Below are 113088 nucleotides of genomic sequence, written 5' to 3'. Positions count from 1 at the left end.
CCCAGGGGGCGGGGCCTGGATTCCATGGCGGCTGGACGTGCCTCGTGTGAGCTCCGAGCTCAATCTACCCAAATCGCCTGACAAATTGCACGCCAGCTAGCCAGGACCCACACACGCACCTAAACGAGGACTTACCCACCTTGGGAGCCAGCCGAAGTGCCCCGGGTCTGCCGCCCGCGGATACGAGGAGCGTTCATCGAGGCTGTTGGGAGTGCGGCCTAGCAGTATCGCCGGACGGGTGAGGCGGCCGATCCCCCGCTCTGTGCGACCTAGTGCCCTCCCAAGCTTGCAACACAGCCCTGTTCCCCCCCACTGGACCGGCGGGGGTTATCCCGGTCCTCCTTAAACTATACCCTGGCACCAACCAGCAAAGAAACTCAAAAGACTCACGAGTCAGGAGGAGAGCGTCCAAGATGGCCGCCCGTCGCAGCACACAGAGGGGAGCCACGAGAAGCCACACGCAGCCTTTCTTCCTAGAGGCCCTCGACCGGCTATGCTCAGCCATGTACGAACTGCAGTGCAGCAGGGGTATGCCCAACCTTCAAGCAGCACGGGCAGTGGCCAGGTGGATCCGACCGACGACCCGCAGACGCCACTATAGTACCCCACTACAGGTATTCCAGGCGGGCACCCACCCACGCAAGCACCGGCAAGTGACTGAGCGGGAGGCTGACCACGCCAACCCAGACGCACAGTCCTGCACCCACACAAGCAGCAAGGAGAATGCCGGCCAACCCCAAAGCCCCAGCAGCATCCCAGAGCACAGCAAGCCTGACCGGCTAACCGCCGAGCGCCATGCAACAGCATACGGGATTACCAGGCTGCACCAAACCAACAACAGCCCTAACTCACTAACCCAACTGGGAACAGCACCTGGGCACAATATACCTCCACGGGTGACCACAACTCTAAGAGGATGGAAGCAACCGCTTACAGGACATCGAGCGGCGACTGGTGAGCCAAGGGGCACCTCATGCACGAGACAATACAGATCTCCCCATGGAGGACTTATTAGCCGCTTTGACGCAATGCCCAAACAGGGAGTAGGGTGAACAATCCCCGAGTGGGGAACAGCATGCCTACTGGATACCGACAACCTGCCGCATCAAGGGACGACCCGACAATAATTGACACTAAAACAATGCCCAAAGCTATAGCAGGAACTCACGACCTTGGGGGCATACACTCATACCTGCCGACTTAATGAGAGCGGGACTATCTTGGCCTGGGGGACGTGCTTTTATTCAGCATCGCCTCCCTGTACGAAGCGTAATTGACAACTTTGGCCGAGCGAGCCCACAATCTAGTCTATATCCATGTTGAAATGCCATGTTGAATTTCATACCCACTATGAATACACCTGTTAGCAATGTTGTGTAACACCTGTAAGCCTAGCATAACTCGCACTACAGATAGCTCAGGAAATCACACAGACACTTCACCAGCATAAAACTCCTTCGTTAAGGTTACACGCCTGCATAGTCTACTGTTTTTTACAAACGTGGAAGTATAAGCCAGATCACCAGCGAAGAAATGCGTAAGCGCCTCACTTCATGATACTGATATAGACATCCACAGCATCAGCCTGTCTATCAGCCTAACACGGTAAATCCTTATAAAACGTGTGATACTAACATAATCCACACTCTGACCAAGCATGTATACAGCATAGTTGTACACGTACAGTTGAAGCTATAATGTTAAAACAGCTTATCACACTATAATCTGCTTTTTGAACCTAAACAACGTAAACCAATACTGTATATTTCCTTACCAAAAAATGTGCAAGTTCTACTGTTTACCCTTATGTTTTAAATGTGTAAATTACGCTAGAGGAATGCCTTTGGGGTACCTCTTAAGCATTTGTTACAAACGTACGCACTACAAAAATAAAGAATTACAAAAAAAAAAAAAAAATGCACCCAGAAACTATACTCTAACTTAGGATTGCTCCTTCAACACATAGCAATGCTAAAAGTTTTGAGTCCTTTCCTTTCTAAGTTAATATTTGCACAGGGCAGTGTGTATTTTAATATAGGTTTTAATACTAATAAGAAACCTATTTAAAAAAAATACACACTGTCACACAGAATATCAACATACACACATACTTATGTTGCCCGCACACAAGAGCACAATACCAACATACACACCTAATAACTTACACACATATTGATGTAGCCAATACACCGGAGCACATGATACCAACATACACACCGAATAACATATAGTAATGTATACAGCAGTATATAATGCCAGCAGTCACACATACAGACATTGAATAGAAACACAGGAACACCAACATACGCACATACATTGCATGCACACACATGAACAAATACACACAAACAGACAACTCAAAAACAATACACAGTGTCCAAAACATCTTTTATTGTGAATGCAATATACAAAAGGTGTGACCAATAATATCAACAGCATAAAAAAGCAGTCATGGGTTATCGACAATGGAAAAAGAGATGTTCAATCAGTTACAGTAACAAACCTATATTTGTATTGTATTATTTTCTATCAATTTAGTAGATAGAATCACTCCAAAAACATTCTTGTATTTTTACTGCATGTATTCTTTTCGCGTATATAATAAACACAGCTTGCAAAAGCTGCAGAACCGTTGTCTGCAGGCTTTGCAAGTTCTCCCCTTTATTCCCAGCACAGTCTTTGGAATTACACCAATCAGAAGATGGGTTGGCAACTTTTCCAATTGTTGTTGTTTTTTTTTTTTTTTGGCAGACCTGTTTGAAAAGTAGGCATGTCAACAGGAAGAATTGGCAGGTCAGACTGGCATGAATGCACGCCTGCCAATAAAGCAGTCTGGCCCACTATTATTATTATTATCATTGCCATTAATATAGCGCCAACAGACTCTGTAGTGCTTTACAATATTATGAGAGGGGGGATTTAACTATAAATAGGACAATTACAAGAAAACTTACAGAAATAGGTTGAAGAGGACCCTGCTCAAACTAATGGTGGACTACACAGAGGGCACTGTTTAAATCGGTAATGTTGGGAGGCCTACACTCCAGCATGCTAAAGTGCTTTATGTTTCTCTTAACCCCTTAACGACGAGTGACGGACGAGGTCCGTCACTCAGGGGAATGCGTTAACGACGAGTGACGGACCTCGTCCGTCACCCGTTAAAATTAACCCCAGATCGCCGCAATCGCGGCGATCGCGGGGTTAATGGTGCTCCGGTCTGCCTCTGCATTAGAGGCAGACCGGGAGCACCGGATCGGGCTGTCAGAGTACATGTGCCCGCTCTGACAGCATGCCAGAGCGGGCACATGTGCTGTGTATACTCACCTCCGCCTCCCTGCACTTCCTGGTTCTGTGTGAAGTGCAGGGAGACGGATCTTCAGTGATCCTGCCCCCTGGTGGAAAGAAAATATAGTAAAATTAAAATCCCCCCCCCTTTACCCCCCCTTTACCCATTTTAATAAAAAATTAACCCCTTCCCTGCCAATTGATCACTGACTACAGTGATCAATTGGCAGGGATTACATTTTACCAAGATCTGATTTTTTTTTTAACCCCTGAGGGTTAATTCTTTTTTTTTTAACCCTCAGGGGTTTCTTTTTATTTTATTAATTAATTTAAATATTTTAAAGTTATAAATTTAGCTAGCTGGGGAGGGTGGAAGTTAGTGGGGAATTGGGGGATTTAGTATTACGCTAACTAGGGGTTAACGTTAAAAAAAGTTTAAAAATACGCTTTAAAAAGTTAAAAAATCAAGTTAAAAAAAAAGTTTTAATAACATTTAAGTAAAAAATTTAAAAAAATAAACCCTTTACCCAGTCCAAATAAAAATTAACCCCTTCCCTGCCAGTCGATCACTGCCTACAGTGATCAAAATACAGATCACAGTATTATACTGTTCTAATTTTTTTTTTAACCCCTGACGATTAACTTTTATTTATTTTTTAACCCTCAGGGGTTAAATTTATTTAATTAACTAATTTAAATATTGTATAATTAAATATTTTGCTAGCTGGGGTGGGTGGGAGTTATGGGAAAATGGGGAATTTACTGTTAGTGCTGCTTACTGCTAGTTAGGGGTTAACGTAAAAAAAAAAGCTTAGAAAAAGCTTTTACGAAAGTTTAGGAAACTTTAAAAAAATGAATAATCAAAACAAAAGTTTAAAAAATAGTTTTAAAAAGTAAAAAAAGTTTTAAAAAGTAAAAAAATACATTTAATAACGCTCATTACCACTACACCTGGTACAAGCTAGCGGAAAAATGATCCCACGCTAAGGTTCAAAATATGCCTTTTGAAATACCCTGGGATGTCTTCTTTAAGAAATGGTATGGCTTTATGGGGTATTTGGTTTATATAGCCTGGTAAAATACTCTAAAATGGGACATGGGCACAGCGTAAAAATTTAAAGTTTGAAAAAAAATGGAATGGCTGTGTCCCAAATGTGCCCCTCCGATGTCCACATATACCTGGCAAAGGTACATACGGGGGTATTTTTGTACTCAGCAGACATAGCTGAGCAACATATGAAGTATTATACAGTGGTAGTATACATAAGGTTTGCAAAATATACTGTGCAAACTCACTTTGTGTGTCAAAAAGGCAGAAAAAACGCTTATTACCACTACACCTGGTACAAGCTAGCGGAAAAATGATCCCACGCTAAGGTTCAAAATATGCCTTTTGAAATACCCTGGGATGTCTTCTTTAAGAAATGGTATGGCTTTATGGGGTATTTGGATTATATAGCCTGGTAAAATACTCTAAAATGGGACATGGGCACAGCGTAAAAATTCAAAATTTGAAAAAAAAATGGAATGGCTCTGTCCCAAATGTGCCCCTCCGATGTCCACATATACCTGGCAAAGGTACATACGGGGGTATTTTTGTACTCAGCAGACATAGCTGAGCAACATATGAAGTATTATACAGTCGTAGTACACATAAGGTTTGCAAAATATACTGTGCAAACTCACTTTGTGTGTCAAAAAGGCAGAAAAAACGCTTATTACCACTACACCTGGTACAAGCTAGCGGAAAAATGATCCCACGCTAAGGTTCAAAATATGCCTTTTGAAATACCCTGGGGTGTCTACTTTAAGAAATGGTAGGCCTTTGTGGGGTAGTTTGAATTTAAAACCTGCAAAGATGCTTGGAAATTGCACATAGGCCCGGCGTCAAAATTCAAAGTTCGGTCAAAACTGATATGGCTTGGTCTCCTATATGGCACTGTAGCTTCACAAAATAGTGCCATAGACATACAATGGGGGTGTCCTTTTACTCAGAAGACTTAGCTGAGCATAATTTGGGGGGTTTGAACTTAGTGGCACACATGAAATATACAAAATGCCCAGCAAAAATGCAATCCGTATGTAAAAAATGCACAAAATTATTTTTTACCACATACTTTGGCATGTAATGGTAAAAAAATGGGGGCATGTTAAGGCACAATATGCACCTTATGAGATACCCTGGAGTGTCTTCTTTTACAAATGGTAGGCCTTTGTGGGGTGTTTTGAACAGTAAAACTGTTATAATACCCCAAATGGAAGCATAGGCTCATTAAATCCGTCTCTCAAAATTCTACTGTGAATACTGAAAAGGACAGGTCTCCTGTATGGCACTGTAGCTTCACGAAATAGTGCCATAGACATACAATGGGGGTGTCCTTTTACTCAGAAGACTTAGCTGAGCATAATTTGGGGGGTTTGAACTTAGTGGCACACATGAAATATACAAAATGCCCAGCAAAAATGCAATCCGTATGTAAAATATGCACAAAATTATTTTTTACCACATACTTTGGCATGTAATGGTAAAAAAATGGGGGCATGTTAAGGCACAATATGCACCTTACGAGATACCCTGGAGTGTCTACTTTTACAAATGGTAGGCCTTTGTGGGGTTTTTTTGAACAGTCAAACTACTATAATACCCCAAATGGAAGCATAGGCTCATTAAATCCGTCTCTCAAAATTCTACTGTGAATACTGAAAAGGACAGGTCTCCTATATGGCACTGTAGCTTCACGAAATAGGGCCAAAGACATACAATGGGGGTACCGTTGTACTCAGCAGAAGTAACTGAACACATAATAAAACTTTGTACAGGAATAGCACACACCAAATTTACAAAATACACATGAGAAGTTCTTTGTTATAAGTTTGTGTGCGAAAACCCCCAAAAAACACAATTTTACTCCAATATTTAGCAGAGGTTGGCGGTAAAATGGCTACGTAGAAAGTGTCAAAACAACCTTAGGTAAATAGCCTGTGGTGTCTACTTTATATAAATATATACTTTTGTGTGGCAATTTTGTTTTCTTTTATGGCTATTAGGCTTACAAGACAAACATACCAAATTCTAAAATCGCTCCACATAAAAAGTGTATTTTACTCCTTGTGCTTTGTGACCTGTAACTACCAAAAAAAACTGAAAATCCCAGACACATTATATATTCTGTAATTCAGAACAACTAAATGAATTTATTTTTAATTACTTTCCTTAACCTGCACTAATTATGTACACATTATTATTGCAAAAACTGTAAAAAAAACACACAAAAATTCATTTTTTTGCATATTTCTGTATTTTTTTTATAATAAATAAGCATTTATATATACATGTGTTACATCAAATTAAAGCCCTTTCTGTCCTTTAAAAAACGGTATATAATATGTGTCGGTGCAATAAATTAGTAAAATGCAAATTGCAGTTGAACGCAAATAGCAAAAAATGCAAAAAATGCCGTTGTCATTAAGTGAAAGACAAGCTTCTGAAGCTCTGTCCTTAAGGGGTTAACCCCTTAAGGACACATGACATGTGTGACATGTCATGATTCCCTTTTATTCCAGAAGTTTGGTCCTTAAGGGGTTAAATGCAGTTACTCACAGAGTCATTCACTGAAATTGACAGAGGAGGGGAGTCATCACTCCGAAATTTCACTAGGGGGCGCAAGCAGACCTAAAGCCAGCCACCCCCGTGCAAAGCTGTGGTTACATGACTTGTATCAGTCAACATAAAACACAGAGAACATAAAAACCAGAGCTGTTTTACCACGTGTCGGTTTTTATTACTGGAACAAGCACAAACGTCGCAAAATGCGAAGCAACTACAACTCCCAGAAGCCTTCTCGCGGAGACTGCTGGCGCAATGACGCAGATGACTGGCGACAGAGCGTTTTCCCGCGCAGTTTGTGTTCCTGCTGTCAGAGCCAGCGAGCTGCTGGGCGCTTTGTGAAGCAGCAGCATGGACTTATCGCAGTATGATGCCGCCAGCCTGCCAGACCTCCTGCCGCTCTATTACCGGAGACTCTTTCCTTTTTACCAGTATTTCCGATGGCTAAACTACGGGGGCGGTAAGTGAACATCTAATGAGAGACCTACCAGGACACAGTCTGAAAATGAACACTGTGTTTATTAGGAATCTCAATCATATATGTATCGGGTACTGATGGTTAATGTAATTAATTAATGTAATGTAATGTTAAATTACATTGTATTATAATGTGTTAAATTACATAGTATTATAATGTGTTAAATTACATAGTATTGTGTTAAATTACATTCTTCACTTTGTGCATGGGCTGAACATTATCTTCAGACAATAATAACTTATATTTATCATGTTTAATATTCTGAGGCACATGTACATTTCCAGTTCTGTATTATTATTTTTTTCCCCTCAATGTGTCCAGTGATGTGGAATTTGTTACCATGAAAATATTAACTCACTCTTTATTTTCTGTTTTTTCCAGTTGTGAAAACGTACTTTCAAAACCGCGAGTTTAGTTTCACATTAAAAGATGACATCTATGTACGATACCAGTCCTTTAGCAACCAGAATGAACTCGAGAAAGAGATGCAGAAGATGAATCCCTACAAGATTGATATTGGAGCTGTATATTCACATAAGGTGATTGTTTTGGAGTCGGTGCTCCAAGACTGCATTGGAGCGTCATACAGTGTTTGTTCTAAATGATCCTTCCAGTTATCCTAATATATTGTGTTTCTATATGTGTTGTGTGTCACATACATGTTCTATGTTTTTTTACCCCAAAGGTTTCTCAAAGTTTTTTTAATGCTGTCTGCTTTGAACTCAAATAGTATCTAGATGCTGTCCCTGCACAGTGACAAATGTCAGAAACAGCAATGTTTATATTTGACAGTCTTCGTGTCTCTATTGGCTGTCAATCAGACCGCCCCAAGATGCACTTCCTAATGAAGGTGGTAAAAAATGTATTCTGCCTGTTTTGCATACTTTAGATTGGAATAAATCATGTATCCAATTAATTTTACTCAGAAGAGTAGCAGCAACACCACGATGCCATTGGTTAACTTTTGTGTAGAGCAGTCCTGAATCTAATAGGCACCAGGGATGCTATAACATTCTAAATACATATGTGTTTATAATGTTAGTGCTTCTTTAAAGGGACACTCTCTAATAGAGGTGTGGAAATTATTTTTTAAATTCATACTTGCCTAACGAAAATAATGTGGTAACCCAGTCCACTTGACCCTCATGACAAGCTCACCCACAGAATTTTGAAGTACTGGGGCCTCTAAATGATGGGGATGTTGCAGAATACCCTTTTAAAAGGGGGATGACAGAGTAGGAAGCTCAGCACTGAAAAGATAGAACATTTTGCTGCTGAGCCTGATGCTGCCCCCAGTCAACAGGACAAGTGGGGCAGCCTGCAAGAGAAGTACAGTGGCCTGGACACCATTATGTGGCAGACTGTTGTTTGCAACCTTCTTTTTTTGCAAACCATGGTAAACTCTCCCATTAGTGAGCGCAGAACTTTGAGGGAGTGATTACTGTGTTTTGCTTTCCTGGCCTAACCCTTTGCCCCTGTATTAGTCCTTTTGCATGACAACGACAGAGCTAAAGGGGGGGAAACGTCCTGCCTGGCTTCCAGAACTAATTGAAGTGACTTTAGGGAGCAGTGTAAACACTGCCTTTGTTCCGTTCAGAACCACTAGATTAGGCTGTAGAGGTTTTAATGCCTGTAGTGTGCTTTTAAGCTGGCATTTAATAAAGTCTGGAAAAAAATACAATTCAAATAACTTGGCAGTACAACAAAGTTGCTGTTATGGTGTTTAGTATGACCTTTTAATAATAGATATGTGCTGACTGCAAGGTAAGTAATAGTGAATTTTATATTTTTTGTCTGTATGTTTATTTGTTTTTTCTTTTTAAAGTAAATTTTAACTTTCTGATGCCTAGCCTAGCCAACACAACTCTGTGAAGTCTGGAACATTCCAAGCACAGGAGAAGGAGCTGGTGTTTGATATAGATATGACTGATTATGATGATGTTCGTCGATGCTGCAGGTTTGTAACTTTAATTCTTTATTTATTTATTTTTTTGCAATAAATATAAAGCAGGAAATTGGTATTGAAGTACTTTTTTTAATTACAACAAATGGCCAACTCTCCAGATCACACTGGGAAAATAGACGGGGGGGAAAAGCAGTTGTCAGGTGGAAGAGGGATTATGATACAGTCTGCAGTAGTACAGTTAGAACTTCCAATGAGCTCTCTATACTGGATATGTAGCTAGTACAATACACTGCGTGCAGAATTATTAGGCAAATGAGTATTTTGACCACATCATCCTCTTTATGCATGTTGTCTTACTCCAAGCTGTATAGGCTCGAAAGCCTACTACCAATTAAGCATATTAGGTGATGTGCATCTCTGTAATGAGAAGGGGTGTGGTCTAATGACATCAACACCCTATATCAGGTGTGCATAATTATTAGGCAACCTCCTTTCCTTTGGCAAAATGGGTCAAAAGAAGGACTTGACAGGCTCAGAAAAGTCAAAAATAGTGAGATATCTTGCAGAGGGATGCAGCACTCTTAAAATTGCAAAGCTTCTGAAGCGTGATCATCGAACAATCAAGCGTTTCATTCAAAATAGTCAACAGGGTCACAAGAAGCGTGTGAAAAAACCAAGGCGCAAAATAACTGCCCATGAACTGAGAAAAGTCAAGCGTGCAGCTGCCAAGATGCCACTTGCCACCAGTTTGGCCATATTTCAGAGCTGCAACATCACTGGAGTGCCCAAAAGCACAAGGTGTGCAATACTCAGAGACATGGCCAAGGTAAGAAAGGCTGAAAGACGACCACCACTGAACAAGACACACAAGCTGAAACGTCAAGACTGGGCCAAGAAATATCTCAAGACTGATTTTTCTAAGGTTTTATGGACTGATGAAATGAGAGTGAGTCTTGATGGGCCAGATGGATGGATTGGTAAAGGGCAGAGAGCTCCAGTCCGACTCAGACGCCAGCAAGGTGGAGGTGGAGTACTGGTTTGGGCTGGTATCATCAAAGATGAGCTTGTGGGGCCTTTTCGGGTTGAGGATGGAGTCAAGCTCAACTCCCAGTTTCTGGAAGACACCTTCTTCAAGCAGTGGTACAGGAAGAAGTCTGCATCCTTCAAGAAAAACATGATTTTCATGCAGGACAATGCTCCATCACACGCGTCCAAGTACTCCACAGCGTGGCTGGCAAGAAAGGGTATAAAAGAAGAAAATCTAATGACATGGCCTCCTTGTTCACCTGATCTGAACCCCATTGAGAACCTGTGGTCCATCATCAAATGTGAGATTTACAAGGAGGGAAAACAGTACACCCCTCTGAACAGTGTCTGGGAGGCTGTGGTTGCTGCTGCACGCAATGTTGATGGTGAACAGATCAAAACACTGACAGAATCCATGGATGGCAGGCTTTTGAGTGTCCTTGCAAAGAAAGGTGGCTATATTGGTCACTGATTTGTTTTTGTTATGTTTTTGAATGTCAGAAATGTATATTTGTGAATGTTGAGATGTTATATTGGTTTCACTGGTAAAAATAAATATATACCCATTTCAATTATTTGTTTTTTGTTAAGTTGCCTAATAATTATGCACAGTAATAGTCACCTGCACACACAGATATCCCCCTAAAATAGCTAAAACTAAAAACAAACTAAAAACTACTTCCAAAAATATTCAGCTTTGATATTAATGAGTTTTTTGGGTTCATTGAGAACATGGTTGTTGTTCAATAATAAAATTAATCCTCAAAAATACAACTTGCCTAATAATTCTGCACTCCCTGTAGTACTTGTTTTCAGGCCATGAGCATATAAATTATAAAATGCCGTTTTTATGCAATACAATGTGCAACTGGTGTACGCAATCTTGTACTTTCACATTTCACAGTGCGTGCACTAGAATGATGGTGACTTGGATAATGTGCTGATTTTGAAGTGTGGTTTTGTGTGTGTGAAGAGGTTATGGAAGTGAATCCTTTGAGATGTATGAAGACTCGGAACAATAATATACAGACATGTTCATCCATATTGGGTTTTTCAAAATTAAAATCTTATTTTATTTTTTTATTTTTTTTTAGTTCTGCAGATATATGCACTAAATGTTGGACTCTAATGACAATTGCTGTTCGAATTTTGGACAGAGCCTTGGCAGGTCTGTGAAGAATAATTAAATAAGGTTACATAAGAGATAAACATGAAATTAATGTTTTCTTTCACTTAAATGGACAAAAAGTCATTCAATTTACCTGTATTGCAATGTAGAGACACACCCATCACAGCAGCTTGTTTGTTTTTCATTAATATCACACAGCACCTCCGTGGAAATTGTCATTGTATGCTGATCCAATGTGTTGATGAGAACCATTAAATCAATGCCTCTCTTAGCGAAGTGTTGGATGCACAGAGCAACCATCATCAGAATATTTTGCCTGTTATTGCATCTATTTGTGTAAGAAATCCCTAGTGACTACGAAAAGGACAGCAATGTTTTGTTTTTATTTATTTCAAAGCTGCAACATTTAAGGTTTAAAAGCACATTAAAGTCACTCAGACCACTTCATCTTAATTAAGTTGTCTGGGGAGAGTGCCCCTGTCCTTTAAAGTTTAGAATGTTTTTAATTTTTTTTGTAGAAACTGCATTGTTAAATCTACCTCTAGTGATTTTCTTTCTTGACAGTCTCTAGAGATGCTTCTGCTGCACTGACAGATTAAATCTGTCACATGATGCAGCACCTCCTAAATATGATGGCTTCATATGGGGAAACTTGGATATTCAATTGTTGCATATGTGCATCAGGTACCCAATACTTCTCTGAGGAGCATTGGATTGTACCATTGCCACAGGAGGGTAAGTATTAGCAGTGCTGAGGGAGTCTTTGTTCTTGAAAAATGTGAATTAAAAACCCTTTATTTTATTTTTTTGAAAGGGGGGGTAGGACACCAGTATTTAACTAGGGGAAGGAGTACTATAGCATTAGGAATATAGGTTTGTATTCCTAAAGCTATACTGTACCTTTTAAGTGATTTTGGTGCTGTCTCTTTAATTTGGAAAATAATGAGGGATTATCTTTTCTGGATGCTTATCATTGTTAAGGATCACTATAGGGTCAGGAACACAAACATGTATTCCTGACCCTATAGTGTTAAAACCACCATCTTGGCCCCTCATGCCTCCATAAATATAGTAAAAAATCTTACTATATTCAAGCTTGAAGCTGTAACTCTGCATGCTGTTAGACTCAGAAAAACAAGCAGTGTGCTGACATCAGAAGTGGTGGCATGATCCAATCACAGTGCTTCCCCATAGGATTGGCTGAGACTGACAAGGAGGCAGATCAGGGGCAGAGCCAGCATGATTCAAACTCAGCCCTGGTCAATCAGCATCTCCTCATAGAGACAAATTGAATCAATGAATCTCTATGAGGAAAGTTGAGTGTCTGCATGCAGAGGGTGGAGACACTGAATGTTTGGATGCATTTTAGGCAGCCATGATCCGGGAAGGATCTCTTAACAGCTATCTGAGGAGTGGCCAGTGACATCATCACTAGGCTGTAATGTAAACACTGCATTTTCTCTGAAAAGACAATGTTTACAGCAAAAAGCCTGAAGGTAATGATTCTCCTCACCAGAACAAATTCAATAAGCTGTATTTGTTCTGGTGACTATAGTGTCCCTTTAACATAGAGAGAAAGTGGGTGACTGGTGTATTGTAGAAGATATAGCAAATTACTTGTGATCGGATCAATAAATAAAATTGGCTTTAATACCAACTGTTCTTCTATAGGGTATCTGCATTTTTTTAAAAAAATTTTTTATATATATAAATAAGCTTACATATTTGTTTTAGATGATTTTGGTTTTCGACACCGGCTGTGGGTCTACTCAGGTAGAAGAGGAGTCCACTGCTGGGTGTGTGATGAGTCTGCAAGGAAGCTCTCTCAAGCCGAGAGATCAGCTGTTGCTGAGTATCTAAGCGTGGTAAAGGTAGGATATATATAAATAACCGTTTATAGATTTACATGGACTTATTACTGAAATCACAGCAGCACTCGGAGAGACATTTAGAACATTAAAATAGTTTTTGTTTCCATTTTACTTATGAAGTTTCAAATTGTGAACTAGGAAAATCATTAATTTTACGGTTAAGAATAAATATAGTTTGCATCTCCCAGTCATTTGCAAAGTCGCCCACGATTGCTGCTTATGATTGCCGTTTGTTTAGGACTATTAGGACTATTTATTCTCTTCAGATTTTTGTAATCATCCTATGGCACAAACCACAGGTGCCAGCCTCCGCTCCCCCACTGGCCCTTCAAAAGAACATGTGGCTCTCCCTTTGGATGAATAAATGTGTTATAACTTTTATAAAGACAGACAAAATTAATGGGTTCCATGCCCAATCAATTTGAGTATCCATGGATTTCTGGACATAGTAGATCAACACAATGCTTTAGAACAGGAGTATGCAACCTTGGGCACTCCAGATGTTGACTACACCTCCATTGATGCTTTGCCAGCATTATGGCTGTGAAAGCATTATGGGAGATGTTCACAACATCTGGAGTGCCGAGGTTTGCTTACCTCTGCTTTAGGAAACTGTTTGGGGGGGATGGGGGGGAGTATTCCATAATGGTTTATTTTTTGTTTGTGGTGGCACTTCACAGCCATCACAGAATTGATCTACTAGGAATTAATAGCTGCCTCAACACATGTTTTTTAATTATTTCTTTGACTTTTTTTTTCATATTTACTAGGGTGGTAAAGATACAATAAAGAAAGTACAGCTTTCTGAAACAATTCATCCATTCATCAGGTTTGTAAATAAGCAAAATGCTTAGTTTCTTGTACATGAGCGACTGACTGTTCTGGATTTTATTAAAACCCTAGTTTTTGTAGATCTTTGATCTGTAATGCAGCTTTTTTAATTTAAAATATATATAAAATGTAAATTCTCTGTTCATTATAAGATGTTTCTTTGGAAATTAGAATGCATACATCACCAAAATCAGTAATGACAGAAATTAGGCAAAATAGGTGTAGTTACAGGCAGGAAAATAACTTATTGAATAACAATTTGTGCATGATGGGGTGCTTGCCTATTTTTCTTACAGGAAGTCACTCAGTGTAGTGGAAAAGTATTTTGAAAAATATGCCTTGGTGGACCAGGACATCTTGGAAAATAAACAGTGCTGGGACAAAGTGGTGGCGTTGGTTCCAGATGATATCCTTGTTTTTCATATAGACAGTTACTATTCTGTTTTAACATGTAGCCTTTAACACTTTGTTGGAGCTTTAAACAGTTAAAGGGTGTGTGTATTTTTATTTTTTTTTTATCCCCCAACATTTTAAAGTTCTACGCTACTAGCAAGGCTTGAAAAGTTACTTTGAATTGTAAGCCTGGGGAGACCTTGGCACTTTCACCATGGGTGAATTTCTGCTTGAATTTTCACTCGGCAATGGTTAGGGATGAGTGGGATTTTTCAAACGCTGTTTTAAAGTTCGTGCATTATACTAATCATACATTTTTAAACACAAACTTTTAAAAATGTATACTGTACTTCTGCTGTGACTTTTCAGTATATGAAAAGTACAGTATGTCTTTGTGGCTTCTAAATGTCTCTAATGTATAAATGTATCAGTCAATGTACAGTATTACTTTAATTTCTACAGTAGGGCAAACATTCAGGTTTTTTTTTTCCTTGACTTCTCTTGATTACCAGTTCGTGAGACCGTGCTACAAGAATTCCAGAAGGCACGCTCCTCTGTTGAGCGTTGGCAGAAGCTTAAAAAATGTTTATCAAATGCAGCAGTAAGAACAGTCCTTCTAATGAATGGCCACTTACAATTTCTTAATTTATTTTGCATAACAGATGGGTTTTTTTTTTTGGTTTTTTTTTTTGCACAACTGGAGGTTAACTTCCTATCTAAATAAAATCCAGTTAGATCTTGCCAAAATATTTAGTTGTTGCAAGATAAGAGTTTTTTTCACTGTAGCATGAATAAATTAAAGTAATACACTGCCCTTTAAATCACTAGGGCTAAATGACGGAGTTCAGCCGTGGAGTGAGAGAGGGAGACCTGCAGTATCTGAAAAGATCCTGGTGAAGTCTCTCTGCATGCTACTCACCTCACACCTGATCAGACATGAAGATCAGCAGCAAAGGAGATTTCCCTTCTTATGATGCAATTGTGCCGTACTCGAGCTCAGAGCAGTCAATCTGTAACCAGAGGAAATTTAGAATTTTTTTTTAATCACTTGCTTTGTGAATATCCTGCATGAGCCTACTGTGTGTGATTAAAGTTCAATTAATAGAGCAGGAGATAAACTTTTCTTACGTAAACACCCTGTGCTGTAATATCTGAAAATTACATTATTTTATTTCATGATGGCTGTGTGAGTCACAGGCGGAGGTCTGCATAAACAAAAGTAATTTAACTAGAAAATGGCAGAGCAATTGAGCAGTGAGACTGCCGGGTCATGATCTATAAACTAAAAACTGCTTATTTAATCTAAAGTTGTTTTTGTGCTTAGATAATCCAATTAAAAGTAAAAGCACAAATATCCCTCTTCCCATAATCAATTCCACAACATCCAGGGGTTCAGCCCCCCTAGCAACACCTATAACCCTCAATAAGTGACAGGTAGAACATATGTTTAAAACCATACTCCGTTATAAAAATTGTATCCGTATAAAACTGAACAGTTTTTTATTCCAAGGGTGGAAAAGCAGGTCTTCTCAGTGATAATGTATATTGTTTTGATATATTTAGCCATACTATTTATTTGTGTATCCATCTGAATTCACGTGTCCTATATAGGATATTAAGAAAGGTGGACTTGGAGCCTCCGAAATCATGTTACAGTACTGTTATCCTCGCTTGGATATAAATGTCAGCAAAGGACTCAATCACTTGTTGAAAAGTCCATTCAGTGTACACCCCAAAACAGGTATGCATTAAATTATTTATTTATTTATTTTGTTTTTAAATACTCAAACTATGCTGTGTGTGGATTTGGTTATTTTTTTTGTTTTGTTTGCCCAAAGGGGCACCATGACCACCACAGCATGCTGTAGTTGTAATGGTGCCAGGAGTCCTTTGACACTATCGCAATGTTATCTATATACCTTTTTTTGTAATTCTTTATTTTTGTTGTGCATATTATTAACACTGCCGATCCTACAATGCCCCAACAGAACATGCAGGTTTAAGAGGAAACATAACATAATAAAACATTACTGTTGGTCAGCATTTCGATTAGACTGCACATTTTAAGAATGGGTAGGTAAAGGTACATTTGGTTAACAGATGCTTGTATATCTAAGAATGCCAAGAGTTAATTAGACTTGCTTGCGGTCAGGATGTCAGTGAAGGAATAAGAGCTTTTGCCATAAAACAGGGTGTGCACACCGACATATTAAATTATGGGAGACATATCTTAGGGAAAAGAAGAACTGATCAAATGTGGGGCTATGCTTTGAATATAACAGGCTTAATGTCCCACTGGTTAACATTAGAGCAGGGTAATGATCACCACCGGAGTTCCTTTGGGGGAGTCACGCTGTCCTACGGGTCCAGCTTCAGTGAGCTGCTGGTTGCGGCGTGCTGTCTGTCCTGCTGGATATCTGGATCTCACTTGCTTGTGCCTCCGTCCTGGTTGTGGTAAGATGGGAGGGGGAGTCTGGAGCGTATCACACCGCCAGCCCCGGGCTCTGCATGAGCTGACCGCTTGTGCCCTCGGTTCCGGTACCTGATATGGCCGGCAACGGGATTCCCGGTAGGTATGTTCCCTCCAGGTGTTGGGCTGCGGTTCGAGGGGTGTCCTCTAGGGGCTCAAGGCCCGGGAAGGCTGTTGTGGCGACCAGGCCCAAGCTTTAGTTGCGGAGGCTGGGTGATGCAGGCGGGTGTTAAAGAAGCTCCTGCAGGAGTTTCAGTAGTCGAGGTGAGGTGCCGCTAGATGGACTGCCGTTTGCGTGTAGCCTGTGTTTGTGACTGATGTGGGTCTTGGAGCCGCCATGATGGTAGTGGAGCACATGTGCTCGGGCGTCAAGCGTGCCCCTTAGGTGAGAGGGTGAGTGGCTGATCTTCTGTCCCCTCCGGCGGGGGCCGGGATAACCCCCCCGGCCTGTGGGGGGGGACCGGGGCCTGTGAGGTGTTGCACGGGGTTGTAGTGTAGCTGCCAGGGTCACGGGCAGGGCAGCGGCCGTCTGACCCGCTCTTCTCCCGATTAGGCCGCAGGCTCCGAATTTTCGTACCTCAGGGGCCCCAAAACTCCCGATCTCGGGGTCTACGGTGGCGCCAACTTTCTCCCATGCACTCGGGTGTACAATTCCGTTCCATTAGTGTCCTTAGGGCTATTGATTTCTGCTAGTTAGGTTAGATGTAGCAGGAGCCTCGGTGACATGCGACCGGTCAGCATGGCGGTCAGGCCCCGCCCCATCTATATACCTTTTTGACTCCTGACATTATAATCATTAAAGCATGATGTTGTGTTTATAGTGCCCCATTAAGCTGAAGAACAAACTTCTGGTTACATATACTTATATATACTTTATTTTTTCCATTTCATATCAATCTATAACAATAAAAAAACATAACTAGGTTTGAAAAGTGTAAACTTACTAGTGGGCTGGTAAGTTTTTGATGTGTTAGTATTTTGGCTCTAGAGCAATGTTGTTGCTTTCCCCTCTATGGTCATACTTTTCTGGTGGACTGATTAGCAGCAGGAAATTCCACTCCAAATTAAATGGAAGCTGTTTATATCAGGGGTGCCCAAAAGGTATATTCTCAAGGCATGCGAAGCATCATGGGAGTTGTAGTTCTACACCATCTGGGGGTTTACCTTGTGGGCCACCCTGGTTTATATGGTACATAATGGTGGCTGCATATGACAAGACTAGCTACTTCTACTAGTCACACTAAAGCGACATGGCTAAATGTAGTGTGGGGCAAAAGGCATGCCTCTGCAGTATAAATCCTGACTTTTCTGAGGAAAGTAAAGGTTTATTTTGCTGCCCAACGTCATCTATTGACTGTCACTCAGACTTGTTGTAGTCCTGCAATCCTTGCAGGATCGATTTTTTGGTGTCTCCACGTTCATCATAGAATGCACCTCTGTAGCCACAAATGTGAGAAGTGTAATTTCAGAGTGGTTTTTAGACCACCACTAGAAACACAATACTTGAAAGTCTGTGTTCTGTGTTATCAGCCCAGCATGATGAACGCAAATGCAAGTCAGAGAAGCATCCAACTTTATCGGACAAGTTGCTATAATACTACACTGAGTTTTGTAACCTTATTGTAAAATTTGAAGGACTGGTTTGTAACCACTGATTTTCCTGGAATTATCTTAAAGATGTGTACTCAAACAACTTGGGAACATAAAGAACTCCCCATGTCCCAAGTGATTTATAGAAATGGTTGCTCTCTGTTGGCTGGATACGCCCTCTGAATCTCCGTTGTGCATTATGGCATGTAACCAGAAGAAAATGGGTATTTTATTGTTCTAAAAGATGTTTCTAAGTACCTAATTTTTAAATAAATCTTTTTCAAACATTATACTTTTTTAATATTTTTCCAGGTCGTATTTCTGTCCCCATAGACTTGAGAAGTTTGGACAAATTTGATCCTTTTGCAGTGCCAACAATAAGGTAGGGTAAATAGTTTAATCTTAAGAGAATGAATCTTTAGCCTTATAATTCAGACAAATGTGATATTTTCCAAGATGTCAAAACTATGTCAATGTGATTCCTTATTGATTCAAATTGGATTAAATGGTTGCATATAAGATTAGAGGGGTTAAGGGGTTTGCAAGAATGCGCATTTAGAAATGTAACATGTTATGTATGTGTTTGTGTGTATATTAGACTTGTGCAATGCAGAAAAATTATGGTTCTTAATCCATGTTGCAGTCCAGCTTCTCAGAATTTTAATGCCGGGGGGAAAAAAATAGTTTAAGCAAGTCTTACAATAAGAAAAATGGTGTCAATTTCGTGCTGTCATCCAAAACAGGCTACAATATTGCCTGGACTAATGGCTACGCAATATCAGGCAATGCCAATTCTGTGCTGCTAAAATTATATTATGTATCTGGATTAATAAAAAAAAAAAAAATAGGAAGTGTAGAACTTAGTTTTTTAGTGATTGATTGTAATTGTTTCTTTTGCCATCCTGTATGAAAAATGGGGAGCAGATATCATTCAATTATTTATTTATTTTTTTTATTCTTTATTTTTGCACTTCATGGAGAAGTAAAGTCATTGCAATTAAATAATTCAACAAAATGTTGAAATACATATCTGAAATACTGCACCTTTTTGGGGGGGGGGAGAGGGGAAGCAGGGTAAGATAATTTGCTTGTAAAATGGATTATCGATAAATGAGTAGTGTTAAAACTCATCTTGTATGTTAAAACAAACTTAAAATTTAACACATGCCGGGCGGGGCCTGACCGCCGAACTGAGCAGACGCTAAGCAGAGCAGCTCCTGCTCATGGAGGCAAAGATTGTGGCATAACTGCTTCAAAATTACCTATACTCGACATATAAGGCTACCAAGCAATCGGTGACACTAAGGGGCATGCAACGGTACCACTCATGCTGACCCACCAGCGAGAACCCCCCGACTGCACTATGAGGCCTACAAGCAAGGCAGTCACGGGAGAGGCGGCCGCTCTCCCACTGCCGAACGAAGCTGGAAGGCTGAATATGGGCCCTTGTCCCCCCCCCTATGGACGGGCGGGGGTTATCCCGGTCCCAGGAGGTCGCTCGCCTGCTCTAAAGCGACGACCACAACTCACTACTCCTGGCATGGCAGAGCACTCACGTGGGCCTCCTGCAGAAGCGCAGCCACGCGCTACACTCGACAGTATCGACGCCATCTTCGCAGCCTTTTGGCTCCGTCTGGAGCTGAGACTAAGAGGCTCTCCCCTGCCCACACAAAGCCATTCACCTACCAAAGGTACAGAGGAACTCTCAGCCTGGCAGGTGCCCGTCAAAGCACAGACGCAACGAGATACTCTGGCTGGGCCGATCCTGGGCAGGAGTGCGGAGCGGGGAGAAGCGGGGAGCAAGCAGGCCCCCTCAGGGCGCAACTACCACGTCAAAGCAAGAACCAGCATACACTGGCCCGCCTGGGTTGAGAGCCCACAGGGAAGCACACTCCCGGCATCATCCACATAAGCGGAGGCTCCGACGCCGCAGGCGGCGTAGAAACACCAGGAGCTCCTGCAATCCCCGACATGGGAAGGATCCGGACTCCAGCATGAGCTACCGAATCCGTGGAGCTAAGATGCGCGCTCTCTGCAGAGCCTGGGGCTGGAGGGACGCTGATCTCTGCCCCTGCCTTCTACCGCCCCACAACTGCCTCAATGAGATCCAGAGCACAGGCGTAGGTTGAACACCAGCAGCTTTGGGTGAGGACTTACACATACCAGCTGCCCACCTACCAACCTGGATACACAATAGGACTTGAGACACTCTTATTGCCATTGCTAACAAGTATACTCATTTAATGTCAGATCCTGCCGTTTAAACAGTGTTCGTTATTTTGCTTTAGTTCTCCCATCTTGTGTAGTGTTAAATTGTCGAGCTATGACATGTTATAACCTTTAGTTTAACCCTATAACTATCATTTTGACATACTCATTTGCCTGTCTAGCTGACATGTTAGCTTAGATTGTATAATAACCTGAGGCAATGCAGCCGCCACTCGTTTATGCTCACTCTATAGCAACACTGTAATTTACCAATTGTGGAACATCTTAGAGCTTCATGCTTCTTGCCTAATTAGTCTTCCAAACTAAATATCACGGCTTAGCATGTCTACCTCACTATACTTGTATTTTTATTTTTTATTTTATCTTTAATATTTCTATCTATGTGCAAAGCTCAGAATAAGCTACCGATACTTCTTCCCTCGCATGCAAACATGCACTCATCACTCTCTTATGTTATCTTGTTTTGAATCATTTTTTACTTAACCCCTTAAGGACCAAACTTCTGGAATAAAAGGGAATCATGACATGTCACACATGTCATGTGTCCTTAAGGGGTTAAAAATGTGCAAGTCTTCCTCATGCCATACTCATGTTATATTGTTTTTATGTATTCGCGCTTGAGACTGCTATTATGGCACTACGAGCGCTGTTGTACTCATCTGCACGACAAAAATAAAGAATTAAAAATAAATAAATAAATTTAACACATGCTGGAACTAAAGGCATTGCAGACTACGAGTGGGTGAGTTTCACCAGTGGCAAAGTTCCGTGTTAGGAAGAATAGAGACAGGGCTCCAGGTGGGCAACAGTTGAAATCCATGTCCTTTTAGCCTATGCCTGCTGGACATAAATCACAGTCCGACGCAATGGCGTTACCTAGAGAGGGTAAAACACAGAGCCGTATGAGCATGGTGATCCAATGGCCAGATGAGGGTGGCCCGGGATTGGCTTGTAATGTGAGGCGTCCTGCAGGCTGCTGCACTGATGCCTTCTGTACACATGTGCAAGGTGCTTGGCATGTAGGAGGGCTGTACCCACTGCTGTATAACTGGCGTTGGTGTAGGCGCCAAGTTTGCCGCGGCCGAACCGGTCTCTTCCTCCCAAGTGCGTTCGACCTCGGTCCGCTCCGAACACGCAGCCGTCTGTGGGATACAGCTTTCCGACTGCGGTGAGAGCTTGGCAGGCAGAAAAGAGGCAGGGTAAGTATTGGTGGTTCACCTCTTGTTGCTTGCATGCGGTCTATGAGCCTGGACCAGAATTCCTCAAACAGCCTGTCTAGGCATGTCAAGATTGGGGACATTGTCTCCGGTGGCTGGTGAGCACGTGGCATGCGCCATTTTGGAATGGACTGAGAGTCTGGCTTTAGCTTGTATGTATATGTTGGGTCCCACCACAGCACTGGAGATGTGTGCCGGGATAACCCCCATCGGTGGTGGTGAGGGGGCGAGAGTAGGAGAAGATCTGCAGAGTCGCGGAAGCGAAGAAAGCAGGTTGAGGGATCGGCCGCGTCCCCCACACCACTTGCCAAAAGGTCACTGGTAGGACCACAGTGGGTCTGCCACACACGACTGGACCGGCAGCTGGATGCGCTCTACTGGCAGCCCACAAGGTACAGCTTCACTTCAGGCAAGTTCAAGCCGGAAGATTTTCCATAAAAGGCTTAATTAGTAACTCCTGCCACTGAGCTCCTATGCTTTGCATCCTATCATGGCGGTCAGGCTCCCCGTATTAAAGTTTTTTTTTAATTTACCACTGATTCACCCCTTCCACCTTGACAAGAACCAAGCTTTCTCACACTTAAAGTCTGAAGTGTCAGTGACTGTCCATTGTTGGGGATTAAAAAACCTTTACTTATCAGCTTCTTCAAAATATGTCATCAGAGGTAGCAGGCCCTGCAAGACCCATTCAAGCAGGGCAAAAGCCCCGCATTAAAAAAAAAAAAGGAAATTAAGGAGCATTTTAGTTTTTTAATTTAATGAGGTGAGTAAACAAGGGGACGTCCCAAGCTGGCATTACGGTGGATCAAAGTTTGTCACGTCACTATTGGGTGGTAGTAGTGGAGGAGGTGCTGCATAGTGCTTCAGCAAACAGAACAAATGCATGCAAACTGATTCTTCATCTTCAAAGGTGATGTACCCTGCTCACAACATTTCTACTGCCACACTAGGTGTAGGCAGGACTCACTTGTGTAAACTGCAGCCCATACACTTTGTATATTACTTAGGGGAGAAGCTTGCAATTTCCAAAGCACAAGCAGTGGAAGAACTCTGCAAATTGTAGTTCAACAGATGTGGTGTACCTTATTGCCTGTACCTGCAGATTACAGTATATCGGAAACACGTATTTCAGCAGTTGCGTTGTAGGATCTTGCAACATGTTAATTCTGTCAGAAATTAAAAAATTGGCACCCCAGTGGCTAGACATGTATGTACGAAACCACGCTGCTAATCTAAATGCCTTAAAATTTCAAGTGATTCAAAAATGTAATTTAAATCATTGCAAAGGTAATATGAACTTGTGCCTTTTAAAGGCAGTCACAATGGATCTACTTATTTCAAACTCTTTCCCTAAAGGACTCAATGAGGAGTTTAATTTTAATCCATTAATCCACATGTGACACACTTTTTATTGGCTAATAACTGTCTAAATGGTACTTTTAGTATTGGCATACAAAACCAATATCATGTTGTAATTAATTTTGTCTTATACCAACTATAGCCAAATCTGTGAGTATCTTAAGGAGATTACACCCTTATCGCCTGTATGTTGATTTCTAGTGTGCGGATAGAATCAGATACTTCTTTCTTGATTCTTTATATTTTTCTGGTCTCTCTACCTATTTTGGAACTTTTCCTTACTCAAAGGTTCACTTTTAGACCCCACTCTTTAATGTGGAATCGTATTTTAATGCCTTTTTGATATATTCAAACATTGGGACAATATTAATAGCCATTTTGTACACATTAACCATTCATTAGCTAGATCATTTACCTTACTAGATATTACATGGCAACACCCAACTGTGAAGGCTTGTTGGCATTTATTATCTTATTATAGGAGGATATTGTTTCCTTTATACCTGATGACAACACTTACATAGGGGGTTTATCTGTTCACTAAATTTCCCCAATCTAGGGGGATAACCTACATGTTGACACACAAAAAAACATGTAGTATGTCTATCGACTAATATAACATTATTGGCATAGGAACAGTAATGTTTCTTATTTTTATCAACTTTAAACATACAGAGTACGAAATCATATTTTTACAAACCTGATCAGTTTCTCTCCGCTAAATGTAGTCTTCATTTATGACAATTGGCCAGACTATCATTTTTGACATTGTTTCTAATTCTGTTTCTGTGTATATCACTAGAATACTTTCATGTACACTCCTAATCGTTATATTGAGTGATTTAAGTACTTGTCATTGTTTAAAATTGCCATAAATGGGTTAATAAACTATTTTCCACATCCCGCCCGTACTTCTTAATAACACGCCCACCCATGGACTAAACCACTCTGGATTGGTGGAGGATTTCATCCAATCAATGCCGGAGGTTGTAGATATAAACCTCAGTCCTTGTGTGTGTATATATATATATATATCTATATCTATCTCTCTATCCTATTCCTTTTCTTCCCCTTTCCATTTCATTACCCCCAGGAGTGTGTCTCTTTGACCTGTACACACACTCCTCAGGAGGTTATTGATATAATGCTGCATATTGATCAAACGCTGTAAACCAGATATTGAAACACAACATAACATACGTGGATAGATTTGTATCTATCTAGTTGATAGCTATGTGGTGGTCATTTTTTATATATTTACTCAAGCTAAAATGGATTTCTTTCTAATCAGTACTTGATGTTTTTTAATTAACTAATTAAAAGTTATGTTTTATATTTTGGTGCGTTGCTCTGTCTTTTAGGGATTTTCCATGTTCTTTTATTCCATCCTTTTTTCTTAATTCACACTGCAAATTAATATAGTCTCTTACTGGAAACAAAATAAGTTAGAAATCCAGAAAAAACAATCAGTGAATGAAAGTGGATATAAGTGGCACTAGCAGCTAGGCTTTTTTTTTTTAATTTGACAATTTTTATTGTTTTCAGTTTGTAAGGGGGTACAGAAGAGAAAGGGGGAGAGGAACAAACAATATTATTACGTTTTCAACATTCTCGAGGTTTAGGGAGGAGGGTACAGAAGAGCAGCTAGGCTTTTTTATGATTTTTATTCAATGGATGATGAGATATCCAATTGTTCCTGTCTAACCTGACTCTGACTGTCACTATCCTAACCACCCCCCTCTTTGCCTAAGAGTGGTGGTTGGACAACTGCACAGAATCCAATAGAGCACCAGTGAATCTACTGTCTGCTCTGATACTTTCTAGTTCTGATTCTTACCTCCATAATAGAAACTTGTGATATCTTTGATGTTGCTGCACATTAATGAGATGACTCTTTACTCGTGCCTCATCCCACAAGTCTCCGTTGGATGAGGTGATTCTAAAACGTATAGATGTGGACTTTGACAGAGTGAAGAAAATGCTGAATTGCATACTCGCTGGAATTTGATCATTCATTTTTTTTTATTTTCATAATGCATTAAACCCCTTCAGGACAGAGTCAATAGTGCATGTTCTGATCAAAACAAAACGTAAACAAAAACTGGAATTTGCGCTATATGTCTGTTCACCCGTAGTTTCCCCTCTTTCAAATTATATGCACCCACACTTATTATATATCATTTTGTTCAGGAGAAACAGGGCTTTAATCTATCATTAACTATTCATATATGGAACATAATTTATTATGAATAAAATTGAAAAAAATGTGAGAAAATAAGAATTGTTTTTTTTATTTTATTTTTTGTATTTCTGTCCGACATTTTAGCTGTTAATGTCATAATACTGTTAGGTTTTACTGCAAAAAAATGCACATATTTGTAATCAGCGATGTCTCACGAGTACAACAGTACCCCCCATTAACAGGTTTTATGGTGTTTTGGAAAGTTACAGGGTCAAATATAGAACGTTCCATTTTCAAATTGAAATTTGCCAGATTAGTAATGTTACCTTTGAGACGGTGTGGTAGCCCAGGAATGAGAATTACCCCCATAATGGCATTCCATTTGAAAAAAGTAGACAACCCAAGGTATTGAAAGTGGGGTATGTTTAGTCTTTTTTTAGTAGCCACAATCTGGCAAATTTCAATGTCAAAAAAATGAAATGCAAGCCTTATATGTGACTTTCTAACTTTCTAAAACACCATAAAACCTGTTCATGGGGGGTACTGTTATTCTCGGGAGACTTCACTAAACACAAATATTAGTGTTTTAAAACAGTAAAACATATTACAACAATAATATAGTCCATAAAAGTGCTGTTCGTTTGTAAAAAAAAATGCAAAAAACGTCACTTTTACTTAAAATATCATCGTTGTAATACAATTTACCAGTTTTAAACACTAATATTTGAGTTCAGCGAAGTCTTCCGAGTAAAACAGTACCCCCTATGTACAGGTTTTTTGAGTCTTGGAGAGTTACAGGGTCAAATATAGTGCTTGCGAATTAAATTCTCTGCACTTTCTCCCTGTGTTGTCAGGCATGTCAATCAAATTTTAATTAATCAAATCACATAATTATGTTAAAAGATTACTTAAATATACACTTGGAATTTTAATATATATGCATTTATAGGTACAGTTGCAAGAAAGTATGTGAACCCTTTGGAATGATATGGATTTCTGCACAAATTGGTCATAAAATGTGATCTGATCATCATCTAAGTCACAACAATAGACAATCGCAGTCTGCTTAAACTAATAACACACAACGAATGAAATGTTGCCATGTTTTTATTGAACACACCATGTAAACATTCACAGTGCAGGTGGAAAAAGTATGTGAACCCCTAGACTAATGACATCTCCAAGAGCTAATTGGAGTGAGATGTCAGCCAACTGGAGTCCAATCAATGAGATGAGATTGGAGGTGTTGGTTACAGCTGCCCTGCCCTATAAATACACACCAGTTCCGGGTTTGCTTTTCACAAGAAGCATTGCCTGATGTGAATGATGCCTCGCACAAAAGAGCTCTCAGCAGACCTACAATTAAGAATTGTTGACTTGCATAAAGCTGGAAAGGGTTATAAAAGAATCTCCAAAAGCCTTGCTGTTCATCAGTCCACAGTAAGACAAATTGTCTATAAATGGAGAAAGTTCAGCACTTCTGCTACTCTCCCTAGGAGTGGCCGTCCTGTAAAGATGACTGCAAGAGCACAGTGCAAGACTGCTCAATGAGGTGAAGAAGAATCCTAGAGTGTCAGCTAAAGATTTACAAAAATCACTGGCAAATGCTAACATCCCTGTTAGCAAATCTACAATACGTAAAACACTAAACAAGAATGGATATTATGGGAGGATACCACAGAGGAAACCACTGCTGTCCAAACAAAACATTGCTGCACGTTTACAGTTTGCACAAGAGAACTTGAATGTTCCACAGCAGTACTGGCAAAATATTCTGTGGACAGATGAAACCAAAGTTGAGTTGTTTGGAAGAAACACACAACACTATGTGTGGAGAAAAAAAGGCACAGCACACCAACATCAAAACCTCATCCCAACTGTGAAGTATGGTGGTGGGGCATCATGGTTTGGGGCTGCTTTGCTGCGTCAGGGCCTGGACAGATTGCTATCATCGAAGGAAAAATTCCCAAGTTTATCAAGACATTTTGCAGAACTTACGGCCATCTGTCTACCAGCTGAAGCTCAACAGAAGATGGGTGTTGCAACAGGACAATGACCCAAAGCATAGAAGTAAATCAACAACAGAATGGCTTAAACAGAAGAAAATACGCCTTCTGAAGTGGCCCAGTCAGAGTCCTGGCCTCAACCCGATTGAGATGCTGTGGCATGACCTCAAGAAAGTGATTCACACCAGACATCCCAAGAATATTGCTGAACTGAAACAGTTCTGTAAAGAGGAATGGTCAAGAATTACTCCTGACCGTTGTGCACGTCTGATCTGCAACTACAGGAAACGTTTGGTTGAAGTTATTGCTGCCAAAGGAGGTTCAACCAGTTATTAAATCCAAGGATTCACATACTTTTTCCACCTGCACTGTGAATGTTTGCATGGTGTGTTCAATAAAAACATGGCAACATTTCATTCTTTGTGTGTTATTAGTTTAAGCAGACTGTGATTGTCTATTGTTGTGACTTAGATGATCAGATCACATTTTATGACCAATTTGTGCAGAAATCAATATCATTCCAAAGGGTTCACATACTTTTTCTTGCAACTGTATTTAAATTCTAGGTGTATACTAATGTACTCTTTTATGTGTGTGTGTGTGTATATATATATGTATGTATGTATGTGTGTATATATATATATATATATATATATATGTGTATATATATATATATATATATATATACTTTTATTTTACACATGTCTTATATATATATTTTTTTACTTTCCCACCAGCAGGGGGACTCTGACATTTCAGACAGTCCTCCTGCCAGCTATAGGGGGCCATGTGATCGCTCTTTGAGAGCGATCACATGGCCCCCGGGGGCTTCTTTTGCCGGGGGAGGGCTGCCTGGGCTGTGAGGCAGCCCTCCAGAAGAGGATCGCGGTGGAGGTAAGTCCACCGGACCTCCAGGGGCTGCAAGCCGTTACGGCGTTCTATGCCGCCGCAACGGCTTTAAAGCCCTTTTAATGCGGGAAGGCATGTAACGGCGTTAAGGGGTTAAAAAGAGAGGGCCACAAAAACTATAGATTAAATACATCCCTCTGTTTAATTAACGGTTCCTGCAAAACATTTAACCTTATGAAGCGTCTGCAGTGAGTTGTCATCCAGCAGAGGGCATAACTCAGTCTAGAAAATCTAAATTTTAAGCTATCCCATAGGAGTTTTACTCTGCTGTTGAAGTGCCTCTACTGGTTGTCAGTATGACAGTCACTAGAGGTGGCTTTAACCCTGCAATGTACACATTAGTTTTTAAAAAGAAAAATTGCAAGGTTAAAATGATATGATCACTGCACACCGATAACTTCATTGAAGAAGTGGTCTGGGTGACTAGTGTCCCTTGAACTTGAAATGAAGACACTGGAATTGTAATTCCTGAAATCGAAATGTATTTCCTTAAAGCCATAGAGTGGACAAGTAGTTTATGGGTAGAATTGTTGATGTGTTAATCCAATGATCATAGAGAAGTTGATGATTCTGTAAGAATAAGTCCCATAACAATTTCTTTTTGTGTTTACAATAGCTTGATATGTAGTGAGTTGGACACAGTGATTAAAAAAGAGGATGAAGACCAGTCACCTGATGGAGAATCTGAAATGAAACGTCGAACTAGAGGTAAGCTGAACTCTCTGCTTTTTTTCAATTTCATTTGAAGGAAAGACTGTTTTTAATAATTATAAACTTTACATATAAGGGTTTTGAAAGGCAAAATTGTTCTGTTGATGTATGATGCTTTTTTTTTTTCATGGGGAAAAAAATTATATAGTTTTAAATTGAAAGATGGCCAAATGAGAGAAACAAAATTGGAGTGGAAAATTGTCACACTATTATTGTTTCTGAAATGTTCAAAAATAAAAACTGAATGAATTAAACCATTGCACTACAAACGTGTTTATGGAAAAATATATAGATATCTCCAAAAAAAAATGATTTAATGATTGTTGTACAGTTTTTAAAACTTGCTTCGACTTTTATGACTCTTGTTTTGCAGACTATAAGAGAACCAGCTTAGCACCATATATAAAGGTTTTTGAGCAGTTTTTAGATCAACTGGACCAGTCGCGTAAAGGAGAACTGCTGAGCAGAAGTGGTGAGTAATGAAAATTAAAGTAGCTCGTTATGATTAGGGATTGTACGAAAGCAATTGTTCAGAGTTAAAAAAATATGTATTTTGTTCTCTTATTTGTGGCTTCTTGAACAAATATCAGAGACTTAAGTGCCTGGTGTTTCTTTTGTGTAAATATAAAGTCACTGCAAATGTATAATTCAATGGTTAAGACTCTATGTTAAAATAGAAAAAGTATCTATTTAAGGCACCCTCCACTGCCCAAATACAGATAAAAATAAGATTAGTAGATATATCCCCAATGAAAACATGCATTTAAATAAACATTTCATTGGTAGTATATCTAAACACAGCTTGTAAAGGGCGATGCTTGCAATGGCTTTGCATGTTTTGTCTAATTACAGACATCCTAGTGCAGCTCAATGAGAAGTCTTTGCAAGGTTTGCACTCTGAGCAAATGCCTGACTCGTGACTTTAGCTACACTGAGCTAAACAACCAGGAAGAAACAAGACTGGTGGTCTGACAGCCACGAATGTAACAAGGTTAATTTGCAAAAAGTGCTAATTTCTATTAAGATATACACTTTTTGTAAAATGAGAAACAAAGACACTCTAAACACACAAAGCATTGCAGTAAGCTGGAGTGCTTTTGGGGTCTGAAGTGTCCCTTAAAAGTAATTTTCATAGTGGAATGAAATGTTCTCCCAGTTTATAGATCACTTCCATTTAAGCAATTTGTTGTTTTTTGTTGTTGTTGTGAACCAATGAACAAAACAAGCCATATACCTATATATGTTTATAACAGGTAATTTTTTTTTCTCCGATAGATATAAAGAAGGAATTTTGAAGCTGCTAACCTCACCACTTCATTGTGAAGCGCAGACATCCTTTAGAACATCTCGCAGTCATCCATGTGGTCGTAGGTGCCAGAGATGCTAGTTCAAACCTTGGCTTGGAGCTATTCTACAGCTTACATGAAAATGTGGACTGTTGAGGACATGGGAAACATTAAAATTAGAAACAAAAATAGACCATGTTTTTTTCCCTTTTCAGAAATGTGTAAATATGTTTACAGAGTAAGAGATTTCTTTAAAAGGGGATGGAGGTTTTGTTTTTTTTGGCCAACCTTTTAGATGTTCAAGTTTCGACTGAAGAATACCTAAGGAATTCGTCACTTTGTTAAATTTGACATATTGAAGAAATTGTATTTTTGTTTTTGTATTAAAATAGACCTACAATAAAAACAACTGTATATGTGTATACTGTCCAACAGCAAACTGTTGTCTTGGTTATAAAAGAAAAAGTAAAATATCTGATCCTTTTTTTTATTAAGTAAAACAAGTCATTTGGTGTGAGTGGAGTTAAAATACCCACATGTTCTCAGGTCTCATAAGGACCATAATAGTTAAAGGACCACCATTCCACACACATGCTTTATGTGTAAGGCGTATCCTATATTAACTGCACTTCATAAAAGTGCCTATTCATTTGAGATATTTGCACTTTTAGTAATAAAAGTGTAATCCTCCCTGGCTGTCAAAGTAAAATCACCATTCCCATGCGATGCAATGGGACCTAAATAGTTTAACACTATAGTGTGAGGAATGCATGTTTGTGTTTCTGACACTATAGTGTTCCTTTCACCCCTTAAAGACACAGCTTCAGAAGCTTCGCAATTTTTGCAGTTTGTATTAAACTGCAATTTGCATCTCTCATTTATTGCACCAAAACACATTATATACTGTTTTTTTTTTTTAGAGGACAAAAGGGGCCTTAATTTGCTGCCACACGTACATATATAAATTATAAAGAAAAAAGCCAAAACATGGGGGGGAAACAACACTTTTCACAGTTTAGGCAATAACGTTATGACCAGCTTAGGAAAAGTAACTCAAAATAAATACATTTGTGTCTGGATTTATAAAGTAGAGTAAAAAAAAGGGGGGGGGGGTGGAAGCATTTAGGGAAACACTCTAAAGTGGGGTTAACCTTAAAAGAACTACCAAAGTAGTAATAACGAACAAGGACCAATTGAGTGCCCTAAGAGAAAATTAACTTTTATTAGGTAAATTTAAAAGGAAAAAAAAAAAAAAAATATATATATATATATATATATATATATATATATACACACACACTATATACAAACCAAAAAATAAATATAAACCTATATACAAGCGAGAGTGGTGTATAATAGCCAGATTATTCCCACTGTAAATTGGTAATAGATATAGCGTAATAAAAGTATATTAAATCTGTATGTGAAATAGGTATAGTTTAATAAACAGACCACGTAGTGTAGTTGTAGCCACTGCAAAGAATAGTAGGTGCGGCATTGTGATAACGTTGTTATATCATATGTTACATATACGTAATGTAGCAAAATCTGAGGACCTGTTCACAAGTTTTCAGTGTACCTCCGATACTGCAGACCTGCAACAAGTCAATGTTGCAATTGTGGTCTGCTATAGAGTTGAAGCTATCGTATTGGCTAACAGTGAACAAAACTAACATAAATGTGATCTAAAATCAAGGAGGAAAAAAACTAAGTGTCGCCAATAGGGTCAAATGGCTAATACATGGGAATACTGAGAGGGATCTAACTTATGGATTTTTTCGAGCTGTATTGTTATCTCCCCAAAGCAAAAAATATAGCAAATAGCTACGGAACGGTTCACAAATCATCACCGTTCTAGAGAGAGTCTAAGAGGGGAAGACAGACACCGCCCATAAATCGCCCTGTACTGATCGTATTCGGTGAATGGGATTCAGAGGGTAGTAGGCACTAAAACGGTCTTAAGCCCACACTGCAAGGTAGCACAGAATCACCGATGTCCCCTGACGCGCGTGTTGCGCCCACAACTCCTCAGAGGGGACTTATAAAGTACATCATATGTATAGGATTTCAGCCTATTTTGAAAGTTACAGGTCACAAAATACAAGGACTAAAATAAAATGTCAATGTGAAACAATTTTAGAAGTTGGTATGTTTGTCTTGTCAGTTTAGTTCACAAAAAACAAAATTGCCACACAAGTATATATTTATATAAAGTAGACATCACAGGCTATTTACCTAAGGTTATTTTGAAGCTTTTTACATGACTATTTCATCGCTAATCTGCTAAATATTGGCGTAAAATTGTGTTTGTTCTCTATTTTGGCATATACACATATTACAAGGTTTTTAAAATGTGTATATCGCAAAGCTGTTCCTGTACAGACCCCCATATTGTGTTCAGCTACATATGCTGAGTACAACGATACCCCCATTGTATGCCTCTGGCACAATGCCATAAAAGAGACAAGGCTATTTCAGTTTCTATAGTTAGAATTTTAATAGATTGATTTGACGGGCCTATGTCTCTTTTAGTGGCATTATAGATGTTTAAATGTTATAATAAACCCACAAAGGGCTTCCATTTGAGAAAGCAAACACCCCAGGGTATCTTATATGGTGTATATTGTGCCTTAACTTGTCACCATTTTTGTCACCAATTTATGTCAATGTTTGTGGTAAGTGGAAAAAATTGCATTTTTTTTTTTTACATACATGTTGCATTATTTAGTATTTCTTACACTTGATATGTGCCACTGTGATAAAATCCCCCAAATAATGCTCAGTTACATCTTCTGAATAAAACAATATGCCCAATGTATGACCTAGACCAGGGGTAGGCAACCTACGGCACTAGTGCCATGCACGGCACTCGAGGTGTCTTTCCACGGCACTCAAGGCTGCTAGAGCCAAACAGGGTCTGGCCTATCAGGAGTCTCAGTGAAACTTCAGATATCTGCTAATACAAAGAGGTAGTGAAGGACAATCCTCAATTTATGCATTGCAGCACATAGAGGTAGTAATCTCAGATCAGTTCCTCCCAGCACTTGTGAATAGGAATCCACACTGTAGTAGAGCAGCCCACACTGATGTTGCAGCTCCTGTCCTTGACTTGTACCTGCCCAGGCTGGTCCCCACTGGAACCCAGGGAAGCCACCCACACTGCTAGATATACACAGACCTGCAGAATAAGCCTCCCATCATACAAATAATACGAACAGCCCCCACACAAACATACACACAATCCCCACAAACGCAACACCACTAACAATCTACATACATGCACACAATCTCACATGCAAACCCCCAAACAGCCCCCATACACTACCTAACACACAATGTGACATATCCATCTACACACAATTCCACAAGCAGCCCTCATACACAGCCCACATTCATATGTATCATACACGATACCATAAACTACTAATGAACATATACAATATAATAGCTCATATACGCGCAAGTACAGTATAAATAACACAAGCAGAATACGGCAGCATACACACCTCAATTTAAAAAAAATAGGATCGGCAGGGCCGTTTGAAGGAATATGGGGGCCCCAAGCAAAATGGACATGGTGCCCCCCCCCCCCCCCCCCCGCACGCAAACCTACAGGAACCACAGCATAGCCATACAGTTTACGGTCACCCACACTTTATATAAATAAAAAAGGTTTACAGTGCAAATACTGCTGTTGCATATAATGTGCATAAAACTTGAACATTTTCAACAATTGAAAATTCCCTGTGTTCTCCTCATCTCCCCTTCTCCTCACCCCCCTCCCTGTGTTCTCCTCACGTCCCCTTCTCCACCCTCCTCCCTGTGTTCTCCTCATCTCCCCTTCTCCTCACCCCCTCCCTGTGTTCTCTTCTCCTCATCTCCCCTTCTCCTCACCCCCGTGTTCTCATCCCCCCTTCTCCTCACCCCCGTGTTCTCCTCATCTCCCCTTCTCCTCACCCCCTCTCCCTGTGTTCTCCTCATCTCCCCTTCTCCTCACCCCCCCTGTGTTCTCATAATCTCCCCTTCTCCTCACCCCCCCCTGTGTTCTCCTCATCTCCCCTTCTCACCCTCCTCCCTGTGTTCTCCTCATCTCCTCACCCCCCGTGTTCTCCTCATCTCCCCTTCTCCTCACCCCCTCCCTGTGTTCTCCTAATCTCCCCTTCTCCTCACCCCCATCCCTGTGTTCTCTTAATCTCCCCTTCTCCTCACCATCCCCCTCCCTGTGTTCTCCTAATCTCCCCTTCTCCTCACCTCCCCCTCCCTGTGTTCTCCTTATCTCCTCACCCCCGTGTTCTTCTTACTCCTTCCCCCTCCCTATGTTCTTCTTTCTGTCCCCATGTTCTTCTTACTCCTCCCCCCTCCCTATGTTCTTCTTACTCCTCCCCCCTCTCCATGATCTTCTTACTACTCCCCCCATGTTCTTCTTACTACTTCTTACTTACTCCCCTCCCACCCTCCCTGTGTCCCTCTTATTCCCCTCCCCCTGTGTCCTTCTTATTCCCCTCCCCCTGTGTCCTTCTTATTCCCCTCCCCCTGTGTCCTTCTTATTCCCCTCCCCCTGTGTCCTTCTTACTCCCCTCCCCGTGTCCTTTTTACTCCCCTCCCCGTGTCCTTCTTACTCCCCTCCCCCGTGTCCTTCTTACTCCCCCGCCTATGTTCTTTTTACTCCCCCCCTCTCCCTCCGTTCTTCTCACCTCCCCTTCCCTGTAGCGTGGCCGAGCTCAGGGTGCACTTCCTGTCAGTCCGGCCGGGAACAGGAAACTGAATCTCCTGTACCGCGTGGTACCTGACAGGAGGAAGAGGAGCTCGGCCACGCTACAGGGAAGGGGAGGTGACGAGAGAGGCAGTGCTGCAGCCGCCTGAGGCTCTCTATAGAGCGCTCAGGTGGCTGCAGCCTTATAGGAAGCGCCGGCCCTGCTTGGGGGCCCAGGCCAGCTCAGGACCCAAAGCAATTGCTTGGTTAGCTTGCCTGGTAGCGACGAGCCTGAGGATCGGCACGCTACGGGACATCACAATCCTATATCGGCACAGTGCTGCTAAAAGGTTGCCTACCCCTGACCTAGACACTATTTTGTGAAGTTACATTGCTGTAAAAGAGACGTGACAAGTTCAGGTTTTTAAGTTTGAATTTTCATAGATGGTTTTGATGGGTCCATGTTCTATTCTGGAACACTGCAGCAAGTGGCATATTCCAACTACACCATAAAGGCATATTTTGAACCTTCGCGTGGGATCATTTTTCTGCTAGCTTGTACCAAGTGTAGTGGTGTATTGGGAATTTTGAAGCATTTTAGCAGGTTATATATTCCAACTATCCCATGAAGGCATACCATTTCTCAAAGAAGACATCCCAGGGTATTTTAAACCTTAGCGTGGGAAAATATTTTGCTAGCTTGTACGAAGTGTAGTGGTAATAAGCATTTCATAATGTATTTTTTTTTTAACTTTGTTTACTTTTTAAAACTTTTTTGTTTACTTATTACATTTTAATTTTTTTAAACTTTCTTAACTTTTTTACACTTTAAAAATTTTTACAAGGGGGGCGGAGCCTGACAGGCAAGCGAGCAAGACGTGCTCTGTTGGAGCTCCCGCCGATCGGTACACTCCCGGCCCAAAATCGGAGGGTGACATGCAACAGGACCCACACACTACATCTCAGCAGCCTGGGGAAACCAGCACGTACCTGCAGATACCCGATATGCCACTCACAAAGCCGGAGAACCGAGATGGCGGCCTGGGGCCTACGAGGTTAGGCGGGCTGGGAAGGCGGCCGCTCCCAGCTCCCAATTTCGGACCACAGACAAGCACCAAACCCTCCCCCCCCCCCTATAGACCGGGGGGGACATCCCGGTCCCCGCCACATGGAGCTGGCCCAGCTGCACGCCTGCAGTCGGAGCCGACAGCCGAAACCAGCAGGCAGGAGGTGAGGGCCTCCAAAATGGCGGACACTAGCGACAGTCGAACTCGAGGCTATCAGCAGCAGCCTGCAAAACCTACTCCCACCTTTAAAGTAAACAAGATGAAGGTGAAACAAAGCGGGACAGCAAATCCACACACCCTGTCAACAATGGCCACACAGCCTAAGCCTGAACGCATGGGCCCACCCAAGATGGCGGCTCAGACGCGGCCCGCGAAGGGGAGAACCCGTATCAAGCCGCCTCTACATACTCTGGAGTTCTTTGACCGGCTTGGTGCGAGCCTCTGGTCGGCACTCCACGTTAAAGGCCAGGCCTTCAAGATGATGCTGCAACAAGCGGCGGCGTGGATACGCCCTACAACCCGACACCGCTTAAACAGACACCCACCGGCGGCTCCCAGAACGGCTACCCGACGGTGGCTACGCCAGGCACCCAAACGGCGGGGACAAGCAATGCATCATCCGGGCGCTAGCTCCAGCTTGCACGCATACCAGGAGGAGACCATCCTCCATGCCAGAACCACTCCCCGCCCAGGGACATCTGCGACCTACAAAGCGGCGACATACCTCATGGGCAAACTCTCAGACCCCTGCACCCGAGAAAACAAGATGGCTGAGCCGACATCCCACACAAGCTCCTCACAAGCTCTAACAGCCGGCGACCAACCAGGCTTTCAGCTTCCCTTCCACGGCACAGACGCACACAAGAGAGCAGCAACCAGGATCGACGACGCCAAGGCCCCATGGGACTTATCGGTATGTGAACTGCCAGAGCCGACCACAGGTGTAGGCTGACACCCACGGACTCTCGCTGCCGCACGGCGGCCTGGATTGCTGACATGCTTCCACATATAGGCAGCCCCTGCGGACTAGGTCCCTCCAACTTTCTATTTTTATTTTTTATTCTTCATGCCTCGACCTTCTTGTGACAAGCGAATGTTAATAGTGGTTTATACAGCGTATAATGTAATGCCAAACACACACCTTTCTGTTAAACCTATAACGTTCCTCTTGCTTATATAGCTATGTGCATGTAAGGAATAACCGTAATATAGGAACCTCATCTCTGACTAGCCAACAACGTAGGCTGCATAACACACTGTACATAGCTCCTGACCCAACCGATAGATAATAGGCAGCGGGCGATTACTAGCGGAAGGTCTAACATATGTTGGAAACTAATTCTCGTGTTTGTATTTGTTATATCACCTGTGGCCTGTTATTTAACTTTTTAGTCATTATTCACTAAGCGGTTCATGGAAGACATTTTGTGGCCCGCCTCTCTAGCAATGCCAATCCACTAATCTAACTAACATATATATTACGTAGTAACGCCAGCTTGGACAACTAGCCTGCACTGTTCTCTATTACCATTGTAACCTGTAGTACACTACTTCAGTTTTTTCATTTTATTAACAGTCTTGATAGAACCCTATGTTAAACGTTAAAAAATTACAAAATGTGCAAAGTTTTTCCACTGCCTACTTGATATAACCGTGTGTTCAACTTTACATACCCTGACTATTGTGGCACAGTGTGCTATTTGTGAATTAAATAGTGTACATAGCTTCTGACCCAACCGATAGATAAAAGGCAGCGGGCGATTACTAGCGGAAGGTCTAACATATGTTGGAAACTAATTCTCGTGTTTGTATGTGTTATATCGCCTGTGGCCTGTTATTTAACTTTTTCGTCATTATTCACTAAGCGGTTCATGGAAGACATTTTGTGGCCCGCCTCTCTAGCAATGCCAATCCACTAATCAAACTAACATATATATTACGAAGTAACGCCAGCTTGGACAACTAGCCTGCACTGTTCTCTATTACCATTGTAACCTGTAGTACACTACTTCAGTTTTTTCATTTTATTAACAGTCTTGATAGAACCCTATGTCAAACGTTAAAAAATTACAAAATGTGCAAAGTTTTTCCACTGCCTACTTGATATAACCGTGTGTTCAACTTTACATACCCTGACTATTGTGGCACAGTGTGCTATTTGTGAATTTCCATGCACAAATAAAATAAAGAATTTAAAAAAAAAAAAAAAAAAAAAAAAAAAAATTTTTACAAACTTTTTTTTTTTTTTACCGTTAACCCCTAACTAGCAGTAAGCAGCACTAACCGTGAATTCCCCAATTTCCTATAACTCCCACCCACCCCAGCTAGCAAATTATATCATTTTAAAATATTTAAATTCATTAATTTTATTTTAAAGCAGAGGGAAAGGGGTGGGATTTAACTTTAACTTTTGTTTTCTCTCTTTTTGCAGGCAGATCAGCACAATGACCGCGGAAGCGCAGGGAGGCGGACCAGAAGACCCTGCAGCATATATGCTCGCTCTGACAGATTGTCAGAGCAATCACAGCGGCAGGGACAGCGCGATGAGGTGCTCCTGGTCTGCCTCGAATATTGAGGCAGACTGGAGGAGCGTTAAACCTGTAATCGCTGCAATTGCGGCTATCAGTGGTTAATTTTGGTGCATGACTGACCTGGTCCGTCATTAACGGGTTAAGTTATACATTGTTTTGTAGAAAAAAAATTCTACATATTTGCTGCTCTCTTGAATGAGCACCTCTATGAGAATTACGCAATACTAATTTATAGGCAGTAACATTCCAACTATACTTGGGCCATTGAAACTGCTACCACCTATACAGTGTAAATGTTATTGCATTTTGCTAATGTGTTCAGTGTGTGCATACCATTAGGTAATGTCGTCATCTATACTTGTCTACATTATGTTAAAAAAAAGTGGTTCTGGAGCTATTAGTAGCATGTGAATGAGGAGCAGATGACTTGTTCTGCCTCCCTCGTGATGTAATATTCCCTTGGCAATGCCTGTAAGCTGACTTTTGACATTATCGAGCAGTTGTTGCCAACAGCTGTTTCAGGGTTTCAGCAGAATATCTTTGAGGAGAAGTGAATGGTGTTTAGAGATAAAGAGTCTTAGCAAAAACACACTCATAAGTGTGTGGTATATTTCATTAAGATGGTACTCTGCAATTTAATTCACCAGGGAAACTTTGTTTTTCTTTCAACAATTAAATAAGCCTGCAAAATTAAAACCCAGTGTAATAGATAAATGTATTTATTTATAAAATATTTTACCAGGATGGATACATTGAGATTTCTCTTGTTTTCAAGTATGTCCTGGGTCCATAAACCATTGCATTGATAAAATAGGGTACAATAAAATACAAAAAACATATTAATACACAATATAAACAAAATTTAACATAGAACATGTAGGAAACATATAATCACCCATGACAGGTGCATTCTGTTTTGAGATATGTAGAGAGGGATCTCTTAAAGGACTTTAGGCTTGGGGAAGATTTGAAAGTGTGCGGGAGGTCGTTCAATAATTGTGGTGCTCTGTAGGAAAATAAGGATTGAGCTGCTTTCTTTTTGTATTGAGGTAGACTAAATAAAGTACTGGTACTGGATCGGAGGTTATAGGAGGTTGGAACAGTTGGGGAGAGAATTCTGCTCAGGTAGGGTGGGAGCTTCCCAGAAAAGCTCTTAAATGCAAGGCTGGAAAGATGAAGGGTGCGTCTGGATTCCAGCGACAGCCAGTTTAGTTCTTTTAGCATGTCACAATGGTGGGTCCTGTAATTACATTGTAGCACAAATCGGCAGAACGAGTTATACAATGTATTGAGTTTATTCAGGTGGGTTTGCGGTGCAGGTGCATATACTACATCCCCATAATCAATGATTGGCATCAGCATTTGCTGTACAATCGTTTCCTTCACTGTGGGGCTTAGGCCGGATTTGTTTCTGTACAGGGCACCTAGTTTTGGATAAAGTTTAGATGCAAGTTTTTCTATGTGGAGGCCAAAAGATAGATTGGGGTCTAACAACATACCCAAGTATTTGAAAGAGTGGACTTAAGTCACCCGGTCAGTGTGCTATTTGATTTTGTTTTGATCCATAGATGGGAATTTTGTAATTTGTGTAATTTAGGTACTGTTCCAGAGATCATTGTGACAGTTTTGTCAGTGTTTAGAAATAGTTTGTTTTTTGCGATCCACTTTTCTACCTCTGTGAACTGATCTTTGAGCACAGCCTTAAGCTACGGTAGATCGGATTTGCTTGCATAGATTAATGTGTTGTCTGCGTACATTTGAGGATTTGCAGACATTAGGCAGATCATTTATAAATAATGTGAATAGTAGGGGGCTGAGAATGGAACCTTGGGGAACACCACACGTGAGAGGGAGGGACTCGCTGTCAGAAATGGACACATATTGTGATTGATCCGATACATATAATCGAAACCAGGTTAGCGGACGATCACCAATGCCTGAGTTTTTTTAAGTTATGCAGTAGAAGGTCGTGGTCTACTCTGTCAAAGGCCTTTGAAAATAGCTCCAGTTAGGTCTCCTTGTTCCATGCCAGTTTGGATGTCATTGCAAACTTTGAGGAGGGCAGTTGTAGTGAAGTGGTTCGGGGAAAACCTAATTGATCAGGGGTCACATAAATTGGATGAATGCATTTTTCTAAGATTTTTGACAATACTGGGAGCAACGATATTGGGCGATAGTTAGAAACCAAAGTAATGTCACTGGATTTATAGATAGGCACTGGAGTAACCCTTTAAAATGTTTCTCCAACCAAAAAGAGTGTATTTATAAAACCATAAAACATTGCTTTTCATTGTAGAATCCCTTTCTGTGGTCTGCCACCCCTAACCCCACCTTCCCTTCATAAAATAAAAAATAAAATGCTTAAACTAACCTTTTTTTACAGTACCATGGTCAAATTCTCCCTCAGACTGAATCTTGTTGGCTGATGTTACTCCCCATTTCTGGAAGGGTTGGGAGGTAAGGGGCTGCTGCCATTGGATGTCTGGTGCCTTGCAAGGATTTTTTGTCTCCACAAGCAAAGATGCATTTTGCCGCCCCCCCAAAAAATGCATCTTCATTTATGTGTTTTTTATCCCCTCTTTTGAATTTCTTACCCACTTTAGTCCTTTTTGTGTCTTACACCCCCCCCCCCCCCTTAGTGCATCTTATCCCCCTTTTGTTTATATGTGTGTCTTACTTTTACCCATCTCTTTTGTGTCTCTTCATTTCCCCTAGCCACTTTGTGTCTCTACCCTGGCCCCTGCTTGTGTCTCTTTCTCCCCCAGTCACTTTGTAAATCTTTCTCCCACAGTCCCTTTGTGTGTCACTTTCTTCCCCCAGACCTTTTGCACTTGATGCGTAAAAACTATAATAACCAAAACTGTAAAAAAAAACTAATATTCTCCCTATTTATTTATATGTAATGTTATATTAGGTTAATATATATGATATTAAAAGGAGGCCGTTTTGGTCCTTTAAAAAAACCCAACATGGATGCACTTAAAGATAAATTCTTTACTATTTAAGGACTACACTTTGTTTCTGGGTGCTGATATTTTAGGGAAGATTTTAACACAAACTAATCTCTATGCTGACCAGTATCTTGCCCAGAGCCCTACGTCAGTTACTGTCAGGAAAGCACCATGGTCCCGGAATTAAAATAAATAAATCTGAGCACTCACAATGTTAATGGGGATCTGACAGAATGTGTTAGTTGTTATGGTGGAGTGATTGGGGAATTATTTTAATGTTATACTAGTTTATATGAATACCTATAAATTGTATCTAAAAAGTTCAAATATGTGTAAATATAAAAAAAAAAAAAAAAAAGTGGCAATCTTATAAGGTGCAATTCCAATACTCAATTTATTTTAGTCACCAAGGGATCATAAAGAAGTATATTATGTGTGGCAATTTTATTTTCTGTGACAGCTATTAAATTAAATCATTCCACATTAACCCCTAAAGGACCAAACTTCTGGAATAAAATAGAATCATGACATGTCACACGTCATGTGTCCTTAACCCCTTAAGGACCAAACTTCTGGAATAAAAGGGAATCATGACATGTCACACATGTCATGTGTCCTTAAGGGGTTAAGGGGTTAAAACTGTATTTTACTCATTTTATTTTGTGACCTGTAACTACCAAAAACAAACTGAAATCGTAGACATTTGATGTAATCTATAGGTCAGGAGAAAAAAAAATTGTATTTATTTTTTTTTTTACTACTTTTCGTACGCTGCACTAATTATACATATTATTACTGCCAAAACTTTTTTTAAAAAATGTTTTTGTAATAAATGAGAATGTATATATGTATATAGTCACATCAAATTAATGACACTCATATCCTTTAAAAACAGGTAAATGATATGTGCAAAACAATGAAACACACACACACACAGCATTGTAAAGCGCTACGGAATTTGTTGGCGCTATATAAATATAATACTTATAATAATAATAGCAAAAAAAATGCAAAACTTGCTTTGCTCCATAATTATTATATTTATGATTAGGTCCAATCGATCAGTTAATTCCTAAACATAAACAGACCCCCTAAATATTTATATTCCAATAGAGGACGCCCAGGGCCCCCTGTTGTTTAGCTGTAATATAATTAGATGCCTGGTTACTAAGCCCCCTGCTCTCATGCCCATATAAAGAATACCGCGCACGCTGCCCCCACCCCCCCAACACAGCAGGTGAGGCACACTCGCGGGACCCGGAAGCAATTCTCACTGACGCCTCGCTATCCCGGAAGCAGACAGACTTGTGCTTTCTTTCTTCAGCCATCTTGGATCTGAACCCCTCACACAGTGAGTATCTCTCGCTCTATCCGTTGCCATCCTCCGTGTCCCGCGGGCACAGCGGCCAGTGGCGGGTACGGGGTGGCAGAGGAGGGTGTCATGTCTGGGGCAGTACGTGTATGGGCGAGGGCCGGTGGGCAGACCCCGAGATAGAGGGCATGGGATGGAGCTGGGACACTTCATGGAGAGCGAGGGGAGAGGCTGCTGGGTCCTCCGAGCTCTAGTAGGAGACTGTGCGCACTACGTGCTCCGTACGGGGCGCCGCATGCTGCCTTTTGTTAAAGGGGCAGCGGAGCTGTGGGTCTAACAACATGGTCTCCCAGGCAGTGGCCTACACAGACTCTGCCATTCCCTCTGTGTCCCACATGACTCCTGGTCACAGGAAAGTTGAGTGTCCTGATACAATTGTATCTTAGAGCGTCTGGTGTCCATTCCATAAAGCCTAGGTCAATGTGCTCTCTGTAACATTGTATCTTGGCGTCAGGTGCCCTTTCTTTATAAAATATGGGGCACTGCACCCCTCTCAGTATTGTGCCTTAGAAACTTTCTGCATCATCCCACTGACTGTAGCCATGCCACTTCTGTGCTCTCTCAGTTGTTGACAATTAGACTATACTGCTGTTCACCTATTGGAATAAGTTTTTATTCTTTTAGTAGTGTGCCATCCATTTAAACTCTGTACCAAAGGAGTCTTTCTACTGCAAGTATTGCGAAACCTCTTCACTAATCCTTACTGGTCTCCCAAACTCTTTGCTCTGAAATAAAATCTGTCAGACATGTAGGGTCTTGTACTAAAGCGTAACTTATGCTGTTTGAGAATACTCTTTGCCTGTATAAATCTTTCATGGCTTACTCTCTGGTCTAAACATGACATAAAGGCTCCAGTTTGTTAGTCTTTGGGAAATGTAACATACAAAAATGTATATTCCCAATTGCCAAATACATTTACAAAAGTGTTGCTGATGGTGACAGGTTTTTTTTGTCTTGTAAACACAAGAGTTTTAAACAATTTTTCAAATAACATTTTCATTGTACTTCCAGTCTTTAATTGATTTAGACTTTTCTGAGTGTATATCATTATTAGTCACATTATTAAACTTTTTTTTTTTGAGGGTTTTATCTAGAGTTGTTGGCTGCAGCACCTGTCATGCTCAGCCAACATGACTCTCATACTTCCTACTTCGCTTGTGGTCATCTCTACACATCTTTTATTGCAGGAATTGAGATTCACCTAGTTTTAAGGAGACAGGCTTATTTGGGAACAAACGTTTTATTTTAAAGCTGTAAAAGTGTACATGTATCTATAAGTAAAATACACAGGAGCCTGAGCCAAAGTTAACGAGCTCCCGTGGTTTGTCTGAGAAAGGGAACATTTTGCTTTTCAGCTATTGAACTGCCATTCATGTAATTTAAATCTATATTTAACTGGGAGTCAGTTCCATATGTTTTAATGTATGAAAGCTCGTTTGAGTATAGTTCTCATCAACCTGTTACCGCAACATTTTGTTATTGTCTAATATGTCTCCATATAAATACCGAACATAATCTGATATCCATGCCCTATGGATGGACTTTACTTTGGTAAGGATCATCTCTGCCTTAAGATGTAGGAATGTATTGCTAGATTTAAGGAACTTCACATGTTGTGGGCTCAGGTTTTGTAAACCTATTTGTTTTTGTCTCCTCACATGAATACATGCTTTTGTGTTTTGAAATAAAAGTAAATGATTGTGCTGGCCCAGTCTCTTAAACTCCCTCTTATCAAACGTTAAAAGCATTGCAATTTTAAGTACCGGTAGATTAATAGATTTTTGGGGTTGTGACCTACGTTTTTAGGGAACCCAGCAGCAAATTATAAACAAGTGTGTATTTAGTATGGCTTTTGAAAGCAAATTTAATCTATCAGATCTAAATTTATTTTTCCCCTTTTTAGAAATGCCTGGTGAAGCCACAGAAACCGTCCCAGCTGCAGAGCAGGAACTCCACCAGCCTCAGGTTGAGACGGGTAAGTGATTTGTATCACTCTACATCACTTTCCAAAACTCCAGTATGCAGCCATCTATCCTTGACAGATCCAGGTTGTCAGTGCTATCCTTGGAATGAAAATGACAGTCCTTGGGCTAAAAATATGTTTTATTTACTTATTTGATGTCGAATGTTTACCAGGTACAGTGTAGTAGATGATTTTTTTTGTTCAGATTTGTGGAATCAGGGAACGTGGAACACTAATGCTTTTCTTTTTTGTTTGCCTTTCATTTAACACATTTTAGTTTCTTAAAACAAACCAGTGCATTTATTTTGTTTATCCATACGTTTTCTCTCAAATGTGGCATTGGGATGCAGGTTTCCTTTGCTTTTGTCTGTTTTTAAAGGGGATACAATTAACACTCGACCTGTGGTTTGATACTGACATGTGTTTTTTATACAACCGATGAAGAATAAACACATACAACTGGTAACTCGATGACAACTGATGGTTTAGTGTTTTCATTGATGTCAATTGTCCACACAAACAAGTGATATTGAACTCCATCTTGAGAAAGGTGCTCTCATGTGTCCCCTTTCTCACACCCATTGCCCTGCAAATTATACTGAGGGACTCATGGACATTGAAGTTTACTTGCATCCAATGCATTTCTGTGCCTTTTGTAGAAAGGCAATTCCATAGTAGCGCACACTCCCCAGTTCATGCAGCAGATTTAAGGTAAGTTGATATCTTACTTGTGCTGCATAAATGTAATCCTAGCAAACACTGCAATAGTGTTTGCAGGGTGTGACATAATATAAGAAAGTGACAATGTTGTGGTAGGAGAAAGCATGGTACAGCATTATACAGAGCTGTGTATGTATGTATGTATGTATGACGTTCAGACATAATACAGTATAGTCGGCATTTCCATTGGAGACCATCACTCATGCATGATGCAGACAAGCTTCTGGCATTTTGGTGCATGTTTATGGTTACTGGAGATTAGGCTAAAATGAGTTGGTACTGAAGTAAAAGATCACAAGAGAATCAACAGCTAGGCTCAAAACTAAAATGCATCACCGTATTTGTAATGCAACGCTACAGTTTTGTAATTGTAACTATGCAAGGTGTTTTGCATAAGTCAGGAATTCAAAGAGATAATTGGCATTAATATTTTGTGTGTATGACCTATATAGAAAAGGGCAGTACGCAGTTATTAGTTGAAAATGCACGCCATCTGTTATCCTCTTGGAAAGGCCTTTTTGTGTACATATTTAAATGCCATTGTGGGACTAATCCATGGTGTTTCAAGCAAGATATTCACGTGCTCCTGATGTTACAGCAAATTCTCCCTCAGCCTCTGGAGAAGAGGCTGCTGCTCCTGCACAAGTGGCGGCTCCTGCTGCTGAGGAGAAACAAACTGTCACCCAGAAATCCGAGGTGGCAAATGGAGCTTCTCAGATTGAGGCTAAACCGGCTGAAGCCTCTTTAGAGAAGTCAGGTAGGTTCCCTAAAATTTAACACTGTTGAAGCAGGTTTATTCATCATTGCACTAGTCTATGAACAGTTCTTGCTAGGTATGCAATATTATAATTATGCACATTAAGATTTCCAATCACCACACTGAAGAAAGGTGGAAAACTCATGATTTTTGTGTTCACCTTTAGTACGGTGTGCAGTCAAACATGGTGTGCGTAAAACTGATATAATTTTACACACACTCTTGTCAATAATGGAAAAACCTATGTACACTACCCTTAAAATCGCTTACATTTTAATGAGCTCTTCTCTGCGACTTACCTGGCATTTATATTAAATATATATAGATGTGTGTAGTGGCACACACACATTCTCAGCTGACTGGCTTTAAAAGTTGTAACAAAGTTTGCACAAAGCAACTGTAAGCCTCTAAGCATTCACATCTCAGTTGTTTACCTTGTCAAATAGTTATGAGGTGGAGAAAATGTGTATATATTTTATGGCTGTTTTCTCCCAATTTGGTTGTCTTTATGTTTTGTTTTATTGAGAATCTTCTTTGGTCCATGTACTATTGGAATTGCTACAGAGGCATTGTAAACAGGTGCTAAAGTCCTTATTTCTAACCAAATGTATGCTGTTCATTATTAGTCTTCTAGATTTTATATATAGCTTCTTTAATTTATACTGGATTTTAGTTATTTAAAAAAAACAATCTTGTTCTGTCAAAAGCTCCCCAGGACTTGTCTGCTTGATGTTCTGTGGTGTTATAATTGGTAATCTTGTGTATCTCCATTTGTTTTCTTTACATCTCAACTTTAAAATGCTCTCCAGTACTGTATTGACAGGAGTCTCCCTCCACCCTTGGCATTTGCTAATGTGCTGTGAGAGGAAAGTGCTGAGCCAGACCATTAATTGTGCAGCTGAATGCTGTCTAGTCATCTGTATAAAATCTGCTTTTGTAACTGCCCACAATACTGTTTCCTCTACATTTTTTTTTTCCCTTTTGTTTTCATCAAATGTAAAAATTTGAAGCAACATTTATAGTTGCTTGATCTTTTACTTGAGTAAATCAAATGTCAATGTGCAGACATGTTGAATGCAATGGATAGGAAGGGAGTAGCGGTCTGTTTAGTTTCCCTTTAAGAATTGAATCTTTAGTGCTAGGAAAACAAACTTGTTTTCCTAGCACTATAGTGCCCCCTCCATCATGGCCTCCAACCATTGCAGGCAGATTTAATGTTTGTGTGTGTGTTTTTTTTTTATTTTTTTTTCTTATGTGTTCTTTAGAGTAATTTACAATTTCAGCACCTTTACAACATTCAAAGTAACCTTGAATAATATGCTGTTGTCACTCTTTAGCTACAGATGCTAAGCCGCTTTCCTCTGGTGCTCCTGCACCTTCTCCTCCTCCTCCTCCTGTTCCAGGTATGATGGTTGCAATATACCTGCCTCCCACAACTAACAGTGTGCTGTGCCTGCTGACTGATCTTGGGGTTTTGTAGCAAGGGTATAGATTTTAGTAACATGTGAGGCTGTTTGGTTATAGCTCTTGCTTTGTATGAAATTATACATTCTTGTTTCTCATGGCTAAAATTTCTGAAACCTTTAGATCTTCAATTTTTAGGTAGCACTATCACTTTTGAGTTATTCAGAAATCTAGAATCTTTATGAACAATTTGCCTGTTTGGCAATTCAAGTGCAATCAAGATATTATGTATAACTTCATAGTTTGAAGCTCTGCCTACTGCTATAGATGAGTTTTTTTTTTTTTTTTTTTTTAGTATACACATCTTGCAATTCTTAAAATTCATTGTGCGTGTGTAAAATATATGCAAGTTTGTTCATAGACCCCAGTTTTGTACTCTTACACCACTTAATCAGCTCATGGCAGAAGGGGTGGTGGTGGCACCAAAATAAGAGAGCTGTCCGGGTAAATGATGTCTCCTTTTGGGTTCCACCAGATTGGGAAACCTCTCCTTTGAGTAATCCTTTGCCAAAAAACTTGCAAAGAACATACAAGTAACTACCTTCAACACCTTACATTTTTTATATATTGTGGCTATTAAAACAAAAAATAAAACCTCCTAATAGACACTGTTACATTATTTGCCATCCTTTGGCAAATATCTTAAATTACAGCTCATGATGTGTTGGGGGGGAGGGGAGGAATAAAACAAATTTAATTGGTTTTCTTCTCATATGTTAATCATCAAACAGCTCCAGAATCTAGTCCTGCGCCTGTCATATCTCCTGACGCACCAGGTATCAATATGTTGTGGTTTTTTTTTTTAGTTGGAATAAATTAATCCACAATGTCCTGCCCCCCTCCTTCACCAAACATGCATGCAGTTAACCTCATTGAATTTGAATGTTTTATACTGCTTAAATATAGAATCGAAATAAAGTAGGCATAAATCATTCTTAAAATAAAATGTTAATTCAAAAATTGAAATAAGTAACATTTTATGCAAGTTTAATTTCCATACTCTAGCAGAGTGCATTTAACGAACTGTATGTTGAAATAACTCCACTTTCGACACTCAAGGTTTTTTTGTGAAATTCATTGTCATCCTAGATTTTAATTGATGCATGTCTAGTGATATGACGTTTACAAAAAAATTATCAACCTGTGTTTTTTGTTTACCAGCAACAGAGACAAAATCCCCACTTGCAGCAGATGCACCCAGTGTTGATAGTAAAGCAGCAGGTATTGTCTAAAGTGCTCACTAACCCTCATCTGTGTGAGGTTGCCTGGAAAATAAACACCCAATAACCGGAGCTGTGCATGAGTTAGATTCTACATGTAGATTATAATCAAGTTTCCAATACTTGTTAGTGACTTGTTAATAACCAGCTTTCAGACTGTTCTGAAATAGTTAAATGCTAGTGATTTGTTTTTTGAGGTCTGGCTGTTGTGGGTAGTGGTGTGTTTATGAACATTATTCATAATGTTTTCAGGCATTTTAAAGACCACAATTTTGGAGCAATGGCAAGTTTGATTGTCCGTGTGCACCCATGTTGCACACAATATCCTACAATTTTGAGCAAGGCTGCAACAGGTGTTGCTAGAGTGCACTGGTAGCTCACAGTATGAGGATATAGGAATACTGAGGTGTTCTTTCCCAACGTGGCTTCTTCCCATCTTTTGTATCAATAGCGTTCTGTACACTTGATATGGCCTATCATGTCATGCGATTGTTTCCTACTTTGACAGTCTTGTGGGTTATCCTTACACCTACTCATTTTTAAGTATTTTTATTTTGGGATACTTTTTGTAGGCAGTTTGTTCTTTATGGTTTTTCTACCTCTTCCTTCGGTTACAGAAACTGTTCCCAATCCTTCTACCCCTGCAGTTTCAAAATCTCAGGCTGCCAAACCAAAAGTTCCAAAAGCCAATGTTCCCAAATCAAAAGTTTCAGGTACCAATTTTGCATGAGTTGTTGAGATTTATACACCTGTGTAAAATACTTGATCTATTGCATGGGGAGCATGCATATTCCTTTGGTAAATGTACATTTATGTGGCTTCTTGGTTGAGTAATGACTGGATGGACTAGATGGAACTGAAGGCATCTATAACGTGCCATGTTAGTCTCCCTAGAATTTTTAAATAGGGTGCTATATTGGGTCATTCATTTCTTTTACCGATCCTCACATATTAAAATTTGTGTTTTGTAGCTCTCCTCAAGTGTTTGAATTCTAAACTGGAAATTGTTTGGGAATCCACCAGGAAATAGCAAACGTCAGGCCAAAATATTTTAAACTAGTAGCTCTGGCCATTTGTCAAACCATCTATTTTGACCAAAAATTGGTATGAGCATGTTAATGAATTATCCCAGATTTTCATTGATGCATCTCTAGCTAATGGCCTAAAAATAGTATTTTTAAAAAAATAAATAACATTTCATTCCATTTTTCTTCAGCTCAAAAGGCAAAATCATCTCCTGCAGTGGCTAATACATCCATTGCTGATGATAAAGTTTCAGGTATATGTTTGAATGCAGTGCTCACTAAACCACAACTGCGTGAATTTGCATGTTACATGTTAAATCATGACTAATATTGATGACCTGTCAGGACTATTGAGAGGTTTTTCTTCCAGTTTCCTACATTACCAGAGTAAGTTGTCATTTACGTGGGTGAGGTAGCCTTTTGAAACAAGTGCATCTTCGCAGGCCATGTGTGTAGACATTTAACTGAAGAACAAATGTTTCCTCTTCAGCTCCAAAATCAAGCACCCCTCCCACTGATGTTCCCATAGCACCTGACACACCTGCTGCTGACTCCAAACCTCCAGGTATTTTTGAACTAGAGTTTATGTAAAAAAAAAAAACAGTTCCTGCTGTGTCTGATTGCAGTACCTTGCTTGGCCTGTGTGGTCAACCTTTAACACTGCAGTTATTGTGGACTAAATTTCCTTTGATACCATTTTTAAAAAGAGAAACTTCAATACCATTGACACAACAGCTTGGCAGCTCTTGTGCTGCTAGGAGGCTGTCCAAAAATCTTTCCTTTTTATTGTTCAAAGGAACAGGAAGGACTTAAAAGAAAGGTTATTGATGTTCATGTGTGTCGAACACCGCTTTTCCACACACAGCACAGCTGTCTGCATGGCTCATTGTGGAAGTTAGACTTTTAAGTGTGATATCTGTGGGTTGGGGCTGGAGCAAAGGCAGAGATGAGGTTCAAATCACAGGAACTGAGGTGACTTCAAAGGTGTATATACTTAGACGTTTTAGATGTCCTTTAAGCCTTAATGTTTGTGGTCTTACCCCCTTTTTAGTTAAGTACCTTATGTTAAGGAGCAGTATATATATATATATATTTTTTTTTTTTTTTTTACTCAATTGAGATCAGTATGTCATTTTGGGCAACATTATGTTTGTTTTTTTGCTTTTTGTAAGGGTGACACTGACAATCTAACCTCTGTCATGTGTTTTGTTCCTTTGCAAACTTTGCCATCTTTCTTTAGTTCCAGACATTGTTCCCCTTCCTACTATCCCAGCAGTGCCAAAAGCCCCCGTTGCCGAAGAAAAGGTTTCAGGTATCCACTTTGCACGAGCAAACACAAATACAGCTTCAGACGCAAGCTACATTGTTCATTTAGTTCTTAAATTTTGGGGAGAGAGTTTTTGTAAACTATGTAACTTTGTTAAAAGCAAAATATATAACCTTTAACAAATGCCTTTAACATCTTTGAGTTAAAGTATGCATCTTTATGTGAACAGTAACTTTACCTTCTAAGACGAAGTCCCCATTTCTGTCTTGTGGTATCTATGAACTGTGTTGGAATTCTAGTGAAATCCAAACACAATCTTGATCAGTCTTTCATAAATAATATATCTCCGCCTAATAGAAGGTATTAAATGCTTTCCAGATGCCCATGGTTCTGGTATTTCCTACAGAATTACTGCTCCATAATGACTTGTCAATTTTTCTTCAGCCACAAAGGAACAATCTTCCCTAGCAGCAGCTGATGCACCCATCACTGATAAGGCTGCAGGTATTGTCTGGAGTACTCATTAACAACCATCTATGTGAATATGAGTGGAAAATCGTACACATGTGAATAACCAAAACGTCATGTGTGTTTCTGTCATAACCTAAGGAACCCCCATTTGAATGAGTTGTCTTCTGTTGTAAAGGAGTATCAAATAGGAATAATTTCATTTTCTGCTTCCCTGGAGTAGGTTGTTGAATTAAATGATTGTTACTGCCCTTTTTAAAAGTATGAGTCATATGCTTCAACTGAAGAAATGTTTCTTATTCAGCTCCAAAATCCAGTTCCCCTCCTATCAATGCCCATGTGGCATCTGATGTACCTGCTGCTGATTCTAAAACTCCAGGTATTTAGACCAAGTAAACTGCATGAAGAACAGCATGTTGTCAATAACTCTCCTGGCCTCTTTTCAGAATGTCTAATATTTTTAAACTGATTATTACAACTTACACATCCATAGATTAAACTGTTTATTCTTTTCTAGAAAACAGATTGTCACCACTGCTTTTAATAACTGGTAACCTTTTTTTATTTACATATATACACACTGAAATTATTAAATCCAAAATATAAGGATTCCAACCAAAAAAAGTAACTGTAGTGGGAACTGGATATTTAGCATGGATTGTGCTATACAGAATCATTTAATCATTTGGGTTGCGTTTCTTTTACTGGACACTTTATAGCTGTAATATTATCCGCATAGCTATCCTGTAGTTCCTTGTTCTAGAACTCCATTCTAAATAACATATGCATATAGTACATTCCAGATCAGCTTATCTTGGAATCATTAAAGGTACACTTTAGCGCTGGGAATAAAAAGCTAACCCTTTAAAATACTTGACTGATTCCAGCGCCAGATCAGCCGCCTCCGATACCATCGTAAAGGGGAACTTAATGTGCCTGTACAGCTAACATCTAATATTTTTCTTAAACATTTTCTCTACGCATGTCTGTAGATCTGATGCTTTGTTGCCATATCACTATATGCAGTTGTCTTTTTGCGTTCTTATTTTCATAGATGTACAATTAAAATTGTGTTTGTAAACATGGACAAATCAATGGAGTGTTCTGGAGGTTCCAGGCTTACAAATAGATAATGTAAATAGAGGATTAGCTTGGTTGGTTCTTTTTTGAAATTTATTATATTGAGACTGCAAAGTCTACTTGTGTTTTTTCTCAACATGTGAATTTATAAATATTTTTTTTTAACTTTAGCACCAGACACCACTTCCCCTCCCCCAAGTGTTCCTGTTGTGACCAGTATCCCTGTTGCTGATATTCAGGCCCCAGGTATCCTATTTTTCTGAATTATTCAGTACTAAGATCTTTGACCGATGTGCCTTCTGAGCAGCAGAAGGACAAGGGCTTGTTTATTGTTTTTAAAGGTTATCAAGAAGTCTGGCGAGTTTCAAAAATGCTATTTCAGAAGAAATGTACTTTAGACTTTATTTTTTTAGGTTGAAACTGCTCAAAACCCTCCATTTTTTTTATTGAGCAGCTCTTACAGTTTTGTATTTTTCTACCTTTATCTCCAGCTCCAGACACCATTTTCTCACCTGCTATCTCTTTTGAGTCGAAAGCTCCTGTTGCTAAATCAAAGGCTTCGGGTATCTATTTTGCATGATCTGTCCCAGTACTTCTTACCTCAATAAAAAAATCCCCCAAAAACAACACACTTTATTCATATTTTTGTATAAATTCTAGTTGCTGTAAAATGCCTTGCTAATGGCACACCTAGAAAGAACTTTGGAAAGTGATAGATTCAGAGAAAATCTGACTGTCCAAGCAAGGTTGAGGGGGTTGAGTTAACCCCTGGAAGTTGAAGCTCTAGGAGCTGAAAAGACAAGGTAGCGAAGAGTTTGGCAATACCAAGGAGGAAACAATGACCAGTCAAGTGCTGGTGCCACATTTACTAATGCAGTGTTTTTGCGGTTTTTATTTTTTTAATCTAAAGTAACATAATTTTTACAGTATTTGGAACTACTGGAATGCTGTTATTGTTACTAAACAAATGGTAACTCCTCTACAAATGTGCTATTCCAGATTTCCCTCTTCCGCTGCATGGGTACATGTATAATGGTCAATGGTGGGTGTGTGAGTGTGTATAGTACAATATAATAACTTTTCAATCTGTTTTTCTATAGCTCCTAAAGCAAAATCTCCTCCTCCTGCAGTGACTGATGTTCCAGTTGTTGAGATTAAAGTTGCAGGTATTTGAGTGGAGTGCTCACTAACCATGTGAATTTGCGTGCAAAATGGAGCAGTCATAGTTACCAAGCAATTCAAAGAGAGGGCTGTTTGAAATATTTGTGGTAAACAACCAGCTTCCCTGCATTGTTGGAATAGGTTTTTTAGAAGTTAATTGAAAAGTGATGAGACTCCACCATTTAGGGGTTTAACTCTGAATATTTTTTTTTTCTCCCCCGCCTCCTCCAGCTGCAGCCACTGTTCCCTCTCCGACTATCCCAACAGTTCCAAACCCCCCTGTTGCCAAATCAAAGGCTTCAGGTATCTGTCTTGCATGAATTGTTCCAGTTTTTCTTTAATGAAAATCCCACTGCACATTAAGTGTTTGGTTTTTCTTTGCAACATAATCCATTGCATGTAGAGCATGCAGATTCCTTTTTAGCAGTTGCAGATTACAGTATTGCATGAGAAGGATTTTGACGTTGTTTGGTTAAATAGTGGTCAGAAACGGAGTACAACGTTATTGTGGCATCTTGCAATCTTAATTTGCATTCAAATGATTACTCTATGCATCACGACCAATTCAGTGTCGTTTTTTGGGGGCAGGTGGGTTGTTGTGTTTTTGTTTGTTTTTTTAAGGTCATTGTGGCTGGAGTCTGCTTGTGCAGCGTTTCAGTAAGAAGCACTGCACATATGGACTTTAACCTCTTGCTGCAGAAGGTGTAAATCTACCTCTGGCATCCTGGTTAGGGTCCCGAGATGTCCGTTATCTGCAAATTTTCATGCACTATGTGCCATTTATTGTCTGAGAGTGGTCAGCTGACACAATCAACCAATGACTGACAACTGGATAGACTTCCAGATTCTGCCTCAGTCTTGCAGGGACCAAGGGAAGGGGACATACTGTTGCTAAACGGTTTGTCCCTATACTGGGGAAGCAGGCCGATGTTCTCCTGACATAACCACTATAGAGGGCTGTAATAGTTATAATGCTTGGGGTAACACTTTAACTAGGGTGCTATGTTATGAAATTCGTTCCCTCTAGCAGTCCTTCCTTGTGAAATGTCCTGTGTAACTTACATTCTAGTAGGGAATTTCACTGAAATGGGGGGGAAAACCTCAGTTGGCTACATGTCCAGCTGATTGTTCTTGCAAATATATTGACATTGGAAATAATTATTCTAACAGATTTTTGTTGTGCAGCTGACCCACTATAGATGTCTAAAGGAAGATTGTCTGTATAGCATGACTTATTTATTGTTTTTCTTTAGCCACAAAGACAGAGCCTCCTGCAGTGGCTGATGCTTCCATTGCTGACGGCAAAGCTTCAGGTATTGTCTGGAGTACCTACCGAGACTCAAATGTGTGCCTTTGAGTGGAAAATCATGTGCCTTTTAAAAACGGAAGAACTACATATCTATTCATATTTTTATATGGTTTAGAACAGGTTTAGCTTTATTTTTTTGGTAAATTAGTAATTTGATTTGTTTTACGTTATGAACGAGTGTATTCCATTCTAGAGCAAATCTATTTTTTTTTTAATTTTTTTTTTTGGAAAACTGAAGAAACATTTGCAGCTCCAAACTATAGTTCTCCTACTGATGTACTACTGGTGCTGACTCTAAAATTCCAGATATATAGGGCCAAGGGCTTGAATGAAGTACATCTTGCTGTGCCTGTTTGCAACCTTGGTCTTGTACAGGGATGGCTAACCACTTGCACAGCAGCAGAACCTTAAAGTATGGCACCTAGTAATTTTCGTTTTATTTTTTGGTTCAAATTGAAGATTTTTCCATTGACCTGTAATATATACACACACTCTTTAAGACCATGTTCTTGAAAAGTACAAGCTTTTTTTTTTATCTACGCCAGGGGTAAGTAACCTTTTGGTTCTCCAAATGTTATAGACTAAATTTCCCATAACACCCTTGCAGCAATAATGCCAGCAGAGCATCAGGAAAGAGATGTAGTCCACAACATCTGGAGTGCCAAAGTTTCCCTACCCCTGACCTAAACCTGATTTCAATTTGTACTGTATGTGTGGAACTGTATCACGTGCAATGGCAAAATCAAAGTAGATCACTTCTTACCTCTTGTCATTTTTTCCCCACTCCTCTTCCAATGTAAGCTTTGCCAGGGCCCACAGCGGCTTCTGTTCATTTACTTCTAACCTATCTTGTTGCGACTACTTTTTAGTTCACCTATTCTACAGCTCTGCATAATTTGTTGGTGCTTTATAAATAAAAATAATTCACTGCAATGCCCACAACTATCATTGTTGTATCTGTCTGGAATGTCCTATGATGGGGCAAGAAAACAAAATGGTAATAAGTGGACGTGGTTAATATTCTGATGTTGGTGGGGGGATTCTTCTTCTTGACCTTAGTGAACTTTACCTATAAACCATGGTTCTGTCAGACTGATTAATTTTTCCTTGCCATCTCTTAGTATCATGCCATTGTACTGAATCGTACTGAATTGGTTTCTTGTCTTTATATTCTGAATATCAACACCGCTTATGTTTGTGATTCTATTACCTGCTGATAAATCTTGTTGTTTTCCCAGTTCCAGGTGCTATATCTCATGCTGCCCCCACGGCAGCTAAAGTTCTTGCTGCTGATTTACAAACTTCAGGTATCTTTTTGCTGCACGGATCACACTGCTTTTTATTTCTAACAAAGCACAATTTGGTTTGTTTGAGTTTTCCTCTTATCTTTTAGTAAGTTGGCAATGTTTCCCTCTTTGCAGTGGTTGTGCTCTTTAGTGTGTTGCATGTAGTAGATTAGATAATAAGGAACTTTTAAAAAAAAAACTTTTTTTTTTTTTTAGTGGTTAGATTTACATTCTTGCTTGTAATGCCACAACAGCCCTGACAAGCCCATAAAAGCAGTTGGATATAAACAAAGACATAGCATATGAAAAGACAGCACACTTTTTTTTTTTTTTTTGGATAGCAGAACTGCTCAGGCTAAATCTGTAAGTAAATACAAAGAAACAAGTCCTGCGCTCAAACTCTCATTACTCCTGGGTGGCAGCAACGACCATAGTACACATCAGCCAAAATACATATAGTAGAAACCAAAGGGAAAAAAGTTACCTGCGCTCTTTCCACATCCCTATGCATATTTAAACAAATGGAGGTTTTTAGTTATCTCCAATGGCCATGAGAGGGTATGCCCAGCTGCCACGTCAAGGCAGACCTCTTAGGTGGGTCCTAAATCTAACCATTCACCTTGCTTCCTTGAGCTTCTGGCAAAGATATCTCTGAGACAGAAAGGGGCATTTTTTATATACATCCCTACATGCTTATTAACCCCTTAATGGGGAACACATGGGATGGGCAGCAGCATTGTTAAATCTATAAGTAGTTTGTTGTACATGAGTAATGAGCGAAGCTGGCGGTACTAACTGACATCATGGAAAGTGTTTGCATTAAATTACCATGCTTGGTTACAGGAGAAACTAGGGTTTTAATTTTAAATGAAATAGGCAATAGCCACCCGCACTTTATGGAGTTGGTCATAAATGCTTGTGTGTGTGCTACTAAATGATTTTAAAGGAGGCTAACTAGCCATAATTAAAAACTAGTTTAACATAAAAAGAACTAACTTTTGCAATTGGCATCAGAGTGACTTTGTTGGTGGCTACGGTGTAGCCTATCATGGTATATGTGACTGAGGAATATATCCCTGGGAGGCCAGCCAACTTAATTAGAAAACGCAGTATATCTGGAACAGTCAGCTAAGTACATATCGAGGTCTGCAGCTATGTTAAATTAGTGCTCGCTGGGACATTAGGATAGTACTAGGTGTATAGTGGGTACAGTTCATGCCTTGTCTTGGTAATGGCAGGGACTCAATTTGCCAAAGCTCAATGCTGTTAGATCGCAGGAGCACCCATATCACGTCGCCCCAGGCCTGCAACAGAACTGTCACCTGCTCCACTGTCCCGAACTCTGAGTATGTAAGTGACACTGTAAGTCTGTGGTGCCTCTGCCTTTAAGCTCTCCAAGGGTGTGGGTGGTAAGGGGTTCTGCTTCCCCTGTTGGCTCTCTGCCCAGGAAGGCTCTTCCGTGGAGATGCTTTGTGAGTTGGTGCAGAGGGTTGGTCCTCCACCCACCGGTGATGTTGGGATAGAAGTTCCTTCAGCCCTAGGGTCCCCTGCTTCCAAAAGCTTGCATTCAGCCGATCATATTTGGCAAGTAGTTCTCCCTCTCGTGGACATGTGCTAGCGCCATGCGGTCCTGCGTCAATCTTAAGGGAAGGGTTGGTATGCACAGGTGTATCAGCCCCAGATAGGTAGTGCAGCAGCCTCCTCAGTGGGGACCGGGGTAACCCCCCGCCGGTCCAAAGCGGGGTGTTGGTGGCCAGGAAAGCGTCGGGTAAGTTGCTGATGTGTATTGGCTGGGCAGTAAGCGAAGCAGCAGCCGTCCGCCTCACTCTCCTCCCAGGTAGGCCTCCGTCTCAGTCTTTCTCCAGGACCCAGCATCACCCAATTTTAGGTACTCCAGCTGCACCGGGACACTCCAAGAACTTGTACCATGGGCTTCCAGTGTATTACACGCAGGGAAAAAAAGCAGGCATTTTATTAGAAAGTAGCTTAATACCACTCTGCCCCGTCCCCGAACGTTTAGATTTTAGCTGCTATAAGGTATTCTAGCAGTGCATCTTGGTGCATTTAGAAGATAACAAGGCTACGAATTTGGGAGATGCCCTATACATCAAGTAATATGCCACAGGGGAATTTTTATTTTAAACATTTGGTAGAAATACCCCAATGAAAAACATATATTTATTCATGCATTGGGATAAAAAAAACCAAAAAAAAAACTTCAGGCTGAAGCCTCTGAAAGTCTCCTGCCCTCTTTTCACTGAAAAGCTTCTGATTCTTCTGAAATGCTTTATGGGTGTGGAGTGGTCCTAAAACAAACCTTTTAGATTTAACCACTAATAATCTCTAGTATTTCATAATGCTAACATCAGTACCTTTTTAACATTTTTGTTCCAACTTTGTGGAATGATTTTCAGAGATTTTCTGCTGACCAAATGCTTCCAAATTCCCAGCTGCGGCTTCTCATACCTGTTAGACCTGTGCAAAAATGCTTTTCAGCTAGGACAAACAAATCCAACACCATTTTAATCTGTGCACAGACAAATCTGTTTACCTGGGATTTAACCATTGTATTCAGTGAAGATTCCACAGGTAAATCCTGTTCAGATTGATTAGCTCAGGCACAGAATCAAATGTATAGGATTTGTTTGTCCCAACTGAAAAGAAAGTCTTGTTGTAGAAGTGGTTAGGCTGTGTATCCCAACCCTATAAATTAATAAAGATTGCAGATGATTTTTTTTTTTTTGGATGTCTTAACTGCATGACTGACATCAGCTTTCCAGTCAACAATTCGACTTTGTTCCAACATAGTTTGTAATCCACCACTGAACTGTAGGCACATCAGAAGTACCCCAATAGGCTTATCCCACCCATGCGCCTTCCACATGGCCTTTGTACAACATAAACACAAGCATGGAAATAAAAAAAATTCATAAGAACTAGTTGCTACAGAGCATGTCGAAGGTGGATGTTTTGGGTCCATAACAATTTTTCCAGTTTGATAAATATATTATGTGACAAGCAAAGGGTGACGGACCATCTTCCGGATATTGGGTTTTTGGAAGATGAGGTATGGTGTTTTTTTTTTTATTTTATTTTTTAAATCTGCAATCTTTTTCAAGTTTAAATATCTTAAGTTAAGGGTCCTTACGAGTGAGTCTAAGTTGGATATAGAAGACCTTTAAATTGAAACTACTGTTTTTATGATCCCCCCTTTTAATCTCCTTAATCATGAAATTATTTGAAAACACATTAAGCTTGTAGTTTTTAGATTTCTTCCTGGTTAATTTAAGAATACAATATATCCAGCAAAAAGTCTGAAGTACCTTGGTCTTGTTATGACATGTTTATGCAGAAAACTGATTCTGTACACTCCCATCCCTATGCTTTCAAGAGTTGATGTTTGATTATTTTTCTATACTGCACTGCATGGTTCTAAACATTTATACCTTGCCTTTCTTTCTCCCTTGGGTTTGATTCTATTCTGCCTTGCCTTTCTATTTTGATTGCTTTTAAAGCTGATGCTATAGTTGGTAGAGCAAACAAAACTACATTGGAAACTCAGTCTGCTGTGCTTACTTCTAACCTGACTGATTCCAGACAAATGTACTCAGTGCCCCTAAATTATCCTCTAGAGGAAACCCATCAGACCCCTCTAACTAACATAGAAAATGCCTTGCATATGTTTACCTCTACTGTGAAAATAAACTCCTTAAATACAGAAGAAAATATGGAGGAACCTTCACATAACATTGACAATACAAATGAAAATATGCATACCTGTTTAAAAGAACTTGATTTGGTAGTGATGGAATCTGATGCTGTGGGAACTAAAGCTATGTTTGAAGGAAGCACAGAAACTAATTTTGTTGGAGTTGAAATCATAAATACTGAAGTCGTTCTTTCTGAAACTGGTTTGCTTAATGCAAATATTTCAGCTGCTCCAGAATCTAATGGAACATCTGATGTGGTTGATGCACCATTCCTGACCAAGAAGCCCGTTGCTGAAGGGTTGGTTAGTAGGGGCTTCTCAGAGGATGATGATATGCATGTTACTGCTTTGACCCATACAGAGGAAACTCGTGACCTGGTTTGTAAGGCTGCACAGGGACCAGGCTCTATGGTGGTTCGACATGCTGATGAGTTGGAGAATCCTCAGGTAGCCTCTGAGGCTTGCCAAAAAACAGTTTCTAAATTGGCCCATTACTTTGCTGAACTAGAGCCTGTTTATGTGGCAGAGCCAGTGTCTAAGACCACTTCTTCTGATGTGTCCTTTGCCTCTGAGTCAGTCCCCAGTGAGGAGGAACTGACCTCAAAGCTAGTGTCTGAGATTGTCTCCTTTGAGGAGAGAGCCCCAAAGCCAGAGTTTGAGGCAGCATCCTCTTGTGATGTAGAAGGGTTAGAGCTAACATGTGAGAAAGAGGCTCCTGTCTCAGAGCTAGAGGTAGCTCCTGCTTTAAAGACTAGCTATGTGGAAGCATACCCTGCATCGGAGCTAGTGTTTAAAGTGGTTTTCTGTAAGGTGGTCCATGCCCCAGAGCCACAAACTGAAGCGTCCCCCACCCTGGAGCCAGCATGTGATGTGGCTGTCACTGAAGAAGGGGCCCCTGTCATAAAGTCGGCATATGAGGGGAGTTCCTCCAATGAGGTGGCAAGAGAGCCAGCACCTGAGGTGGCTTCTCCTGTTGTGGTAATCCCAAAGCCTGCATTAGAGACTGCTCTCGCTGAGGAGGTTGCCCCAGAACCTGCAACTGAGGCAGTCCCTGCCCAGGAGCTGGCATGTGAGGTTGCGGTCTCTAAAAGGGTGGCCGAGGCGGCTTTCACTGAAGAGGTGGCAACAGAGCCTGCACCTGAGGCGGCTTTCACTGAAGAGGTGGCAACAGAGCCTGCACCTGAGGCGGCTTTCACTGAAGAGGTGGCAACAGAGCCTGCACCTGAGGCGGCTTTCACTGAAGAGGTGGCAACAGAGCCTGCACCTGAGGCGGCTTTCACTGAAGAGGTGGCAACAGAGCCTGCACCTGAGGCGGCTTTCACTGAAGAGGTGGCAACAGAGCCTGCACCTGAGGCGGCTTTCACTGAAGAGGTGGCAACAGAGCCTGCACCTGAGGCGGCTTTCACTGAAGAGGTGGCAACAGAGCCTGCACCTGAGGCGGCTTTCACTGAAGAGGTGGCAACAGAGCCTGCACCTGAGGCGGCTTTCACTGAAGAGGTGGCAACAGAGCCTGCACCTGAGGCGGCTTTCACTGAAGAGGTGGCAACAGAGCCTGCACCTGAGGCGGCTTTCACTGAAGAGGTGGCAACAGAGCCTGCACCTGAGGCGGCTTTCACTGAAGAGGTGGCAACAGAGCCTGCACCTGAGGCGGCTTTCACTGAAGAGGTGGCAACAGAGCCTGCACCTGAGGCGGCTTTCACTGAAGAGGTGGCAACAGAGCCTGCACCTGAGGCGGCTTTCACTGAAGAGGTGGCAACAGAGCCTGCACCTGAGGCGGCTTTCACTGAAGAGGTGGCAACAGAGCCTGCACCTGAGGCGGCTTTCACTGAAGAGGTGGCAACAGAGCCTGCACCTGAGGCGGCTTTCACTGAAGAGGTGGCAACAGAGCCTGCACCTGAGGCGGCTTTCACTGAAGAGGTGGCAACAGAGCCTGCACCTGAGGCGGCTTTCACTGAAGAGGTGGCAACAGAGCCTGCACCTGAGGCGGCTTTCACTGAAGAGGCGGCAACAGAGCCTGCACCTGAGGCGGCTTTCACTGAAGAGGCGGCAACAGAGCCTGCACCTGAGGCGGCTTTCACTGAAGAGGCGGCAACAGCGCCTGCACCTGAGGCGGCTTTCACTGAAGAGGCGGCAACAGCGCCTGCACCTGAGGCGGCTTTCACTGAAGAGGCGGCAACAGCGCCTGCACCTGAGGCGGCTTTCACTGAAGAGGCGGCAACAGCGCCTGCACCTGAGGCGGCTTTCACTGAAGAGGCGGCAACAGCGCCTGCACCTGAGGCGGCTTTCACTGAAGAGGCGGCAACAGCGCCTGCACCTGAGGCGGCTTTCACTGAAGAGGCGGCAACAGCGCCTGCACCTGAGGCGGCTCCTCTCACTGAAGAGGCGGCAACAGAGCCTGCACCAGAGGCGGCAACAGAGCCTGCACCAGAGGCGGCAACTGAGCCTGCACCAGAGGCGGCAACTGAGCCTGCACCTGAGGCGGCTCCTCTCACTGAAGAGGCGGCAACTGAGCCTGCACCTGAGGTGGCTCCTCTCACTGAAGAGGCGGCAACTGAGCCTGCTCCTGAGGCGTTCCAGGTCCTTGCCCCAACTCCAGTGCCTGAGGTAGCTCTCATTGACAAAGTGGCCCTTGCCTCTGAGTCAGGGGCTGAGGAAGCCTTTGTACTGTTGCCATCTCTTGATGAGGCTCTTGCCAAGGAGGTAGCTCCAGAGCCAGTGTTAGAGATTGCTCCTGTTGCTGCGCCCACACCCAAGCCATTGTCTGAAGCAGCTCTTGCCAACAGGGTGACCAATAAACTGGAGCCAGATACTGAGAAGGCTCCTGCCGATGAGATGACCCATGCCTCAGAGGTAGTGTCTGGGGCAGTTCACTCTAAGGCTGCTCCCTCCCCAGTCCCAACCTTGAAGCCAGCATCTGAGGCAGCTCCCATCTCAAAGCAATTTGCATTTGCTGGTTCTCTTAAAGCCACTGATTCTAATTTAAAAGCCTCCCTTTCACTTGACCCTTCTGATTCTGGTGCCTTGAAGCATGACACACTTGCCTGTACTGACACTTATGCCCCAGAGCATGCTGCTGTTTCATTGCCTGATGATCTTGAACCACTTGATTCATATAACCTTGTGGCTAGTAATAGACAAACTGACTCTCTACTGATGATTTGTGCAACTTCCCTACTTATGCCAACTTCTACAGCCCCAGACTGTGACCTAATCTTATCTACAGACCTTTCATTCTCTTCTGCTCCTAACCTGTCCTGTTCTCCTCTTATTTTAGCTAATACAGCTGAGAAAGTACCTTCTCAAATTGCTGCTCCTCAGCCTCCTGCAGATCTAGTTCCTCTAAGCCCTGCAAAAGAGCTAACCCCTTCTTCTGCTTCGCCAGCCCAGGAACCTGTACCCTCTGTACCCCTTACTCCTCTTTCCCCAACTCTTACCTCCAAAACACCTGCACCTCTGCCTATACCTGTTGAAGAGGACGACCTGCCACCTCTGATTCCTCCAGAAGTTCCTGTTGAAGAGACTCCATTTCAGCCTATCCTGGTCGATGTCATTTCTCCAAAACCGGCCCACGCTCCTCCTGTCAATGAGCCAGTGTTAAAGAACGATAAGGGTATTTTGTCTGTTTTTAACTGTGTGAAGTGCATGGTGTTTGAGAAGTATAGTAGCACTTTGCTCACTAGGAAATTACTAACATCATTAACATTTGTTTTTAAATTTGTCCTATCTAGAAACAAGGGGTTACTTTCTTTCTATTTAATTGTCCTAAACACGACTATACCTCTTAATGCTTATTTACATATGGTGCCACACACTGTAACATTCAATTTGAGGCCAGGCGTTGGTGCAGAATTCATTAATGGCAAATAAATACATTTTCCTCTTACTAATTCCACATGAGGTGGCTTATTACAAGCACTGTGAGAGAAAATTATCAATTATGTGGTGATCGTACCTATAGTTTTATGTTGCTCACAAAAAGTGCGTTCTAGTAACTTTGATATCCGTTGTTAGTACTTTATTTTCCGTCAAGCCCAAAATTAAGATGGTAAATTCCAAATGTGCCAAAACAGTCTTGCGCATGCGCATTGTGTAGAAATGCATGCCACACGTGTACTCAAAGAATCTTGGGATCAAGGATCAAAATCACACTGGTCACTTTAAATGCATCAAATGCCCCCCAAAGAAAGAAGATCTTGATAAAAGCGTCACTGTCACTCCCCACCCAATGAAAATAAATTGGTATTTCATAAACAACAATTTTTTTATAAAATACTATATTGTGTTGGAGCTTGCCTTGAGCTTAACCCTTTGTCTTACATAGATTTCCTACAAGTAACAATATTGGCAAAGTAGTCCCTATAAGTTTTAAAGTCAAAAAGATCAGAAAAGAACCTGTATAAGGAAACAATAGAATAAAAGAGTTTTAATTGTCAAAGCCACTTAGGGATGAAAAGGTGTTAAAACTTAAAGGAAAATTTAAGACACCATGCCTTTAAAAGTAAGGATTGCACAAACCTATTTCAAAGTGGAAAAATCTTTCTTCGCTCTTACTGTGGAAGGAAATCAACCCGCTTACAGCATGTTTAGTCACTAATCAACTACAAATGTTGTAAATATGTGTTCTGGACACATGGTATTTGCACAATGCTTGTCACTCTTTATACATAATTTATTTGATTAACTTTAAAGATGCTGTATGTAGTTTGTTGCTGTAGTTTTTTTGTTTTTAACAATTGTGCGGTCTACTAGGATTCTTTGTATTCCATTGTTGGATTAAAGAAACAGTAGAAACCACTCTACATGTAGATTTACCTTGTTTCTTTTAACTTGTACTCACCCTGGTCCTAAATGTATCTCCGTTTTTGTATTTCTGAATGCCTGAGTTTTTTTTGTCCAAATAAAAGTTAAAATGGGAAGTGAGTTTTCCGCTATCTACAATTGCACGTGTTTGTTTTCCCAATGAAAGATATGGTGGTGAATACAAAAGGACAGACCATGTGAATATGCCAGAATATAGCGGTGTATATAATCCCATCTGGTAATGCCTGTTATTTAATGTTTCTGGTTTATTTATTCTATATGTAAGTCTTCTGTATCTTTAACATAGACCTGCCCTTTTAATGGCTTTCTTTTGTACTTAAATAGTTTATTGTATTTGACTTACTTAATGTGTTTTGGTATACATGGTAGTAATATCACAATCTTGAAATATGTATCACTGAATAGGCATGATTAGTTGTCGTCCTGTCATAAAAAAAATTAAAAGTGGAGTTGTGCGCAAAAGTCTGACCTATATTTCAATGAACTCCTCTGTGCTAAAATGACACTTTTTAAACCATGCATCTGAAACATTTTTACGTTTTTGGAAGCAAAGTTTAACCAGTTAAGGACCACTGACTGTCTATGCTGTCATTTGGTGTTTTCCATTGTCTAAATATTGAAAGAATATATTTTGGGGGGGGGGGGGGGGGTGACAGAAGATAAAAACATGGGGGAACATTCACTTAATGTAAAAACTACTAACACCAAAGTGTAACAGTATTCTCACCTGGAGCAGAGATTTGGGAAGAAATTATGTTCTAAACATATGTAGATATGTGTAAGAGAACCTCAAAAGGATGAGTATCATAATTTTAAAGTATTTAAAATTAAAAAAAAAAAAAAAAAAGAAGCTTTACCGTCATTTTAACGGTCTATGAAAAGTCTATCCATATACAGATTGTGATAAAATGTATTATGCCGATTCCTGGGTCAAAGATCGATGGTGTATACTTAAGAATAAATTTAAAATTAAAAAAATCACACCTATGATTGGATAGAAAACCTTCAAAATGCTCATCAGGAGAGTGAGCTCCTACTGCCCTCCTCCTTAGAAGTGGATCAGAGTCTGGGCCTCTACTAAACTGCACAGACGCGATTGTGCCTTTAGTGTACTCCTACACTGGAATTGCTCTGTTTCCCTTACAGAGGGTGGAAGGAGGCTTCACTTTAATCTTACTCATTTTGTTTAGTAGACCCTTTTCTTAAGAGTGGAGTTGGAGCTCCAGGTGAGATTACTGTAACAATTGCGTTGGTAGTGTGGTATTTTCTCCATCTTTTCATACCCATCGATATAAGAATAAAAAACATTTCTGTTTAAATCTTTTCATACATGCATGAATTGGAATAGAGGGTAAAAACTTGGTGTCAAAACCATGGAGCACAAAACGCTCTGAAATAAAATATGCATTTGGTGGAACTCTAGTAGATTACTTTCTTGTGACATGGACTGTTTTATAGTAAATGTTACGTGTGGTTGTATCTTAAGACTACTATAAATGTGCACAGCTGTCACCAATGTTTGAATTAACCTCACTTCACTCTTATCACGCAGGTTGCTTCACCACTGGCATGCAGACACTGGAGTCCCGCAGCACCACACCATGAGTACATAAATCTAAATTCATATTGTTTTTTCTTTGGTAGGGTCTGGAACAGAGTCTGATAGTGACGACTCTCCACCAGAGCTGGAACAGGACACACAATCCACCACACAGCAGGCACAGGTAAACTAGATTGTGCATACATTTTAATACATTTTAATAATTTTTTTTTTTTTTTTTTTAAACATCTCTTTAATTTACTTTTTTTATTTTATTATTATAAAACATGTTTCACAACCTTGCTAAAAGTATGATTGAAGTAACCTTTAAAAATTAGTCCCAGAAGACCATTGACTTTATCTGAAATGCTACAATTATGATAATTTTAAACTGCTGCTTTTGTTAATCTGTTGTGGAGGCGTGCTATAAATTGTAATGTCTCATATACATATCAAACGTCTTAGATTTTTTTTTGTCTTGTCTTTTTCTCTTCTTCTACACCTCACCCATTGCCATGGACCAGCTTGCCGCAGCTGCAGAAATAGATGAAGAACCCGTCAGCAAAGCCAAACAGAGTAGGAGTGAAAAGAAAGCAAGAAAGGTAAAAATACAAATATTGAATGTACATGGTAATGGTAACTTCCCAGTAATAACACTGTACTCTTCAGTGGCTGGCCAAACAAGATGGGGTTTGTAATTTAAATAAAATGGCTTTAACTGAGTATAAATAAAATAGAAGTCCTCGATGCAACAAAATTACATGTCTATTTTGACCCTAGTAAGTCACCAGCCAATTGATTGGTGTCTGATTCTACTGATACTGATTATGACACATGCTAGGTCTGCTGCAGTCTAATCCTGCTGTTAGATAGATATAGATATATATATATATATTCTATATCTCTCCAACTACTTCTAGCCTATGTGTATGTATATCTCACAAATGTAATGATTTACAATGGAATATATTCCAATGGTCTGTTTATTGAACAGGAACATTCGCATTTCTCCCATGCTGTTGTCGTTTTTGTTTGTTTCTTTAGATATATATATATATATATATATATATATATATATATATACTGCATGTTCTACCTAATGCTTCTACGTGTGAATGCAGTGAATCCTTGTTCAAGCAATATACTAAAAGGAAGTGCCCTTACGTGATTTTGTTTTGGAACCGGAAACCTGTAACCCCAAAAGGTTCTAGAACACACGGCTTACCATGATCACAGCAGAGGAAAGAAAATAAAGGTCTTGTGTAGCACATATTTTTTCTTAAGCAGCAGTACTTAGTAAGGAGTGCCACCTTCCACCATTTAGTAGAGAAGGGGACCCAGTTGGTCTCTAGCAATGCTGCATGTAAACAGGTTGTACAGAATCCAGCCACAGACCAGGTTTCATATATTCACATAGAGAAATATGAAGCAGCAAGTTCTCAACATGTGTTGGCTTTGTGCACTTTCTGCTGTAGTTTGATATATTTTTGCTTTCTGGAAATATATTCTTATTGTTTAATTCTTCTTTTTTAAAGGCTATGTCCAAACTGGGGCTTCGCCAGGTCACTGGAGTCACAAGAGTCACTATCCGAAAATCCAAAAATATTCTTTTCGTTATCACAAAACCAGACGTATACAAAAGCCCAGCATCTGACACTTACATTGTCTTTGGAGAAGCCAAGGTGTGTAATATTTGCTTTACTTTACATAGGTTCTGATACCTCTAAGCAACCCAGCATGGAGTGAAAACGTAGACTAGATGAAAGAGCTGGATGTTGCAAAGTATGAGAGCACACGTAGAGATATTGATAGAGAGGAGGGGGGAAAGGTTATAGAAATGCATTTATAGAAATCCAGTATGACCCTAAACCATATTTCTATATATTTGACATAAATCATCCATATTGTTAATATTTTGACAATTTAAAGTGTAACTGTCATGCTAGTTCTACTTGTGCTCTTTTAAGAGCTTGAAATTCCATTTCTACGTAGTGTTAGCAGTTAAACTTTATTTCCCTTCTCCCATTTTAATTATTTTTTGAAGTGGGCATTAATTAGCTCCCATGTTACCTTTTGGAACTTCTGCTGTTGAGTAAAGATGTCTAATAAATTATTTCAATAATGAAATGTACGTTTTATGGTACTGAAGGACACCTAAATAGCTAGTGGCTTACAGCCGCCAACTTGAGTTTAGTATTCCCTCATTATGAACAATTGTGGTAGAAGAGAAAATCATTGAATATTTTCACACAATCAAATATGCCCATAAAGCCATCTGTTCAAATGAACTAAATGTGAATTCATGTCACAAGTTCCATATCTGTAGTTTAAATACTTTTGGAGAAGATTTTTGAATGTTTATCATTAGATTGGTAATTAAAATAAATATGAACACCAGACCATGAGATAGTCGTCGTCATCATGTTACGCAAGACATCATGTTACGCAACACTCAATTTCTCTATCATCACACAAAATTTCAAGAGACTTGGGTTAGAAATTGTCATGTTATAGACATTATGAACATTATGTTCAGATTATTATTCGAAGATGCCAAGTGTTCTTTAGCTACTTGATCAAAATAAATGTTTATACTGTTGACTGGCAAGTGTTGCCTAAATTCTGCTTCCATTTCAAACACTGTTACCATATACCTTTTTACTATATTGTACAATCTATGTACTTTGCAGATTGAGGATCTCTCACAACAAGCCCAACTGGCAGCTGCAGAAAAATTCAAAGTACAGGGTGAGGCTGTATCAAACATCCAGGAAAACACACAAACTCCAACAGTACAGGAGGAGAGCGAAGAGGAAGAGGTGAGTTTTGTAATGGAAATTCATGGTGAGCGGGCAGTTAAAACCTTATGTGTAATGCGATCTACAACATCTAATAATATAGTGTTCATATTTTTACATTGTAATTTTTAAACCCGTATCTTTCATGTTATGTATAATCCAGCTTGCTTGTTAAATGACTGGGCTTTATTTTATTTATATTTACTTTTAGGTTGATGAGACAGGTGTGGAAGTAAAGGATATTGAGCTTGTTATGTCACAGGCTAATGTATCCAGGGCGAAAGCTGTACGCGCTCTTAAGAATAACAGCAATGATATAGTAAATGCTATCATGGTAAGTGTGGTGTTGTGTATACAGATTTAACCAGTATTCAATCTGTAGTGACCCATGGCATATTAATTCTCTCATATCTAGATGTATCCTCTTCTTCTACATTCTGTATATATGGTTTTTTTTTTTTGTGTGTGTGTTTGTTCTGAATAACGAAGACCAGAAAACTTTTATGCATACTACCTCTAGGTGATATTAAAATATATATATATATATATATATCTCAATACACGTAGAACGAAATAATATATCTATATAAATAAATATATACGTGTATATATATATATATATATATATATATAACTACACAGTATCTTTACATTTTAGCATCTCAATTTTAACTATCAATCGGTTAAGAGGTTCAGTAAACCCTTTACCATTTTGCTGCTAAATAAATGTATTTGGTCAAAGGGCAGTATAGAAAATGAAAGTAGCATGTTAAAATAAAGTTGATTTGAGTTCATAAGAATGAAAGTTAAACTAACATTTTCAATATTCATACGCGTATAACTTCATAACTTTATTTTTTATTTTTAACCAAAATGTAGGAGTTGACGATGTGAGGGTCTGCAGGAAGATCTCCTTTCGTCTTGCTCGTGGGTCGGTGCAGCTGAAATCGAGATTTATACTATTTCTATTGATTTAATAAAGTTGTGGCTTATTGTTGGTGACTTATTACTGATATTTTGTTTTTTGTTATATGAAATGGTTTTGAGAACTTTAAAAAAAAAAAAAAAAAAAAAAAGATACTCTTTAACCCCTTAAGGACACATGACGTGTGTGACACGTCATGATTCCCTTTTATTCCAGAAGTTTGGTCCTTAAGGGGTTAAAAGCTTGCTGTAGTGGTGATGTTGCCTGTGTCTTGACTTAACTGCTTTGCTATTAAGCTGGGCTGCTAACGGTTTGGCATAAACCGTGTCCGTCCACAGCACCTGCATACAGCCCACTCTTTTTTTTTTTTTTTTTTTTTTTTAACACTTTTTTTTGTCAGTGTCAACTTCATCCAACCTGGACAGCTTTGATTGGTTGAGTGCATTGGACTAATCCATCCCAGCACATTTGGCCAGCCACAGGAAAAGGTAAAGCCTGACTTGTCCATTAGGAAAATAATTTGATCATACAGAACAAAGATGTAATTTGCATCTTCAGAACCTGAAGGAGGTTGGTGCAGAGGGAAGCCTGACTTCAGTATACAAACTTCTCAATGCACAAATATTCTGTCTGTTAAAAGCAGGCCTACTATCATTGCCCTCTAATCTTTCTAAGCTACCATCTAGGCATAAAAAAAACACACACACAATCTGGCTGACTGCATGCATTTGTTTTCACAATGTGGATGTAATCCAAGCAAAGATAGTTAAAGCAAATATAGTTTGACAGCAAATTTTCAACACATTTAGGATCATTAAGACAGAAAACATTTAAAGCAACCTCCAACCTTTCTGGTAATACAAAATATACATAAATCTATTGCCTTCAAATCTTTTGGGGTTAGAATGTAAACATAACAGAAAATTTAACAGCGTAATAAGTAGTTCACATGAGGAATCCCTGGTAAATAAATGTCAATCCACTCACGTATTTGAGCCAGTAATATTGGCTCAAGTATAAGAGGCATGGTAAAGAGATACTTCAGATTTCCTGGGACCACAATCTTCCTAATACCTCCAAAAATTTACTTTATAGCATTTAATTAAAGAAAAATAACCTCATAAAAACAATTCTGCATCTAAAGTACAGCATAATGCACTTTGACTAAAGAAGTCTTAAGTTGCTTACAAGATTTAAATGACCATTTATATATCTCAATTGTACCACAATGAAATATTCCTGGGTGGTTCCACGGGAGTCCTTGCATCATAACTGTACAGTCAGTGCTGGTTAAAGCTCCGATTCAGCGTATAATGTCCCTTCCAATAGAGACCAATTGGAAGTGCATTTTTCCCCATTATTATAGGCATTTATAGAGCACCAACTTATTCAAAGAGATCAATGTACTTAAAAATGGACCAATTTTAATTTGTATTAAATCAACAAAGTAAATAGAAACCTATGTGGATTTAAAATAAACTTATCTGTTAAAAAGTAGAATATCCTACAGATACGAGGGCAGAAAAACCTGCAAATGTATTTTCCAAGCATTTGCATTTCTCAGCAAGGCATCAAAGTTCTTCTGTGCCAAGAGCCCACAACACATGGACCCAGGAATTGGAATATTTCTCAGATTAAAGTGCTGAGGACCCGGCAAGGTTATTTCAAAATGTCAAGCTGGCCAATAAATATTTGGGAAATTACAGACAAATCATTTAATTTGGCTGCAAGATGTATGGGCTTATCTTCAGTCGCCAGCAGGGCTATTTTGTTAGTTTGTCTGCTGATACTGCCTCTAAGTCTGCATTATGCAAACTCCCTTTTGGAAGGGAAACGTTATTTGGATCCACACTAGATGACCTGATTAAACAGATTTCAGAATTTACAAAGAAAGCACTTTCTTGGGATAGAGGTTCAAGATGGTTTTCAAACCCTGTTAGAGGAATTACAAAAACAGAAATCATCCTTTTCGCAAAACCATGAAATAAATGCAGAGAGACAACTGTTCATCGTGCATGTTGAATAAAATAAAAAAATTAATACAAATCTGAAGCCATCTTTTTTTGCCAAACTGGCTACTCAATTACTTTTCTCTCTTGCATCTGTCAAGAAAAAAAAAATCTCTTTTGAGGCTATCAAGTTAGCAACATATTCCTAGCTAAAAGAAGATTTAAAGATTACATTATAAATACTCCAAGATCATGGTTGGCTCATAAAATCAGAGAATTTTTTACAACCGTCAGACAGGGTTTTCTTTCTTGGCCAAATGGTTTACACTTGCTTCTAGCTGTACACAAGAGGCTAAGAATACATTCAGAAAACCCCCATTTGCTCCATCAGACATGATGAGCATGTTGGGGCTACTTACATCCACCATTCCGGATGCAAGATGAGGAAAGGCAAACATCAGGTTACTGCAAGAAGACAGTGCTGGAACAGGTGACTTGGAAAAAGAAACTCGTATTTTAGAAAACACTATAAAAAGATGGTGGAAAATATCAATATTTGTGCAAAAAGATCTTACAATTGCACAAAGAAATTGAGTGTGGATTACTACAGATGCCTCTGGAACAGGATGGGGCACTTATGAATTCCATAGTGGCTCAGGAAGTATGGTCTTCAAAAGATGTCATTGTGTCTTCCAACTTCAAGGTAATAAAAGCAGCCTGGAAAGCTGTGTTAAATTTAAAAAAATATGATAAGTCTAATCCGTTAGTCAAGCAGACAGCTTTACTACGGTAATTTATTAAAAACAAGCAAGGAGGAATAAGAAGCCAACTTTTTAACAGAATTATGTGCATACAGAAACCATTTATCAGCTAGATCAACTGTTCATGTAAGAGGCAATCAAGTGTCGCGCGACCTGAGCAGACACTGGAAACATGCAGACTGGTCTCTAAAATCCCAAAGAACTGGTAAAAAAAAAATTGGTGTTCCAGCGATGGCCACAAGGAGCAACAGGAAAGGTTCCTTCATTTGCATTGCTTTACAGAGAAGACAATCCAGATGTCCTAGATGGCTTTTCAGTAGAAGCCCTCGTTGCATTAATTCCATGCAAACTGATCCTTAGTGCTGGCAATTATTCCTTTTTGGCCGAACCACACCTCCTACTTCTGACAGAAGCAGAACCATGTAAAATACTGTATTATAAAAAAAATTTGGAGAACAAGGGTGTGTCAATCAAAACACTAAAAACTTTAGCCCTCAGGGCATGGATAATGCAAGGCTGATTCTAGTAGACAAGGGAATTAAAGATACAGTAGATATTTTCTTTAAAAATCCATGAACATTTGGAATACATTCATTGCTTGGTGTAAAGAGAGAAATCTTAATGCCATCAACCCTTCTGCTCCAGTGGTTTTGTATGACTTCAGGAAGGATTTATACTAGGACCTTACCCTTTACACTTTTTTCCTCATTCAGGATTTTGCTTCCCAGTCTTTAATTAGAAGGCTACGTGACCGCTTCATTCTCTGGAGCAATCTCATTTTCCTCCTGGGTTTTAAATGCCTTATCTGATAGTCCTTTTGAGCCGCTGGAATATTGTTTAATTAAACATAATTTTCAGTTGCTATTACTTCGGTTAAAAGAGTTTGAGGAGTTCAAGGCCTTTCTGCAGCACCTGAATTTGCGTTTGGGATTTCAGTATTGTTGAATGGGTTAGGCAGTGGCTGAGTGATAGGCAACAGAGGGTTGTAGTTAATGGAGTATATTCGAAGCAAGGTCTTGTTACCAGTGGGGTACCTCTGTTCTTGAACCCATATGTTATTAGTGATATTGCAGAAGATCTTGATGGTAAGCTATGTCTTTTTGCTGATGATACAAAGATTTGCAATACAGTTGATGTTCCAGGAGGGATAAGCCAAATGGCAAATGATTTAGGTAAACTAGAAAAATGGAGAAAGCCTTGGCAACTGACATTTAATGTGGATAAGCAAAAGATTATGAATCTTGGACATAAAAACCCAAGGGCAGAGTATAGAATATTTTAAACAGTCCGAACCTCAACATCTTAGGAAAGGGATTTAGAGGTAATTATTTCAGATGACTTAAAGGTAGGCAGACCATGTAATAGAGCAGCAGAAAAAGCTAGAAGAATGCTTTGGTTGTAGAGGGAGACTTATTAGCAGTAGAAAGAGGCAAGTGCTCATGCCATTGTAAAGAGTAGTGGTGAGACCTCACGCAGTACTAGATACAGTATCTCCAGAAGGCTATTGGTACTTTGGAGAGAGTTCAAAGAACGGCTACAAAACTGGTTCAAAGATTGCATTATAAAACTTAGAAGGAAAGGTTAAAGGAACTTAACATGTATTGCATGAAGGATAGACGAGACATGGCGAATATGACAGAAACATTTAAATATATAAAGGGAATCAACACAGTAAAGGAGGAGACTATATTTAAAAGAAGAAACACTACCACAACATGAGGATGTAGTCTTAAACTAGAAGGGCAAAGGTTTAAAACTAATATCAGGAAGTATTACTTTACGGAGAGGGTAGTGGATGCATTGAATAGCCTTTCAGCTGAAGTGGTAGAGGTTAACACAGTGAGCAAGTTTAAGCATGCGTGGGATAGGCATAAAGGCTATCCTAGATATAAGATAAGGCTATAGACTAATGAAAGTATTTAGAAAACTGGGCAGATTTTATGGGCCAAATGGTTTTTACCTGCTGCCACATTCGGTTTCCTGGGCCATACAAAGGTTTTGGCCAAAGCCAACCTTAATCAATTATGTTACCAACTTTCTGTCATAACCCTTCTTTTCTTAAGAAAGATAAACAAGATCTCTATTAGACCAGATCTCAAGAATGGAAGACATCCCATTGTTTTATCAATTTTAAGGGTCGGTCTAAAGGACTTTAGGCTTCTAAGTCCTCTATTGCTAGGTGGATTACAGAAGCTGGCATATGCTGTACATGGATCTGTTCTTCCAACTAAAATCAAATCTCATTCTACCATGGATATAGCCACTTCTTGGGCAGAGAGAGCCATGTCTACACCAGAAGACATCTGCAAAGCTCCTGCCTGGTCCTTATTTAAAATGTTCAGCACGCATTACAGGCTAGACATCTTGGCCTGCATAGAAGCTTATTTTGGGTGCAGGGTGTTGCAAGCAACCATTACTTAAAGTACCCACCCGTCAGGGAGTTTCTGGCTATATCTCTTATAGCTTATTTTTCTTAGTATCTGCAGTAGTACATATATTCCCTCCCTTTGAATACATTTGAGACATTTGCTTTGGTATAACAGTGCTAGTGGCTGCAAAGGGGTGGGATTTTTTGTTTTACTTGTCCCATACAATGAATCCAATGAATATCCTTACTGTACTGCCGCTGATATGAAGAAAACATTTATGGTTAGTACAATTTATTTTTTGTTGTTTAGATTATCACAGACTTGATGCAAGCTAAGCAAGTTCCACAAATAAAAAATATTTTTTTTTCTTTTCTTACTTGATATAACTTTGAATTTAACATTTGTTGGGCCCCTGTATATTATCCTATGTTTGTTTCCTATAAATTGGCATAAATAATCATCTTGTTTAAGAATATGCCAATTCATATTTAAATATTTTTAAACATATGACTAAACTAAAATCACACAATTAGAATCTGATCAGATTTTTACCACATATTTTCTTCCCTATGTTTATATACTATATACTATTAGTTCTTTCCTATCTTTCTTTCTAACTTTCTGGAGTTGAATCTGCACATCCTTTCGATTATATCCTTTTTCATATATTTGTTTTTCCTCTTTTTAACTTTAGGGTAGTTGAGGGTGTGAGTATATACGTGTATATCAACTTCATAACGCGACACTGGCTCCTTTTCTAAAAAATATTCTTGTCCTGGCACCTACTGTCAACTTGGGGTCAAGTATCCCAAAACCCCCATGTGTTTACTGATGGCACAGTTGGTGCATCTAACATCAGCTCGAAGTCTCTGGAACTGAGCACACTTGTGTCCCTCAAGGATTCTTTGGAGATGTTGCTCTTCTATCCATTGGCTTGTATGGAGAAGCTTTGCCTGTATCAGGCTCAGGCGTTGGTAACTATTTCATAAGCATATTACATGGAGGTTTTGGCTCAAATTATACATTCCCAATTTGGAAGGGAGTGGTGGTTGTCTGGGGATTACAAACAGTTCATAGGCGTCATCCAGGTCACTTCATCTCAGTGAGGCCTGGGTGCAGTGGTCCTGTCATTTCCTGAAACAGCAAGGTTTACCTTGAAGGGTTAAAACATATCCATAGCTGTGACCAGGGCCAGCCCAAGACATTGTGCTGCCTGGGTCCAAGGATTAAACACTTCCCCCCCTCCCGCACCAAAAGCACAGTGTGCGTAATGAATACAGTCCCGTGCCTGTCAAAAGCCCTCACTATGGAGGATAACCAGAATTCAAACGACCTCCAAGCCATGATTAATGTGGCAGTGGCCGCCTCCTTGGAAAAGGCAATGGCAAAAGTACTAACACCGGCCGCTGAAACTAACAAGCCGGTTAGTAGACGACCTCGTAATAAAGAAGACTCAGAGGAGTCGGATGACTCCTCTCAGGAGAGACACCGCCCGGCTAAACGCCACTGGAAGGGCGAGGAATCAAAAAAGGCCACCAATAAAGGCAAGGCGCCTCTGAAGCACAGTAAACGCCCTATGGCACCAAAGCGCACATACGCTAAAGAACTCTCCTCGGATGAGGAAAAAGACGTGCCACACTCCCTCTCCATCCTAGATGAATGGCAGGCGGATATCTCCGATTCGGACGAAGGCGATTGGGGCTCCAACGCCTACGTCACGGAGACCTTCCTGGGTGAGCCCCAGGGTAAAGGAGACGAAGAAGCCTCCGCCTCCACCATCACACAGGACCAAGAAGTATTCCGGGACACCACGGGGCAGAAAATGTTGACCCCAGAAATATCCGGCGCCCCCGCTCAGGGGAATGGGCCCCGCCTGAGCACCTCATCAGGTTCATGCATTTCTGGATCTGCAAACCCAATTATGGATAACCGAGTTACTAATTTTAGAGAAACACGTACGCAAGCGCATGAGAGCGGAGTGCCCAAGACCATCATTACCTGATAAGGTAGCCTTCACACCGGAGTTCGACCAACTTATGCTAACATTCATGGATTAGGGAGGTCGGGACCCCCGCAGAGGGATAGAGAGGAGTCTAAAAGGGGCACAAGACAAGCTCCTGGACACAATGGGGCCATTGGCCCGCGTAATGTATCTGGCGGATGATGCCTACGCCAGGGCGGACTCTTTTAATGCGGACATGATAGGAGAGTGGGCACATGACATCCGAGAATGGACCCAGAGGGGCTTCTGCTTTCTCGGGAACACCAATGCGGCCCTCTCAACAGAGCGGCACCACGCAGCACTATTCCGCATAGACCCCAAACTAGCGGATCTGGGGGTAAAAGAATTGGGCCCACAGGCACAGGGCAAGCTCTTTGGGGAGGCCTTCCTCAAGGAGCTAAATAAACATGTCAATGTCTTCACCTCACTAAACAGAGCCCGTTCATCTATGCGCAAGGTTTTCCGAGGCAACCTTCGCAAGGGGTGTTTTTCCCAGGGCTGGTCGGCAGCGGGGCCGTGCCACCAGCCGATTCTGGCCATCGGGCCCCCGCACAGGACACCCACAACAATTTTACCCGCAACAGGGTTACCAAGACGCAGGCTTTCGACAACGCTACCCCTACTATCAGAGGGGAACAGACAGAGGACGTGGAGGTCACGGACGAGCCCGCGCAAGATTTCCCACAGGTAAGAAAACAACCCTTAACTATGTCCCAACTAACCATGTCTGCAGGCCGTGTTTATCTTTTTTCCCAGAACTGGGGGAAGCTATCCACAGACGCCTGGGTTCTACAGACGGTCAAAGGGTATCGCATCGAACTGCGTACAAATCCAGTGCAGAAATTTCCTCCACATCCGTTATATCTCTCGACCGCGGACGCGCACCTCATAGAAATGGAGCTCCGCGAACTACACAGGAAGGGTGCTATACAGCCCGTACAGGGACGAGGAGGCTTCTTCAGCAATATGTTCCTCGTCTGCAAGAAAACCGGAGATTTCAGACCGGTTATCAACCTAAGAAAGTTGAATGCCCACGTGACCTACCGTCACTTCAAAATGGAGGGCATACATTTACTAAGGGATCTCCTTCAAGACAAGGACTGGTTTACGCGTCTGGATCTCAAAGACGCATATCTCTCAATCCCAATTCACGAGGACAGCCGCCCTTTCCTCCGATTCCTATGGAACGGCGCTCCCTGGCAATTCAGTTGCCTCCCTTTCGGACTGAGCTCGGCACCATGGTGCTTCACGAAGATGTTGAAACCAGTAGTCTCGCACCTCAGGACCCGTGGGATCAGGTGCATTATTTACCTAGACGACATACTCTTGTTCTGCAGAACAAGGGAGGTGGCAACACAACATACAAAATACACGGTTCAATTGTCGGAATCCCTGGGCTTCATAGTCAACAGGGCCAAATCCGCTATGACGGCCGCGCAGAACATCCAATTCCTGGGCTTCGAGATAGACTCCAGGTCCTGCACTCTTCATCTCCCGTCTACCAAAGTGACGGCTATCAAAAAGGAAATCCGCAGAGTACTCAAATGCAATTCCATCCCGCTTCGACAACTAGCACGGATTGTTGGCCTACTGTCCTCATCGATACAAGCCATATTCCCAGGCCCTCTACACTACCAGGCCATGCAACAATTGAAAACCTGCTTTCTTCGACAAAACCCTACGTACAACCAACCAGTCCCGCTAACGAACGAGGTATGCCAAGAACTCGAATGGTGGCTCAATTGTATGCAAGCTTGGAACGGCCATCTTCGGCACCCACCCGGACTTCGTGCTGGAATCGGATGCCAGCCGATTGGGATGGGGTGCCACGGATGGGGAAGCATCCACGGGAGGAACATGGACAACCCAAGAACTCTCAATGCACATCAACTGACTGGAACTGCTAGCGGGGTCATTTGCTATATGCAGTCTGACGAAAGGACAATCCAATTGCTGTATACTTCTCCGGATGGACAACATATCGGCAGAGCGATACATCAACCACCTTGGAGGTACACGCTCCCAAACACTAGTGGATCTAACGAAGGAAATCTTCGATTACTGTCTCCCACGCAACATCACGATACAAGCAGAATACCTGCCAGAGGAGTCGAATCTTACAGCAGATTGGTACTCCCGACACTGGAGAGACGTCAGCGATTGGCAACTGGACCCACAGATATTTGCCATCCTGAACGAACAGATGGGACCCTTCATACTGGATCTATTTGCCTCACGCAACAACCATCAAGTGCCACAATTTTACAGCTGGCTCCCAGACCCGGAATGCCCAGCAGTCGACGCTTTCACCCAACAATGGCCACCACGAGGCGCTTACGCCTTTCCCCCATTCGCCATGATCGCGAGGGTTCCCCACCACATTCGGTGACGAGTAGTGAGATTAACTCTCCTGACACCCAACTGGCCTAACCAAACCTGGTTCCCGGACCTGCTCGAACTGGCTTGGCAGGACCCGATTCTACTACCGAACGACTACAACCTACTCAGAAACCCATTGGGGAACCCACACCCGATGCTCCTAGACGGACGCCTCTCCCTGATAGCCTGGAATCTTTCAGGGGAGCATGGTGTACCGGAAACCTATCGACTAAGGATCTCTTATGGGACTCCTGGGCTCCTGGAACACGAAAGAGTTACTTATCGGCATGGCATTCTTGAACCGATTGGTGCATGGGACGGAACCTGGATCCCTTTACAGCCCCTGTGTTCGATATCATGAGCTTCCTATCGAAGATATTCGAGGAAGGAAAATCGTACCGCACCATTAACATGGTCAGATCCTCAGCAGCCCACATACCGTCCCAAGGAAGACTGGTAGGACAAGATCCCCTGATCTGTCGACTGTTACGGGGCATCAAACTGAGACGACCCCCAGCACAGAAATATCAACATCTATGGGATGTGAATGTGGTACTCTGTTTCCTAAGGGGATGGCCCCCTAACGAACTATTATCTTTTAAACAACTGATGGCAAAATTCACCTTCCTACTGTGCATGGTCTCATTCCGGAGGGTATCAGATGTCCGGGCGATCGATAAAGACGAGTTTTCCATAAATCCGGAGGGAGTCATCGGTGTTTTACCCATTCTTCACCTCGGACCCTCAATTGTGCGTGGTCAAAACTCTGTGAGCATATGTGGCGGCAACAGAAACATTATGCCCACCAACAGCAAGGCAACTATTGGTATCATATGTTAGCCCCCATGGTCCGGTTTCGGTCACCACTCTAGCCAGGTGGATCAAATGGCTTCTTTCTCTAGCTGGCATAGATGCATCCTTTGGAGCACACTCCGTGCGAGCGGCGGCAGCACCAGCCGCTTTTTTGGCAGGCGCATCTCTATCAGACATCCTGCAAGCTGCTGATTGGTAACGTGAATCGACGTTTCGGACATTCTATTTCCGTCCGTCGTCCAATGCTGCTTTCGCCCTTCTACCTAAGTGTTAAAAATGCGAATATGGGGGGCGGGGCTTGCCAACCGACTAGAACGGACGCCATTAACGAGAGCTCCTCAGCATACAACCCGAATCCGTCAAATATCCCCTCAACTAAGCCGCATCCGACAATAACAACGCTCCAGGGGTCTTACCTGATCGATACCGCACCGGTTGATACCATTTTCGTACCCGGCAAATACGCAGAGCCGCGGCACCGGACTGCGGCCTTTTACGCGCCGAGACTCCAGGGCCTGGAGGCTTTCTTACACGGTGACCACTCACAGTGCCCGATATATATTAAGACCTCATGGGGAGGAAAACCAAAAAATTAAAGCCAAAAAAACCGAGGCAAGGCATGCATATCGGAGAGCTCTGGCGGCAGGCCTCAGAAGCCACGAACTCTTTTTTCTCTCCTCCGGGACACTACTCTTTTGCCCCATCCCTTAAAGTAGGGTACAGTTGTTTGTTAATTGTGATCACAGATACCCCACCATGACGGAAGAGAAGGCCCAGACACCGGACATAGAGGACCCCCCGCACTGACGCAGGACACCACAACCACTGACAGTAGGCTGACCCCAAACCACGTCACCCCCCCCCGCCCCAGGGTAACAGGGGCATCGCTACCTTTACGACAGCACTGTCAGACCATAATACTAGAGACCCACCTAAGCTTAATGTCTCAACGTATCAATATGAAAGTTTCTCACTAATCTTTCCGCTACTGCTGGAACGCTCCACCCAGACATAATTGGGACCTACGTTGCTCCTTAGAAGACGAGTTCAGCAATGTGGCATGTAGTTACCAATAGAATGCAGCAGGTCTGTGTTGTCAGGTAGCTGAGTACACCTCCGTGTTAAAAATTGCTGTAATAACTACCACTGGTACTCAGAACTAACCTGCGCACAATCACACGATGTACAAGGGTTTAGGCATTAAACCTTTCCGTTCTGGTTCTGGACTAGATGTAAATTAAACTTACTTTTACGCGCTGAACAACATGCTACTCAACATTTAGCTAACGAGACGCATAGCATACTGTTATTGTGAAATGCTTATAGCAATCTTCTTGTAACTTGACACGTACCTCTTAAATCTTAAATCATTTGCTTTAGACGCGCAGGCATGTTCCTAACTTAATCAATAAGGCAGCTCTGTTGGGCTGATACCCGTTTATGTTATATGTTGGTATTTTCACTTCATATCGTATCACTCCAAGTCAAGCTTGAAAACTAAAAACAAAAATTGTGCAGTAATGTCATATCTCTGTTAACCAATAATAGTCAGTGACCGCTGTTGGGGCATCACTGGCATGTATGTACCATTTACCCTGCACGCAAAAATAAAGAATTAAAAAAAAAAAAATGCAAATATGAAGCCTTCTGTCATGTGATAAAATTGAAGATTATGCTAGCGCAGTGTACTAATAATCTTAATTTTAATAATGACAGGAGGCGAATATTTCCCTCCCTTCATCTTGACGGTCCCACCCAAGTAAGGTAAGTAGATTTTAAGGGGACAAACTTAACCCCTTAAGGACACATGACATGTGTGACATGTCATGATTCCCTTTTATTCCAGAAGTTTGGTCCTTAAGGGGTTAATGAGAGTATACAAATTTATATCGTGCATGGTTTTACGGTAATCAATACTTTGAATTTCCTAGCAATGTGATGGGATTAGCATAATGCAATTATGGATAACCGAGTTACTAATTTAAAAGGGTCAACATACACATACACATTCACTTCATACGGTCTATTCCGTATCACTGATACTAGTCTCCTTTTCTTTTCAGCTTAACAAGCCTATGGAATATATCAAAGTCAGTTAACAAGTCTTATGTTTAATGAAGAAGACGGGATTGGATAATGAAGTTTCCACGTTGGACTAGTTGATTCAAGTTGATTCGGGACACAGTTTATCATACTATGAACTTGTGATGTCGCATTAGTCAAGAGGAAATGATTGGCTATGGTTGGGCTTATATACTCTCTGACTCACTCTGATTGGTTCTTTCTTTAAACAGTTTTTCTTTGCTGCTATGGAGTTAGTAAAGAAAGTTAATGCAAATATTTGCCTCCTGTCATTATTAAAATTAAGATTATTAGTACACTGCGCTAGCATAATCTTCAATTTATAATGCAAAACGTGGGGTCACCACTGCTGGGAAGAAATTAGCTAGAGGAACACAACATTTTGAAGGTGAACAAAGATAGTTAAATTGACACATGGCTTTAATCACTAAAGATAAAATACCCATCAGTTCTTGTCTGGAATCTGGGAAAACTGGATATCAAGCAGAATTACTGTTAAAAAAAATTGTAAACCACACACCATGTAATCAGAGATGCTGTGTAGAGAGACAGAGTTGAAACACCTGTTGAATATAGGCACAATATCTAAGGTGGATAATAGTGACTGGGATTCACCTATAGTACCTTATGCAAAAACAATTGTGATTTCAGAATCTGTGGAGGTTGTATAGCATTAAATTAACAAAAATAAATTTTTAAAATTGAGAGAAAACGAATACCAAAATAAAAAATATTGTAAATAATTTGTCACAATGGTAAAGGTTTACTAAAGGTGACATCAAACAACCTTATCTCCAGATGTCCATCTAAATACTAAGGAAATGCTCTCAATTAACACTTACAAGGGACTGTTAAGCTACAATTGATTGGTACTTGTGATAGCCTCAGCACCAGGCACATGGCAAAAGATAGTGGATAAAACTTGTTTACTGAATTATCATTCTTTTCTACCTAAATTATCCAAGACATTATACCCTTTGCAAAGCCTATTAGATACCAAAGTAAAGTGGATTTGGACAACACTGTGTGTGGAAGTTTTTAAAAAAAGAAATAAAGGAATCACTTTTCTCATCTCGAGTCTTTGTACATTATGATGTGTCCAAACCTATAACAGTAACATGGGACGCCTCACCATATGGGCTTGGGGCTGTCCTATGACACATTATGCTTAATGGCACAGAACGACCGATGGCAATTGCTTCTAGATCACTCACTCACACTGAAAAAAAAAATAGATCGAAAAGCATTGGTCATAGTGTAGGTCATAAAAAATATTTCACACTAATAGCTGATCACAAGCCCTTATTATCACTTTTCAGCCCAAGCAAAGACTGACCGGTTACAGAGGTATGGACCTCCAAGGTGGTTTTCTCTGAGATATTACCTGTGCCATGCGCTACAGTGGAAAGGCAGCGAGAGATTAGAGAGTTCAATGCATGGCTAAAGTCTTGGTGCAGGAAGGAGGGTGTGGGGTTTTTAGAGCACTGGGCTGACTTTTTGCTTGGGTACAACCTTTATAGCAGTGATGGGCGACAGGATGGCTAGAAGGTTGGAGAGGGACTGCAGTGCTAGGGGACAGGATGGCTAGAAGGTTGGAGAGGGTCTGCAGTACTGGGGGACAGGTTTGCTGGAACGGGAGAGGGTCTGCAGTGCTGGGGGACAGGATGGCTAGAAGGTTAGAGGAGATTTAAAACTAGTAGTGGGGTGGGGGACATAGCAATCTAAAAAATTGAGTTAGGGCAGAAATTAGCTTTGGCTCAGTATAAGGGGGTGCAGATGGGGGGGCAAGCTCAGAACAGAGGAGGTATGTAATATTGCTAAAAAAAAAAAGAAAAAATCACAAAAGGTGCAAGTGCATGATAATATTAAAGAGATACTATTGTCGCCAAAACAATGTTAGCTTAATGAAGCAGTTTTGGTGTTTAGATCATGCCCCTGCTGTATTACTGCTCCGTTATCTGACATTGTGGAGTTAAATCACTTTGCCATACCTTCTTGCACGTGACTTACACACCCTTCTAAACACTTCCTGTTAAGAGTCATCTAATGTTTACACTTCCTTTATTGCACAGTTTGTTTAATTTAGAATTTCTCTTCTCCTGCACTATTGATAGCTTGCTAGATCTTGCAGGAGGCTTGTGTGTGTAATTAAAGTTCAATTTACAGAGGAGGAGATAAAAAACTTTTAAAGTAAGTTAGCATATGATTAAAAATGATACTATGTTTTTTTCATGCAGGCTGTGTCAGTCACAGCAAGAGGAGGAGTGACTAGTGCTGCATGGATAGAAACCAAAGCGATTTAACTCCTAAGTGGCAGAGAATTGAGCAGTGAAACTGCAGAAGCATGATCTGTATACCAAAACTGCTTCATTAAGCTAAAGTTGTTTTGGTGACTATAGTGTCTTTTTAAATGTATGCTTACTAATGCATGGAGCCTAAATAACAACATGGGGAACTAGAGGTAATAGCATACACTAAACAATATGACATAATAGGCATTATTGAAACATGGTGGGATGAGACACATGACTGGACAGTTAAATTAAATGGGTACACACTATTTAGGAAGGATAGAAAAAAAGAGGAAAGGTGGTAGGGTATGTTTGTATGTCCAAATAGAAATATAAAAAAAAAAGCGCACTTAAACTGATGAAAAAAAATAAATGTCTGAAAATAAATAACAAAAAACAAATATAGTGCAGACTATATGAATAGAGATGTCCCGAACAGTTCGTCAGCGAATAGTTCCTGGCGAACATAGCTTGTTCGCGGTCGCCACGGATGGCGAACATATGTGATGTTCGGTCCGCCCCTTATTTGTCATCATTGAGTAAACTTTGACCCTGTACCTCACAGTCAGCAGACACATTTCAGCCAATCAGGAGCAGACCCTCCCTCCCAAACCCTCCCACCTCCTGGACAGCTTCCATTTTAGATTCATTCGGAAGCTGCATTCTTTTTTTTTTTTTTTTTTTTTAGACAGAAGTGTGTTATATTTGAGCATGGTAGGCTGAACGTGCGTATATCATGGCTAGTTGCACTGAGGGTATGAGTATATAGCAGTACATTGTTGTGAAAGATGGCTGTCATGTTTAGGGTGTAGCTTGCACGTTATCAACTGTGTATTTATATCAGCAGTTCCACCGCTAGTTATAAATCAAGTGTGAGTCGCCCCATGAAATGAGACTAGTGAATAACATAATACATGAACGGTTAAGGTAAAGGCATGTAAGGAACTACGACAATAAACTCTTTAGGAGGTGAAATAATGACATGTATAAACGCTTGCTACTTTACGATTAGTTAATGTGCAGAGAGCAGTTCATGTGATCAAAGGCATGGTGTGGAGGATCGGCTATAGTGGGACATGCTTGGCAGGCTGCTGTTTACTGCTTGTGCTCATCCGATCCCTTCTGGGTGCCAGGTGCAGACCCTGGGAGTCCCTGATACCTGGAACATCAAAGGCAAGTCTCTGGCTGAGTGCCGGGTTCGCGGCTTGAGGTGGTGGAAGCTTGTTTTGTTGGGTGGTCGGATCTGTCGGTGTTGCTTCACGTCCGGTGCGGGATTGTGGTGGCTTAAGGTGTAGGCGAGTGCTTGACGTGGGGCAGGCTTTGCATTTCTGTTTGTGCCTCCGGTCCCGTCTTCGACGCCTTTTGCGTTGGTGGATTTTAATGGGGACTGCTTCGCTTAGCTGTGGTGGAGCTTGTTGGGGCTGTGGTGGAGCTTGTTGGGGCTTCCTGCTTGTTATTTGCTTCCAAAATTGATTAAAGTCTGTCCAGCTAAGACTCAATATCCTGCCATGCTTTGCTGGTACCAGGAGGACATGCGGCTGCCGCCATATTGGGAGAGTCGCAGATGAGTATGTCAGCCTGGGCGGCTGTGCTCGGTGCGTCCATTAGCTTCAGACAGACTCTCAGGGGTGGACCGGGATAACCCCCACAGGTCCGAGGGAGGGGGTAACGGAGCTCCTGCCGGGAAGTAGCTGTTCCTGGGCATCCCAGGATCGGGAGATCGGCCGCCTTTTTTTTTCTGTGTAATCTAATTGCACTTGCCTGCCTGCCAGCGTGTGTGTCAGGCTCACAGCATATACTGTGCCCACTTGCCCAGTGCCACCACTCATATCTGGTGTCACAATAGCTTGCATTTAAAAAAAACAAAACTTTTTTGACTGTAATATAATAGCAGTCAGTTTCTATCACACGTGTGCGTTTCAGGGCCTGCCAGGGCACAGTGTCACACCAGTGCAACTCATATCTGGTGTAACAGTAGTGTACATTTAAAAAAAAAATACAGGGGTCTTGTTGTCACCTTTCGGGGACCCTTGGTGTTGTATGTGGCTGGGTGGAGGAAGAGACCTTCAATGACATCAGTGCAAATGGGGAGTTTACGGTTGTGCAAATGGACTGTTTGCGGTTGTTTGCGGTGCGTTAAACGGGGAGTTTGGTCTGTCACTGTGAAGCGGGCGTAACCCTTACACTACCTGATCGATACAACATCATACCTGATGTTTTAAAGCACGTTATTCCAAACAATTTAGGAATTTTATGCCCTTTATGGATTAAAACCAGACTGCATCAACTATGTAATTTTCCTTTTTTTTTTTTTTTCAGTATAAATTCTTTTATTTAATTTCTTACACACATACATTTAACACTAGGACTGCATAAGTCCAATACTGTTTTAACATATTTAACAGATTTACATAATACAAACACAATACATTGTTATCTGTGGGGTCAGGCATTGAGAGAGGATCTATCTTTAACTCACGGCTCTAACTATTTCTGAGCTCAGGTAAGTCCCAATGTGATTTATAGCCAATTTTCAATTTTGTTAAACCACCTTTGCCATAGATCTCTTCTTTTGGGGGCATTCAAATATGGGATACTCAGATCCCTCTCCATCATTGTCTGAAGACGGATTTGGTCCTTAATCATATCCCAATGGACCATTTGGTTTGATTTCCAATTCCGTGCCAAGACAATTTTAAATGCGATAAAACAATGAATAATAAAACATCTATTACTATAGACCATCTTTGGCCAATGCATGTGTAGCAAAACTATCTCGGGTTTCATTTCTAACTCTATTCCGGTTATATCTTTTATGAATCTTAGCATTCTCTTTATAGAGCTCTGGATTTTTGAACAACTCCACCAGATATGGATAAATGAGCCTACTTCTTTATCGCATCTCCAACATTTAGAAGAGACCCCTGGGTACATCTGGGCCAGCTTACTAGGGACTAAATACCATCTATAGATGACCTTATAATAAGATTCTAATAAATTTAAGCATTGAACCTGTCGACGGGTAATATTTATAGCTTTACACCACTCATCCTGATCTAAAGGGCATTTCAGATCATTTTCCCATTTAGTTTTCTGAGGGAAGCTTACCACTTCATTAATGTTTCGTATAGCTTCTATTGCTTTAGCTAAGACTTTTGGTACAGTCTGATTTGAAAAAATATTTTTTATCATCCTAGACGCTTTTCCAGATTCTTTGCTAAGATGTTTCTGCAGGAAATATTTAAGTCTCAGGTAAGTAAATACTTCTCGCTGGGACAGATGAAATTTCTGTAAAATAATATCAAAAGGCAATATATTAACTGCGCCTAATATCTGCGAGACTTTATATATTCCCTGGGTTCGCCAGCCATCTAGAGAGATATCCCTCATATTAACTTCTATTGTCCTCAGGTTTGCTGTATCCAAGATTGCATATTTTAGACCCATTTTCTTTTTAATTTCCTCCCAGACTGGCACCATTTGAGCCCATATAATATTATGTTTAATATCTATCTCCATTTTCTCTAAAGGTTTTGTACTCCATAATATGCCCTCTGAACTTTTTAATCTCAAGTCTTCCATTTCCATACAAAACCAGCTTTCTTCCCTAGCAGTCACCATCTGGGACCTATACATATGTGTAATCACGTTTGCCCAGTATATAACTCTTATATTGGGGAAATTTAATCCACCATCCTTGGTTTTTAATGATAAGATTTTCCTATTTATTCTATTTTTCTTACCCTTGTTAATAAAGTTCTCTAGATTATTCTGTAATATTGTCAACCAACTATCTGGAACCCTGAGTGGAATCATTTGGAATAAATAGTTCCACTTAGGGATGATATAGGAGTTGATGACATTAATACGGCGCTACCAGGTAATCTGCGCATTTCTCCAATCTTTAAGTAGTAAGTTTGTACTTTTTAACAAACTTAAAAAATTTTCTTCCATCATTCTCTCTATATTTTTCGTAATGGTTATTCCTAAGCAGTCAAACTTCTGAGGTGCCCATGTAAATGCATAGAGATTACTAATTTCCTCTCTTGACTTTTTGTCTAATTCAGTACTCATCACAACTGTTTTTTCGTTGTTAAATTTATAATTTGCTAGTTGGCTATACCGTCTAACTTCCTCCATCAAATGCTTCAGGGATCTAATTGGCTCAGTGATTGTCAAAAGGATATCGTCCGCATAAAGGCTAATTTTTAGTTCTTTTTCTCCTATTTTATATCCCTTTATATCTGCGTTATTTCTAATATTTTCCGCTAAGGGTTCTATTGAGAGGATATATAATAGAGGTGAGAGCGGACACCCTTGTCTCACTCCATTATTTACTGATACCCAATCTGAACATACATTTGGGCCTACTATTCTAGTAGAAGGATTTTTATATAGGGACATAATTCCTCTTATCATCCAGCCATCTATTCCATAGGCTTCTAGGGTTAGTTCTAAAAACTTCCAGTTTAGCCTATCAAAAGCTTTTTCTGCGTCGACTGCTAAGGTCATAAGAGGAATATGTTTCTTGTTAGTGTTGTCTATAATGCTTATAATTCTTCTTGAATTGGATCCCACCCATCTATCTGGTATAAAGCCTATTTGATCATTATAAATAAGTGTTTTAATAATACTTTTAAGGCGGTCTGCCAAAATGGATGAGAATATTTTTACATCTGAATTAATTAGAGAGATGGGGCGATAACTGGACACTGCAGCTGGATCTTTTCCTTGTTTCAGGATGGGAAGCATATTTGCTCTTGTCATCTCTTCAGGGAAGCTTCCTATTTGAACCGCATTATTAAACGCTAATGCTAGATGTGAGCTCAAAATAGATTTATAAGTATGAAAAAACAAATTAGAGAAACCATCTGGACCTGGTGTTTTTAACTTCTGGGTTTTAGATATAGCCCTAATCACCTCGGCCTGTGTAATCACTTTGTTTAAACTATCTTTCTGAGTTTGATCTATTTTTTTTAGATTTGTACTAGTTAAGTATTCTTTAATCTTTGTTACAGAGGTTTCTACAGGAAGATTGTATAATAGCCCATAATAATCTCTAAAACAGTCTCCAATCTCTTTTGGATTTATATAAGTTTTTAAATTATATACACTCTTGGATATGCGTGCCTTAGCATGTTGTTTCCTCAGCTTATTAGTTAACATCTTATCTGTTTTATTCCCTCTGCAGTAGAATCTGAGTTTTAATTTCTTGATATTATTTGCTATCTTAATATTCAGACATTGTGGAATATTTTTTTGAACTTCTGCTATTCTTCTACCTTTCTCCATAGTAGGCTTATTTTTATTATCAGTTGTCAGCTTATATAGTTCAATATGTAGATCTCCTACTCTTTTTTCTTTACCTTTAGCTTCATGATTTAGCTTTATAAGATAGCCTCTTACCACTGCTTTAAAAGAACACCAGGTGTTAAGATTTGAGGTATCCAAAGGGTCATTCTCCTTAAAAAAGCATGTTATCAGATTCTCCAGCTTGGTCTTGCTATGTTTGTCATATAGCAAGTAGTTATTTAATTTCCAAGTGGAATTGCTTCTAGCTGTCAAATTGTCTTTTAGTTCAAATATATATGCTATGATCTGACCAAACGTTTTCCACAATATCTATCTTTGTCAAATTATCTACTAGATTCATATTGCCCCAAATCATATCAATTCTTGAGTATGTGTAATAAACTCTCGATAGGTGAGTGTAATCTCTTAAATCAGGATTTTGGAGGCGCCAAACATCAAATAAATCATAATTATTTTTAACGCTAGTCAGAGAACTCGCGTTTTTAATTAATGATTTATTCAATGAGCTCCCTTTCAACAATTTTTTATCTTTTTGTGGATCTAGTATGCAATTGAAGTCGCCCGCCACTATATATATCCCTGTTTTAACCAAATCCGCTTTGTTTAGTATTTTCTTTAATTGGGAAACTGGAGCTACATTAGGAAGGTATAGATTAACTATGGTAAATTTCACGTCATTTATCTTCGCTACTAAAATCATAAATCAGCCTTCCGTGTCTAATTCCTGATAGAGTTTCTCCCACTTAACCCTGTCCGAAATTATCATTGCTACACCTCTTTTCTTTTTATCCTTCATAGATGCATGTAGGATAATTGGAAACTTATTACCTCCCCATGTGGGTTTCTCATTTTGTCTCCAGTGTGTCTCCTGGGCTAAACAGATATAAATTTTTTCTTTTATCATTTGGTTACGTATCATAGATCTTTTATGCATAGTATTTAGGCCCTGAGCATTTATAGACAAAAACTTAACCATATTTGCATTCTCTCTCTCTATTTTCTATCCTCCTGCCTTTAAGAACCCTCAGATAACACATATTCATAACAAACAACAATACATTAATCGGGAACCTTTTATGGTACCACATCTTTACCTATCTCGCCTAGGACTAACCTTAGTCTCTAGCGGATAGCCCCCGTCTCGTGAATAGCTCACTACTCCGAGATTTGTGCTTAGTATAAGCATCAGGCAGAACTCTAAGTTAGAGTCGAGGAGGGACGACTGTGGGAGGGAGAGGGAGGAGAAAAAAAAAAAAAACACTCGTGTTCTCAATCCTCAATTTAGGCTTATTCTCCATATTACCCTTAACAAATTCAATATTTACGTGTACTTGTGCAAACTTTCAGTTATAACGTTCTCTATAGAACTCTTAAATTACTAATATATTTATAATGATTGTTTCTCTGCCCTCACCTTTATCTGTGTTACTATAATAAGTAAATATTCCACACTTTTCTAAAACAGTTTTCACCCCAAGAAGGGCATCTTATATCTTATAATCCTTTTCTGGATCTTAAGTAAATATATCTCAAACCTGAATTTTCTTAAAAAAAAACAAAAAAACTTTCCATTATAACGTACTCTATAAACTTTTAAGTTACAAATATTATTATAATGATTATTTCTCTATCCACACCTTTATCTGTGTATCTATAGTAAGTGAATTATTCCACACATTTCTAAAACAATTTTTGCCCCAAGAAGGGCATCTTATAATCCTTCACTCCGTCAGACTAACAAACGTCTAAAAAAAAAAAAAGACACTCGTTATCATTCCTCAATTTTCAATTTAAGCTTATTCTCCTTGTTACCCTTAACAAATTCGATAGTGACATATAGTTATGGAAACTTTCCATTATAACGTGCTCTATAAACTTTTAAGTTACAAATATTATTATAATGATTATTTATCTATCCACACCTTTATCTGTGTATCTATAGTAAGTGAATTATTCCACACATTTCTAAAACAATTTTTGCCCCAAGAAGGGCATCTTATAATCCTTCACTCCGTCAGACTAACAAACGTCTGAAAAAAAAAAAAAAAAAAAAAAAAATACCTAAGCAAAATCCTTAGGGAACTTCTTTATCTACATTGATTGTCCTCTATGCACTTTCCCTTTTAAGCTTGTAAATAGGTCAGTCCATACTTCTGCTTCTCTAGAGTAGATAATCTTCATTTTCCTCAATAGACCAGGTGAAGAGTTCATCTTCACCAACTAGTTTGGGTAGAGAGTTACTTGCATAATAGCTTCTTTAAATTTTCTCTCCTCCTTTGATCTTCCATTTTCTCTCGTTCCTTCGCTTCTTTCTCATAAAAACGATGAACACCGGATTTTACCAGTAGTATGCTTACTCCATTTCGTAGAAGAGGGGAGAGAAAAAAAAAAAAACCTCCACCTTCTTCTTTACTCCCATATCTCTCATATCTCCCAGATCTCTTCACTTAAGGTTGTTTAGAGAGTTAGTGTTTTTGTCCATGCTTCTAAATCTTTAGCTGAAGTAAATGGTCTCCATTTTTCTTCCCACCGCACAATTATTTTGGATGATTGTATCCATTTATATTTCACATTTTTTTGTTTCAGTGGTTCAAGGGCTTGGTAAAATGTTTTTCTCCATTTTCTTGTTTGCATTGAGAGATCTTGGAATGTAGTGATGTCTTTAAATTTCTCCGATAAGTTATCTTTGTTCCTCAGCAGATTTAACAGTTGTTGTTTGTATGAGTAGGAAGAAAAGCAAACTATAACAGCTCTTGGATAATGAGCAGGAACTTCATTGGGCTTTTTTAATCTGTGTGCTCGTTCTATTATAGGTTGGGGTATCTCCTTCTGCAAGCCTGCTTCTTGAAAAAAAGAGAGTAAAAAATCATGTAGTTGGTCTTGGGTTATAGATTCTGATATGTTTCTATTGCACCTCCTCGACCGATCTTCAAGATCTCTAATCTTTAAGTTCATTTGCTGTATTAGAGCTTCTGTTTGAGTGTTCTCTCATTGTAAATTATTTATTTGCCCTTCAATTATATCGATTTTTTCTAATGCCGAACTCAATTTGATATTAATTCTCTCCATCTCCATTTTAATTATATTGGAGCTGTTAACAATCTGGCTAGCAATCTGTGCCATTTGCTCGTCCAGTTTGTTCACCAGGAAATCTTGAGACACATAATTCACATAGTTCTTAAGATCTGGATTGTGCACCATTGTTGTTTGCGTATTCTGATCGTGGAATATCGTTTCGTTCTCTTTGTGCCCCAGTTTTTCTTTGTTGGGGGAAAAAAAACCTGACAGTCTAGTTGGCTGAGAGTCATCTTTTTTTTCTTTACTTTGTATTTGTCTCTTGGACGCCATATTGGATTTCTTTCCTGAGTCTAGGGAGAGGAGGTTCACTCTCACTCTTTCAGGCCGCTTTAGCCAACTGTTTAATAACAGCAGCAGCAAGAACTTCCTTAAATATAATCTGATATTTTATATATGCAAAGGTTTTGTTGCTACTATAGCCTGCTTGTTACCATGTTTACCAAAATAAACTTTAATAAAGGTAAAGTAAGTTATAACACCGACATAGGCAAAAAAAAAAGCTTTTAAACCCGGTTATATATGAACTTATCTTTACTCCGCTTTTTTTTTTTTTTTTTTTTTTAACTTGGAACCTCCTACTTGTAGGCAACTATTTTGTCACCTTATCCTTTTGTCCCCTCCAAATGTGTCCGCTCTTATCCCCCAGTGGTTTGGTTATTTTAAGCTGAGCTATCGACTGTTGTTGGAATCTCTACAGGCATTAACTGAGGCACTTCCCTTTTCGTTGGAGAGCTTCCCACTCACTGCTTCGTCTTAGCTCCGTCTCTACACGCCCGCTTACTGCTCCGTCTTCATCATCAAGCCGCGGTGACTGCCTTCTCCCTCATCTCCCGCCAGACGCCTCTCACTCGCTCCTCCTAGACCCGCCTCTCGACGTGCTCACGTACTCGCGCGCACATCCGCCCACATCCGGACACCGTGGACACATGAACTATGTAATTTTCCATGGGAGTTTTGCCATGGATCCCCCTCCGGCATGCCACAGTCCAGGTCTTAGTCCCCTTGAAACAACTTTTCCATCACTATTGTGGCCAGAAAGAGTCCCTGTGGGTTTTAAAATTCGCCTGCCTATTGAAGTCTATGGCGGTTTGCCCGGTTCGCCCGTTCGCGAACATTTGCGGAAGTTCGCGTTCACCAGGGCCGGATTAACATAGGGGCTGATGGAGCTGCAGCTCCAGGCCCAGGCCCATGGAATAGGCCCATTTAAAAAAAAAAAAAAAAAAAAAGTTTTTTTTTTTTTTTTTACACACTACTCTTAGGTTTGCCACCTGACTGGTATTTTACTGGCACAGCCGGTATTTGAGGCTGCCTGGCCGTGCCGGTATTGCAGAAATACCAGCAATACAAATGCAGGTATTTTTCTCAGAATAAATGGAGATTACTCTGCAATACCAGCACCGTCCAGTAGGGTCCAGTCACTGTGTGTGGAGAGAGGCAGGTATAGGAAGTTACAGCATATCCCTGTCTCCCTCTACTACTCACTGATCCATGAGGGAGCAGCAACACAGCACAGAGTCCATACAACAGCTCTATAGTAAGTGAGGGATGGGGGAAAGATAGTAGGGACACATGGGGACACTGAGACACTAGGGGACACATGGGGACACTGAGACACTAGGGGACACTAAGGGACATATGGGGACACTCAGACACTAGGGGACACATACACTAGGGGACACTGAGACACTAGGACATTTGGGGACACAGACACTGGGAGACCTGGGAACACAGACACTTGGGGACACTGGAAAACATGGGGACACTGAGACACTAGGGGACACTGGGACACATGGGGATGCTGAGACACATGGGGACGCTGTGAAACATAGGGACATTGGAAGACACTGAGACATTGGGACACGGAGACACTATGTCCCCATTTCTCCCAGTGTCCCCATGTCCCCCAGCCAGTGTCCCTAGTGTCTCAGTGTCCCCAAGTCTCCCAGTGTCTGTTTCCCATGTCTCTCAGTGTGCCTAGTGTCCCCATGTGTCCCTATATGTCCCAGTGTCCCCATGTCTATGTCCACAACTGTCCCCATGTCTCCCAGTGTCCCCAAGTGTCTGTCTCCCAGCCAGTGTCCCCTAGTCTCCCAGTGTCCCCTAGACTCCCAGTGTCCCCTAGTCTCCCAGTGTCTGTGTTCCCATGTCTCTGTGTCCCTAGTGTCTTAGTGTCCCCTAGTCTCCCAGTGTCCCCTAGTCTCCCAGTGTCTGTGTTCCCATGTCTGTGTCTCTAGTGTCTTAGTGTCCCCAAATGTTTCAGTGTCCCCATGTCTCTCAGTGTCCCCAAGTGTCTGTCTCCCAGCCAGTGTCCCCTAGTCTCCCAGTGTCTGTGTTCCCATGTCTCTGTGTCCCTAGTGTCTTAGTGTCCCCAAATGTTGCAGTGTCCCCATGTCTCCCAGTGTCTGTGTTCCTAGTGTCTCAGTGTGCCTAGTGTCCCAATGTCTCCCAGTGTCCCTAAATGTCCCAGTGTCCTCATGTCTATATCCACAACTGTCCCCATGTCTCCCAGTGTCCCCAAGTGTCTGTCTCCCAGCCAGTGTCCCCTAGTCTGCCAGTGTCTGTGTTCCCATGTCTCTGTGTCCCTAGTGTCCTAGTGTCCCCAAATGTTTCAGTGTCCCCATGTCTCTCAGTGTCCCCAAGTGTCTGTCTCCCAGCCAGTGTCCCCTAGTCTCCCAGTGTCTGTGTTCCCATGTCTCTGTGTCCCTAGTGTCTTAGTGTCCCCAAATGTTGCAGTGTCCCCATGTCTCCCAGTGTCTGTGTTCCTAGTGTCTCAGTGTGCCTAGTGTCCCAATGTCTCCCAGTGTCCCTAAATGTCCCAGTGTCCCCATGTCTATATCCACAACTGTCCCCATGTCTCCCAGTGTCCCCAAGTGTCTGTCTCCCAGCCAGTGTCCCCTAGTCTCCCAGTGTCTGTGTTCCCATGTCTCTGTGTCCCTAGTGTCTTAGTGTCCCCAAATGTTTCAGTGTCCCCATGTCTCAGTGTCTGTGTCCCTAGTGTCTCAGTGTCCCCATTTCTCCCAGTTTCCCTAAATGTCTCAGTGTCCCCATGTCTCCCAGTGTCCCCATGTCTGTGTGTTCCCGGGTCTCTCAGTGTCCCCGGGTCTCACTGTGTCCCCAGTATCCTAGTGACATGGGGACACACAGACATTGGGACACTGGGAGAAATGGGGACACTGAGACACTGGGAGACTAGGGGACTGGGCGACATGGGGACACTGACACTGTGATACATAGGGACACTGAGACACTGGGTGACTTGCGAGACTGAGACACTGGGAGACAGGGAGACATTGGGAGCAATCCATCTATACAGCAGAATCAAACTGTGAGTAGTTTGTTGGTGATTTTACAGAATTTTCTCTGATGTCACTCCTTGTGATTATACAAATGATTAAGGCTGGTATTTTTTCCCAAGAAAGGTGGCAACCCTAACTACTCTTCACATACTCTTGCTTAAAGGAGCACTACAGGGTCAGGAAAACAATCATGTATTTCTGACCCTATTATGTTAAAACCACCACCCTGGCCCCTTCTTGCATCCCTAAGTATAGTAAAATATAACTTGTATTCAAGTCTGCAGCTGCTGGCTCTGCCTCTGATCTGACTGTCTGCTAACATCATCAGAAGTGGTGGTCTGAGCAAATTACAATACTTGCCCATAGGATTGGCTGAGACTGTTAACTAGGCAGATCAGGGGCAGAGCCAGCACAAGTCCAACATAGCCCTGGCCAATCAGCATCTCCTCATAAAGATACATTTAATCAATGCATCTCTATGAGGAAAGTTCAGTGTCTGCATGCAGAGGGTGGAGACACTGAATGGCAGTGCTGCACACTAGGCAGTACTGCCCCAGGAAGCACCTCTAGCAGCCATCTAAGGAGTGGCCAGTGGAGTTATTTTCTCTGAAAAGACAGTGTTTACTGCAAAAGGCCTGAATGGAATGATTCTACTTACCAGAACAAATACAATAAGCTGTAGTTGTTCTGGTGACTATAGTGTCCCTTTACGTTTGGAAGCTTAAGAGGGATGTATGGGAACAAAACCTGTGTGGACTGGCTGACAATAAAATTAGTTTAGGTAATGCTGTTGGTCTCTCTAACACTGTGGTATGTCCCCTCCTTTCTTCTACACTCACTACATACACCTTTTCTCTGTCTCAGACTGTATACCAGGAACTTCTGCCTGCTAGTAAGAAGATAAGGAGACAAGTGGACCAGCGAGTGCTAGGGGACAGTCCTTAGAAAGCATGGAGTGAGCGCATCATTAGACGCATTTATGTCAAGCTCTGAATGCTGCCTGCATAGTATGCCCTTAGTTGGCCAGCCTGCAGGATTGGCGGGCAGCCTGACATGCATTCATGCCAGGCTGTCCTTCAAATTCTTTGGACAGACATGCCCCCTTTTTGGGCATGTTCTCCCCTTTTGGCAGGTCTGGTTACGTGATTCGCACCAGTGGCCCACCCTTTTACCCCGCCCATTGACTTCCTGCTTCACTGGTCACTGCTGTTAGGGGGTATGGATTTACTTGAAAGATGAAAGCATAAATTAGAGAGAGATTAGCATAGAGTATGTGTTTTCTTATAGTTGCATCCTATGAGTTTCCCTCCAACACCATCTCCATCAGATACATGACGCTTGGGAGGTATGACCGTTTTAGTGTTTTTGGTCGATAAGATTCTGTAAATAGGCCCATCATAATTGTCAGCACCAGGCCCACTGGGCTCTTAATCCGGCCCTGGCGTTCACCATTCGCGAACGGAAAATTTTATGTTCGCGACATCACTATATATGAATAGATATATAACGCACCATAGGGGGTATAGGAGAGAACTCACCTGGACCAGAGCCCTATCACCCGTGGCTCTGGGATTAAAAAGCTCCACTTGAGAGGGAAGTATCCCACTTTGTGCTGACAGGCAGGGCCGCCACCAGAAATTTTGGGGCCCCTAACTTAGCTCAGGCCCCCCTTCAAATACCGCCCACAGGAATACACACACAGACACACACACACACACACTGATACAAAAGGACACAGATACATACTAACAGACACACATACTGAAACAGACATACACGCATACAGGCATACATACTGACACACACATACTGAAACATACACACATATACAGACACAGAGGCATACATAGTGACAGACAGACACATACTAACATACATACAGACACACATGCATGAGGACATAAAGACACATACATACATACACACTGACATACATACAAACACCAACATACATACATACATTCATACATACAGACACTGACATCCATACACACATACATTCATAATGGCATACAGACATACATACACAGATGCATTCAGACAGACATACTGACCAGGGGCGGTCTGGGCCAGGGGGCAGGGAGGCAATTGCCCCCCAGGCTGCCCTAAATCATTTTAAAACTGGCCGCTGCAGGGCCGATCCCAATCCTGCAGCCGCCTGAGCGCTGTGTAAAGAGCCTCAGGCGGCTGCAGCGTTGCTTCTCTCCTCCCCTCCCCTTCCCTGAAGCGTGGCCGAGCTCCTCTCCGGTCCCCAGTACCCGACTGGACTGATGGGAAAGTGCACACTCAGTGTCTATATCCCCAAACAGCTTGCTGGTGTGCCGGTGCTATCTATGTCCCCAAACAGCATGCCGGTGTGCCGGTGCTATGTGCCCAAACAGATTGCCGGTGTGCCAGTGCTATCTATGACCCCAAACAGCTTGCCGGTGTGCCAGTGCTATCTATGTCCCCAAACAGCTTGCTGGTGTGCCAGTGCTATGTCCCCAAACAGCTTGCCCGTGTGCAGGTGCTATGTCCCCAAACAGCTTGCCGGTGCTATCTATGACCCTAAACTGCTTGCCGGTGTGCCGGTGCTATCTATGTCCCCAAACAGCTTGCCGGTGTGCCGGTGCTATGTCCCCAAACAGCTTGCCGGTGTGCCGGTGCTATCTATGTCCCCAAATAACTTGCTGGTGTGCCGGTGCTATGTCCCCAAACAGATTGCTGGTGCTATCTATGACCCTAAACAGTTTGCCGGTGTGCCAGTGCTATCTATGTCCCCAAACAGCTTGCTGGTGTGCCGGTGCTATGTCCCCTAACAGCTTGCCGGTGTGCCGGTGCTATCTATGTCCCCAAAGAGCTTGCTGGTGTGCCGGTGCTATGTCCCCAAACAGCTTGCCGGTGCTATCTATGTCCCCAAACAGCTTGCCGGTGTGCCAGTGCTATGTCCCCAAACAGCTTGTCGGTACTATGTCCCCAAACAGCTTGCCGGTGTGCCAGTGCTATGTCCCCAAACAGCTTGCCGGTGTGACGGTGCTATCTATGTCCCCAAAGAGCTTGCTGGTGTGCCGGTGCTATCTATGTCCCCAAACAGCTTGCCGGTGTGCCAATGCTATATCCCCAAACAGCTTGATGGTGTGCCAGTGCTATCTATGTCCCCAAACAGCTTGCTGGTGTGCTGATGCTATGTCCCCAAACAGCTTGCCGGTGCTAACTATGTCCCCAAACAGCTTGCCGGTGTGCCAGTGCTATTTCCCCAAACAGCTTGCCGGTACTATGTCCCCAAACAGCTTGCCGGTGTGCCAGTGCTATCTATGTCCCCAAACAGCTTGCCGGTGTACCGGTGCTATCTATGTCCCCAAACAGCTTGACGGTGTGCCGGTGCTATGTCCCCAAACAACTTGCCGGTGTGCCAGTGCTATGTCCCCAAACAGCTTGCCGGTGTGCCGGTGCTATCTATGTCACCAAACAGATTGCTGGTGTGCCGGTGCTATCTATGTCCCCAAACAGCTTGCTGGTGTGCCGGTGCTATGTCCCCAAACAGCTTGCCGGTGTGCCGGTGCTATCTATGTCCCCAAACAGCTTGACCATGTGCCGGTGCTATGTCCCCAAACAGCTTGCCTATGTGCCAGTGCTATGTCCCCAAACAGCTTGCCAGTGTGTACTATGTCCCCAAACAGGTTGCCAGTGTGCCGGTGCTATGTCCCCAAACAGCTTGCCGGTGTGCCAGTGCTATCTATGTCCCCAAACAGCTTGCCGGTGTGCCAGTGCTATGTCCCCAAACAGATTGCCGGTGTGCCGGTGCTATCTTTGACCCCAAACAGCTTGCCGGTGTGCCAGTGCTATCTATGTCCCCAAACAGCTTGCTGATGTGCCGGTGCTATGTCCCCAAAGAGCTTGCCGGTTTGCCAGTGCTATCTATGTCCTCAAACAGCTTGCTGGTGTGCCGGTGCTATGTCCCCAAACAGCTTGCTGGTGCTATCTATGTCCCCAAACAGCTTTCCAGTGTGCCGGTGCTATCTATGTCCCCAAACAGCTTGCCAGTACTATGTACCCAAACAGCTTGCCAGTGTGCCGGTGCTATCTATGTCCCCAAACAGCTTGCCAGTACTATGTACCCAAACAGCTTGCCGGTGCTATCTATGTCCCCAAACAGTTTGCTGGTGTGCCAGTGCAATCTATGTCCCCAAACAGCTTGCCGGTGCTATCTATGTCCCCAAATAGTTTGCCGGTGTGCCAGTGGTATCTATGTCCCCAAACAGTTTACCGGTGTGCTGGTGCTATCTATGTCCCCAAACAGATTGCCGGTGTGCCAGGGCTATGTCCCCAAAGAGCTTGCTGGTGTGCCAGTGCTATCTATGTACCCAAACAGCTTGCTGGTGTGCCGGGGCTATGTCCCCAAACAGCTTGCCGGTACTATGTACCCAAACAGCTTGCTGTTGCTATCTATGTCCTCAAACAGCTTGCCAGTGTGCCGGTGCTATGTCCCCAACAGCTTGCCGGTACTATGTACCCAAACAGCTTGCCAGTGTGCCGGTGCTATCTATGTCCCCAAACAGCTTGCCGGTACTATGTACCCAAACAGCTTTCCGGTGCTATCTATGTCCCCAAACAGTTTGCCGGTGTGCTGGTGCTATCTATGTACTCAAACAGCTTGCCGGTGCTATCTATGTCCCAAAACAGCTTGTCGGTGTGCTGGTGCTATCTATGTCCCCAAACAGTTTGCCTGTGTGCCAGTGCTATCTATGTCCCCAAACAACTTGTCGGTGTGCTGGTGCTATCTATGTCCCCAAACAGTTTGCCGGTGTGCTGGTGCTATCTATGTACCCAAACAGCTTGCCGGTGCTATCTATGTCCCAAAACAGCTTGTCGGTGTGCTGGTGCTATGTCCCCAAACAGTTTGCCGGTGTGCCAGTGCTATCTATGTCCCCAAACAGCTTGCTGGTGTGCCGGTGCTATGTCCCCTAACAGCTTGCCGGTGTGCCGGTGCTATCTATGTCCCCAAAGAGCTTGCTGGTGTGCCGGTGCTATGTCCCCAAACAGCTTGCCGGTGCTATCTATGTCCCCAAACAGCTTGCCGGTGTGCCAGTGCTATGTCCCCAAACAGCTTGTCGGTACTATGTCCCCAAACAGCTTGCCGGTGTGCCAGTGCTATGTCCCCAAACAGCTTGCCGGTGTGCCGGTGCTATCTATGTCCCCAAAGAGCTTGCTGGTGTGCCGGTGCTATCTATGTCCCCAAACAGCTTGCCGGTGTGCCAATGCTATGTCCCCAAACAGCTTGATGGTGTGCCAGTGCTATCTATGTCCCCAAACAGCTTGCTGGTGTGCTGATGCTATGTCCCCAAACAGCTTGCCGGTGCTAACTATGTCCCCAAACAGCTTGCCGGTGTGCCAGTGCTATTTCCCCAAACAGCTTGCCGGTACTATGTCCCCAAACTGCTTGCCGGTGTGCCAGTGCTATCTATGTCCCCAAACAGCTTGCCGGTGTGCCGGTGCTATCTATGTCCCCAAACAGCTTGACGGTGTGCCGGTGCTATGTCCCCAAACAACTTGCCGGTGTGCCAGTGCTATGTCCCCAAACAGCTTGCCGGTGTGCCGGTGCTATCTATGTCACCAAACAGATTGCTGGTGTGCCGGTGCTATGTCCCCAAACAGCTTGCCGGTGTGCCGGTGCTATCTATGTCCCCAAACAGCTTGACCATGTGCCGGTGCTATGTCCCCAAACAGCTTGCCTATGTGCCAGTGCTATGTCCCCAAACAGCTTGCCAGTGTGTACTATGTCCCCAAACAGGTTGCCGGTGTGCCGGTGCTATGTCCCCAAACAGCTTGCCGGTGTGCCAGTGCTATCTATGTCCCCAAACAGCTTGCCGGTGTGCCAGTGCTATGTCCCCAAACAGATTGCCGGTGTGCCGGTGCTATCTTTGACCCCAAACAGCTTGCCGGTGTGCCAGTGCTATCTATGTCCCCAAACAGCTTGCTGATGTGCCGGTGCTATGTCCCCAAAGAGCTTGCCGGTTTGCCAGTGCTATCTATGTCCTCAAACAGCTTGCTGGTGTGCCGGTGCTATGTCCCCAAACAGCTTGCTGGTGCTATCTATGTCCCCAAACAGCTTTCCAGTGTGCCGGTGCTATCTATGTCCCCAAACAGCTTGCCAGTACTATGTACCCAAACAGCTTGCCAGTGTGCCGGTGCTATCTATGTCCCCAAACAGCTTGCCAGTACTATGTACCCAAACAGCTTGCCGGTGCTATCTATGTCCCCAAACAGTTTGCTGGTGTGCCAGTGCTATCTATGTCCCCAAACAGCTTGCCGGTGCTATCTATGTCCCCAAATAGTTTGCCGGTGTGCCAGTGGTATCTATGTCCCCAAACAGTTTACCGGTGTGCTGGTGCTATCTATGTCCCCAAACAGATTGCCGGTGTGCCAGGGCTATGTCCCCAAAGAGCTTGCTGGTGTGCCAGTGCTATCTATGTACCCAAACAGCTTGCTGGTGTGCCGGGGCTATGTCCCCAAACAGCTTGCCGGTACTATGTACCCAAACAGCTTGCTGTTGCTATCTATGTCCTCAAACAGCTTGCCAGTGTGCCGGTGCTATGTCCCCAACAGCTTGCCGGTACTATGTACCGAAACAGCTTGCCAGTGTGCCGGTGCTATCTATGTCCCCAAACAGCTTGCCGGTACTATGTACCCAAACAGCTTTCCGGTGCTATCTATGTCCCCAAACAGTTTGCCGGTGTGCTGGTGCTATCTATGTACTCAAACAGCTTGCCGGTGCTATCTATGTCCCCAAACAGTTTGCCTGTGTGCCAGTGCTATCTATGTCCCCAAACAACTTGTCGGTGTGCTGGTGCTATCTATGTCCCCAAACAGTTTGCCGGTGTGCTGGTGCTATCTATGTACCCAAACAGCTTGCCGGTGCTATCTATGTCCCAAAACAGCTTGTCGGTGTGCTGGTGCTATGTCCCCAAACAGTTTGCCGGTGTGCCAGTGCTATCTATGTCCCCAAACAGCTTGCCGGTGCTATCTATGTCCCCAAATAGTTTGCCGGTGTGCCAGTGGTATCTATGTCCCCAAACAGTTTACCGGTGTGCTGGTGCTATCTATGTCCCCAAACAGCTTGCCGGTGTGCCAGGGCTATGTCCCCAAAGAGCTTGCTGGTGTGCCAGTGCTATCTATGTACCCAAACAGCTTGCTGGTGTGCCGGGGCTATGTCCCCAAACAGCTTGCCGGTACTATGTACCCAAACAGCTTGCTGGTGCTATCTATGTCCCCAAACAGCTTGCCAGTGTGCCGGTGCTATGTCCCCAACAGCTTGCCAGTACTATGTACCCAAACAGCTTGCCAGTGTGCCGGTGCTATCTATGTCCCCAAACAGCTTGCCGGTACTATGTACCCAAACAGCTTTCCGGTGCTATCTATGTCCCCAAACAGTTTGCCGGTGTGCTGGTGCTATCTATGTACCCAAACAGCTTGCCGGTGCTATCTATGTCCCAAAACAGCTTGTCGGTGTGCTGGTGCTATGTCCCCAAACAGTTTGCCGGTGTGCCAGTGCTATCTATGTCCCCAAACAGCTTGTCGGTGTGCTGGTGCTATCTATGTCCCCAAACAGTTTGCCGGTGTGCTGGTGCTATCTATGTACCCAAACAGCTTGCCGGTGCTATCTATGTCCCAAAACAGCTTGTCGGTGTGCTGGTGCTATCTATGTCCCCAAACAGTTTGCCGGTGTGCCAGTGCTATCTATGTCCCCAAACAGCTTGTCGGTGTGCTGGTGCTATCTATGTCCCCAAACAGTTTGCCGGTGTGCCGGTGCTATCTATGTCCCCAAACAGCTTGCTGGTGCTATCTATGTCCCCAAACAGCTTGCCAGTGTGCCGGTGCTATCTATGTCCCCAAACAGCTTGCTGGTGCTATGTCCCCAAACAGTTTGCTGGTGTGCTGGTGCTATCTATGTCCCCAAACAGTTTGCTGGTGTGCTGGTGCTATCTATGTACCCAAACAGCTTGCCGGTGCTATCTATGTCCCCAAACAGCTTGTCGATGGGCTGGTGCTATCTATGCCCCCAAACAGTTTGCCGGTGTGCCGGGGCTATGTCCCCAAAGAGCTTGCTGGTGTGCCGGTACTATCTATGTACCCAAACAGCAGGCAGGTTATGCATGAGGAGCAAATATTGTGGTGGAATCTCGGTAAAAATAAATTTAGTAGGCCGAGATTACCACGTGGCATGTGTACGTGCATATACTGGTGTATCGGTCGGTTGGTTGCACGTGGCAAAGATACGATCAGTAGTGTATGGAGCATGTGCGAGAATACAGGATGTAGTATTCCCCTCCTCCATTGTGCTGGACAAGCCATGCGGTCAAGCAGGAAGTTAGTTCTTGTTCATTTTGATTGGTTATGAGAATGTGCGGGTGGAGCTTAATATGGGAGGAGTTATGTGCCTATATAAGGAGCCTGCACTATTGTCTGGGGCTCAGAACTTGTTGTATTTTGGTGACACTAGTCCCTCTGAGTCCCGATCGGTGAACCGAATAAAGAATCTCTTCCTTCCTGAAGAAACCTGTGTCCATCTCTCTGTGCTTGGCTTCCGTCAGTTTCTCCGGTATCATTTGGTGCATTGGCCGGGAAGCTCATCGTTCAACGGTAGCTGAGAAGCAGAGGCGTGAGACGGTCTATCTTTGCCCACGTTCTCTACGGCTGCACCCCTGAACTTCTGCGTGGACCTCCCTTCGTCTCGGCGCCACTGGTCTGTTGTCCAGGAGATCATCGGCCTCTACGTAGTAAGTGCTGGGGTGTCCCCGTCGATGAGTGTGAACTCAGGTTCAGGAACGAGGAGGTAAGACGACCGCTGTTTTAGACGGCGGACCCACTAGGGGTATACCGATTGTGCGGTAGGCCCATAAGGGGTTTGAATTGTGTACGGAATCTGCCCCCTCCAGTGGAGGGAAGGAGCGAAGGCGCACCACTCAATTGAACGCTCTTTAGTAAGACCGTTTAATTTGGTTTGGAGTCAGGCGGGGTTCTGTGTAAATAGCCCTAGCCGGACACCGGTGTCTTGTCTAGACTAGCGTTCTAGGTTGTACATTTTGTTCGCTAGGTCGGAGGGACCGGGAGACTAAGCGGCGTCTGTGTAAATTCGGTCCGCTAGCTCTCAACCTATCTTGGCTAAGTGGGAAGGCGTGTAAATTTGGAACCCACTAGACTTTTGATAGAGTAGATAGACTAAGAGGGTTCTGTTGTAAATTCCGCCCTCTAGTTCGCTATATGTGGTGCTTGGGCAGTGTGGCTAACCAAAACGGATGTAGATAGTTTTAGGTAGTCCATCAAGGTACTGGCCAATAGATTAGTTGGGAATTGTATATGTGTTAAAGATTGTTTAGTAGCGTGTATATCTTGTTAGATAGCGTGAGCTCTGCCGTCTAGCAAGAGTGTTAATAGTGTGTAGCTGTATTATAGCGCACGGTACCATAACCCTGTATATTTACTGACACTGTATATGAATACTAATACTTGTCGTCTATTGCATGTCTAACACCATAACCACTATTAATTGTACTGTGACCTTAAATTTTACTTTGACCTATGCTAACCGTACTGTAACTGCTGTTTGTAAAGACGATGTTACTGGGGTATGTTATAGACGGGTAATTCATATATAGGGAATTATAGCGTGGGTGACTGTATAGTTTCGCCAAAGGGCATAGTATCTATTATTTAGTGACTGGTGTAACAGCTGTGTGTGTACGGGAATTCCCTGAGTGTTTTTATTTTGTACGTTTCACTTGGTAACTGTACCACGTGGTGCTGTTGCCGAGGGAACGGGTGTGACCGTTGATAGAGTGCGTGTATAGTATTCGTTGGAAACGACGCTCCATTGTTAAGTATGGGCGCGTTGGACTCGACGATTTTGGATCCCTTAGGATGCATGTTAAAGAATTTTAAAAAGGGATTTACAAAATGTGATTTTGGGGTTAAAATGTCTTCTGTACGTTTGATTACTTTGTGTACTAGGGAATGGCCTACTTTGGTTGCCGCATGGCCGCCACGTGGCAGTTTAGATCCAAATCTGGTACAGCGTGTACACGTGGCTGTATCAGGTAGGCCTGAACTTTACGGACAGTTTCCATACATTGATTGTTGGAGGCAGGCCGTAAACGACTCGCCAAGATGGATCCGAGTATGCCACGAGGAGCAATGTCGCCTCATGGTGGCCAGGACTCGTTTGTCCACTAGGGCCATGGTTACGCCCATTTTGGACACGCCTCCTGAGTCCGAGATCCCTATGCCTCCCCCTTACTCCTCCTCCACAGGAAGAGGAAAAGGAAGTGATACAGGAAGCACTACACCCCTTTCCCCGTTGTCCCCATCTACTTCCTCCTCTAGTTCAGAGTCCATCCCCCTCATTACTAAACCTCCCCTTCCGGTACCAACCCCCCTTAAACCCACATATCCTGATTTGGCGCCATATCAAGCTTCCGGTCAGGCTTCCTCTAGCCCGGCCCGGAATATTTTATTCACCGACCTTCCCCACAATAAAGCTTCCACATCCCCATGCCTTACTACCCCTCGACTGGAACCCCTAACCGACGCCCCTCAACGAAGCCCTATACTAACCCGACAACTGACCGGTACCCAAAAGCCTAAGCATTATCAAATGCCACTTCGTTTGGCTCCCGGCTCAGCACACCTTAATGATGAAGGTCAATTAGTATATGCTGACCCAGTCTTCGTATATGTCCCGTTCACAACTACCGATCTCTTAAATTGGAAAACCCATAATTCCTCGTACACTGACAAACCTCAAGCCATGACCGACCTGTTCACCTCGATAGACCAGACGCACAATCCAACTTGGGCTGATTGCCAGCAATTACTAATTACATTATTTAACAACGAGGAGAGAACTAGGATAAACCAAGCGGCCATTAAAGCGCTGGAAGAAGAAGCCCGTACATTAAATCAAGCTAATCCAGCAGCATGGGCCACAGCTCATTATATTAACACTGATCCTGAATGGAATGTTAATGGTGCAGATATGGTTCATTTAACCCCTTAAGGACACATGACATGTCTGACACGTCATGATTCCCTTTTATTCCAGAAGTTTGGTCCTTAAGGGGTTAAAAGCCTATAGAGACGCTATAATTGCTGGCATGAAAGCCGGAGGGAAGAAAGCTATAAATATGTCTAAGACGGCTGAGGTGTTACAGAAAAGTGATGAACCGCCCAGTGTCTTTTATGACCGATTATTGGAGGCATACCGCTTGTATACCCCCTTTAATCCGGAAGCCCCTGAGAATTCCCGAATGGTAAACTCTGCCTTTGTCAGCCAAGCCTACGGAGATATTAAGCGCAAGCTACAAAAGTTAGAAGGGTTCGTAGGAATGTCCATCACCCAACTAATGGAGGTAGAAAACAAAGTTTATAAAAGAGGAAAGAGGAAGAGCGCAAGATGCGTAAAAAGGCGGATATGCTAGCGGTAGCGATCGCAGGCGTAGACAGACGGGGACCGGATAGAGGCGATAGCAAGTGGAATAGGGAACCCCTGAGTAGGCATAGGCGTGCGCACGGGGTGTGCCGGGTGTGCCTGGGCACACCCTAATCCCCGCGGCACGCGCTATGTATTGAGACCGGCAGGGGAGATCTCAGGATCTCCCCTGCCGGCTCATGCAGAGCCGGCGCTCGGATAGCGCCGGCTCTGCTCTCAGCCTCCCCTCCCCGGCTCACATGCAGGGAGGGAGGCAGGAGAGGACCGGCGGAGCTCTTGCCAGCAGCTCCGCCGGGTTCCTCTCGCGAGATCTGAGCGTTGCCGCGGCAACGCTCAGATCTCGCGTGAGTGAACTCTAGCCCTGCGGGGCTAGAGTTCACTCTCCACTGGACCACCAGGGATGGATGGCAGCCGCAGGATCCCCCCTCCCAGGCATAAGGTAAGAAGGGAGGGGGGATAACTGATCTGCCCCCACCTCCACTGGACCACCAGGGAAAGCAGCAAGGAAAGATCCCCCCTCCCTACATAAAGTAAGAAGGGAGGGGGGATATTAAGTAATGTACCCCCACCTCCACCCCCCACAATCACCCACACACATACATACACAGCACCAACACACATACAGCACCCACACACATACACAGCACCCATAGACATACACAGCACACACACACATACACAGCACCCACAGACATACACAGCACCCACAGACATACACAGCACCCACAGACATACACAGCACCCATAGACATACACAGCACCCACAGACATACACAGCACCCACAGACATACACAGCACCCACTGACATACACAGCACTCACAGACATACACAGCACCCACAGACATACACAGCACCCACACACATACAGCACCCACACACATACAGCACCCACACACATACACAGCACCTATACAAATACACAGCACCAAAACACATACACAGCACCCACACACATACACAGCACCTACACACATACAGCACCTACACACATACAGCACCCACACACATACAGCACCCACAGACATACACATCACCCACACACATACACAGCACCAACACACATACACAGCACCAACACACACAGCAGCCTCACAAACAAAAAAAAACTCTCACACTCATTACACAAACAGCACCCTCACAAACACAAACAGGACCCTAACAAACACACACACAGCACACTACCAGTACCCTCACACACAAACAGCACCCTCACACACAGTACATTTACAGCACCCTCACAAGTGCACACACACACACAAACAGCACCCTGACACACAGTACATTCACAGCACCCTCACAAGCACGCACACACAAACACCCTCACCCACATAGTACACTACCAGCACCCTCACACACAGCTTTGTGTGTGTGTGTGTATATATATATATATCTATATATATACATACATATATATATATATACACGCCGCGTGTGCTTGTGCTTTAGGGTGCACACCCTAATGCAATGGGCTGCGCACGCCTATGTGAGTAGGAATCAGTGCGCATACTGTATAGAAGAAGGGCATTGGAGAAGCGAGTGTCCAAAAAGGGAGCAGTATGAGAGAGACCAACCCAGGGCAGGATATGGAAACTTTAGAGGTAGAGCGAGAGGTAGAGGAGGGAGTAATGGTAATAACAGAGGTAGTGTTAGGGAAGATAGATATTATCCCGCAGCGCAGAGATCCCGCGATAGAGAAGACAGGGACTTTGTAGGATTGGCTGACACGGTCATGGATGACTATTGATACCGACCGGGCTCCATCCCCCTTGGCCGAGCGGAGCCTATGGTCGAAGTATCAATAGGGGGAAAAAGGAGTGCATTCATGATTGATACTGGTGCTGAACATTCGGTGGTGACTGACCTAGTTGCTCCTCCATCTGGAAGAACTATCACCGTAATAGGAGCAACTGGAAGAAGTGCTGCAAAACCGGTTCTTAAAAGTCGACAATGTACATTGGGAGGCCACGTAGTGAAACATCAATTCCTTTATATGCCTGAATGTCCAGTCCAATTGCTAGGACGTGATTTGCTATCAAAACTACAAGCGCAGATAACGTTCCTACCAAATGGAACAACATCCTTAAAGTTTAATGGACCTTCAGGTATTATGACATTATCAGTACCAAAGGAAGAAGAGTGGCGACTTTATACAGCGTTGACTAGCCAAAACCCTAAGAGTGATGAATCCTTATTCAACATACCAGGAGTTTGGGCAGAGAACAACCCACCAGGACTGGCCCGCAATATTCCACCCATTCGAATTGAACTAAAACTTGGGGTTTATCCAGTGAGCCTACGGCAATATCATATCCCGCAGAAGGCTAAGAAGAATATTCAATCTTATCTGGATAAGTTCATACGGTATGGTATCCTAAAATTCTGTACTTCCCCCTGGAACACCCCATTGCTTCCTGTTTAAAAGCCTGGTACAGATGAGTATCGCCCTGTGCAGGACTTGAGAGCAGTCAATGATGCGGTTGTAAGTATACACCCAGTTGTGCCCAATCCGTATAACCTGCTTGCTTTAATTCCGGGCGGGGCTACCTATTTTACAGTCTTAGACCTCAAAGATGCCTTCTTTTGCCTCCGAATTGCTGCAGAAAGCCAATGTATCTTCGCTTTCCAATGGGAAAATGCTGTAACGGGCTCGAAACGCCAGATGACTTGGACAAGACTGCCCCAAGGGTTTAAAAATTCACCTACCCTATTTGGTTCAGCTTTAAGTCAAGACTTACTGGATTTCAAGTCCATCCCAGGAGAGTGTGTACTATTACAATATGTAGATGATTTGTTGATAGCCGCAGTTACAAGAGAAATATGTCAGCAAGCAACACACGATCTACTACACATTCTCTGGAAGGCAGGATACAAGGTGTCTAGGAAGAAGGCTCAATTGTGTCAGCCAACTGTCAAATATCTGGGATTCCATATCTCTGAAGGTCAAAGAATAATGGGGCCAGAGAGAAAAGAAGCTGTGTGCCAAATACCAATACCCAAGAATAGAAGACAAGTGCGAGAGTTCTTGGGGGCAGCAGGCTTCTGTAGGATATGGATTCCCAGTTATGCGATATTGGCGAAACCTCTGTATGCAGCTATCAAGGGTACAGAACACGACCCCTTCCTATGGACCCCAGAACAGCAAAAGGCATTTGAAGATGTGAAGAAGGCTTTGATGAGTGCCCCAGCATTAGGTCTACCTGATCACACACGACCATTCTACTTATATGTACACGAGCAAAGAAGAATGGCTGTGGGAGTATTAACACAGTACTTGGGATCATGGCAAAGACCTGTTGCCTATATGTCTAAACAATTGGATGCAGTGGCCAGTGGTCTTCCACCTTGTCTAAGAGCCGTAGCTGCAGCCGCCCTGCTGGTAGCTGAAGCCGATAAACTCACTCTGGGTCAAGAACTTTATGTGCGAGTCCCACACGCAGTACAGAAGTTGCTAGATTACAAAGGCGATCATTGGTTCAGTAACAGCTGTATGACTAAGTATCAAGCAATGTTGTGTGAAAACCCAAGAGTGCATTTAGAGACTGTCAATACCTTAAATCTGGCTACCCTTTTGCCACAACCTACTGAAAGTCAACACGATTGTTTGGAGGTGATGGATGAAGTATTTTCAAGTAGACCAGATCTTCGTGACTTTCCCATCCAGAACCCTGATGTCCAATATTATACAGACGGCAGTAGTTATGTGAAAGAAGGGATTCGCAATGCAGGATATGCAGTAACAACGATAGACAAGGTGATAGAAGCTCGGCCACTGTCAAAAGGAACATCAGCACAAAAGGCAGAATTGATAGCACTAACACGAGCGTTACAATTGGCTGAAGGTTTGAGAGTAAACATCTATACGGACTCCAAGTATGCGTTTTTAACCACTCATGCCCACGGAGCTTTGTATAAAGAAAGAGGACTATTGAATTCAGAGGGCAAAGAAATCAAGTATGTAGCTGAAATACTACAACTATTGGAAGCAGTATGGGAACCGAAAGAAGTTGGTATTATACATTGTCGAGCGCATCTGAGAGGCGATGGTGATATAACCAAAGGAAATCGGATGGCAGATAATGCAGCTAAGCGTGCCGCTGAATCAGGAAGACAGGAATATGTGGAACATATAGCTGCTCTTATACCGACTCCACTGTCTCAATGGACTCCAGTTTATACAGCTCAAGAAGAAGAGTGGTTAAAGACTGAACCTGGAAAGTACCTGGAGAACAAATGGTATCAGTTAGAAGATGGGAGAATAGTTATTCCAGCATCACTAGCGGTAGAAATTGTCCAAAATTATCACAACGGGACTCATTCTGGAAGAGATAGTACAGAAGAATCTCTCAGAAAACATTTCTACATACCAAGATTGTCCAACTTAACTCAAGCCATTGTACGAAGATGTGTAACATGTGCTAAAAATAATGCAAGGCAAGGACCAGTAAAGCCACCAGGAGTTCAGTATATGGGGGGACTCCCTATGTCCGATCTACAAATTGACTATACAGTTATGCCTAAATCTGGTGGACATCGCTACCTATTAGTAGTTGTGTGCACCTATTCAGGCTGGGTAGAAGCATGTCCTACTCGTACAGAGAAAGCAGGAGAAGTTGTGCGATTCCTGCTACGAGAAATAATACCCCGATATGGACTACCCTGCTCTATAGGATCGGATAA

The 113088-nt window shown here is 41.9% G+C and overlaps 2 protein-coding genes across 4 annotated transcripts; both read left to right on the top strand.

The window, feature by feature from the left end:
* The first annotated feature begins 7147 nt into the window (after positions 1 to 7147).
* PRIM1 (DNA primase subunit 1) lies at positions 7148 to 30905 on the top strand. Its single transcript, XM_063427167.1, has 13 exons — positions 7148 to 7352; positions 7752 to 7909; positions 9221 to 9327; positions 11397 to 11470; positions 13166 to 13302; positions 14073 to 14131; positions 14430 to 14539; positions 15036 to 15127; positions 16138 to 16267; positions 18899 to 18968; positions 29105 to 29196; positions 29573 to 29671; positions 30475 to 30905. The coding sequence occupies exons 1-13, from the start codon at positions 7244 to 7246 to the stop codon at positions 30492 to 30494; spliced, it is 1257 nt and encodes a 418-aa protein (XP_063283237.1). The 5' UTR covers positions 7148 to 7243; the 3' UTR covers positions 30495 to 30905.
* A 12068-nt stretch (positions 30906 to 42973) lies between these two features.
* On the top strand, positions 42974 to 70693 carry NACA (nascent polypeptide associated complex subunit alpha). 3 transcript variants are annotated; one of them, XM_063427140.1, is made up of 25 exons: positions 42974 to 43078; positions 45003 to 45074; positions 46381 to 46539; positions 47877 to 47942; positions 48735 to 48779; positions 49165 to 49224; positions 49835 to 49936; positions 50440 to 50502; positions 50739 to 50813; positions 51489 to 51560; positions 51960 to 52019; positions 52288 to 52362; positions 53235 to 53309; positions 53555 to 53626; positions 54164 to 54229; positions 54456 to 54527; positions 55478 to 55537; positions 56772 to 56840; positions 63803 to 64138; positions 66994 to 67073; positions 67414 to 67491; positions 68425 to 68571; positions 69580 to 69708; positions 69899 to 70021; positions 70567 to 70693. In XM_063427140.1, the coding sequence occupies exons 2-25, from the start codon at positions 45005 to 45007 to the stop codon at positions 70579 to 70581; spliced, it is 2169 nt and encodes a 722-aa protein (XP_063283210.1). In that variant the 5' UTR covers positions 42974 to 43078; positions 45003 to 45004; the 3' UTR covers positions 70582 to 70693. The 3 variants fall into 3 exon arrangements, with proteins under 3 accessions (XP_063283210.1, XP_063283218.1, XP_063283224.1); XM_063427148.1 differs by lacking the exons at positions 47877 to 47942; positions 48735 to 48779; positions 49165 to 49224; ... (11 more) ...; positions 56772 to 56840; positions 63803 to 64138 and having other exon boundaries at positions 42977 to 43078; XM_063427154.1 differs by lacking the exons at positions 46381 to 46539; positions 47877 to 47942; positions 48735 to 48779; ... (12 more) ...; positions 56772 to 56840; positions 63803 to 64138 and having other exon boundaries at positions 42979 to 43078.
* Positions 70694 to 113088: the final 42395 nt, after the last annotated feature.

This window comes from Pelobates fuscus, chromosome 1 (genome assembly GCF_036172605.1).
Source record: "Pelobates fuscus isolate aPelFus1 chromosome 1, aPelFus1.pri, whole genome shotgun sequence".
Taxonomy (NCBI): Eukaryota; Metazoa; Chordata; class Amphibia; order Anura; family Pelobatidae; genus Pelobates; species Pelobates fuscus.
The sequence above is the reverse complement of the archived record's forward strand: the minus strand, read 5'-3'. Positions and strand labels throughout refer to the sequence as shown.

Excerpts from the sequence above, each read along its gene's own strand:
- PRIM1 (XM_063427167.1), top strand. The coding sequence starts at position 7,244 with ATGGACTTATCGCAGTATGATGCCGCCAGCCTGCCAGACCTCCTGCCG. Across the intron at positions 9,328-11,396 it reads GATGTTCGTCGATGCTGCAG|TTCTGCAGATATATGCACTA; the intron begins GTTTGTAACTTT and ends ATTTTTTTTTAG. Across the intron at positions 14,540-15,035 it reads GGTGGCGTTGGTTCCAGATG|CAGTTCGTGAGACCGTGCTA; the intron begins ATATCCTTGTTT and ends TCTCTTGATTAC.
- NACA (XM_063427140.1), top strand. The coding sequence starts at position 45,005 with ATGCCTGGTGAAGCCACAGAAACCGTCCCAGCTGCAGAGCAGGAACTC. Across the intron at positions 53,627-54,163 it reads TGCTAAATCAAAGGCTTCGG|CTCCTAAAGCAAAATCTCCT; the intron begins GTATCTATTTTG and ends GTTTTTCTATAG. Across the intron at positions 54,528-55,477 it reads TGCCAAATCAAAGGCTTCAG|CCACAAAGACAGAGCCTCCT; the intron begins GTATCTGTCTTG and ends GTTTTTCTTTAG.